At 45.3% G+C, this 144,179-nt stretch overlaps 3 long non-coding RNA genes across 3 annotated transcripts; all 3 read right to left on the bottom strand.

Annotated features, from left to right (window-relative positions):
- Positions 1 to 36,018: 36,018 nt before the first annotated feature.
- LOC307211042 lies at positions 36,019 to 40,256 on the bottom strand. The gene is made up of 2 exons (XR_013836261.1): positions 40,122 to 40,256; positions 36,019 to 36,073 (listed from the first exon to the last, which is right to left on the bottom strand). It is a non-coding gene; the product is annotated as an uncharacterized lncRNA (long non-coding RNA).
- Positions 40,257 to 48,686: 8,430 nt separating this feature from the next.
- LOC307211039 lies at positions 48,687 to 132,254 on the bottom strand. The gene is made up of 3 exons (XR_013836258.1): positions 131,139 to 132,254; positions 53,837 to 53,892; positions 48,687 to 48,963 (listed from the first exon to the last, which is right to left on the bottom strand). It is a non-coding gene; the product is annotated as an uncharacterized lncRNA (long non-coding RNA).
- LOC307211041 lies at positions 105,309 to 107,274 on the bottom strand. The gene is made up of 2 exons (XR_013836260.1): positions 106,644 to 107,274; positions 105,309 to 105,730 (listed from the first exon to the last, which is right to left on the bottom strand). It is a non-coding gene; the product is annotated as an uncharacterized lncRNA (long non-coding RNA).
- Positions 132,255 to 144,179: the final 11,925 nt, after the last annotated feature.

The following is a 144,179-nucleotide window of genomic DNA, read 5'->3' as shown; positions in this document are numbered from 1 at the left end:
CCCAGGTTGGCAAGCCCCATCTGCCTCTCACTTCCCTCTACAGCATGTGCAGAAACCACCTTCTTGACTGTAATGGTTGTAAGGGGTTACTTGTGTGTAAGTTGCCTTCAGTTTTGGTTAGATTGCCTGGCCAACCATGCTTTGGCTGACAGCTCTCACTCCGTGGCCGGTCAGTCACTTGCAGAATCCGTCAGTGGGCGTTTCTTGAACCTCTTCCAGCATAAGAGCTGTTTGACGCCAAGTCTCCTCCTACTCTCCCTGCACGGAACTCGTCTGCGCAAGTAAGGGGAAGGCAGAGGCGTGTCCGCGCTCTCCCCGCTAGTCTCGGGTGAAGGGTATTGGACCTCTCTCCGAATCCTCCATTTCCCTCCCTTCCCTACCGGTGTTACGCTGAATTCCTTCCCCCCTGCTGGTCCCCTCTCCTGCATCGCTGTGGAGCCCTGCCTCCACCTCTCGATCTGATGTCAGTTCCCTGACATTGACCATTGGACCCACTATTGGTATTGTCTGCTCAATCTGCCGGAGCCTGTCTAGACATGGAGGGAAAGTCCCTAACTCACTGGGGATCTGAGATATTATTATTATTAGTGCTAGTAGTAGTAGTGATGGACACCTACAGTAGCTCTGCATTATCATTATCATCATCATCATCATTATTATTATTTATATACTGCCCTATACCCGGGGGTCTCAGGGCAGTTCACAGAATAAAATCAAGATATAAAACCACAAAATACATAATAAAAATGAAAACAACAGCCCAGTAGCTCCCTCCCCACTAAAAACACATTTTAAAAGGGCATAGGATGTAAATCAGATCAAACAAAGGCCTGGTTAAAAAGGAACATTTTTGCCTGGTGCCTAAAGGTGTATAATGAAGGCGCCAGGCGAACCTCCCTGGGGAGAGCATTCCATAGAAGGGGAGCCATCAAGGGATTGTCTGCAATCGAACTTGTGACATCATTTTATGAAGTGGTTGGTCTGAGATTACCATGAGCAGGATATATAGGATTTCGTGCAAAGGCTATTCACAGGGCTTCTTGGATGCAAGGATTTGCACTGATTCTGCTCTGGGAATACCATGGTCAGAGTGAGTTGTGACTCCTGCTCCCTCATCATCCCAAGCTCACCTGTAAATCTGGAAAGAAAACTTTTCTTCAAAGATGCCAAAAAAGGCGCATACTGTTTTCTTCCTTGAGAGGCTGAGCCTGCACAACAAAAGAAATGCACAAGCCCCTTAGTAACCTGCCCACTTTACAATGAGTATGTGGAACGGTAATAGTTCACACACAGAATCTTAATTCTTTTTTAAAACGTTGGTCTAGAGTTGGGATGAGCAAATCTGTCAATTTCATTTTCTATCTGTTTCTCACTCTCCCAATCTTACATTCAGTTCTTCATATTTCCATATCAGTTTACTTCTTTTTTAAGGGCCTCGTTAAAATTCACCAGCCTTTTAGTGTGATGCCCTCCCAATTACACTTTTTTTTTTGCATGCAGTTTGCCTCATACACATTTTTGCAAGGCAATTGCCCTTCATGTAATGCATTTTTATGTGTTATTTTCACTAATATATGCATTTTTATGCATATGTAACCCCATACATGCATTTTCCCACACATTACTTGTACAGTGGTACCTCAGTTTAAGAAGAGCCCGGTTTAAAACAGATCTGGTTTACAAACTCTGCAAAACCTGAAATAGTCTTGGTTTGAGAACTTTACCTCGGTCTATGAATGGAAGCTGAACGGTGGAAGGACCCCAGCGGTAGGAGGCCTCATTAGGGAAAGCACACCTCGGTTTAAGAATGGCTTTGGTTTAAGAATGGAGGCACCAAGGTACAGAGGTATTGGAAAACCGCATTGCAAAATTCCGGGAAGTGCAAATGTGAAAGGATGGCTGTGTTTCTGTCTGTGTTTTGTTTTGAAAAGTGCAGATTCGGTAGGTTCGTCTTTAAATGAGAACTGAACTGAATCCCTCACATCCCTTTTCCAGAGTATGAGCAGTCTGTGTGATACACATCTGCTGGATAACTGATGTATGTAAATAAACTCTGCAAAGTGTGTACAGTAGATCGTGTACAGTAGATTGCTAGGACCTGCTCAACACATTTTGGCACCTGAGGCAAACCATGGCATCTACCACCCCTCTCCAGGAAAGAAACAGTGAGTGAAGATCTACATCAGGAACAAAGGGGGAATAAAGATCCACATCAGCATCTGCTGCCCTTGTGGATCCTGCCACCTGAGGCAGTCTCCTCACCTTGCCTCATGGGTGGGCCGGCCCTGCTGATTGCCGTGTGAAGTGTGAAAAGCGAAACCATGTCTATGATGAAAAACTTGCAACCCCGCTGATTCTAATAAGAACCTGGGCTTCTGTGTAATGTTTCCTGAAAGAGCTTATTGTCTTGCTAAATCAATGATCATGATTAAAGAATGTCAGAACATATGAGAAGTCCACACAAATTTCCAGGTATTATGTCCCATCGACATAACATAAATTGTGTGTTAATTTAATGTTTCAGTTCCTCTGACTCAAATCAGTGTTAATCACATGACTCAGGGACACACGGTGCTGGCAGCAGACCAAACTTCAAATTATGGTTTCCTTCTTTAAAAAGAGGAAGCTGTAGCTGTTTCGGTTTCCTTCAGTAGGACCACAATGTGCCTGATAGAATCGCAACTATTGGCTCGGTCCCTCTCGCCTCAGGCTCACTTCAGACAAGGGTTCTTCTCATGTTGTGCTCGAAGAGAGCTAATTTTGTGTTCAGCAGCAGCAATGCTGCGAGAGATGAAGGCGCTTGCCTGCCTCCTGCTAGTTCCTTTCCTGGTCCTTCTGCTCAGTCTCTTTCCCCACCTACTAGAGTGGCCACTAGCGTTTCACTGAAAAGGAAAGCAAAAGGGACTCCAATTTGCATAAAAGGTACATGCGTTAATCTTATGTGTAGACGCCATGATAGAAATACAGTGCATCTCAACTCCAGCTGCAGTGAGTCTTCACCACTTATCTGGACAGCAGGGGGCAGTGAGGTCAGAGCTGCATGGGCAAACCAGGAGAGGCAATTTGGTGCCCTGCTGGGGTGCCGCCATAGCATAGGAGCCAACTCCTAGGGGCCGAGGTCCCTTCGGGCCCCCATAAAGTATTTGAGAGGGCTGCCCCCCCAAAGTTGATGGACATTGCCATTCAAATGGTGTATGTGTGCCATATCATGTGATCGATTATGTGGGTTGGGGCTTATCTACCCCCCCCAATATTCTATTCAAGTTGGCGCCCCTGCACCACAGCTTTAACCTCATTGCCACCTTGTCCTGCCACCTCACTATCCCAGAAAGTGGTAGTAACCCCAGTGTTGCTCTGCAGCATGACCCTAACACCCTGGATAGCTGCTCCTGCTTTGAGTGCTTTCAATTCCTGCGTTGCAGGGGGTTGGACTAGATGACCCTTGGGGTCCCTTCCAGCTCTACAATTCTATGATTCTATGAATCGAAGTGCCCTGCCCTCCCTTCATGGTTCTTTATTTTTGAACCAGGCTGGGGCAGCTTTTTGAGTAGAGGACTCCTTCAAACAGAGGAGTGGCTTGCGCAAAGCGGGACATGTGGCCACCACATCACCTTCTGGGAGAGGCACTTCTTGTTATTTTATTTTTTTATATCCCAGCTTTCCTCCAAGGAGCTGGCGGTACATAGCTCTCCTTCCCATTCTATCTTCACAAAACCCTGTGAGGTAGATTAGGCTCAGAGGTGGTGGCTGGCCAAAGGTCACTCAGTGAGTTGCATGGCAGAGTGGGGATTTGAACCCAGGTCTCAGTCCAGCATTCAAACCACCACACTACACCACACTGGCTCTCCATGGATCAGTGTGTCTGGCTGTTAACCAGAAGGTTGGTGGTCGAGCCCACCCAGAGACGGCTGTGGGCAGGATTCCTGCATTACAGGGGTTTGGGAAAGATGGTCCTCAGGTTCCCTTCCAACTATGATTCTATGATATTTCTATGATATATTTCCACCTTGCCACAGCAGGCAGAGAAGGGTGAGTACAAGTTCTGGGGAGAGTGCTGGCCGGAAGCAGAGCCTTGCTCAAGCTCTTGGGGCATGGCTGTGAAACCGAAAGGTAATGCAGTTCTCCAGGTTGCAACTGGTCAGCCTTGATCCTACAGCTTCAGCAAGCGCCCTCCATGTATCTTCAGAGTGTGATTAGGATCATGAAGAAGCTAACCATGAAGACACCATGCGATTCTCCAGCCCCCTCAGCTTGCAATCAAACAGAAAGAGATTATGGGGAACGGAGTAACTTAGCATAAATGTTAACGAGCTGCTTCTCTGCCCAGGCGCATTTTAAAACAGGCCAATTATTTTGCTCAAACCTCTGAAGCTGTCGTGTAGCTTTTGATATAAGCCTTCCCTTTTATTTCTGAGCGGTGGAAAAGTGCTAAGCTAAATATTTCATTCTCCCTTAGTTCTTTTCCAAACAGCTGAAACATTTGGCCACAGCAATAGGGAGAAGCTGAGCATGCTTAACTCCACGTGAAAAATCAATGGGGTAGATGGTGCACCATTAAGCACCTCAGTTCCATTCATTTCAAAATGATCGGTGTGGCTAGCTTTCTTTGGAAGGGTTTCCAGATACCCTTCTTTTAAGGGAGATGAGGGCTGCAACTTGTTCCAGGGCACATATTCATTTATTTGGAGATCAAGTCTACATTCTGTTCTCCTGTATATTGTATTACATCATGCCAATGGGTAGTTTAATAAGGGGGTGTTCTTTATTAGCAGAAAACTGCAGGACTGCTGGATTTCACAGAATAGCTAGAGATGGTCCAAGTGCTTCTTGTTTTGGGTTTCTTCTAGGCCTGTCTGGAGAGAGGCTGAAAGACCTTATCTTTGCTTTACAGAATAAAATTGTAGCGTGGGTGGGTTACATAAATGGCTTGTTTTCTCACCTTGTCAAGCCAACATCTTAAGAGTGGAGACTCACATGGTTTAATAGGCCACCTTCGGAGTAAATTGAGACAGTGGGCAGCCAGCATGGATGGGAGTCGAGTTTGCCTACCAGTTAAAATGGGCACTGCCACCTGTCCACTGCTGAAACGCTGCCTGGGGCCCCACCCAGGATGGCTCTGAGCAGTGCCGCTGCTGCAAATGAAAATACTGTGCAGTCATGGGGACGGGCACCATCAGCATTGGGTCAAGGGCCCCTGAAGTCTGGTGCCAGCCCTCACATTAGAGATCCTGGAGAGGTTATAAACTGGAATCCAGTTTATCCATCCCATGTTTATTTTTATTATGTTAGTATTAGTTGGATAGGGATGTGGGTGGCGCTGCGGGTTAAACCACAGAGCCTAGGACTTGCCAATCAGAAGGTTGGTGGTTCGAATCCCCGCGACAGGGTGAGCTCCTGTTGCTCAGTCCCTGCTCCTGCCAACCTAGCAGTTTGAAAGCATGTCAAAGTGCAAGTAGATAAATAGGTACCGCTCCAGTGGGAAACGGTGTTTCCGTGCACTGCTCTGGTTCGCCAGAAGTGGCTTAGTCATGCTGGCCACATGACCTGGAAGCTATACGCCGGCTTCCTCGGCCAATAAAGCGAGATGAGCGCCGCAACTCCAGAGTCGGCCACGACTGGACCTAATGGTCAGGGGTCCCTTTACCTTTACCTTTATTAGTTGGATGACTAATAAAGCTTTTCTGTACAGGCCCCAATGAAATGAAGGGAGGTTTTGCAGGAGAATTTCTTGCTGAATTAGACCCAATCCCCCACCCCCACCCTGGTAGAAATTAGTGAAAACTAGCATCTTTATAAGGGAAACGCTTTTAGATCCTGGATTTCATTTTCTTTGTCAAATTAGTTTCAATCAAAGGACATGAATGAAAAAATTCCCTGATGTTTCAATTCAGAGATTACACACACCCTACTGTTCCCCACCACCAATTTTCCAATTTTCATTCCAGTTTTGAGATACAACAGTAATTTTATTTTTAGAGGCATTGTTGGTTACATTTAAATCTCGCACGCCACTTAACATTTACAAGCAACTGCATTGTTCCATGGCTGATATCAGCACCATCTGCAGTGCTAAAAATACAGCGCCTTCTCGGATATGTGATCAGAAGGAAGCCCAATACAAGGATCTGTCTTGTACCGAATAAGACCAATGAACCATTTAGTGAAGTAATATCTGCCTGTGCCAAACACAGTTCTACAGAGTCACAGGCAGATGATCTCCCTGTGCTTGAGATCTTGTAATCAGAGATTCCTTTAAACTCAACTCTGCTGTACATGTCAACATTTTCAAAATAAAGCAAACCAGAAACACTGAGGCTTGTGTGGACACTGCTTGCATTGCACAGTTCAGCTTTCCCGAAGCTGTCCCTTGAAGATTGCTCAGTCTTCCCAGTCCTCCGTCATCTGTAAATGGAGGAGTCATTTCCAAGAGCTGAGAAAAAGCTGCTGTTCTGCACCTAGAATGCCCATCTCCAGCCCATTGCCACCTGGATGGCCCATCTCCAACCTACTGCCATTTTGAGTGCTTCTGTTTCCAGTCCCTAGACATTCTCCTGGCTACATGGCTGTCTTGTGATTGCCAGTTGGGAGTCAAGATCCACCTGAGTCAGAAACTCATACAGCCCCTTATCCCTTGGATGTTGGCATTCAGGAATTCTCTCTCTCTCTCTCTCTCTCTCTCTCTCTCTCTCTCTCTCACACACACACACACACACACACACACTGCACCAACAAACCCGACCTCACACATGCTTAGTCAGTCAGTTCATGCTCTGTGTAACAGTGGAGTCTGATAGAGAAAAGCAAGCTGCTTGGGTCTCCAGGGAGAGAGACAGGGAAGCTGGATGCTCTCTCTGCTTCCGCTTGCAAGTATTTGCTTCGAACCCCTAGAAATCACTCCTGTCTTGGGTTAAAGGGAACATACTTGGCTGACTAGGGTGACCTGCTTTACAGACTGCAGTCCTCTAGTTGAAGGGCTATCGGAAGGCAATCCTCTGTTTGAAGGGCCTCTCTATTTAAAGGGCTGTCCATCCAGGTTTGGTCTCAAGGCAAAGAACCACAAGAAAGGGAGCTGTCCAACAAGCTGCCTGGTCAATGGACTGAGCTGGCACAAGGTCACATAGACAAAATCTTCCCTGCCGTGGTGAGATTTGTTGCATTTCGTATTTATATTATTTATAAGTTTCCAACTACGCGTACAAATTAGCATGTGCATGTTTTATGCAAATCTGTGTCCTCTTTCGCCCTCTTTCTTGATGATGCCTGACCTCATCTTTGGCAAGACGTAGACCTAACTTAGATTCTGCGCAGAAGTTATACTGAACATACGTAGCAGGTGGATGGGACCAGCAGGTAGAATTCCTCTTCGACCACCCAGTGGAGGTATAGGCAAACTCGGCCTCCAGATGTTTTGGGACTACAACACCCATCATTCCTAGCTTACAGGACCAGTGGTCAGGAACGATGGGAGCTGTAGTCCCAAAAATCTGGAGGGCTGAGTTTGCCTATGCCTGACCCAGTGCATGCATCCTTGTATCCTTCCACACATCAGGTGAAACTCTGGAAACAGTTGGGGTTGGCGTGCCCACGTTCCAGGCATCAGTAAGGCATCTGTTGGGGGGTGATGAATGAACACGGCAACAGCCAGATGCTCTCATTGGTGTTAAGTCTGGAATGGCAGCATTACGAAAATGTGACTCATTGCTGGCATGTACGGCCAACGTCTGGTATGGGCAACAGTCTGTCTCGTACTTCTCCGTATCCCCCCAGGTCAGATGATGGTATTTTTATATAACTAATTGTCATAGCAGAATTTCCATTTAAAAGGTGTGAGTCTGACTTCAGGACAAAAAACAACAACAAACCTGCATTGAAATCCATGAAATTACGCCAACATAATACTGGCATTTGCTGAGACATGCTTCGGCAGTACAAACAAAATCTAGTTTCATGCTCTTTGGGGCAGAAAGGTTAAGAGAGGTCTCATATCTGGCAGCCTCCTGCATGTCTTTTAGCTCCAAATTTGCAAACAAACAAAATACCCAGTGCATTTTAAGATTTCCTTTTTGTTTCATTGCATAACAACTATGGCCATATTGTTATCAGACACCTCTTTTCCTTCTTCACTTGTTGTTATTATTTATTATTTAAAACTTATAAAGCACCTAAGTTCTATACAGATGTTAAAAGACAAGACAGCCCCTGCCTGCAGGCTCATAATTGAAAAGACATGATACAAAAGGAAAAAGGAATGGGGAGGGCAGAGGGAAGCAAACACAGTAGCTGTGATTGTTAAAGTGGGTATTTGGTGCCCTCCAGATTTTGCTGGACTCCAACTCCCATCATCCTGACTGGGGCTGTTGGGAGTTGAAATGTGGAAGGCAAGACTGCCTTAGGCCTTGGACAGCTATTTCAGGATACAATTCCTACCCTAGAAGCTTATGAGCTGATTTGTGCAAAGAAAATGTATCCTGCTCCTAAATGCAATGTCATTATCAAACTCCACCACCATCACCTATTAAGGAGCAAGATGAAAAGGGTGACAGGAGGCTAGGCCTGAGGTAAACAAAGGTCATTTGGACTCAGGCCTGCCTGGTGTTTGCTCTTCCATTGAATCGTTGTTTGCTCATTTCCTCACTTCCTCATCCCATCGATCCCCTGAATTTTGCTGTTGAAATTTTTGTTTAAGTCTATAAGCTCTCATGCACTTTCTTTAAAATAAAAATAAATAAATAAATCTTTATGGGGAACTGAGAGGGATAAAGTTTAAGCCGTACAGTGAAGCACAGTATGAATATTGCAGAACACAGACAGCAAGATATATTTACAACCGGTTAAAGCCTCAGCGCCTAGGGCTTGCCGATCGAAAGGTTGGCGGTTCGAATCCCTGCAGCGGGGTGCGCTCCCGCTGCTCGGTCCCAGCGCCTGCCAACCTAGCAGTTCGAAAGCACCTCCGGGTGCAAGTAGATAAATAGGGACCGCTTACCAGCGGGAAGGTAAATGGCGTTTCCGTGTGCGGCTCTGGCTCTGGCTCTGGCCAGAGCAGCGATGTCACGCTGGCCACGTGACCCGGAAGTGTCTCCAGACAGCGCTGGCCCCTGGCCTCTTAAGTGAGATGGGCGCACAACCCCAGAGTCTGTCAAGACTGGCCCGTACGGGCAGGGGTACCTTTACCTTTACTTTTTTTAAGTACGATGGATGGATCGGTCCATTGCAGCCCTCTCCATTTTCCATTTTTCCAATCTTAAATTCAGTTCTCCACATTTCTGCAGTAATTCATGGTTTTTAAAGTCCTCGTGAATATTAAGCAGCACATTCTTCCTCATACTCAAGTTTTTGTGTGCCATTTGTCCTAGTTTATACATTTTTTCAAACAGCTTTACTTATTAACATTTCTTAAACACCCTTCACCATAAGGTTCCAGCGTAGGTTGCAGCCATGTCAAATGCAATACTGAAATCAGTTAAAACAACTTACAATTAAAAGAATAGGTCCTAAAAAACATATGCCAGGGTAGCTTCAGCGTTATTGCATAAAGTAATGCATTTTTGGAGGCACACATTTTCAACCAAAAAATTGCACTGCAGAATTCAGAAATGAACAAATTTCTAAGGTATTTTCAGTTCACATGCTGTTGTGGGAAATTCAAATTCAGTAGGTTTGTCTTGAAATACAAACCAAACTGAATCAGTCCACATGTAGCGACACTAGCTTGCATTCTGAGGAAATGAGCAGAAAATTTAGGATTATCCTTTTTCTTCTGTAAGATGTATGGAGTAGCTGCAAGATAATAATAATAATAATAATAATAATAATAATAATAATAATAATAGAGACCAAAGGGGGGCCTCAGGAGAGAACAGGGGAACACGAAAACAATTGAACCACAAGTCACAAATGGAGCTTTTCCTCTACACAGGCCTTTATTGGATCCCAGATCACTCTATTATGTGTGGTTTGTCAAACAAAGGGTTATATCCACTTGTCTCCCTCTGTTCCTGGATGGCAGTTTGCTCCAGTGGAAAAATGGAATGGGGGAAGGCAATTTTTGCTGATTCCCTGTTCCCTTTGCGGCCTAGAGGGTCAGGTGGGACAAGCATAGGAGGTGGTGTGGGAGGGCTTCGTAAGAAAGGGAAGATTTGAAGGGAGTCTCCCTCGCCCTTCCACTCCCGGAATCCCACATTAGGGCAAGGAATCTTCCATGAGCCGAGGGACACAAGTGAATACAACCCAGAGATCAGAAACCTTTGCCCCACCTGCGCTGTGCCAACCAGCAAGGCATCCTTGGAGGGCAGGGGCATCAAATCTGAAGATCAGATTCGCTGGCATCATTAAGAAATAAGGACTGTTTTCCTTTCAACCTTCTCCCACTTCCGTTCAGGTTTCGGCTTGCCATAAGCGCAGTTTGCCATGCGACAGTTTTTAATGAATCAGTTTAAGATGTACTCCATTGCTGTACCTGCCAGTTAATGATCTGCACTAATGATTGACTGTCTAGGTAATCATTTCCTACAAGCTGCCGAAATAAAGTCTAATCGGTGACTGGCTGAGGAAGTGACCTTGTCTGATCTGTGGTGCAAGGCAGGAAATGACAAAGAAGCAACTTTTTCACAACCAACGGGCAGAAACAAATGAATCAGCATTTTGGATAAAAAGCAACAACTGTGTTCCATAGGTTGGCCCGGCTCTCAGACTTGTTACACACTTGGGCCTTCTATATGGTGAAACCTCTGTGGGCATCCCCAGCCGAGAAGTCTTCTTCAGAGCAGTTAAAGCATGTGAAGGAAGTGAGCCAATGTGTCTTGAAATGTTTACAAACATTCCAAGAAAAATAATTTAAAAATAAAGCACTGGCTTTGTTTCTGCTATTGCGCCATGAAAATTTAGGGGGAGAGCCAGAGCACAGGTGATACCCTTAAGGAGAAACCCAGACCCAAGATCCACCAAGATGAGTGGAAAATGGAATAGGCAGATATCTGGCTGAGGTTGTGCCAGCTCAGCCAAGGTTACATCAACTGAAATCCCTCATTCCAATTTAGCGGGAGTTACGTCCTCTATCCTGGATCAGCTGGGGCTGAGTGTGAATGAGTGTGATGTCTCCTAATATTTTTGTATGCAATTTTGACTAAAGCACACATCTGCAGAGCAATTTTCCCTACTGTAACATGTTTTGCATGTTATTTTCACAAATATATGGCTTTTATGCACATTTCAATTTATGCATTCTTGGGCACCTTACTTGGCTGGAGAATTGCAAAATTTGAAGAAGTGCAGATTCCAAAGGATGGCTGTGTTTTGCTTCATGTATTGTTTCAGAAATTGTGAATTATTAAATTTCACCTTTAAATGCAAGCTATTTCTCCCCAATTCCTACCACTCCCATAGATCGATGGCAGCATTCATATTGTTCTCCTTAGAAATTGCCCAGGAGTGGGTAGAACATTATAATGTGCTAAACGCTGGATAAACCCAGAAACAAACAAGCAACTATTAAGGAAAATAACAATTCATTTCAGAAAACCTCCCATAAAATTCAGGCATGTGAAAAAGAAACCTAAAGTAGCATGTGTGCAGGACTTTCAATTTTCAGAATTTGATGGTAGATGTCGATATTTCTTGTTCATAGATGTGTATCATTTTTTTCCAAAGGTAACATATTGTTTCAGAGAAAATGGCAAAATAGGAGAGAGAGACAGAGACGGGGGGGGGGGGGGGAATACAGTTGTCATTGTCTCTAGGCAACATGCTTCATGCCAAGTTCCTGGAATTCAGTCTCTACTCTTGATTGTAGATACATTGAAGTGCAAAAAGTGCTCATCTTAAATCCACAAATGTAAGTCAGACAATGCTATTACGATAAATGTCAGTATTACTGCTGCAAACGTTATTTATCTCTTTTTGCAAGCACTTTTGCCTGCTATGAAAAATCACATGCCATCTTTTGCTGGTATTTCGGGGAAGGTGTTTTCAGGTGATGTGAAAGTGCTTTCAGTGCAGTGGTTAAGTATTGCTTGGTGGCTACATTTCTCCCTCCTTACACCCATGGGCACTCATGCAGGCGGCTACCGCAAAACTCTCCTCACCATACACTGTCGGCTCTAGGATGTGCTTCTGACACTCATTGTGTGGTGCAGAAAGCATCACCCACCCTCTGAATTGGCTTCATGACATTGTCATGTGGCTGAATCTGATTGGCAAGATGACATTATGACATCATACTCATGATATGATCTCTGATTGCCTAGCACCCATTTCCAGCAGTAACACTGGGTGGAATTTTGGCTTCCTGGAAGCACTGATTTCATGCTGAGAATTCTGCCCATTTTCTAACATCCCTTTCACACCGCAGTACCTGTTGTGATAGGGAACTGTGACCTTTCGGGCGATATTCTGCCATTTCATACGAAATTTCATTCATACTGGTAGGCATGGTATGACACAACCGCGAATGTCCTTGGACAACATTGCTACTCGGTCACCCTATCTGCTCATGCATGGCTTCCTTCCCCTCACAATTCTCCCCTGAAAACAGCAGGAAAGATTTGTGCGCTGGTATAATATTTGTCACTTTGCTACCATGACTTTTCAGGTTAAAGGGGCTGCAAAAGAATTCTTACTGGGATCAAATGAGCGCTAAATATGCTCTGTATTCTATGAGTTTTCTGGAAGTGGCTTTCACGTCATGTGAAAGCTTCAAATATAATGCAGAAATTAACACTCAGGGAAATGTCAAGGAATAAACTACTATGGGAATGCCACCAATGTTTGTGTAGAAACATTCAGTAAATCATTAAAATGGTGATGGGGAAACGAGTCACTGTGATATAAGAGAGAGAGAAGGGGGAAGGTGGGCAAGCAATGATCTAGCCATTTCTTAAAATTCCCTCTTACTGGATATCTGATAACATCCATCATACCTTGTTGTTGTTCCTTGTACTTTCCAGTCATAGTTCACTTACATACAACAGGATATACTGAAGACATTGCCTAATTTCCCAAAGGATGCAATATTTATCCCATAAGTGAGGATTAGCTTAATAACTTGTTAGCTTTGTGTCAGGGCTTGTAAGAAGCAGTGACTAATCTTTGCTATTGGCGATTAACAATGTTTGCTGAGGAATATCTGCCAGCGTTTTCAATTATATTTTGTCCTATGCACCAGCCTTTTCTACAGATGCAACTAACAGTCAGTGGGTATTTTTGAACCACTTTTAAATCTTAAATTTCAGAGTGAGATGAATATGGATGGGCAACTCAGTTCTGTTCATTTTTCAAGTGTTCATTCATAAGTCCATCCCGCCTCATTTCTGCATCACACTTAAGCACATGAAAATTAGCATTTTTATGTATTTCCCACCATAAAACACACATTTTGGTATGCATTTTACTGTAAAATATGCTACGCTACCCCAAGTTCCTTGGAGGAAGAGCAGGATAGGAATGTGTTGGTATTCTTCTGGTGAAGGTTTCTGGAGACTTCTCAGTAACAAAATTGTTTCTTTATACTTTCCTTCCATTCTGTGGGTTAAGCAGCAGTTTCTTCTTGAAGAGCTTCAAATTCACTTGCAGACTTTGTTGAAAATTTAGCAAGCACTCTACCATGCCAGATCACGCTGACTTAAAAAAACAAAAAGCACATGATTCATCCGTAGACCATATGCTCGCTTTTAGTCATTCACCAAATGAAATTAAAGTGGCAGTGCACTGATCCTAGGTCAAAGCACTATGGTTCAAGGCTCCTTGCTTTTGGGTGGGTGTGTTTTATCCCTAATCTGAAAGATCTCTACATCTGCTGCAATCAGAAATCACATCTTTGCAGATTTTGGCATGAGTGGCCAGCAGGTAACCGTGGAACTAGCAGATTCATGAAGCCTTAACCACACTAAAGGTGACTTGTAAGAATAGAGTTGTGTGGCACCTTAAAGTATAACAAATATATAATTATTACATGACACTGAGTCAGGGCTGCTGGTCTAGAGGCAGGAGTTTTGCTTTTGGTGCACGAAATCCCAGGCAAGCCCTACTCACTGGACTGATGGTGGAGTAGAGGCCTGCATGTTAGAGCTTTCAAAAGGGAGAAGCCCTATGTAAATATTAGAGCCCACAAGTGGGACCTGCAACAAAACCTTGCAGTATGGAATGCTTTTTTTCCAGGGTCTCAGCTAGCCAGCCATGCTTTACTTTGAGAGACTCCATTCTATATCTCCTACCACATTTGTTTTTGCCCTCAACCATCAGTTTGTATTCTGTGACCACTGAGCATGCATGGTCTGCACTGGTCTATTTTTGGGTTTCCCTTGTCTTTAGAAATCTTTTGTTGTTGTTTAGTCGTTTAGTCATGTCCGACTCTTTGTGACCCCATGGACCAGAGCACGCCAGGCACTCCTGTCTTCCACTGCCTCCCGCAGTTTGGTCAAACTCATGCTGGTAACTTCAAGAACACTGTCCAACCATCTCGTCCTCTGTCGTCCCCTTCTACTTGTGCCCTCCATCTTTCCCAACATCAGGGTCTTTTCCAGGGAGTCTTCTCTTCTCATGAGGTGGCCAACGTATTGGGGCCTCAGCTTCAGGATCTGTCCTTCCAGTGAGCACTCAGGACTGATTTCCTTCAGAATGGATAGGTTTTATCTTCTTGCAGTCCATGGGACTCTTGAGTCTCCTCCAGCATCATAATTCAAAAGCATCAATTCTTCAGCGATCAGCCTTCTTTATGGTCCAGCTCTCACTTCCATACATCACTACTGGGAAAACCATAGCTTTAACTATGTGGACCTTTGTTGGCAAGGTGATGTCTCTGCTTTTTAAGATGCTGCCTAGGTTTGTCATTGCTTTTCTTAGAAATCTTTACACTATTGAAAATTCAGGGGTTTCCCGAAGCTCTGTACTTGCATGGGATGGTGCCATTTTGACTCCATGAGAATCCGCACTCTGGCTTAACAGAGGGTAGCTCAACAGAGGTGTTTGCAAAGCATGATCTAAGGAAACTTAGTTTTCCTCTTCTTCCATTAGCTTCAAGCCTGTACAGCTTAGGCCAATTATATAATGTCATTTGAACAAATTCTCCCCACATATAGTCTTGTCCTCTTCCAGAAGCCCTCATTCAAGGTGTGGCTGAGGGGCAGGTTCCTACTGGTATACGGCTGAGTGCAAACAAGTCCATGAAAAGGAAGACGGTGTAGCTGTCAGGTTCTTTGATGTCAACAGGCACTCGCAAGATGTGCAAGGAAACATGGCTCATACTTGCCCAGCCTCAAGCTATTATCTGTCAGTTCACAAAAGCGGGACTCCTCTTTGCGGTAATCGGAAGTGGTTTGTAAGAAGGTCGTGGAATTCCACTTTCAACGTGCCATCTCTTGCTCCCGGGCAGGAGAGTGCATCACACAAACAGTAAACATGTGGAGCTGCTTTTAAGACCAATTTGTGTGGACATGGAGATGATCTGAAAATTTCTGCCTGTGCTGCAATTTGTCTGTCTGTCTGTTTGTTTCATAACATTTATACACTTCTTAACTGTAAAAAAAACAAACCAAACCCATCAAAATGGTTTACAAAAAGATATTTTTGCTCATTCATATCTGGCCATGGTGCGACGTGCATTAGTTACATTTCAGACAAACTACTGAAATGCACTCTATGTGGAGCTGTCCTGGAAAAATGCTCAAAACTTCAACTGGGGCTGAATGTTGCTACTAAAATCTTGATTGGGGCAACAAGCTGGGGTCATGTGTGTCTGTGTGTGCATGTGCCTTCCCATTGTTGTATCAACAGCTCTGGCTTCCAGTCCATTTCTGGGTGCAAGTCAAGGTGCTGGGCTATTATCAATAAACTATTTGAAGGGCCATCTTATGTGGACCAGCCTCCCCTTTAAGAGCAACGGCTGTGCCAGTCTTGCATGTGTCACCATGACAACTTAAGAGAGGGCTTCCTCTGTGGTGGCCCCCTGCAGGGAGAACTCCCTGCTCCAAAGGGTTAGGGGATGTAGCCAAGTTATTTCTGCTCACAGCAGGTTCATAGAAATTAATGAGCCTATGTTAGTCATGTCTGTTTACTTCAGCAGGACTAGCATTGGAGACAACCCTAGGCCACCTTCCTTCTTATATTCCACTCACAATAAATAAAAAAATCATTTTAAAACAAGCTTTTGATTCTTTTGCTGCCTAACACATTGAATGTGAGTGCTCCTTTTAAACTTTGTGTTTTTACTGCTGCTGCTTTTAGTTTCATTAGTTGTGCTTTAATGGTTGGATTATTTTTTTAAAAAAATGTCTCCATGTATTTATTAATTCAGCTTGTATATTGCTTTTCCATATAAATATGTCCAAAGTAGATCACACACACACACAACAAATCAACACGTCTATTTATAAGCCACTTTGAGGAATTCTTTTGGTCGAAGGCAAAAGTGGATCTACTTTAAAAATGAACAAACAAACAAACAAACAATATAAATCACCATCAGTTGATGCTGTGTTAATCAGCTGATATGATGAACCAGCTCAATATCTTCCTACACACCAGTGAGATAGTTTCTAGTAAACACCAAATATTAGGTTTGTGATATTTTTTGAGCATGCTCATCAGCTGTTGTTAACATACGTGGAAAGGAAATTATCTGTGCATGGCCAGTGGCATTTTATTTCATGTGGGTTAGGACTGTGCCAAGGCACTGAAATCAGGTCCTAAGGGAGAGTTGTGGCTCAACAATATACGGTAGCTCTGAAAGTTTCTTACACTGCTGCGCTGAGCTTTTAAGGAAGACTGGTTCTTGCTTCCTTGTTAATATTCTGTAACAGGTCCCTGATTTTTTTTTTTATGTTAATGTTTGAAGCTGCCACGGTACTGACTTTGATCCAACCGGAGCTAAGCACTTTTACTTCTGTTAATTTTAACCAAAAGGGTTTTGAGCATGTGGTGTGAGTCCCCAATGGAATTGCAGAATACATAAGTGCTCCATTTTGTCTGTATTTTTATGCCACTTTCTTGTAGGTTGTACCAGGGTATGGTATTGAGTGTTTTAGAGTTGGGCAGACATTAACCCCCTTGTTATTGACATGTTTCATCAGGTAATGGTATCAATTAGATTGATGTTATCAAGGAACAGAGATGCCTGTCAAGCCTGTTCTGCTTTTACGTTCAGAAAGTTAGATTTTTTTTTCTTGTTTCAGCAGGCCTTAAGGTGAGTGGGGTGGGGCTTGAGGTGGCCTTAAGAGCCAAGTTCTAACGTGCTACACTAAGCTTGCTGCTTTGTATAATGGTTTCGTTTGATACAAATCTGGGAATGCATTTTAATTCAATATTGATTTATTCTGTTTTTATTCTAAACACGTTGATATGTGCTCTGGGGGATCTGTGGAGCCATGTTTAGTGGGAGCTTTCTTGAAGAAGCAAATTTAAGTTTTGCTGGATCAGGCCAATGGCCCTGTTCTTGCGGCGGCCAACTAGATGCCTGTGGGAAGCCTGAAAGCTAGACATGAGTGTGACAGCCCAGCTGTGACTCCCAGCATCTGGTATTCAGAGGCATCTGCCTCTGACAGTGGATGCAAAGCACAACAGTTGTGGCTAGTAGCCAGTGATAGAAAAAGACTGACAGCTAACAAGGCCAGCTGAAGAACGTCTGCTTCTTGGAGTGAAGGAAAAGATGGTGCCGCCCTGTGCAAGGCCATTTGACATCCTCCCCACAGCCCTCACGGCACCAACTTAAGTATTGGAAAGGAGGTGTGAGGCTCTGGCAGGGTCCTAGAGCCCACCTTCTTTCTTCCCAAAGCCCAGTAAGCATTTGCCAGGCTCTGGGGAGGAGGCAGGAGGACTCCAGGACCGTGTCAGAGCCCTCACACCTCTTTCCAGACACAAAGGGTTGACTCTCCCATCAGGCATTTATATATAAGATGAAAATATTTTAATTATAATATCCAAGAGTCATGAGCCCTGTGTGCATGACATTGTGTACAGTGAGCATGTGGCACTGGAGGTTAGGATTGTATCCACTGGCCCCACTCCATATATTTCACAAGAACTTCTGAATGCATAATTTCTACATAGAATCATAGAATTTTAGAGTTGGAAGGGACCCTGACAATCAGCTAGTCCAACCCCTGCATGCAGGAATATGCAGCTATGCGATACAGGGATCGAACCTGCAACCTTGCTGTTATCAGCATCACACTCTAACCAACTGAGCCAGCCAGGCTTGTGATTGTGTGGCTCTGTTCAGAAATTCTAATCTTAAAGATCTCTTCTATCCCTGCCTGATCTCTAAGATCTTTGGGGAAGTCTTTGAAGAGAGCCAGTGTGGTGGTGTAGTGGTTAAGAGCGATAGACTCCTAATCTGGGGAACTGGGTTCGCGTCTCCACTCCTCCACATGCAGCTGTTGGGTGACCCTGGGCTAGTCACACTTCTCTGAAGTCTCTCAGCCCCACTCACCTCACAGAGTGTTTGCTGTGGGGGAGGAAGGGAAAGGAGAATGTTAGCTGCTTTGAGACTCCTTAGGGTAGTGATAAAGCGGGATATCAAATCCAAACTCTTCTTCTTCTTCTTCTCTTTTTTGGTGGTGGTCCCCTATGGCTCAGACACACAGATCAAAATGACTAGATACAGTGCATTCTGATCCTTCCCAGAAACTATATATCACCCATCTAGGTTCCTTAAGCACTCCTGGTCTCCTGGGTTCTTGTGACTTGTACCACTGTGGTGACAGCTTGTGTATATGCTTCATAGTCCTCCTGAACCTGACTGCGTTTAGAGCTTGACACTGAAACAACTTTAGACTGAACTACATGGGATGTTAATGCCTCTTGTGTTTAACGTTCTGGTTTCTAGAAGTCCAAATAGCATCAGCTGTGGGGATTGGCAGTTATCAAGATCACAGCAATTTGAGGGAAATCCCTCCTTTGAGGCTGTTATTTATCCTGGGAGGAAATTCCCCATCGACCTATGAGAGCCTTCCACATTATATCCTGATTCAGCTAGCACAATACAGTCTACTCTGCTGTGACTCATATTGGCTCTCCATGGCCTCAAGAAATGGTATTTCCCAGCCCTGATACATGAGTTCAATGAACTAGAGATGATGGGTCTGAAGAGCTTAGAACATCCTACAAGCATGTTTTACATATAAGAACATAAGAAGTGTTCTGATCCATCCAGCCCAGCACCCTGTTTGCCACTCCTGAGGGACAGGGAGAAGGAGAGAGGTAGGGGAGAGGGAGAGAAGTTACATGTTCAAAGTACACATCTAAGGAAACAAAAACAGATGATTGGGAAGTGGGTGAGGTGTAACCTGATTGGCCAAGGATAAAGTCCACTTCTGGGAGGAAATTGCAGCTTATGATTTTAACGTAAATAGGGGCAATTGCTTCCCAAGCACATAAGAACAGCCCTGTTGGAGCAGGTCATAGGCTCATCTCATTCAACAGCCGCAATGTACTTGCTCATAAGTGGAAAAGGCAGCAGATGAGCAGGACATGGGTGTCACATACATATGACTCAGATGTGTAGGTCTCTGGACTTCCCATATTCTTGAAAATCAAAACTCCTAGAAGGAAAAGGCTGTTCCAAATTTCCTTGAGTGGCATAGATCCATTCGACAGATCTTAGCGACACTTTCCATCCTCTTCTTGAGGTTTTGGATCAAGCAGCAAGGAAGTTTTGTGTTCCACTTGATGACTGGTCAGTACCCAAAGTAACCTATTTCATTTCTAAAGTGACTTTGTCCTTAAACATGCTCCATGGAATAACTTCAAGTGGGAACAAAATTGACTCAGTGGGGAAGGGAAGGTCTCCAAAAGAGAGAGTGATTCAGCTCCCCCCTTGTCTCTGACCTAGTCACATCCCTGGATAAGCACTGGAGATACCGGCATTTCCTCCCCTGTAGATACGGACATTCTTTCGCCTTGCACTGGAGTTTACAGAGGCAAGGCATAGCAGAATCTCATGCAGATGCTCAGTTCATTCTGTATCTATGCTGTGAGATGGTTCATTCACCACAGACCTGCCCAATGTGATCTATCCAATCAAACATATCAACAACCAAACTTCAACATATTGTTGCTGATCCCACTTGTAGTAGTAGTAAGGGAACCCTGACCATTAGGTCCAGTCGTGACCGACTCTGGGGTTGCGCGCTCATCTCGATCTATAGGCCGAGGGAGCCGGTGTTTGCCCACAGACAGCTTCCGGGTCATGTGGCCAGCATGACTAAGCCACTTCCGGCAAACCAGAGCAGCACATGGAAACGCCGTTTACCTTCCCGCAGGAGTGGTACCTATTTATCTACTTACATATGACGTGCGTTCGAACTGCTAGGTTGGCAGGAGCAGGGACCGAGCAACGGGAGCTCACTCCATCATGGGGATTCGAACCGCCGACCTTCTGATCGGCAAGTCCTAGGCTCTGTGGTTTAACCCACAGCGCCACCCGCGTCCCTATAGTAGTAGTAGTGGTGTTTATTAGTAGAAATAGACTATGGCTTGGCAGAAAAAAGTAGGCACATTTATAAGCCCAGAGAATTGTGCTCCAGAGATATACAGTGGTACCTCGGGTTACATACGCTTCAGGTTACAGACTCCGCTAACCCAGAAATAGTGCTTCAGGTTAAGAACTTTGCTTCAGGATGAGAACAGAAATCGTGCTCCAGCGGCGCGGCGGCAGCGGGAGGCCCCATTAGCTAAAGTGGTGCTTCAGTTTAAGAACAGTTTCAGGTTAAGAACAGACCTCTGGAAGTACTTAACCCGAGGTACCACTGTACTTAAAATTTCAGCGCACTCATTATCCATCACAATTCTTAGCCTACTGCCCTGCTTAACAATGATTAGGCTCTGATGCTAGGTGCTGCTTGCTAGGGCCTGCTAAGTTGCATTGCAGCACATAGTGCTGCCAAGTCACTGGTTTAAAAGTCACCCTCTTGTCGACCCACACAGCCGGCCTGTTTGTGCTCACACAAGAAACGTGCCAACACACATGCCCATCGCATAAACCAACAGTGTTGTTGCCAGCCCAGGGCAGGAAGGAACTAACTTACAGTGTGATAAGAGGGCAAGGTTATCTGCTTGACTGCCGTTCACTGAACAGGGTTACAAAGTCTAGGGTTACAAAGTTCTTTACAGACCTTGCCTTTTCCATTACATAACTCAAAATGGGGCTAGGCGGTGTGGTTTAACCAGTGATTTACTTCTTCAAGTTACCCTACATTTGCTCCGTAAGTCTTCAACTGGAACAGAAGTGAGAAGAAATCCAGCAGTTGAAGAAAATGTAGTGAAGAGACCTAACACTTTCTGTTTAACCTAGGATCAGAGCCGGATCATTGTTAAACGGCACTTACTTCCAGGAAAGAGTGTATAGGGTTGAGGCCTAGTCGGCATACAAACTGTACATTTAAGATGTGAAGACCTGGGGAAAATGTGGGGAGGTCCCATAAAAATGGGGAGGAGGGGAAAAGGGTTTCCCATTTCTTCATTCTCCCCCAGGCCTTCATATCTCTACATTTAAAGTGCATTCTCCCACAAAAGAATCTTGGGAACTGTAGTTTGTTAAATGTGCTAGGAATTGTAGCTCTCCAAGGATTCATGGGTGGGGTCTGTGCGTGCTTTAAATGTATGGTGTGTGGACAGCCTTTAAAAAAAAAAAATTTCAGCAAGTTATATACCACTTGATTGTAAAAAAGGTGGTTTTACAAAAAGAATAAAACACTAATATTATCAGTTCAAAACAGCTATTTAATAATAATAATAATAATAATAAATTTTATTTATATCCCGCCCTCCCCAGCTCAGGGCTCAGGGCGGCTAACAACAATAAAACAGTACAAAAGTACAACACAAACAACACTCTAAAATCATTCATTATAAAATTAATTCAAATCAAGCCACTGGCAACCATTGGGCCAGGGGTCCGCGAAGATTGCCGAGGGAGGGAGTCAGGCTGTGCTCTGGCCAAAGGCCAGGTGGAACAGCTCTGTCTTGCAGGCCCTGCGGAAAGATGTCAAGTCCCGCAGGGCCCTAGTCTCTTGTGACAGAGTGTTCCACCAGATCGGAGCCACAGCCGAAAAAGCCATGGCTCTAGTTGAGGCCAACCTAACCTCTCTGTGGCCTGGGACCTTCAAGATGCTTTTATTTGAAGACCGTAAGTTTCTCTGTGGGACATACCAGGAGAGGCGGTCCCGTAGGTACGAGGGTCCTAGGCCGTATAGGGCTTTAAAGGTTAAAACCAGCACCTTAAACCTGATCCTGTACTCCACCGGGAGCCAGTGCAGCTGGTATAGCACCGGGTGAATGTGATCTCGCAGCGAAGACCCCGTAAGGAGTCTCGCTGCGGCATTCTGCACCCGCTGGAGTTTCTGGGTCAGTCTCAAGGGCAGCCCCATGTAGAGCGAGTTACAATAATCCAGTCTGGAGGTGACCGTCGCGTGGATCACAGTGGCTAGGTCAGGGCGAGAGAGGTAAGGAGCCAACTGCTTAGCTTGGCGGAGATGGAAAAATGCCGCCTTTGTTATAGCTGCAATCTGCGCCTCCATGGAAAGGGAGGTGTCGAAGATTACACCCAAACTCTTAACGGACGGTGCTGGCACTAATTGTGCCCCCGCAAGAGATGAGAGTTGCCCCCCCATTCAAAAACATTCAAAAATTACTGAAAATCAACAATAAGCTAAAAATCAGATTAAAACACATGTCAACATTCCACATGCCTGGATGGGCTTGCCTAAGCAGAAATGTTTTTAGCATGTTTTTGAACATTAATCTGGTCACTGTTATGTAGTGAAGTTTCACCCTGGGCCAGCAGGGGGATACTGTATATAGTTTTCACTCAGGTCTGTAGATAGTTTTCACTCAGGTCCACGTCAGTTATTTTAGGCGGGAAACGCTGGGCTGTTGTTGCTACAATGTTGACAGCCTGCTGCCTATAAAAGCAGGCCGGCTGAGCTGTTTGCAGTCAGTTCTATTCCAGCTTACAAAATAAAGAGCTACTTGGAGAAATCGCTGTGTCGTCTGCTATGTCAACCCACAACCTAACACTGGCTACGAGGATGGGATCGATGGACATCAGAGCACAGCCAGATGCGGCCAGCCTCTGAACTGAGTTGAATCACTGAACTGAATCACAGAGCGAAATCACTGAGCGAAATCACTGGACAGAACCAATTCAGAGCTGACTGTTCTGGCTAAGAGCACTGTGTTCCATCCATCGCCCTTCACGCCGGCATCGGAATCATGGCTTCACTTGTGCCTCTACCGCCGTTTGCGCCAGCCTCTGAATCATGGGACTCCTACCTCGCTCGGTTCGACTGCTACCTCCAAGCCAACGAGCTGACAGCAGTATCAAAGGATCGGAAGCGGGGCCTATTCCTCAGCCTCTGTGGGCCTGAGGTGTTTGAGACGGCCCGAGCATTGGTTGCGCCTGAGGCAGTCCAGGCAACACCATGGGACACGATCCAAGAGAAGCTCCGCAACCACTACGCACCAAAGCCGTCCAAGATTGCTGCCCGCCATGTGTTCTACCACCGGAACCAGGCAGAGGTGAGTTCCGAGACTTAGACGATGCCCTGATGGATCGAATCGTCTGCGGGGTCCGGGACATCCATCTGCAACGGCGTCTCCTCGCCAAGCCAGACCTCACGCTACAGAAAGCCATTGAGGAGACTGTGGCCTCAGAAGCTGCTGAACGCTCCGCCCAGGAGATCCGCAAGTCCAGCAGCGTCTTGCTCGGGAGCCAGTTCCGGTGCATCATGAAGAGACCAGCAGTGATGAGGCATCCTCCAGTGAAGACGATGACGTGCACCAGACAAACAGAAGTCCAAGGGCCAACCGGAATGTGCCGGCTGCGGAGGCAACCATTCCCGTGCCAAGTGTCGATTCAGAGACGCCATCTGTAGGAAGTGTTCCAGAAGGGGCCACATCGCTAAGGTCTGCCGATCGGCTCCGTCTGACACCCCCCCTTCATCGACTCGCAAGTCCAAGTCTTCACTCCAGTCTGCCAAGGAAAGTTGTTTCGCTCTCACCAACTGCCGCTGCCCGTCTGGAACCACGATTGGCCAAACCGACTCGCCTACGCGACGCAAGCTGAACGTCACAGTGCTCATTGAAGGAGCTCCATGTGACATGGAGATCGACACCGGGTCTGCCCTGTCCATCGTGTCATGGAGCACCATCAAAAGACTGGTACCCAGAGTGTCCAAAAGGCAACTCGACTCTCACCGCGTACACCTGAGAGACTACCAGGGAAACGACATTCCCGTGGTAGGCGTTGGCCGGTTCCGGATTGCCTTCAAGGATTTTTCGGGCCTGCTCCGGTTGGTGGTGGTCGAAGGTCAGCGGCCAAGCCTCCTAGGGCTAGACTGGTTTGATGCCCTCGGCCTGGAAGTCACCGGCATCAACTGCATCTCTAACGCAGAGACTGAGAGTCTGGTCAAAGACTTTGCCGAGGTTTTCGATGGCACCTTGGGGCAATATACAGGTACGCCCATCTCCTTTAGCCTTGATCCACAAGTCGCCCCCATCAAGCTAAAGCCATGCCGGGTTCCCTTTGCTCTCAAGGCTAAGGTGGACGAACAACTGGACAAACTGATCGCCCAAGGAGTTTTGGAGCCGGTTGACCACGCCAAGTGGGAAACCCCCATCGTCACGCCTGTCAAGCCAGATGGGTCAGTGAGAATCTGCGCTGACTACAAGTGCACAATCAACAAGGCACTTCAGCAGCACGCTTATCCGGTTCCTGTTGTCCAACACCTGCTGCATTCCCTGGGTGAGGGTAAGGTCTTCGCTAAGCTGGACCTTGCCCAAGCCTATCAACAACTGCCCGTCGATGATGCCAGTGCTGAAGCCCAGACGATCGTCACCCACCGGGGGGCATTCCGTTGCTGCCGGTTGCAGTTCGGGGTGAGTGTGGCTCCTGGCATCTTCCAAAGCCTTATGGAGCATCTCCTGCAAAGGCTTCCGGGCGTGTTACCATATTTTGATGACGTCTTGGTGTCTGCAGACTCACACCAGCAGCTGTTCGAGCGCCTCCGTGCCATGCTGACCAGGTTCCAAGAGGCTGGGCTCAAGGTAAAGAGGGAAAAGTGCCAGATCGCCGTTCCACAGGTAGAGTTCCTGGGCTATCTTATCGATGCCTCCGGCCTTCACCCGACCACATCCAAGATCCGCGCTATCCAGAAGGCCCCCACCCCAAAGAACAAGACGGAGTTGCAGGCGTTCCTGGGGCTGCTGAACTTTTATAACATGTTCCTGCCCCACAAAGCCACAGTGGCTGAGCCTCTTCACCGACTCCTTAGCACAAAGACGCCTTGGGCCTGGGGTCATCGGGAGACGGCGGCCTTCAACGCGGTCAAGGCTCTCCTTTCATCAGACAGTGTGCTGGTACAGTACAGTGAATCCAGGCCGCTGGTCCTTGCCTGCGACGCCTCACCTTTTGGCATCGGTGCTGTCCTTAGTCACCGTTTTCCAGACGGAAGAGAAGCACCGCTCGCCTACTTTTCCAGGACGCTATCTCCGACGGAACGGAATTACAGCCAGCTCGACAAGGAGGCACTGGCACTTGTGGCTGGAGTGAAGAGGTTCCATGAATACCTCTATGGCAGGACTTTTGACCTCATCACTGACCACAAGCCACTCCTGGGCCTCCTCGCCGGTGATCGTCCAACTCCACCTGTCCTCTCGCCACGCATGCTGCGATGGACTGTTTTCCTGGCTGCCTACCACTACCGGCTCATCCATCGCCCCGGGAAATCGATGGGCCATGCCGACGCCCTCAGCCGTTGCCCTCTTCCAGCATTTGTGGAAGACCCAGCTCCAGCTTCATCGCTCCTTCTGATTGAGGATCTTCCGGCAGCGCCTGTATCGGCTGCCACTGTGGCCTCCGCGTCTGCCCAGGATCGCACCATCAGCCGAGTGCTCAACTGGGTGTGGAGGGGGTGGCCACAAGGGCCTTTTGCATCGGAGTTCCAGCCCTTCATAACCAGACAACATGAACTCTCAGCTCATCGTGGCTGTCTGCTGTGGGGAGACCGCGTCGTGATTCCCCAGGGACTCCGTCAGCGCGTCCTGGAGGCTCTGCACGTTGGCCACCCGGGAATTGTCAAAATGAAGGCGTTGGCTCGGTGTTACGTCTGGTGGCCTAATATGGACGATGCCATCACTGCCTGGCAGACGGTCATTTGCCCCAGGAAACCAGGTCTTTGCCCGGAACTATGTGGGGGACATTCCTTGGGTGCCTGTCAAGCGTGCTAAGAGTCAAGGCCTGCACCACCGGCAGCTAAGGGACACACCTGGGAGATGCCAAAGACACCCTGGTCGAGGATGCACATCGATCTGGCTGGCCCCTTTCACGGCCGGACCTTTATGGTAGTGGTGGACGCCTATTCCAAATGGCTGGAGGTCGCCCTGATGCCCTCCACCACTACCGAAGCCGTCATCCGGGTGCTGCGAGGCCTGTTTGCAACGCATGGGTGTCCTGATGTCCTTGTCTCTGACAACGGACCGCAGTTCACGTCAGGCACGTTTGAGTGGTATCTTTTGGGACTGGGCATCCGCCATGCCCTAACGGCACCTTTTCATCCATCCAGCAACGGGCAAGCGGAAAGAATGGTGCGCTTGGCAAAAGAGGCACTGGCGCGCCTGGACCGGGGAGACTGGCATGAGCGGGTCGCCGAATACTTGTTCGTGCAACACATCACCCCTCATGCGGCCACAGGGCGGAGTCCTGCTGAACTGCTTATGGGCCGCCGCCTCAGGTCACCGCTCGACCGGCTGCACCCGGACTTTGCCATGGCTGAACCCCCAGGCTGTGCCAACGCACCACGGTCATTTGTCCCAGGAAACCAGGTCTTTGCCCGGAACTATGTGAGGGACATTCCTTGGGTGCCAGCCACAGTAGTGGGAGTCACTGGACCTTACTCGTACCAGGTGGCACTCGGAAGACGGACGCTTGTGGCGACGGCACATAGACCAGCTTAGGCGCAGGGTTGGGGACTTGGACACTACCGTGGTGCCCCCAACTGCGCTTGCGGCTCAAGAAGAGACACGTACAGATGGCGAGGCCCCACCTACACCTCCCTCGCAAACTGCCAGCGTGGAGCCGAACCAAGCCGCTTCAGAGGGTCTGCCAGACTTACCACAGACTCAGACCACTCCACTTGCGGAGGCTCCACCCACAGCAGCGGATCCAGGGGAGTTGGTTCCAACGCCACCTAGGGTCGAATCACAGCCTCAGCAAGAACTGTGTGGCCCTCTGGACTTGGCTACCAGTCCCCGGCGGTCTGGCAGAGTTTCTAAGCGCCCAACTTATTTAAAGGACTATGTTGTTGGACATGTATCACTGTTGGTCTAAGTATGCTTTTGTGCCTAATTGAACCATTATGCGTAGTGCTGTATATAAGGAAACCATTACGATTGTAACTAACGCCTTATCTCGGTGGGGAGGGGTGTTATGTAGTGAAGTTTCACCCTGGGCCAGCAGGGGGATACTGTATATAGTTTTCACTCAGGCCTGTAGATAGTTTTCACTCAGGTCCACGTCAGTTATTTTGGGCAGGAAACGCTGGGCTGTTGTTGCTACAATGTTGACAGCCGGCTGCCTATAAAAGCAGGCCGGCTGAGCTGTTTGCAGTCAGTTCTATTCCAGCTTACAAAATAAAGAGCTACTTGGAGAAATCGCTGTGTCGTCTGCTATGTCAACCCACAACCTAACAGTCACAATATCTTAAACTCCATCCCTGACAGCTACAACATCCGAAGCCACTACTCAGTCTGATCTGGCTATCAGAATGAGGAAGTAGTAGTAAATATTTTGGCTAACATTTGAAATGTAAGAAAAATTGTAGCTGGCCTTGGCTTTTCAGAAAGGAATGGACCAGAAGGCCAGCTGCTGCTTGTTTACATATGTAAATCCCTTGAAATACATGCCCATTTTACATGGTAGCAAGCACCAGAGCTCTGCTACATTGGTACAGCTGACTGGAACACATTATATAATTTTAAAGCAACACTGATGAAGAGTGTGCCAGCTTGAGACTGGCCAGGTGGCAACTTTATGCCTGGATTATGTCCTTTCTTATCAGGAGGGCCATGGTGGCACAATGCGCTTGGCTCCCGTCCACCAGCCCTTTGCCTCTTTCTCCTATGCGCTGTTTGTTCAAGTGACTTTCCCAACACTCAACCTAATATGATAAAGGTCAGCACGATGAAAAGGAGAAAAAAAAAAAATGCAGAAAGAAATTACACAAAGCTGCAGTGCTTGGCAGAGAGAGGCAATGGTCTGGCCAGGAAAAGTAATAATTGGAAATCTGTAATGTGGTTCATTAAAAGAAAGCCAAGGGAGATGAACAGCTCGAGGCCATTGTCTGCTAAAAGTCACTTGAGCAGGGTGAGAGAGCACATGCGTCTCCGTGCACCAGCGCAATGCAAATAGCCGCTGCTTTGCTGCCCAGAAGCTGCATTAGATGCAGCATGTGATGGGAGCTGCTCTGCTGAAACAGTTGCATGATGCAAGACTGAAACTAGGCAGCAAACAGTAGAAGGCAGGCCACACTACCTGGCCTCATGTCTGCTATTTCAGGATCATAACATAAGAAGAGGCCGCTAGATCAGGCCAATGGCCCATCTAGTCCAGCATCCTGTGGGAAACCAGCAAGCAGGATTTGAGCACAAGAGCCCTCTCCCCTCCCGTGGCTTCCAGCAACTGGTATTCAGAAGCATCACTGCCTCCAGCTGTGGAGGCAGAGCATAACCATCATACTAGTAGCCATCAGTGGCTCTCCTCCATGAATTTGGCTAGTCCTCTTTTAAAGATGTCTAGGTTGGGACGCAGGTGGCGCTGTGGGTTAAAGCCTCAGCACCTAGGGCTTGCCGATCGAAAGGTCGGCGGTTCGAATCCCTGCGGCGGGGTGCGCTCCCGCTGCTCGGTCCCAGCGCCTGCCAACCTAGCAGTTCGAAAGCACCTCCGGGTGCAAGTAGATAAATAGGGACCGCTTACCAGCGGGAAGGTAAACGGTGTTTCCGTGTGCGGCTCTGGCTCGCCAGAGCAGCGATGTCACACTGGCCACGTGACCCGGAAGTGTCTCCGGACAGCGCTGGCCCCTGGCCTCTTAAGTGAGATGGGCGCACAACCCCAGAGTCTGTCAAGACTGGCCCGTACGGGCAGGGGTACCTTTACCTTTACCTTTAGGTTGGGGGCCATCACTGCCGCCTGTGGGAGAGAGTTTCATAGATTAACTATGTGCTGCATGAAGAAGCTTCGTACTCTTGGACCTCTACAGTGCTCTGCCCAGGAGACTTGGTTGACAAGTAGGAACATGCCACAACCCAGTAGCAGCCAGTCAGGTCAGCATGGTGGGGACTGTGTTGTTCCCTCAGCTCCCTGACACCGTACATTGCTACCGCTTACCAAGAGGTGAAGCACAGGGAACTCAGTGTGGTGCAGAAACAGTGCATTGTGTACTCAGTGTTGTGTATTGAGTCAAAGGATTTTATATCTGTATTATTATTGTCTGTACTTGCATTAGGGTAAAGTAACTGCCTTTTGGTTCCAGAGGGTACAGCTACTATTGGTTCATTTAAGCTGCTGTATTTGGATCCTCTGTCTTATTGGTTGCCTCCAAAAGGCAGGACTGTGATTGCCTGATATTGTTCCCTCCAAAATGTATCCTTTCTAGCTAGTTCCCTGTCCCTATAAATGTAGCTCTCCCCTTCTCAAGTCTCAGTCTTGTTGCTTTAATAAAGAAGTGTTACTAGAGAGCTGTCTCCAGCATATTATGTCAAGAGAGCTGAAATCACAAACCCCACGTCACAACACTCAGGACCACTGCAGGAAATCAAAATGGCTGCCTTTTCTGGCTTTGGAAGCGGGCTCTGCCAGGGTGCTGAGGCCCAGACAACTGACATTCATTCTGGGGCCTCTAAGCCAGGCATTCATTCTGGGAACCATTTCTTGGACAAAGGGCTACATTCCCTCCTGGACAATTTTCTGGGGACCATCGGCTAGTGGTAAGCAGGAAGGGGAGGGGAAATTGACACAACAGGTATGACTCAGTAGGCTACATTCCAGCCACACAGAAGGCAGGATTTCCCCCTCCACACACCTCTCCATCTTCTATTAAGGCAAGCAAGAGACACAGCTCAGCCAGGCAAAAGTGTTTGAGGAGGGTACAGAGCTGGATTGTGGCCTGGGAAGAAGGCCAGATAACTAGGCCGGGTGGGCTGCAATTGTCCCTGGCCTGAGGTCCCCCCCTCTAAACCCTCATGCCCATCAAAGGGGGCTACTTCCACTGAAAAGGGCATTTGGTTCTGCACAGTTTACAGCAAGACAACTTCATGGGGAAGGGAACAATCTTTCCTAGAAGCCACGACTTTGTCGCTCAAATCTAACTGGCTTACATAGGGCATAGAAGGGACTCGGCCCATTCATGATTAAAGTACTTGGCCTTGAAAAGCCTGAGTAAACACACCAGGTTTTCCATCATGTTTGTTCCTGCACATGGCAGTCATTGGCACGGCGCTCTGTTTCCAACTTGTCTATGATTGTTAAACCATGACAGTAAACAGAACTTAAGGAATTAGTCATTATATTGCTTTTTACTGCTGTAAGGTTGGATTCATTAAAGTGATTCATTAAAATAAGATACTCTAGGCAGTGAAAGAAGTGGGTGAGGTGCCTAACTGCAAGAGTCTGGCTATTTCAGATTATTTATTTTTTTAATGTACACAGCAGGCAGATAAGTCCAATGTCAGGTGTGCAATTAAGGGGAAAAACAACCTTAACAAAGGTGATTGTCCAGGTGGCTTGTGACACACTGAGCAGGCAAAGGTGGCAGCAGGAGGAAACCAGAGCACCCAAGACTCTGTTCACACTCCTGTTTATTGTTCACTCATGGTGTTTCCGGTGCTGGGATTTTAATTCATGTTCACAACACGGTGTTATCCAAAATGCATGAGGATTTCTGATAAAGGCTAATGGAGTGAAGAGATCTAGGCCCGGACAGGAGTTCTGGAAAGCGGGGGATGGGGGTGGGTAATGGGGGGGGGACCACTCCTCACTATTTAGTGGGGTGCTACTAATGCACGTAACCAATAAATTACATCATGCTGTGGTAATTCACCACTTGGTAGATGGCAGTCTGCATCTACCTACATTTTATACTGTACCAACAATATGATTGCATGCAGTGCCTTTTTTTCTAGAAAAAAAGGTGGTGGTGCCTAGTGCCACCAGCGAGAAGACCAGGGTGCACATGACCAGTAGCAGAGTGCAGGTCACATTCTGCACTGCCCACTCTCATACTCCTTGGGGAGCGGGACTCGTGTGGTCCAGCCAGCCTTGAGGGGTGGCAGCAGCGGCCAGGCCCTGGCAGGGCTTTGCTCAGGTCCCGGCTCCCCATGCAGTTTAGCCTCTCAGGGCGGGAAGGGGGAGTGCAGGTACTGCATACTGTACCACCAGAAAAAAGCACAGATTGTATGCATGGTATCAAGTGAGATGGTGTTTTCTCTAGTCTTTTGCTGAAGCAAAAGCTGGGGAAGTTTCAGTGTTGTTACATAAGATCCCAGCTTCAAAACCAACACCAAAAACAGGTCAACTAAACAGAACTTTAAAAGGAGGCAGTGCCAGTCATGTTCCAGTGAGAAATTTGGAGCACTCCCCCTACCTGACCCTGCATTTTGTGGCCTCTTGACACCCATTTCTCCCAAACCACACATGTATGTCTCTATCAGTTCCTGCCTCCTGATCTGTAGGAATGGCCAGTGAGGAGAGGCAGGGCTACAGACCTGGCCTGTAGCGGCCATATGCCAGGATAATGCGTTGACAGGGCAACAGTGAGGTTGGGGTTGTTTGAGCATACCGACATGGCCAATCCAGTGCTACTGGTTGCCTGAACCACCCTGACTTGCCACAGCCGTGTCCTGCCCCCACAGCACACCACTACACAGCAGTGACACCACCGCTAGGTGCCCACTCCTGAACATCAGTGGAAATGGGCTGTGGTCAACAAATGTTTGTGCCACAGTAAAATTGTGAGGATTTACTGCTGGATCATTGGTTGGTTGTGCAGTCCAAAGGTATTCATCCACCCACCCACCTCTGTGCAGTTGTTCAATAATTAGCCTCCAGGGTTGGGTTGTATAAGTCTGATATTTCTCATCTAAACTGAATAGGTGGAGTCTCTTTGCTGCTTTCTATGCTGGAGCAGCTATTCCAGAAGCACTGCCAGTGTTTTGGGATCATGTAGCCCTGGAATACAATGCCCTCTGCCATTATGAAAGCCAGTGTGGTATAGTGGTTACAGTGTTGGACTATGACCTGGGAGAATGGGGTTCGAATCTCCACTCAACCATAAAACTTACTGAGTGACCTCTAGCCAGTCACCGCCTCTCAGCCTAACTTACTTCTCAGGGTTGTTGTGAAGTTAAAATGGGATGGAGAGGGGAAGAACCATGTATACCACACTGAGCTCCTTAAAGGAAAGATGTATAATTGTAATAATAAAAATGTAACCTACAAAATCCTTGGTTTCATTTCCCAGGTGGCACAGCTTTGAGAAGAGAAAAAGAAAACTATGGAACTTAACCATAAAGATTGGCCACCCTGTGATGTCCTTAGACCCTCTTCCAAGAAGGTTCTAGAGCTCGACTGCCTCAGGCCTACATCTTCCAACTTTGCATAATTGTTTTCTTGAAAACAGCTTGGTTATCTTGTGCCATCACCATAAATGCAGCATGGAAACAGTTGGGACAGATTTATAGCAGATAGCAGTTAGAGCTATCTATGATTCACAGCACCAATGTGTTTTGCCCAGAGGAGATAAGATATCCTCTGGTAGATCATTGACGGCTATTTGGCAGCATGGATTTCCTGGGCTGCCTGGTTATACTGAAAGTAAATCTAACCTTTAGAAACCCTGATGTGACAGACTGCGAGTATATGTCTGCCTGGGAATCTCCATTTGGGGATGAGTCAGTCAATGGCAACAACTTAAACACACACAAAATGATGGGTGAAAAAGGAGACGCTTCATGCATGCCAATGTTTGCATGAAAGTGCTTTTGCTTTCCTGGAAGATGAATGTATTGTTGTGAGCCGAGAGAGCAAAGTTCCAGATATTTATTTGCTGTCCCCTCCATTCATCAAAACATTTTCTCAATGGTTGTTGCCAGCCATAATAGCTAGGAGATGACAAACCCAACTAGCAGATTGATAAGTCTTAGTCAGGAGTTCACAAACATGTGAAGATAAGCAACTGAGGGGTCAGGCACACTCTCTCACCATCCCACATTGGCTCTCCCCACAACATTAACTATGGACATAGGCCATATTTGCAGTGGGGCAAGTTGCTGGATGTGGGGACCCAGATTGCAGGGGCAGGCTGGTGAATGCATATCATGGGGCAAGCATGTGCAACCCTGCTCTCCATCCTCCTATGACTTGTCCAAACTAAGTGTGCACCCTGACTCTACAGCATGTGGGTGATTCTGACCGCTAGGAGAAGAGGTAGTGGCCAGGCCTCACTAAGGAGTACACATAGCGCTTCAACAAATGGAGGATTGACTAAGGCCTGATTCATGCTTTCCAGGAGCAATGTGGGAAGCTGCTTAAGTGCGACTTCTTCTTATGCTACTTAATCAATGTCTGGAAGGGGAAGCCACCAGAGAGCTTTGGGTTCCCATGGGAAGACAGTGCAAACACCACAGCCACACCACCTGACCTGGTTCCTTAAGCTTACATGTTTCATCCTGTCTGATTCCTGCCTTCCCACGTGGCTCCCCTATTAGCACTTCTCTGAAAGAAGCCCTAGGGGAGCTGCTTCCACGTGGGAATTAAGCCTTAAGCTCCGCCTTGTTTTTACAACATCTGTGTATCACTATCTACCAGACATCCGCTATCTGGCTTTGGACCCATTCTGCTTCCCTGTCTTGCTAACTGGGTTGTCTATTCTCTGCCGTAGCCTGTGTGGTCTACAGGAGCTGCAGCCAACTGCCACGCTGAGCAAGCCCTGTGTGCTGTCAGATGTTTGCCTCTCCCTCGTGTAACAGGGTGAGGAAACTCCATTGGCTCCTGTTGCTGAACCCCAAACAGGGCACAATTGTTCCAAGTTCTTCCAGTAACCATTTGTTTCCTTCTTCTTACCAATAATATCCCACATGCCTCTCAGCACTATTAATCATCTGTGCTTTGTTTTGTTTCTATGCCTTATTCAACATGAGTCATATCCCGTTGCGCTTGTGAACCTGGTCCTAAACACACTCGTTTCTAAGTTCTGCTGGTCCAGAATCTCATCTTGCATCTGTCAAGTTTGTGGCTGTGGTTTGACTGAAATAAATCTTATTAAACACACACACACACACACACACACACACACACACACACCAATATTGCTTAGAGTGCTGCTCCAGTGCACTTTATCGCTAAATAGATTTGGCCATAACACATTTGTTTACAATATGACTCAAAAATCCACAGTCCGATCAGGTGGAATCTCCCAAACATTCCTTCTATAAATCTCCCATCCATTTCCATAGGAGGGTGTGCACATATGAAGAACGTCATACAGTGGTACCTCGGGTTAAGTACTTAATTCGTTCCGGACGTCCGTTCTTAACCTGAAACTTTCTTAACCTGAAGCACCTGAAGCACCACTTTAGCTAATGGGGCCTCCTGCTGCTGCCGCGCTGCTGGAGCATGATTTCTGTTCTCATCCTGAAGCAAAGTTCTTAACCCGAGGTACTATTTCTGGGTTAGCGGAGTCTGTAACCTGAAGCGTATGTAACCCAGGTACCACTGTATTTGTTAATAACTTCAGTTGTAGCTTGGAAACCAAATGGAAGCGGTTCTGGAAGTCCGTTTGACTTCCAAAACATTCGGAAACCAAGGCGCAGCTTCCGATTGGCTGCAGGAAGCTCCTTCAGTCAATCAGAAGCCGCAGAAGCTGCGCCAGATGTTCGGATTCCAAAAGAACGCTCGTAAACCAGAACACTCACTTCCGGATTTGCAGCGTTTGGGAGCCGAAATGTTCGATTCGCAAGTCATTTGTCAACCAAGGTACGACTGTACTTGAAACCTCAAAGGTCTGGATTCATAATATTTTAACTTAGGAAATGTGATCACAAGAATACAGGAATATGAATTAATATTGTTATTATTTATTAAATCTACAAGTCACTTTTTCGCTACAGCAAATCAAAGCGACTTACAATATTTTAAGCAAAAACAAAAAAAGACACATACATATATTAAAATGGGGGGGGGGGAGATACCCACTACTGGGGGGGTAATCCCACCCATGCAACAAGGCCATAAATAGTCACTGTCCCTGCAATCTCGCCTTTTACACCTTTATAATGGTCCCTTGTTTGTGGAACTCCCTCCCTCTGAAAATAAGCCTGTCCCTCCCACAGATGGTTTTCAGGCAACAACTTGGGATATAGCTGTTGGCACACAGGCACTGTGACACAGATGCTAAATTCTTTTTATTGGTTTGATGTCATTTTCATTATGCTTTAACTCCTGTCATTTTATCATATTTGTTCTGGGATCCTGGGGGTGGTTTGTGAATGCAAGTAAGTAATAAATAAAGTTGTGATTTACCACAAGGGGCAGTTGACCATTTTGACTGAGAAAAACAGGCTGGTCTGCATGTTATCACTGAGGATGGTAAGAGGATTGAGCCCTTAAAAAAAAAAAAACCCAACCCTTTTGAACTTTTCAGCCATAGTAGCTGTGGCTCTATCAGGCAGAAAATGTCAGAGGACCTTATCTGGCACAAGCGAGGGTGTTGATGTGCTTCCCATGGAATGCTGATATCTTCCATAGGCAAAAGCAGTCGATGACAGGTTGGAACGCCAAAAAACGCTGCGGCCCTGATACATTCCGGGCCTTGGCCTTCTTCCCAAAGACAAGAGCTGCTCCAAGTCCTCCTATCTGAGCTCTAACTCCTCTTCTGAAGGAGCAGATAACAACTTCTAGGAATAAACAGAAAGTGCCAAGCCTGTGCCATACATGCCTTCTTCCCTATATATGTTCCTCGGGCCTTTTTTTTTGGGGGGGGGGTCCGCCTTTGTTTCCACTTTGCTGCTCCACGGTGGAAGTTGTCACTAGGAAGTGCTGTAATGACCAGAGCACACAGTCAAATAGGCAGGAATCAGCCACACAGCAACAATATCCTCCTCATCTGTCCTTCCAAGGAGCTCAAGATGCCATATACGGTTCTTCCCCTCCCCATTTTATCCTCACAAGATGTCTATGAGGTAAGTTAGCCTAAGAGACAGTGACAAAATTAGAATACAGGCCTTTGTTCCTTTAAAGGTTCCAACATGAGGAAAACCATCTTTACTGTGCCACTTGGATATGAGCATGTTCACTGAGTCTTAGAAGAATTGAGGTAACACTTTTAACAAGAAAATCTAAGCTGGATGAAAACATTAGAACATTAAGCAAGACCTTATGCTGACGTAGATATAATTCTATAGTGTGGGGAATACACATAGTGCCATAATAACAAAATACAGCCATCAAATATCGTTGCAAGCATCCTTTTTTGAATAGGAGATGTGACCTTTTCTCTAGGCGTCAGTTCAGCTTAATAGCAAATGATGCTTCCGCAATTGGCGAGAAAATGCTTGCTTAAATTAGCATTGGTGGGGTTTTTTGCTGGGTTGCAGCAACTGAACACATCATCCCTGCTTGGGTGGCAGCCGGAGGGAAACCTTTTGCCAGTTTCCAATGTAGCCAAGGGAAGAAGAAAGCTTTGCATATGCCTGGCAAGGAGCAGCATTGCGGGTGGGGATCAAAGTTTGGAAGAAGTGATAAAGCTTTAGAAGCTCTCAATCTGTCTGGGTGCTTGCCTCCTTCCCTGTGGGCTCAACACATACTAGAAAAAACAGCAGAAGGGGCCAGTAAAAAGCAGCCACTGAAACTTCCTAGCACATGGGCAAGTAGGGAATACAAAACTGTTTGGGGTTTTTTAATGGCTAATACTAGCCAAGGATTTCCCCTTTCCTGCCTATCTCATAAAAAGAGGGGTGTCTGCAGACTAAGCCATTTCCCTCCCCAATGCTAGAGCAGGTACCATCTACCCATGCTTATGGTGACTGTGTTTGTATTCATGGAGAGAGGATAAGAGGCACCAGTGTCTTTAACCATCCTGTTGAATAAAGGAGCTTGTGCAGCTTGTGAGGCCTAGATGAGAAAGGCTGAACCTGCTGAAACTCCTTCATGTGAGCAGCTACTGAAAGTATACAGTGGTGCCTTGCAAGACGGAAAGAATCCGTTCCGTGAGTCTCTTCGTCTAGCGGTTTTTTCGTCTTGCGAAGCAAGCCCATTGACGGCTTAGCGGATTAGCGCTATTAACGGCTTTTAGCGGCTTTTAGCGGCTTATCGGCTTATCGGATCAGCTGATAAGCGGCTTAGCGGCTTAGAAAAAGGGGGGGGAGGGAAAAAACCCCGCAGGAACTTGCAAGACATTTTCGTCTTGCGAAGCAAGCCCATAGGGAAATTCGTTTTGCAAAGCGCCTCCAAAATGGAAAACCCTTTCGTCTAGCGGGTTTTCCGTCTTGTGAGACATTTGTCTTGCGGGGCACCACTGTAGGAGTATTTGGACCCATTTCAACCTGGCTTCAGGTCTGGCCCTGGCAGTGACCTTGTTCATTTGGTGATGCGGTTCTCACCCCAAACAATGTTTGCAAAAAATGCATATATGTTAGAGGAAAGTGTGCACAAAAAATAAGGTATTCGTGGAAAGGACGTACAAAAATCACATTTTATCAGGGAAAAGTACTTGCGGAGATATGTAGATTTTATATACAAAACTGCATATAGAAATGTGTTCGTCAGGAGAAATTCACATTAAAATGCTGGTGAATTTTCAGGAAGATTTTTTAAAATAAAAAACCACAAATCACTGCAAAAATGTGAAGAAGAGTAGGAAAGCCAGAAATGGAAAGAACTGAAATGGGCAGGTCTTTCCATTCCTAGCAGTGACTTTTACTAGGCATTGCTCTTCTCTTGCAAGCTACATGTGAAATTTAAACTGACTTTCCACATGTCTGTGTACATTCCACTCCATTCAAACCATTAGGTGGTTTGGCGTAACCATGTGGACAGGGGAGGGGCAATGCATATAAGATGACCTTCTGAGCAGCTTTTACATTTTTTATCAAAACTTTACAAATTGCGCTAAATCACTTTTCCGGCTGCATTTGAAAATATTCTTGCAACAGCACTTCAATGTAATTGATTACTGTAAGTGGTTTTTTAAAAATTATTTCATTCCAAAAGCTGGAAACAATTGCGACTTGAAGACCACATATTCCCCAACAGAGTCTGTTGTTTCCAGCCTTTCCCGAGTAAATTAAACAAACCTGTGATCAATTACCGTTGCAAAAAATATTTCACTTCATTTCCCCTGTATTTTTAAAACTAGGTGAAAAAGCATCATAGCACTAAAAATAAAAATAGATTAACATAAACATGGAACATAACTTCAGAATATTGGTGTCAAGTCCAAATTCAGTATTGTGCCCCATCAAAATGTGGGACCGTCAGATGCTGTGTAACTCACTCTCGTTTCTGGGAGCTTCCTCAATTCTAATTTTGTAAATCCTCAGAGACAAATTACATATTGAACACAGAATTTGCCCTTGTGTCTTTATTTTTTTAACCGTTTAAATAACAGCTGTGGCAGGATCAGGAAGCAATCAAAGCAAAATGGCTGTGTGATCCAGGGGAAGCAGCCTTATCTAGGTTTTCCCCTCCCCTCTTCAGCAAGGGCTCATGGAACAGCTTTTTCCCATGAGCCCATCACACAGAGCAAACACTGGGCGAAACCTTGCCCAGTATTTTGCTGCAATCTATGAGCCACAGTGCTGCCGGGCAAAGGCTTATTGGTTACGGAATGTGGCTTACAGGTCACAAACACCCTGGAGCTGCTTTTGGGGAAGAAAGATGCCATTTGTACCCAAGGCAACTTTCCTCCAAATAAAAAATAGCAGCTTGGTGTGAGGGTATTTTCACTAGGTCCATAGCTTGGGGTTAAAGGACTAAAACCCTCTCCCTTGCACTGTGGTCCTGATCCTGATTGGGCCTCCCAACAACTGCTGTTTGAAGTTTAAGAAACTGACAAACAAGTCCAAACGTCACTTTGGCTTCCCCCAAAGAATCCTGGGAACTGTAGTTTGCTAAAGGCGCTGGGAATGGCGTCAAGGTAAACTGTAGTTCCCAGGGTTCTTTGGTGGAAGCCATGTACTTTAAATGTATGGTGTGCATGTGACTGTAATCATTATATATCACCTTAAGGCTTAATGTACAGTTTGCCGGAGTAAGGCAGTAAATTGATATTCTTCCTCTAGCCATGGTGAAGCCTCCTTTTTGCCTCAGGCTGACAGAGCATTTCCTTTTTACACATTTTCCTGTGAGTTCCTTTAGATTCATTTATGTAAACCTCTTTCCAGTGTGTTGTGACCTGCCTGACATCGTGCAGAGATGAGCCCTTTATGACTCAAGCAGTCTATGGGACAATCGACGTCTGGGCACAGAATGAAGTCAAACGCTTGCCTCCTTGTTTGAGAATAATGCAAAAAGGGTGAGAATCCCAAGATTTCGCAAAGATCTTACAGAACGGATTGCATCAGGGTTTGGCCAACTCATTTCTGAGCAGAATCCAGAGTCTCATTTCTCATTGCTTTGTTTGGATCGAGGGATTTTTGGCACCATTTATAAATTCCATATTGACAGTTTGTCACCACATTTGTCATCACAAATAATCTACAAAACAGGGATTGTGATATTATTATTCAGTGGTTCAACATCTGTTATGATTACTTGCACATGCAAGTATTTATAAAATGCTTCACTGGTTTCCATAGGATCATAGAATTGAAGGGTTGGAAGGGACCCCAAGGGTGATCTAGTCCAACCCCTGCATTGCAGGAATCACAGCTAAAGAATGCCTGACAGATGGCCAGCCAACCTCTGTCTAAAAACCTCCAATGAGAGTCCAGCACCTTCCAAGGTAGTCTGGACTTTTTATGTGACACACATTCCACAGAAACCAGTCCAATATTCCCATACTGTATCTGAGAGCTGATTTTTAAATTACTAGAACAGTGTGGGTATTGCTACCTCATGACACTGGCAATGCAGTGAAATCCGATACCTGCATAGTAAGAGTGGATCGTGCAGAACACGACAGCACCAACCATGGTGGGAGATAGGACAGCAGCATCCTTGCTTATCACACTGATCTGCATGCAAAGTGGATTCAGATGTTACTAAAGCAGCCTAGGAAAGAGTTCTGTGATCTTTGCCATATATTTCATTGTTTCTTCAACTTGTAAACCACCTTGTGCATATAGTAATATTGAAAGGCTGTTTACAAAGTAAAAGGGAAATGAAATTTAGAAGTTACCGGGAAGCAGCAACCCTGTCACTCTCCTAACGCTCTGAGAGTTTGTTCGTGGAGAGGGTTGCCACCACTGTAGACCAAGGGCAGCTCTTCCTCTCTCTGCTATACAAAGGAATGGTGATACCAATGTGCATATGGTATGTGCAAATAGATGCTTGGGGATTTGAATTGTGCAGGGATGCCACATGGTTCACCTCCATAATAAATTGTGGGTTGTGGTAGTGCAGTGATAATAACAGCAGCATAAACTGCATTTCATCTCCAGCACAGAACACTCAGAGAGTGTTTTGCGGGTGACACTGAGTATAGATCAACCTGGCTTCCTCACTTTCAAGGTCAGCAGCAGCAGCAGCAGCAGCAAGAACACAGGGCTGCTAATGTTTGGTGTTGCCAGCTTACTTTCATTGGAAGCATTCTGCCGTCGTATCATCCTCTTGAAACAAATGGTAGGTCCTGCCAGGCATCGTTACCACAGTTTTGTCTGTGTCCAACTCCAGGTGACTCGGGAAAAGGGGCGTAGCTCAAAGGCAGTAATGCTTCTGAATACCAGTTGCTGGAAATTGCAGGCAGGCAGAGTCCTCAGGTTCTGCTTGTGGGATTCCCACAGAATGGCCACTGTGAGAACAGGATGCGTGAGTAGAGGGGCCATTGGCCTTGATCCAACAGGCGCCTCTTATGTTCCTGTGATCACATGTATTGAGTCCCCAATTATGGCCATAGCTATGTTTTGCTGTGAAACAGTTAACAGCATCCAGCCCAGCATAATAGCTTAGTGATTTCATGCGAATATGAAAAAAACAGTTTGTGGTTGGGTCTAAAACCAAGCCAAACCCGGTGGTTTGGGGAGAGCTTGATTTGGGTTAATTGGTTTGTTTGAGCATGAAAGCCAAAATAAACTCCAGGGCTTCTGAAACCATGCTAATAAAGCAAACAGTCTTTGAGGGGGTCTTAGAAGCTAGAGTCACCTGGAGATGTGCATCTCAATTCATATTTCAATTCGCATTTCAGAATTCAGAAATGTGTTCAGAAGCAACCGTCAGGTTCTGGTAACTGCTTCAATATGAAATAATCGGGTTACACCGTTCCAGCTTTCCTTCTCCAGACCAATTTGGTACTGCTATAAAAAGAAGAACACAACCCTTGACAACCCAGTGCTGTAGTGAATTATATCCAGCCAGTGAGCCAAACTGTAATCTCCCCCACCCCTCGTGGGGTGAATTTAGCAGGTGGGCGGATCCACCCACCGGTTAGTCACCTGACGTAATGATACCATGTGACCTTTTTCGCCCACATGGGTCTTGCAGAGCACTCCACAAGATGGTGTTTTGCAGGGGGCTTAGCAAGGCCCCACCCCACCTGATAGACTGGAAGGATAAGCCTTTCTTTGAAACAGGGCTATAATCAGTGCTTTTTTATGGGGGAACGCAGTGGTATGCACACCCCGAAACATTTTGTGGATCTAAATTTGAAATTTGGCCTCACTGAGGGGCAGTATTTCAATAGGAGTAGGAAAAAGAGTGCCCCTAAACATTTTTTTAGGGGGAAAAACAAAACAAAACTGGCTATAATTGAGGGAGCATGTCTGAGCCCAATACGGCTTCCCATTGCTATAACCCTATTGTGAAACCAATGCATTTTAAAAGCTCATCTGAATCACGCCAGTAATAAAGTTGCAATAACAAGAGTGAGCAGAAAGGAGAACAAAACAAGCAAAAAAACAACAACCCCAAAACAAAACAAAAGGTAAGTGGTGGGATGGCTTTATGAAACATTTGTTCATGTGGAAACTTCCATTTGTTTCCATGGGGATGGTCAGGAAAGTAAGGATTACTCACCAAAAAGGCTTTCAGGATCTGTCTCACCATTAAGGTTATTTTGAAAAGCACGAGCTTTAAAACAGCATGATTCGTTCAGCTGGAAGCACTGAATAGTCAGTCAAAAGGAACATTTGGCTTTTAATTTTTGTATTTATGGTCAATGGGTATTGGGGTTTTTAATAGCATTAGCTGCCTTAGGTACCGCATTTAAAGTAGAAGAACGAAATTTAAAAATACAGGTGGACCTGAAATTTTAATCATGGGCATTCTTAAGAAGCAGCTTGCTGTCTGAGACCATAAAAAAGCTAACATTATTTCAACACAACTTCACCAAAGATGCAAATTTTCAGAAAGATGCAAATCTATTTTTGAGGTAGAATGAAAAAATGCATATCATCACACTTTGTATAGGTTTCATTAGAACCATAGTCAACCCAGTGTGTCAAGGCAAGCTTCCGTTTTCTCTTCTTTTGTTTATTTATTTTTTTCAAATTATTGGAATGTTGCAAAATCCACACATCTGCACATTACAATTCATGCATGGTAGTAATTCCTAAGCCCCCTTCCTATTTTCATATACACACTTTCTTTATTGGCCAATTACTTCTTCCATATAAAGGAACCATGGCAAATCCAAGAAGAGAGCTGTGATGAGACAGATCTTTGACAGTGCTTTCCCCGACTTCTGACTTAAACTGATCTGCAGAGTGCTGTGCATGGCCTAGAGACACTGCTGAAGAAATTGTTCTCTCAACATAGGCAAAGAGGGTTGTTAGCACTAGATTGCTCTGTAACACGCCACCCCCCCAAAAAAACACCCCTGGTTTTCTGGGTGTGTGATGTGGAAGCCAAAACATTTAGCTGCCAGACGTGAAGGCAAAGATGGCGTACCCTTCCCATTCCACGTACAGAAACCACCTGGACTGATTGTTAGTAATAGTAAACTCTATTGCACCTGAAACAGCAGGACAGATTGGTGGCAGAGGCAGGGCAGGCTAAGTGGCAACAGAGCAGAATGGTGGGGAGTGGGGCAGCTCAAGGGGAATAGCTGGGGGCTGCCCTTCCTCAGCAACTGCCACCTCAGGCAGCTGCTTCCCTCTGCCTAATAGTAGGGCCAGCCCTGTACAGTGGTACCTTGGGTTAAGAACTTAATTCGTTCCAGAGGTCCGTTCTTAACCTGAAACTGTTCTTAACCTGAAGCACCACTTTAGCTAATGGGGCCTCCCGCTGCTGCTGCGCCGCCGGAGCATGATTTCTGTTCTCACCCTGAAACAAAGTTCTTAACCCGAGGTACTATTTCTGGGTTAGCGGAGTCTGTAACCTAAAGCGTCTGTAACCCAAAGTATCACTGTATATAAGTTTGCAATGGTATCATATTTTGTCCCAAAAGGGAACCATCCCACACTCCTTTGCCCAGCTCCATTTGCTAGGAGGGAAGGAGGGTGTGAGAAGTCAGGAGCTAGTCCCATACAGAACACAGTGGCAATGCATGGCTAATTGTTACACACCTATAGCTGTAGGGCACAGCAGCCCTGGGAACCTGCACATATAGGGAACAATAGCAATAGCCAGGAGAGTGGCTGGAGGCCTCATGCACGTCCCTCCCACCCCGGCATTCAAGAATCCCATCAGCGTGGTTTTAAAATGTGAAAGCTGCACTACAGGAAAACTATGTGCAAAGCCTAAGTGGGTGTCACTCTGGCTCTTACCTTGACGGCATGAGCTCCGCTGAGTCATACAGCCAATTGGACTACTCCGAGACAGATTAAAGGGTGCTGTCATCATAAAGTTGTGAGGTAATTAAAAAAAAGAATATAGATATCTTTTGAGGGTGTCTTGGTGTCGACATGACCCACTGATGACTTGCTGCAAATGAAGTTCACGCCTAAACAATTTGCTGAAACGGGTTTGGTCAAAGCCCTTAAGACTTAATGCTGGAACAAGCAAGATTCACTTATCAGGCCTGCGGTGTTTGAGCAGAAGAGAAGAAAGGTTAGCATATAAGTTGCGAGCCGCTCTGTGATCTTCGGATGAAGGGTGGTATACAAATTTAATAAGTAATAGTCCAGCATTCAGGTCCATATTTAGCTAGGTTTCAAACAAAGCTGATAGGTCATATCAATGATCAATTTTGAAAATTCTTCTATAAATGCTGGTACAGTTTTGATATAACAGACTACAGGTGTGTTGCTTTGTATCCATCTTTCGGGAGCTTCCTGGCTATTCGTTTGTAGTTTTCTTCTGAATATTACATTCTAGAAAATGTGTGCTATAGGATTAAAATGAGTAAGGAAAACACAAACCACTCTGTGGACACCTATTCATATGCATCGGGGTGGGGAACCTGCAACCCCCCAGATGCTGCTGGACTACAATTCCCATCATGCCTGACAAAAGCAATGCTGATTGGGGCTGATGGGAGTTGGAGTCCTACGTCACCAGGTTCTCCACTCCAGGTATATATCAATGGCAAGCAGTGGTTGAGCCAACTTTCATAGTTATAGACTTGGTTTCCCTCCATAGTTCTACAGAACATTCACTGTGTATAAACATGGCCACACCTTCTTCCTGTGTTAACTCAGCCACACAGGCATAGGGGAGGCCATAAAAGGTGAGGCATGGTGATATCATAGCTGGCGTGGCTTCGTGTTTCATTCTGCTGCCTGTTTAAACTTGTGAAGGGTTCCGCCTCCCCTGCCCTTGGGTTCTGATGCTCCCAGTTTAGAGAGCTCACCTGGAGTACAGGAGTGGCAACACTTAACACAGACTCAGGGAGCCAATCAGATAATTTGGAACCTTAGCAAGGAGCCAATGTGTGAGAAGGTTCATTGACTCCCATTCATCTGTTACACAACTGAAGATAAACGTATTCATGGCAGGCGGCAGTGAAAGATGAAAGGGTTGGATGGCACCAGGGTGTCTTGAAGAGATGGGAAAGGAAATGAGAACAAAAGCAATTAACGTATTTGACGTTTCATGCAGCAATTGCAGTTCACATGTGAAGTTTTCACAACACAAACATGCTTCTCCCAAGTCAAGCTGACATAGTACGTGCTGTTTCTATGCTTTCCTTCAGACCTGAAACGAAAACAAAGTTTGGTGTGATTCATCAGGTGAGCTCCAGATAGATTGAACTATTGATATCAGTCCCTTTTTCATAACTTTATGAAAAAGGAAGCCTGATCTTATGGTTCCACTATGATGGTGTGTTACATTGCAGTGTAATATACCGTATTTTTCGCTCCATAGGGCGCACCGGACCATAGGATGCACCTAGTTTTTAGGGGGGGAGAAAAAAAATTATTTCCCCCCCCCAGCCCCAAAGAGCAAAGAAGCCAAGACAGCTAGCGGGAACTCCTGCTGGGCTCCGCAGCCTGGCGGATAGCTTCCCGAAGCCCGGGGTGTGCAGTGCTGCGCTCCCCGGGCTTTGGGTTGCAGGCAGCTATCCACAAGCCTGCGGAGCGTGGCAGGAGTTCCCGCTGCGCTCCGAAGGCGTGCGGATAGCTTCCTGAAGCCTTCATTCGCTCCATAGGATGCACACACATTTCCCCTTCATGTTTGGAGGGGGAAAAGTGTGTCCTATAGAGCGAAAAATACAGTAATGCTTGTTCACAGGTTACACAAGACATAGGTACAAACTGCCTTTACCCAAGTACAGTCAAACCTTGGTTGTCAAACGTAATCCTTTTTGAAGACCATTCAACTTCCAAAAAGTTTGACAAGCAAGGATCAAAGTGTGGTCAACGAAGTCAATGGAGAAAAAAGAAGAAAAAATTCCCTGGAAGCCATTCAGCTTCTGAAAATCATTTGAAAACTGGAGCAGTTACTTGTGGGTTTTTGGCATTCGTGAGCCGAAACATTCCAAAATGGAGGCATTTGCGAGCCGAGGTTTGACTGTACAGGTGTCAGTGTGTACAAGTGTTGGTGTGAAAGAGTGTGCACAGGTACACAAACTAGACATTTGTTGAACATTACCTGTACACGTGTACAGTTCAACTCTTTGTGTACATGCGCAAGGGTGGTTTCAAATGTACACACCTCAGCTTAACCATGGCTTAATTTTTCAAATCAGATGAAAGCTGCTTTGATAGGAAAACACAACAAATAGCAAAAACGGCCAGATACATATGGAATGTGGCTCATGTCATGTGCACTCAGCCTCGACACCAGTGGTGGGAGCACACTAGAGCCGGAGTAAACAGTAATGTGTACACAAGCTAAGAGTTTTGGGGGATATGCAATGAGCTCTGAGTGGAAGTGAAAACCAACCATTTAAGAACTGAAGAGCTTTCTTGGTGCTACCAAGGGGAAATAAACCCCTTTCAATGTGTGGTGCTTACGGCAGAATGGGCGGAGGAAGAGAACTATTAATGCTGCAAAGGCAAACAAAAACACACCAAAAAAACCAACGTGTCCCTTGTTAACTCTGAACATGCATTAATGTGCACTACATTAATTAGGCAATATTGTTTGTTAATTAATCAGCAACGCATGCACCAAAGGGGATCACTCTCGCTTCATAACAAGGGGGCAAGAAGCAACTCGCATATTCAATTTATTGTTGACTCTCGTAATAAATTAATTACAGAGTCTCCTTCACATCTACACAATGAAGCCTATGAAGCTCCCTAGTTAATTAAAAAACTAGTTCAGCAAAATAGCAAACATTTATTTTAAGCCATTTGTGTGTGGCAAACAAAGATGGTGGTGCCTTTTTCTTTCAGTCCTGAGAATGGTTAGGGCTGCGTCTTGTAGGCCTTCCCTGCCTTAACCAGGAAAATATGTTCCACTCTGCTTCCAGGAGAATGATACACCAGACAAGCGCCTTGTTTCCAAGCGACCTAATATTGCATCCAGTCAGCATTGTGTTGCTGTTTGGCGCCAGCTGTGTCCCCCCAGAGTGCAGATTCTGTTCGATGCAGAGTTTTGAGTGCCTGCAAAAAAAGGGTTAGGAAGCTTCTCTCCTTTGCCTGCATTTTATTTCCCTGTTCTCTCCAGGGCCTCAAGTCTCCAGTCAGATGGGCATTGGGATCAGGGGCGGAGGAAGGGGGCGGTCCTCCCCAGGTGTCATCACTGAGGGGAGTGACGTTCGGTGCCCACCCACCTGCCCGCAACTCCCAAACCTACTCCGAGCTGTCGGGGGAATAATAAAATAATAACAATAATAAATTTTATTTATATCTCGCCCTCCCCAGCCGAAGCCGGGCTCAGGGCGGCTAACAACACTAAAACAGTGCAACATTATAAAAACATTATAAAAATTAATTAAAATCAAAATTGATGACAACCATAAACTAAAGTTTTGTAAAGATTGCCAAAGGAGGGAGTCAGGCTGCGCCCTGGCCAAAGGCCTGGTGGAACAGCTCTGTCTTGCAGGCCCTGCGGAAAGATGTCAAGTCCTGCAGGGCCCTTGTCTCTTGTGACAGAGCGTTCTACCAGGTTGAAGCCGCAGCCAAAAAAGCCCTGGCTCTAGTTGAGGCCAGCCTAACCTCTCTGTGGCCTGGGACCTTCAAGATGTTTTTATTTGAAGACCGTAAGTTCCTCTGTGGGGCATACCAGGAGAGGCGGTCCCGTAGGTACAAGGGTCCTAGGCCGTATAGGGCTTTAAAGGTTAAAACCAGCACCTTAAACCTGATCCTGTACTCCACCGGGAGCCAGTGCAGCTGGTATAGCACCGGGTGAATGTGATCTCGCAGCGAAGACCCCGTAAGGAGTCTCGCTGCGGCATTCTGCACCCGCTGGAGTTTCTGGGTCGGGAAGGGGCGGAGCTGTGCTGCCTTGCTGGCAGGCAGGAAGGAAAACGCTGGTGGTTCCACAGAAGACTAGGTGCAGAAGAAGGATGTCCTAAACTTTGGAACACTTGCCAATCACATCCAGGGGGAAGGCAGAAGCACAGTACAGTGGTACCTCAGGTTAAGTACTTCGTTCTGGAGGTCCGTACTTAACCTGAAACTGTTCTTAACCTGAAGAACCTCTTTAGCTAATGGGGCCTCCTGCTGCCATTGCGCTGCCGGAGCACAATTTCTGTTCTCATCCTGAAGCAAAGTTCTTAACCCAAGGTACTATTTCTGGGTTAGCGGAGTCTGTAACCTGAAGCGTATGTAACCTGAGGTACCACTGTATATATCAGGGCAGCCAATGTGCTGCCCTCCAGATGTTATGGGCTACAACTCCCATCACCCCGACCATTGGCCATAATGAGTTGATGGGAGTTGTAGTCCAAAACATCTTAAGATGTTGGCTACCTTTGGGGGCTACCCCTGCTGTAAATGTGAAGCAACTATGGGCCACAGCTTCTATGTGTTCATGGTTAGAAGGCTTCAAGAAAACCAGTATGGGCTTCTTCTTTCATTCTGAATGAAAGCAGTTATACTTGCCAAGAGTACACTGATGTTCTACTAGGTTTCCAAATGCTTGTCAGGAGGCTTATCTGCTACAAGCCTCTGAAGTTCACTGATATTCAGTGGTTGTCAAAAACTGACGTTATTTATTGCTCAAGTCTTCCCACTGAAGGGATCAAAAAAAGCTGAAGAACTAAAATTAAATGCTACTTGATGCCATCTCTTAGCCTAAAGGCTGAAAACACAAAACCACTGACCTGATGCATATGTGACAAATGAATCATCTTTTGTTTGAACCTTGCCTCATTTCTCGGTAATCTAAGCTCTTACCTATACCGTTAAACCTTCAGCAGTGGTCCTATATCTCATCAACACTGTTAAGAATCAGATGGGGTCCCATTTATCATTCTTATGATCTGATCCTTCCAGCAGAGCCTGTTTTTTTATAATAAGAAAAACAACAACAATAATAGAAGTTCTGTTATCTCCAGGTTCATCAAGTGCTTAATGCTTTGTTGCTGCTACCTGCACATTGTCTTTGGCTTGACATTGGAGGTTTTCCTTTCTTATTCCCATTGCTACTGGATTGCAGTTTCTCATAAATAAGAAATCAAGGGGTAATCCTGTACACACTTACCTGGGACTGACCTCATTTTAACTCAGTGGGGCATACTTCTGAGTAGACATGTATGCGCTGTTAGGACCAGAATGGGTTCTGTATTTTCCGTTTTGCAAAACTGCATCAAAGACTTATAACAGGTAGTGAATTGGTTTAATCTGTAGATCAAATGCCTGAAAGTTTAGAGAAATAATCAGGGCAATTTTAATTGGCAGGGCTGCAACTGAAGTTTTGTTTGTAACAGGCCAAAAAAAGGAAGAAGAAGAAATTGAAGGTGCCCTTTCCATCAGGTAGTGAGTGATAACTTCCACTTTTTAAGAGGTAATTTGGCTTATTATTCTTCAATGTCACAAAAAGGCAGAATTTTGATGCATTCGTAGTATGCAAAATTATTTAAACAAAAGGCAGGTGATCAATCAACTAAAAGCTCTTTTATCAGCTGTTATAATGTTACATTAAGCAGCTTTGTATACAGCAAGGAACTAGATAAGTAGTAGTAGATCAAAGTGATGGAGGACTGAAGACAGTGATAGAGCTTCATTCCTGCAAGTATTGTAGTGTGCTAACTAAAGTAACAGTGCAGCAAGATCCTACATGGTTTCTAATACTTTAGACAGAATTACAATAGGCTGCAAACAAGTTCCATGGACTTCAATTCTACTAAAGGACTACAGAGTGAAGACGACAAGGAATTCTGCAAGAACAGGAGCCACCTTTGACAAAGGATCTGGGTTGCCCTTCACAGTGAAATTTGGCTGTATGTGCCAATGATGCCATATGATCAATATGAGTGCACACATATAACACAACTTATTGGAAATTAGGTGGTTTAATAGAGTGAGTAGGTGTACACCTAAATGTACATTTCATGATGACCACAACATCAAGCCTTGTGGGCATGGATCATTACAGATATGATGTACCATTTTTGTCTCCTGGTATCACCTTGAACATGATGCTTTTTAGTGAAATGTATTCACACTTTTAGCTGTGACTCATGAAGTGCAAAGACATTTGCTACATTTGCATGCATGCACACACCCCAACATAAAGTTCTTTGGATGGATTTCAGTAAATAAATGGGGGGAATTGAAATGCAAAGTAAAACAAATATAATCAAGAAATTTTATCATAAATGTAGCTGCCATCTTATGCACAGTTATCTGGGGGTAAGCACCATTGAAGATGGAACACAATTAAGTTTTCCTTGTGAGAAACATGTACAGAATTTCTCTCTGTGTTAGCTGGGCCTCACGTGAGACAAGCATTTGGCTACTAAAATTCAGTTAGCTTTTGCAAAGTGGCTTGCCTTCTATTCACTCTCTCTTTGGGTAATTAGAGCCGCATACCAGTTGACTTATGGTGTTGGAGGAGACTCTTGAGAGTCCCATGGACTGCTAGAAGATCAAACCTCTCTATTCTGAAGGAAATCAGCCCTGAGTGCTCACTGGAAGGACAGATCCTGAAGCTGAGGCTCCAATGCTTTGGCCACCTCATGAGAAGAGAAGACTCCCTGGAAAAGACCCTGATGTTGGGAAAGATTGAGGGCACAAGGAGAAGGGGATGACAGAGGACAAGATGGTTGGATAGTGTTCTCGAAGCTACCAGCATGAGTTTGACCAAACTGCGGGAGGCAGTGGAAGACAGGAGTGCTTGGCATGCTCTGGTCCATGGGGTCATGAAGAGTTGGACACGACTAAACGACTAAGCAACAACAACCAGTTGACACGTGCACTACACAAAAAGCTTCTGTACTTTCTTTTTGAGGCACCAATACATTATTATTGGCCTGCAATTAAGAATACATGTTCCAATGTGTTGTGCAACAGGACTGAAGCATGTTCACCAGCAAAGGAGATTAGTCTCAAAAGATAGCCAGGCTATGAAACCTTTCAAATCTAGAGATATTATCTCTAAATGAGAATTCAATCATACTGCATTAGGCAGGTGTGTTCAAAGTCAGGTGTTTTTGCTTCCTCCCTGTGCCCCTGCCTCCCACTCCCATCTTTGGTTGTTGCCATTCAGCAAGCAATTCACTCAGGTCAAAAGTATTTCAAGCCTCGCTAGCATAATAGCAACAATTTAGAGTAATTTTCTGTAGGCTAGACGGATCTCATCTGTCTAGGGTGAAAGTTTCTTGAATGCAAATTCCAAGGTCAAGTAGCACCTTCAGAATTATTTTATGCAGGACACCAGAGAAAGGTTGGCAGAAATGTTTAACCTTAGGCCTGGCATCAGCACACAGTGTCACAGGGCAAATGAGGGCATCAGTCTCCCATTTTTAAAATTAAAATTAAAATTAAAAATACCAGTATCATATGGCCATTTTAAGTCTGCCTTGTGAGCCAATGGTACACCATTGAAATTACACCAAGGAAAGGGTTTTCTGGAGCAACAGCCTTTATGACTCATATGAAGTCTGTTAGTGCAAATAGAACAAAGCCAGAACAAATTTCTTCATTGCAATTAGCTACTGAGCCTGGCTGGGAGGAATCATACATGTAAAAGTGAGGCTTTGCATTTGTTGAAACCTCAGGCCTGTACTCAGGAGACCAAAACCCTCCCATTAACACCCACTCTTTCCAAAAGTGATTATTCAGACACATAGCTGTCAACTTTCAGATTTGAAAATAAGGGATCAGCAGCCTCATCTGTCCCGGGGACAATCTATGGGATATCTAACAATCCGAGATAGCAGCGGGAAGCAGCAGGAAACGTCGCTGGAATAAGGGAATTTCCCACAAAAAAGGGAAGGTTGACAACTATGTTCAGACAACACTCTTGTGACTTCTTTGTGGGAGGGTGGAGCAGTCATTTGTTGCATCGTTTTCCCCTTAGTGCAGATTACTCAGGACAAATACTAACAATTGTACTGTGGTCACAAAGGACCTCTTCCTATCTCTCCAGTTCAGTCTTGTTGATGCTTTGCTTCCATAAATGTTCTCCTGAGCCGTGTAATGAAACTGGTGGTTTTCGTCAAGGACAGGAGGGTTGCTGGATAGCCAGTCCATCCCAGGCTCCTTGTGCTGCTCAGATGCTGCTACAGACTGGCTTACTACAGAAGGGAAATTTAATGAAGTGGTACCACTGAGTTAATTTATTGAGATGTTTTCTCCCAAGAGGAGGACAGAGAGGACAGACTGTCTTCAGAAGCTAGAAGTGATCCTGTATGCAGAAGAGTCATTCCTAGTTTCAATAGGTTACAATTAATTAAAGGTTCCTTCAACAGACACACAGTCTGGGACATTCTAAGAAGATAATTAGCTGACAGATCTTTTAAATAATTGCTCAGCGATTCCTCCAAGTCATTACTCTATCCAACCTCCATCATACAAGGAATGAGTAACAAAGAAGCTTAATGCACTTTTGGAAAATGGAAGATGATTGTGTTAAATGTCTTGGGCTTATCAACAAAAAGAGGCCAACACCCTGATTTACACAGTGATAATAAAGATACGTTGGAATATACAAATTTGTTCAAGCCAAGACTCCTAAAATGCTTTTGAACTCCCTCTCCTCTATCTCTTCTTATCTCATCCTTCCTTTCTCCTACTCCATCAACTCAGCACAAACCCACCCACCCCTGTCTACAGTCTGCAACTGGCTCGTGCTCTGACAAGATAATTTATCTGAGTGGCACCACACTTGTGGATTTGATCTCTGCCCGGCACATGAGAATCTATTTTACCAAGTATAAGCATGCTTATGCTTCCCTTTTCCAAGGATGGTGCCTGTTTGGTCTACATAATGAAGGTCAGACAACCATCCCAAGGTTCACTATTAAAAGAAATTATGCATCATCTGAGTCTACACAAAGCATATTCTCATTCTGAAGCCTGTTTAATATAAATGATGCCATTCATGCCTATCAGACTGATGTGTACTTTTTGATGACTTTTCTTTGTTTATGACTACTTTCGTCATTATGTAAATCCTTTCATGTTGTAAGCCACCTTGAAGATGCTTATAACTATGGAAAGGCAACAGACAAGTACAGCCGTGGTGGTATTCTCTCACTCAAAATAAAACCAAAGTCAGGTAGAGTTGCCCCTTAAACCTCACTTGTGGTATGGAATGGTATTTATCTGAAAGACTTCTCATCTAATATTTTTACCCGATAATATCCCCAAAGAGGCTTAAAATTTAAAATGGAGACCGTTTAACCAATGTGAAACCAAAATACAAAACTGAAACAATAAACTGCAATAGCACAAAATATAAAGAACCACCATCGAACTTTAAAGTAAGAGGAAGAAAAATCACTCACCATTCTTTTAAAATATCAGGCAAATATGATATTTATGAAGAAGAGTCTAAAACCTAGCAGTGTTTTTAAACTGATATATAGCTGGTGCAATTACACGACTAAACAACAACAAAAATAGCTGGTGGCCATTTCCATTGGAGTGATAATTTTTGATAAATTGTATGGCACCACGTTCTACATCATCTAAACCAAATGTATCATCATTAAATGATGTTTTGGAAGATACATGTTGAATAGCTCTTGAGTAAAGCAAATAGCAAATTAAAGCTTGTGGTTTTGCAAAAAAAAAAAAAGTGCTATTAAAAAGACATTTGTGGTGTAATTTAGTTTTTCTTGGACACAAACCCAGATTTTCCCTTTTGAGTTAGGCTAGGATCCAAAATACTTTGCAAGAAGCTTTTACATACTTTGGGCTCTCTTGCCTTCCATCTTGCAACCGGAGCCTTCTTGCTTTAGTCCATGAGAAGACAATCCAGTCCTGCTGGATCAGACAAAAGATCAATTTAATCCAGCATTCTATTCTCATGGTGATTTACCAGATCCCTGTGTGAAGCCCACAAGCAGAACATGAACATAATAGCCTTCTTCTATCCATATTTGACTGGAAAGAAAAAAAAAAGAGGAGACATTTGGTGTATGTACAAAAGTATTATGGGTACTGTCTAAGAAGCCCTTTGCATCTGAGCCCTAAAAACATAGCAAAGCATTCTACCATTGCAGTGAACCCATCAGTCAAGCGACTTATATTTTCATTCGAAATAAATGGGAAAGCAGAACTTCTAAGGTTATCAAATCTTTGATTGTGAGCTAGGCACACAGGAGAGTTCTGATAGGAAATCAGACCCCTGGTCCATCTACACCAACCAGGACCGGCTCTTCCAAGACTGTATACAAACTTCTCATTTGTGCTTGTTACTGACAATTGGTTTGTTCAAATACTTAGTAGGTATCTTATAATTTGGGGGAAAGTGCAAGATAGCATTTAACAATCTGTGTGGATGAAATACTTTTAAGCGATGAAAATGAACCTGTTTATTTCTGCAATTGGTAATTTTATTTTATGATGGGAAACCCACACTTGCCACTTGAATTCAACCCCCACATTGCTGCAGTATTTATTCTCATATATAATCTCTCATGTGGACAGATAAGGCCTCTCCTCCTCCCAGAGGGGAGGGGTTGTGAGTGGGAGCAGCTTCCCGCTGGGACAGGGAGGCGTACTCGGCTCCCTGGTCCTGATTGCTTCTGCTGCTGTGGCCAAGCTTTCCAGCTGACCAATAGGGCTGGCTGGTGGGTGGGGCTAGCCACATTTAAACAGCCGCGGCAGCGCTCAGCTCCCAGTCTATTCCTGCTTTTTTCGGATCTCCCGCCCTCCCTCCCTCTTAGGTCAGCTTCTTTTGCATATTGACTTTGCTATGGACTTCGGTTGGTTGCCTTGGTTGCCCAAGGGGCCTGGTAGGACTTTTTTATCCATTTGGCAAATTGGCACCAGCCTCTTGGTTTGTTTGCCTACCTCGTAGCAATTCGTCACAACTTTCTGGTATTGGCGGTTAGGCATTGGAATATGTGTGCTGTGTTGGAGGATTGGGTATGGGCCATCATCTACCCCTCCTCTTTTGGGTATTCCGTTAAAGGAATCCGGCGGTCGTGGATCCTGTCCGATGCCCTGCTGGTGGCTAGGGCCATGGCACGACCCCCGGTGACGTCATGGGGGAACTTCCAGTTGTATTTGCATCAACAACTCGCATTGGTTGTTAACCCTGATATGACTCCCAGCTGTGCAGGGTGGAGTCTTGTATTGCTGTTTCATCTAATGCCTAAGCCAATACTACTCACATGCTGTAACCAATAAAAGTTGTGGCCTAATTTTGCCCATTAACCTAAAATAATGTGTCTTTGTGTCTTATTATACTCCTATGCAGGTGGTGGGTCCTCGACTCACAATGAGATGCTTTGAGGACAGGAGACAATTGCAGAGAAAAATAAACCAGATCCAAGAATGCAAAGAAATCCCTAGTTGCCTCGCTCAGCATTTCATTCAGCTTCAGGAGTAGATGGTGTATGTGTGTGTGGGGGGGGGGGGGAATCCAACATTTGAATTTCCTACGGAAACATCTAGGGGCAAGTAATCTCCAGCTTTCATGAGACAAAGGGTTTACCATTACTGCTGACTTGTCAAGCACACTCCAGCATTTAAAAAGCCAGATTAAAAAACAAAACAAAAACACCAGTGAATCAGTGCTCTTAAATGGCCGAAACAAATTATTAGGAAGAGGTTTTTAAAAACCCAACAACAGAAAACTTTCTGGTGATGTTGTACTATATCAAGCTATGACACATACATAAAAAGCTCTCTCCATAATGTTAGCGGGATTGTGGTATGCTGGAGTGCCCTCCTTTATAATCATTCTAGCTAATGCTGTCCAACAATAATATGTTAGGCAATGTAAGCCAATCCAAACCCAGAGAGAGCCATGTTACCAATATTTTTTGAGCTATGAAGATCGCACATCATTAAAGGTTCCAGATCTCTTTCATAGATTGGGGTTTGAGAGCAGCTGGTATTGCAGAGAAGCTAACTCAACGAAAGAGGGTCCTGTGGCAAAGGGTACAGCAAAATCATGTTGTTGATACTTGGCTCTCTTTTTATGAATGACAGCACACATAGTAAATGGCCCTCTGGAACCTCAGAAAGTCTTTGGCATGGTGCGAGGGCTGGAGGGGTGTGCCAAATTTTGGCCTTGCTCAGGGTGCCATAGAACCAAAGTCCACCCCTGCTAGCAGTAGCACAATGGAGATGGACTGAAACCCCAGTGAATGCATCTCAGTCTTGCCCTTTCAACAGAAAGGGATGGGAAATAAATTTCCTGCTCCACACAAATGACTGATTTTCATCTTTGGTTATTATTCATGTTTAAGGGAGGAGCGCTTTTGTTCTGGGTGACGGGATTTTTACCTGGCATTCAGACGCAAGCAAGGCATCTAATTGAGATGCCCACCAATAAGAATCAGATAAAGGTTTGCATTCTATTGCTCGGCTTTATCTTTTCCTGGGTTCTTTTGGAGATGGGAACATGGAGAAAGATTTAATGAAGTCCATACAGTGCTTGGTAACCCTGCTGCCCGGGGGGTACTGAGGAGCAGAGGAGGATGAAAAAGCAAGCACATTTTCAAAAGGGATAGGGGGGATTTTTTTTTCCCAGCAGAGAGACTGGGACATATTATAAACCTTCCTATTGTTGGCCTTTTGCTTCTTTCCTTGCAGGCAAAATAACTAGCTCCTCATACCGAGGGGCCAGGAAAAGGTCTGTGCTCTGCAGCTGCACAAGCTTTTCTGCAAAGGTCCCACTTGTATTGCCTTGGCTTGTTCGCCTAGCTCAGAAGAGAGGTTAAGTTGATGTCACCTCCTCCCCAGTTCCCTTAGCATGTAGCATTGCCAGCAAAAGAATACTCTGTTCCCTACCAAAAAAGCAGACATTGGCTCAAGCTATAGATTTATAGAAGCATTTCTTTAAAAAACTAAATAAATGAAGGAGAGAGGAGAAAACTGAAAGGAGTGTGGTGTGTTGAAGGAAATGATACAGATGTCACATTTTTTGCTGATGTTGAGTCCCACAAAACAGATAAGTATGTAAGAAGAGCCTGCTGGATCAGGCCAGTGGCCAACTAGATGCCTATAAGAAACAAGCAGGATTTGAACACAAGAGCTCTCTCGCCTCCTGTGGCTTCCAGCGAGGACTTTCTTTTTCCAGCATTCAGTTCCATGTATCTGTTAGTTTCTCCAGCATTTGTTAAAGTCTGCTCATTCATCTACCCAGTGTTCATCCCAAAAGTGTTTCATCCCCATTTTGTCCCAGTTTTTAATTTAATTTTAATTAATTGTGAGAGTCCTCTGCCTTCCAAGGTAGTATGGTCCATGGTCAAACAGCTGCTGTGGTCAGAAGGTTTTTCCTAATGTTTAGTCGAAATCTCCTTTCTCATAATTTGACTCCATTGTCCCAGGTCTTACCCTCTGGAGCAGAAAACAAGCTTGTTCCATCCTCCATCTTCCAGCCTTCCCTTCCCTGGGCTCATTTCTTCTGCCATGTCTTATGTCTTAACCAAGCCTTCTTAAGCTCCATGGGAATCTGCACCTCCTCTGCCTCCCATGAGGAGCATTGTGGCCAGAGGGAGACCAGCCTGGCCTCATCCATCAGCTGCTTGAGTGCTTGCTTCCCTCTTTTGAATTGTGCCTATGAGCCCATGGAGCAGGGAATGGCTTATCTTTTAACATATGCAGAGCACCTGGAAAATTTTAGACGCATTCTAAGCCTTATAAGAGCCACAGGAACTCCCAGACAACAATGCAAAGTGGGATGCAACTGTGGATCTCCGAAGGATGTGCTGTCAGGGACAGGCAGGGGTACCAAGGGTGGGCAGAGGAGGCAGGGGGCAGGAGGATGATCCAAGTGAAAGGGCCAGTGATTTATGAGGTTCTGTGCCACCCGTGAAGCAGGGGAAAGAGGAAGAGTCCAGGCAGTGAGAGACAAGTGAAGAAGAGATGGAAGAAGAATTGCAGGAAGTCACAAAGAGAGTTGAGCTGTTGGAATCTTCTCTGTCCTCTCCTCTACTATCTCCAAGGATGAGCAGAGGCTAAAAGCAGCAGGAGCAGCTGGAGCTGCCGCCCAGGAGAAGTCACTGGTTCCTTGAGCACACTATGTCAGAAGAGGGGGTGTAAGTGCGCTGATTCAGTTGTAGTCGCACTGTTGCGCCAACTGTCCAGTTTGGATGCCAAGTGTAAAGAAGGAGCTGTTTAGCCTGTGATTCTTGCACCTTAGGAGCTGATGCAATTGAGTGCTTTGCCCATAAAGAACTAAACTCCCCATCACGTGTTCTCATTGGGGGACTGGGTACACAGGGACAGTCATGCCTGCATTATTTAAGGCTGACTTCCCTCCCCTCCTTTAAAACTCCCAATTTGGATGTACCTTGATATTTCTTCAGCAGCTCATGGTTATTAAAAGCAGCCTTAGAAACTTCGTGACCCCTGGCCTCTCTTCCATCTGCATGCATTTGTAGGCCTTGTATAATAACTGGCTTGCTGGCGGGCTGTTTGCAGTTGCGCAGGTTTAAAAAGCCAAAGAAATTCTATACTGCGAGGCATGAGGTTCTTGTGCACATACAGGTGCCTCCTATATAGCATTGGCGTTAATCCAAACAGTAAGCAGCAGCTCAAGCAAACCTCACAAAGTCAAAACAATAAATCACTGCTGAGAGATTCTTGGGGGGCGGGGGGGGGTGGTCATCCTTCACATCTTTATCGTTTTCTCTGCAACATTTTCATAAGACTCCTTTGCAACCGTAGCCAGGTCTAGAATGGAAAATTCCTATACAAATGAACACAGGGTGCTTTTGATCTTGTATCTGTTAAGGGTGTACATCTGAATAGGGTGGGGACTGAATGAGGGAAAATTGGGTGATTTGTGGATCTACCCCTTCCTGAACCACAGTGCAACGTCAACAACCCACCCCCAAGTTGGATTGGGGACCCCACAAATTCTTCTGCCACTGTGCTATATTTCCTATATATCTCTACGTTTCTCTAGGTCCCTGTGTTTTGTAAGAAGTGAGGCTCTCCAAAATATTGCCCGCAGAGCGCTAAAGAGCTCTACATTTGTCAGTTAGTTTTTAAGCACAGCAGATTTGTTAAGACTCCAGCAAGCATTGTTTGTGTGCATGTCTTCCTCATTTCCCATGATGCACCCTGGTGGCACCATTGCTGCACGGCTGCAGCATTTGTTTGAGCAGGCAGCGAGCAGAATCTTTTTCACAGCAGTGAGGAAGCAGCAGGGCGTCAGGCGACAGAGCTGTGTGCCACGCGGCCTGCTCTGTGTCCTCTAAGCTGGCATGCTGCCTTAAGGTGTGGTGGGGGACGCTAACTTGATTCCAGCGTTAAAGGAAGATTCAGCTGACAGCCAGGCCAGCTTCTATACGCAGAATAGGGGCAGGGAGGGCACCCCCTTGGCATTTGCTTCAGGCAGCAACATGTCTTGGGCCAACCACTGAGCCAGTGTGGTGTAGTGGTTAAGAGTGGTAGTCTCATAATCTGGGGAACCGGGTTCGCGTCTCCGCTCCTCCACATGCAGCTGCTGGGTGACCTTGGGAAAGGAGAATGTTAGCCACTTTGAGACTCCTTCGGGTAGTGATAAAGTGGGATATCAAATCCAGACTACTACTCCTCCTCCTCCTCCTCCTCCTCCTCCTCCTCCTCCTCCTCCTCTTCTTCTTGTTCTTCTAAATGCAACTAAGTTGTGCACACTTCCTCAGGCACAAACTTCACTTAACATGCAGTAGGGCTTTATTCCAAATGAATATATATAGGGCTGTGGTGTTAGTCTCTGAAATATGAAAGAGAGGCAAAGCAAAAAATGGGTTTTGGGTTGTTTCTGTTTTTTTAAAAACTTCTTCTTTAGACTGCTGAGTGCTGCTTGTACATCCTCAACAGCACCACTTCCATATTAGATCATCTGGGTTTAAATGCTTGTTTGGGTTATCTCCCTGTTTGGTATTGCTGGGAACCTTGGGCAACAGTGGATTCATGGCGCCAGGGTTGCCATCTTGCTGGCTTCGATCAAATGGAGAGACCTTTCTTTTCTTTTTCGCAACCAACATTTTAGTTTAAAATTAATCAATAAACTCATTCTTCGTACTAAGCAGTGGTCAAGTTGAATACATTTTAAGACCAGGACCCTCCTCCCCATAAATAGCACGTCTGTCAAATCTGACAGGCGACTAAAAGACACTTGAATGTATTAACGTAAGTCTCCTGCCCTCAGCAGTAGTGGCTGGTGGAGCAGGGTAGGGCAGCATTGCTCACCTGGTTTCCCAATGTGAAGGCTGCTGCTGGTAACCAAATGAGGCAGCGCAGAGGTCAGCGCAGGGCGGAAACAGCAGCAGAACTGTCAGATTGGGTCTGTTGCTGTGTCTGCACCGTGTCAACATTGCTCCTGCCACCCCCTCCCAGTTCCCAGCAGTGACTTTCACACTGGGTAGCCAAGTGAGCAATGCTGACCCATGAGCTGCTACTGACTCTTAGCAAAAGGAGTGTAAGAAAAAAATTTCTGAGGAACATTGGGGAAATAGTGTAGGAAAGAAAATCCACACAGTCCCACTCTTTTAGCTTCTTTCTCTCTGCCAGTCTCACTCCCCCTGCCCTTCCCCACCTCTGTCTACCTTTCTCTCCCTATCTCAGCTTCACACAGATCTTTATTGAAAAAGATGCCTCATGTTTCCTAACCTCCTCTCTGACAGAGAACCTGTCTGATTGCCTGAATTTCTGAAGCAAGATTGATAAGACTTAAGAAAACCATTTCACCTACGGCAAGCTTCTTAGGCTAAAACAGCTGCCTTTGTGCTGGGCTGCTGCTTATGGCTTGTTTGTTTGTTTTGGCTTGCTGTGCTATGTGTGATCCAACATTAAGAGCTGTTGAATCCAGCAACGCTTTACCAAGCTCAGCTTCCTCCGGATTGTACTCATTGCTTCTGCTGCATCACCACGTGTAAGTTGCTGTCCTGGAGGAGATTGTCTTGTTCCTGGGCCTCACTTCGGGGGAAGTGCCTCAGGGTGCAATTGAGGAAGTTTGGCGGAGAGCTACAAACTAAACCAGATTGCCACTCTGCATCGCTCTACCACCACCCTTCTTTAATGCGTATCATGGTGGTGCAATGATCTCTTGAAAAGAGAGCATTCCTTAGATAAGTGGACCCTTATCACGAGTGTTCTCTTAGGGAAATATTATTATTAAATCGAGGTGAAGCTCATTTTTTAGCACTTACAGTGTTCCAGCCCATGAAAGCATATTTTTGTTAGCCTTCAAGGTGCCACACAAACGGTGTGTGTTTCCCTCCCCACCCCCTGCAACAGACAAACACAGCTGCCTCTTTGGAATTTGTCAATTTCAGATAATTATTGTAGTTGGAAAGAGGAAAAGCTTACGGTATGTATCAGGACATTTGGAGACGGAAAAGAAAGGGGTGCAGAGTGAACTGGCACAATCTGGAAGCAAATACAAAAAACCCATATGAATTGAAGAAGAAGAAGAAGAAGAAGAAGAAGAAGAAGAAGAAGAAGAAGAAGAAGAGTTTGGATATGATATCCCACTTTATCACTACCCGAAGGAGTCTCAAAGCGGCTAACATTCTCCTTTCCCTCCCTCCCCCACAACAAACACTCTGTAAGGTGAGTGGGGCTGAGAGACTTCAAAGAAGTGTGACTGGCCCAAGGTCACCCAGCAGCTGCAGGTGGAGGAGCGGAGACACGAACCCGGTTCTCCAGATTACGAGTCTACTGCTCTTAACCACTACACCACACTGGCTCTGGTACAGACAAGTCCTTGAAAGTGTCGTGTTTGCTGAGCAGTCATTGTCAGATTTCACTGTATTTCAAAAAAACCCTGTAAATCCACAACCAAGATTTCATGATTGTAAATAAGGATGTACCAATTATTTCACCTTAAGCTCCAGTGGCAAATTCACCAGGTGGTGTCTTTGCCATTATATTGAATCACCTTAAAAATATCATGCGTTGTGTCCTGGTAATTGCACAACATGAAGAAATTCCCTCTTCCCACCTGGCTCTTTCAGGTCTGCACGATTCACATCAGCTAAGATTACTAGTCGCTCTATAGGAAATGGCATCTCTACTTTACGCAATCTCGGGGAGTTGAGATATCTGATTGTAAACTTCCACGTTTAAGTGCCTGGTATGCATTTAGAAGTCTGCTTCCCCTTCCCTGCCAGCCCTATAAATATCGCTTCTGGTTACTTGTGCAATCTTTCCAGCCAGGATGAGTTTCCTAATCCTTCTACAAAGAACGGCATACCCTCCCCCAGAGGTATATCTCTCGCTGGGTGGGTGTGCGCACAATTGGCTCCAAAGCGAGGCTTGCTGGAGTCTCTCAAGGAGATTGCTCACCCTCAGAAGAAGGAATCAGATGGCCATTGACACACAGCAAGGAATCCCAGAGGAATATTTACCAGCCAGAAAGAAAAAAGACATTCAAAACAGAGAACCACTGCACCAGATATGGAGACTTTATTGCTGAACTGGTGTCCTAATAAGAGAGAAGAAGGGCATTCAGATGTTTTGAAAAAAAGAAAATAAAACATCTTCCTCACCTAAAAATAGCAGTGCAAAGTTTTACGGATATAATTCATCACAGCCGTTTGATAAACCACAGAGATCCACTCCCCACCCCCAATTGATGCATACCTCATCATTATATTCGATCAAAACTTGATCTGCTGATATCAAACCTAGGAGAATAGGTGTATAATGACTCATGGTTGCTGAAAATGGACTCAGTGCTTTCCCTGCAACTTTGGTTTAAATTAAAAGCGTATGGTGCTGTGGTTTCAGTAAGACACTCCGAAATGTCAAATGAATAAAGGATTTATAAAGAATAAATAAACAACAGTTTGGATGTACAGTCACAAAAAGGAGCCACAGAATAATGTTCTATCATCTCTCTACAGCACTTGCATTGGATCATGCAACCATATTGCTCAATCATCTAATGCCAGAAGCCTTCTAATCAAAGCAAATGGGACTGTTCAGGAGCAACTGACTCACAATGCACGGCATAAAGATTGTTTTCTTAAAGCTTTATCGGGGGGAAATATAAAGAGCCAGATAAATTAGTCTGCAGCGGCTCGCGGTATTTGTTGGGCTTTGTTTGCATTTGACAGAATCATAGGCTGCATATAAACCATACACTTAAAGCAGTGGAAGACAGGAGTGCCCGGCGTGCTCTGGTCCATGGGGTCATGAAGAGTCAGACACGACTAAACGACTAAACAACAACAACAAAAGCACACTTAAAGCACACAGGTAACCCCTGCGTTACCATTCTCAGCACCTTTAACAAATGACAGTTTTCAGGATTCCTTGGGGGTAGTCATGAGCTTTAACTGCATGGTTGTGTGTGCAGCCATAGAGTTGGGTGGGATCTTTTAGGTCATCTAGTCAATGTCAGAGATTGTGTGCGCGTGTGCATAATGTGTGCCAATGTGAAGTGTGTAGCTGGGAAATAATAGTGGGGGGTGGTGGTTCTGGCCCTCATGTCTTGCTTGTGGGGGTTCCCTTAGGCCATGGGTAGGCAAACTAAGGCCCGGGGGCCGGATGTGGCCCAGTCGCCTTCTAAATCCGGCCCTCAGATTTTCTGGGAATCAGCGTGTTTTTACATGAGTAGAATGTGTCCTTTTATTTAAAATGCATCTCTGGGTTATTTGTGGGGCATAGGAATTCGTTCTTTTCTTTTTTCCCCAAAATATAGTCCAGCCCCCCTCCCCCCACAAGGTCTGAGGGAGAGTGGACCGGCCCCCTGCTGAAAAAGTTTGCTGACCCCTGCATTAGGCAACTGATTGGCCACAGTGGAAAACCAGGCTTAGGATGAGATAGGCCTCTGCTCTTCTGATGTTCTTATGATTCATGCATCAACCCAAAGGAGCATTTCTGGAAGTCTCTCTCTCAGAAACCACCCTGTGGGAAAACCTTTATCCCCTACACACACACACACACACACACACACACACACACACTGAATGATTTTCAAACTTTAAAAAGCAGACTGAAGACTTGGCACAAGAGATACTTAAAGAAAGACTCTGGAAACAGGCATGAAGAGTCTCTGTGGTCCTGTCGATATAGAGCAATATAGCCCATGGGACACAGTGGGTGGCCTCAGGCAAATCCCTCTCTCGGCCTCAGCTCCTCATGGGAACAACATGAATGCACCACCAAGTTGCTGGGAGGCAAAAGCAATAAAGGCTATAAAGCACTTAAATGATTATTTGCAGTAAAGGCAAGGGAAGGAGCACGTGCACACTGGGAAGCTCTTGCCCTTTCAACTGTTTTCGTACCAATCCGCTATTAACTTTCCAAATACCAAGATACTTGGGCCTCACTTATGCCATTTCGGAGACCTCAGAATTCTTACGGGGACTTCCACAAAAAAAAGACTGGCAGCTGAAAGGTGGCAAACAGGCACTTTGGTTCCATCAGATGAAAATAAAAATGGGACACTTGGCCTAAAATTGCCTGGTTGGGAAAACCCTTCTTTGAGCAAATAGACAACATCTGGGGCAGATGGGACACCTGCATATACAGGTCTTTATGTGGGGCATCTGTATTATTATTATTATTATTACTACTACTAATAATAATAATGACTGATGATATTTGTATATAGGGAAAGTGAAATCTATCAAGTTTTGGTTTCTCTCCATTTCTTGTTTTTCCACTCCTAAGTTCAGTTTGCCACATTTCCAAATTGTATTTTTTAAGTCCTCAGGAAAATTCATCTGCATTGTAGAGCAGTATATTCTCCTAATATACACATTTTGGGAGCAATTTTGCTAGTACATATATTTTTACAAAGCGATTTCCACAAATATAATGCATTTTTCTGGGTATCTCCCCCACTATTATGTACATTTTAGTGCACATTTTACCTTAATATATGCATTTTTGTACACATTACTTGACTTGAGAACTGCGTTGCAAAATTCAGGGAAATGCAAAAAAATTAAGCATTACAGAGAATGCAGTTTAGGTAAATCTTCCTATAACTGAATTGAAATTCTCTCTCATTCCTGTTTGTTTACCCCCTTATAACATGGGATTCTCTGAGTAGCTTACAATAAACAAACAAACAAACAAACAAACAACTGAAATACAAAGCAAAACAACAACAACAAAACAATAACAAGGAAACAGAACTCACCACCCCTCCCACAGATTCATGAAACAGAAGCCCAGACTATTTAAGGTACAAGGCCTGAGTGAATAGAAAGGTCTTCATTGGATGCAGAAAGGATGACAAAGATGGCACCAGCTGAGCCTCCTGTGGAAGGCTACTCCATAACTGGAGTGCCACTACTGAAAATGCCCTATCCCTAGTGGCTATGCCTTACATAATTTGTTAGGAGCGCTTGGAGCAGAGCCTCTGAATTGGACCTTCAGGCTTAGATAGGTGTGTATGGCAGAAGGTAGTCTTTCAGGTAGCTTAGTCTCAAGGCATTTAGGGCTTTAAAGGTTGAAACCAGCGACTCGGGTCCTTCAACCTCTCCTCTTTATGCACGTGAAGAACTACAGTGTCTATCTTCTCATCAGGAGAAACTATGGCATGTATACTGCTCTACAGTGCTGCCTTGCCAGGCTGTGCCTTTGCCCTGAGTTCATTCATCACTGGTGTTGCTCAAATGGAAGTGAAGAGTAGGTTGCTACAACTTCTTCCCCCACATTTGACAAAGCAGATGTGTGTTGAGCTCACAGCTACAATATCCTGTTAGGTCATGCTCTTTCTCATTGCAACATTAGAAGCCACATCTGGAAAACTCTTGTGTTGCAGGCCAATGACAGAACCATAGGAGCATCAATGCACAGAGAGGAAAATGTGTCTCATAAAGAGAAGTTGTGATTTCGAGGACCCGTCCCCCGCTTGGAAATAATAAAGACACGTGGATATAACGTTAATGGGCAAGAAAAGGCCACAACTTTATTGATTTCAGCATGTGAGAAGTTATTGGCTTAGGCATTGGACAACTCCAAATTTGACTCAACCCACTCGGAGAGGGGTGAGTCTGACGAGGGGTTAACCACCAGTAGGGGGAGCCTGTTGATGCAAATACAACTATAAGCTCTCCCCTGATGTCACCGGGGGTTGTGCCATGGCCCCCCGCCACACAGGACATTGGACAGGATCCACAACCGCCAGATTCCTTTAACGGAATACCCATAAGTGAAGGGGTAGGCGATGGCCACACCTTACCCTTCCATACACCAACAACACATTCCAATGCATAACCGCCAAATACCAAGAAAGTTGTGATGATTGCTACGAGGTAGGCGAAAAAAACCAAGAGGCCGGTGACTCGTGAAGATCAGTAGCGCAATGGCGGGAAGAACTGCCGCGGCCGCATTTGAGTGGCTAAACCACACCCCCGCAGTGTCACCTGATTGGGTGCCCTACTGGGAGGTGTGGCACGCCAGCAATGAGGACAGGGCAGGGGGCAGAACGCCCCCTGCGTGACGCGGGGATCGGCTCCCGCTCACAACCCCTCCCCTCTGGGAGGAGGAGAGGCTTTGTAAGAATAAGCTTTGATGTTTTCGGGTGTACACAAACTATTGGCTACCAAAATTATTAGGATTGATTTCTACCTGACAGGTCAAATAGAAAATTCTTCCTTGAGCAACCAAGAGCTACAAAAAGTATAAGTCAACCAGATTTAAAATTCTGTCTGAGATTGACTTTGTGGCCACTTCAGAGAATAATCTGACAGTCTGAGGCAAACATACAGAGAAAGACACTGAGGGCCTGATTTATTTCTGCCTTGAGATCAGTACATCTCTATGGAACACTACCACATCACTAAGACATATCTTCCATTATTATTATTATTATTTTTAAAAAGGCCTCTGGGATTTAAATACTTATTTTTTCTAGACCAGGGGTGAAGCACTTGTGTCCCTACAGTTGTTGCTGGATTGTGGCTGGACCCATAGCCGTGCTGGCTTGGGCCTGTTGGAAATGGTCCAAAAAAACATCTGGAGGGACACAGGTTTCCAATCCCCTGTGCTAGACTATCAGTGTTTTTCACACAACAACTTCAGGGAGACTAGTTCATTCTTTAATATCATAGGTTTTAAGATCTACTGAGAAGATTCTCTTAACAGAACTAAGCTAAACTTGCTTTTTGATTGTTGCCATGATTGTGGGAAAGTGTTTCTCATTTTCAGCGATTTTCAGCAGTTATTGCAAACATTTGCATTTTTTCAGTGATATTCTTGTTAATACAATTTCCTCCTCCTCCTTCCTCCTCCTCCTCCTCCTCCTCCTCCTGCAACCTCTTTGACTTCTGGGTACTTGGCCCACACTGACAAGCCAAGGAAATAAACAACTATCTGACTTTTAGAAGACAGTTGTAGGCAGCCCTGAGAAGTTTGGTTGTTTTGGTTTGTTGGAAGCCTCCTAGAGTGGCTGGGGGAACCCAGTCAGATGGGTGACATATAAATAAATAAATTGTTGTTGTTGTTGTCATCATCATCATTAAATCCTATTGCAAATTGATAACTTCAAGGAGGAGTTTTGCAGCATGATCTCTCCCCCTCTTTGGACAAAGCACTTGCAAATTGCCTGGTAGGGGAAAAGACAGCACTCAGCATTTACACCCATGTTTCCAGTGACCACCCCTAACAAACCTAGGATTCTTTTTGGGGGGGGGGAGAAGATGCTTTAAATACATGGTGCCTACACAATCAGGGATGCGGATTTCAGAGGCTGACAACAGAAGCCACATAGACATCTTTCCCCCAGGGTCTCAAATTTCTCTCTGGGGATCTCAGCAGTTAATCCCTGAGCAGAATACTATTGTTTTGTTAAAATGACATCTCCATACTGGTGGAAGATGCACAAGTAGTATTTATGGCTGCCATGTAGCCCTGACAGATAAAAATAAAACAAAAAATGGTGTTCCTCATGAAGAGGCAAGGACAACAGGCTGTTCCTTTATTGCATTTGCCCACTGGGAGTTTCAGCTTGGGGACCACCACTAGCACCCAGCTTTCCAAAGCAGTAGACACCCGTGCTGTGACTCTTGAAGTTGTGCATTAGCTTGGTTGCCATGTTATATAGGTCAGTTATGACCATTCCAAATTACTGGTAGTTTCCATGGCAGTAACACTGCTAGTGCTTGCCATCTGCAATGCTATCCTCATTCCTTCATGGAAGAAGATTGGACTGTTCTTGCCAACAAGGAAGACAGCCTCCTGTTCTAGATTGCTTTCTTTAAAAAATTCTAGAGAAATATGCTGGAGTGCTCATAGCACATGTGAGCACACTGCATCTAGGAAAAAATATGAGAGAGATGAGCAAAAAGTTGGAGGGGGTAGTTCCTAACTGACCGAAAAATTGCAACCAGACAGGAGGAGGAGAAATGATGTACCTCTGGATCAACATCACACAGACACCATCGAGCAAGGAGCCAGTGACTTTTGTGAATGTGCCCCCCCACCAAAACATCTGGAAGGATTTTGCCTGCTGGCTTCAAAATTGCTATTATCAACCAGCAGGTTCAGATAAGTGCTGCTGATGGTCCTAGTGAAAAGTTCAGGAGCACCTAATTTGGCTTCACTGCTGAGGTTTGGTGTGAAGCCCCATCTGAGGGTGAGAGGCAAGTACAAAAGTGTGAACCAAAAAGTTGCGAAAACCTGTGGTTAACCAGGTGGGCTGGAAGCAGTTGCTGTGGTCACAGATGGGACAGACGCCTGGCACTAGATCAAGCAGGCAAAGCCAGCAACAAGTTTCTCAGTCTGAGGGGAAGGTTTCAAAGGAAATATCTGGTGTGTCTCTATTGGCTTGAGAGGTCAGCTGACAACCTTTGGGCTGTCAGATCAGCTGACACTCACTCAGGCCAGTCCTGTAGCCCAGAGGGCACCTTTGCCTTGACTCACAAGACTTTATTTGGCTAGCTAACTGAGGAGACCAGAATACTGGTGGAGCAGAAAGCAAGGCGCAAGAGGCTAGTTGCTGAAGGTCCTGGTTCACCTTACTCTAGGCACAAAAATTAGCATTGTAGGTGTTAAGACCATAGTTGTCAACTTTTCCCTTTTCTTGTGAGGAATCCTATTCGGAATAAGAGAATTTCCCTTTAAAAGGGGGAAATGTTGACAGCTATGGTTAAGACACCCTAAATTCCTGGGTCCAATAGGTGCTAGAATTTAATTAGGGCTTAGGGTGTCAAAAGCTAATTAAGCTAGGCTAATCCTCTGTGTGAGGTGATAGCCTGGGGTAATGGGCATTTAGGATTATAGGAGCTCGGTGTGAGGTAGCAAATGAGTGGGGCCTCTCTCTACAGATAAATAGAGCTTAGTGTAGAGGGAGTTAGACGCAGTGCCAGAAAGAACCTTAGACTAGGGAGTCAGGGATGTGCTAATAAAGCAGTGAGCTGGAGAGAGAGGCAGACAGCATGATGCTAATATTGGTTTAAGTCCAGGGCTGTGGCTATGGGAGAAGCGAAGCCCGCTTTGAGTGTGAATGCTGGAAACCCCTCCATTGTAGGCTCAGGTTTTATGTATGTGCAGATAAACCATATACCATAAAGACACCACAGCCTCCTCTGTGCCTCCTTTCCAAAAGGAAACATGGACCCTGGGTAAGTGGGCCTGGGCCTTCCTGGAATCTCGCACCTCTTGGAGATTGGGGGTGGCATGCAACATCATATAGCAAGGGGCAAGCTTGCTTGGGGAAACAAAGCAGGATGAATCTCAAAGCTCATATAAAGAACCTTCAACTGCAAAGATGGCAATATAGTTTTAGAAACAGGGCCAGGTCCCTTATTTTTGGTTTTTTTCTTCTTTTTCTAAATGGATGCCTTTGAAAAATGTTCTGCTGATACATCTCTTAGAGAGAACAATATTTTTTAAAAAATCCAGTGGCTGTAAACTGACAGCTTATTATTACCAAAGCTCTGCAATAATTGAGAAACGGTAACTATTTACACAGATGTCACATAGAGAATGATTTCATCCATGAATTACATTGGTGCAGTTAATTCTTGCCATTTTAATTACAGTTTTCACAACAGTCATTACTGGATTAATTGGCAGTCCTAAAATCTGGTATTATTTTGTGAGAAATTAAATTTATGGAAAACAAAGCCAGTTGTATGGAAATTTTCCAATTTAGGAAAATTAAGCCAGTTGAATTTATGGAAAACAAATTAAGTTGTGTGTGTGGTGCAGGGATGTGCAAATGTGCCTCAATCCATCCCAACATGCATTTGCACTTCCATATGGTGTTTTTCTTTCTGTAGAAACTGGCTTATTTTGCACAAATCTTTCTTCCATTTCATTGTCTGCTGGTGCGGAAAGATACATGATTCTTACATATATCATAGGTGCATGATAGAAATGCATATCTCAGCCATCAAACAGATGTTTACAAATCTGTATTGTAAAGCCTTTTATACTTCAACAAAAAGAACTCTTCAGTGCTCCATAGGCATCATTTTGGACAGCTTCACTTCTTGCAAAGCCCATGGACCCAGAGAAATATTGAAATATATAAGAATTACAGCACTTGCAGCAGGAGGGCAGTGGGGCAAGGAAAACGTGGAGCTGCCTCACAGCCCTTTTAATCATGCGAAGCCCTTCTAACACATGGCGGGAGAATGTGATGAAGGCAAACATATTGGGGTAGGGATGATCTCCAGTAACTGCTGTTATATGCAAGGTTCTCAAAATGTGAGGAAGCCATGTGGTCAGATTGAAAGGTGCTAACTTGCTATACTAAAGAAGAGGAGGCCCTTCACAGGCTACCAAGAAATGCTATTGCTGCTGCTGAAGTCATCAAACCGCTATGAAGTCAGGCTGATCACTCACTGGCAAGCAGGACATGGAAGTCCCCAACTTGCATGCTTTTTGCTATATGATGGCCATCTTCCAATATCTCAAGGGCTTGTCACACCGAAGAGGGAGCAAGCTTGGTTTCCCCTGCACCAGAGGAGAGAACCCAAACCAATGGCTTCAAATTGCAAGAAATGAGATTCCGGAACATCAGGAAGAGCTTTCCAGCAGTAAGAGCTGTTCAGCAGTGGAACGGGCTTCCTTGGGAGTTGGTGGACTCTCCTTCCTTGGAGGTTTTTAAGAAGAGGTTGGATGGCCATCTGTCATGGCTACTTTAGTTGAGATTCCTGCATTTAGTTGAGATTCCTCAGGGTCCCTTCCAACTCTACAATATATGATTCTATGATTTATTTGCAGCGCTGAACTCCTGGCTGTTCTGTTACTGGTCACCCATCACCATGGTTAGGTTTGGAGAACTGACTTTGCCGCCCTGAGTCCTTGCTAACAAGTCCACATATTGAACAAGTCCAGCATTGATTGTGGAAGAACTTTTTCACCGTTCCACCACACAAACCTGTCATTGTCTGACAGCCAAAAGGCAGAGGGAGAGAGAGAGAGAGAGAGCGCACTCTATATTTAACTGTGGCTGGGTCATCACAAATCTTCCCATGTCATCTGCAGTCTTGTTTTATGGGAAGCATGAAGGTGACAAAGTGCCATTACATAAAAAGGGAGGGAGGGAGAGAGGTGATTCTGAAAATTAATCGACAGAGGAGAAATCACATTAATGGCTAGTAATACTAGGCTGCAGAACTGTTATAAAAAAGGCATTAAAAGAGAGCTCAGTAATTGGAACTATTACACAGGTCCACTCAGATGCCTTCCCGCCCCCCTTTCCCTTTTTGAGAGGGGGGCAATGATGAATGCCACTTTCAATGGGAATAATAACATTAAAACATCCATGTTAAGGCAGGTTACATTAACTTTTCGATAGGCATAATTTACTGTGCAGTGACTTCTGAGAGCTGATTATGATCAAATGGTAGGCCCATCTTCTGGAGGCTAATAATACCTTGCAGGCTGCCTTACTGGGGTAGTGAGGGTGGAAGGTATTTGAAGCATCTAAATTATGCATTAAATAGTATTTTTAAATGGACATTACTCTTGTTCACAGAATAGGAGCACAGCAAGAGGGACAAAATATGCAGCAAACAGAGCTCATTTGCTGTGCCTCTGCTGGTCAACATCTTGGACTGGTCTCAGCAAAGCAGAGTGGCTACTAAGTCTGAATGGTCCAGTGAGAAGGTCTTTGGGTTCACTGCCATGTCTCATCATTGGCTATTCTAATGTGATAGAATCGCTCAGACCTATTAAGAAAGATTAGCACTTGCAGATGGGAATAGATATACATCTACTAGGGATATGCAGTGACTCTGCTGAAGGGTGCTGAAAGCACATGGACTACTTTGGCAGGATTAATCCACTCTGAGGTGCTTCTGTGTCTGCACATTTTACCCACTTTGGCCAAAAGACATCACCATTTAAGATTTAGGTGCGGAGCATGGAGTTTCATTTTATACACAGTGGCAGAGAACTTGAATTACAGATTGAAGAAGAGAGAGTGCAGAACTCCGGAATAGACCAGTTCTTAGAAAATGCCCACAGCTTGCTGACTGGTCCCACAAAAGGGAAGAGAGTCTACTCATTCTTAGTTTAATTCTCCATTCAGTTATGAAACTCCTGGTGTAATCTTGGGCCACTCACTGTCTCTTAGCCTAACCTGTGGGGCTTGCTGTGAAGATAAAAGGGGCAAGAAGCATGCACATAAGCTCTGTCTACCACCACTGTTTCACACCTGGCTCCACCTCCAGAACAAAGTTGATGCACAATCCTGAACTTCACCTGCTGGTGTGTACTGTGCCACCATGTTGGCTTTCTAAGTTAGCCATCCAAAGCACTCACTGAAACTGCCAGAGGGTGTTCCATAGTCTGGATGCACAGTCAAGCTACTTTTTTCCCCACCAGAAAGGAAAGTAAAACCAGGGCAGTCATTTGCATTGGATCAAGTTCTATTAAAAAAAATAGTTCAATATATTTTGGCTTGATTATATTTTTAGAGATATTGCACTCCAGAATGTGAGAATACTTGAAGCCACAGCAAAAGGTATGACTCATGCATAAATGAGTCGGCAGCCAGACTAAATTATATTCTGCCCTATCTAGGTACTTATACATGATAAGTGAAGAATGACAAAGGTGATTTTCTATGCACACAGTCTGTGGGTGTTTACTAGATCACTTTGATTTTTTTTTTGACAAATGGAACCAGAACAAATACCAATTCTTCTTCTGCATTCACAGTCACTAATGAAGATTAGAATGATCAGGGGGCCCCCAACCCCAACCCCCTGCACTTTGGTCAAGATCACTTAATGCAGATTAGTTACCCCTTAACAGTCTTAAACCAAACAATTATTCACACAATCAGGGAGGCTAAAAGTTAAGCCAAAGTGAGAGTACTTTTCTACTGTTTCAATGGATATTTATGGCATCATTCTTTGTAATCCTGTGTCAATGCTTTTATGTCCAATTAATTATTTGGGGGTATTTTCAAAATCACCAGTGGGATTCAATTTAAAACTTTTACACAGCTTTTAAACCTTCTTTGGATGGAATGGAAACCATGGGCCCTCTCCTCCGCCTTAACCATTCTGACTGAGTAAACTAACGGGTGGCTAAGTTTGTCAAAGGGGAGGAAGTTCCCTTTAAGGTCCTATGCAGATGTCACCTTCCTGCACACCGAGGGCCTTTGCAGATGGTGCGAGCTGCCAGGAGGGACTAGGCAGCCATAATTGAATTGCACAGGTGTCACCACCCCTAGAAGCACTTCTCTTTTAGCAGGGAACCTTTTAGCAGTGGAATCTTTTTAGCAGGGAACCTTTTAGCAGTGGAATCTTTTTAGCAGGGAACCTTTTAGCAGTGGAACCTGCAACAAAATGTTGCAATCTGGAGTGCCCCTGAGCATTATTCCAGCTGGCCGTATCCTTTTCTAGGATATTCCAGCCACTCTCTCTCCCACTTGATTTTTCATTTTCTTCCACCCTATAGTCAACTGGCATTCCATGGCCACTGAGCATTCAGTCCTTCATTGGATGTTATTAATGGCCGTCTTCTTCCTCTTCTTCCTCTTCCTCTTCTTCTTCTTCTTCTTCTTCTTCTTCTTCCTCTTCCTCTTCCTCTTCACTGCACATTTAATACTTCTGCAAAACCAGAAGTTACCCTAATCCTGCCGACTGAACATTTTGCATACAAAGCTTGTGCACTGAGCAAATGCCCTCCCCAAATGTTATTCCTCAAATAAAATCAGCAGGCCTAGCTATATTACTTTGGGAATATCCCTCCACATCTCTGCTTGCTTGCTTTCCTTCTTGGCTCTGTTTAACTGCTTGAATGCTATTTTCCAATATACAATAGATCAGAGTCTTATTCAGGTGTGATGTCACTCCAGTTATTTCCTCACTACTTGAGTAAAATCAGCATCAATGGTTTCTTTCCTTCTGTTAGACCATTGGCGACTAGCCAGGATGGCTGTGTTTGACCTCCACTGTTGCAGACTTGCCTCTGAATGCCAGTGGCTGGGAATCACAAGTGGGGAGAGTGCTGTTGCACTAAGGGGCTTCTTTTGGGTTTCCCATGGGCATCTGCTTGGTGAACGTGAGAATAGGATGGTGGATTAGATGTGCCTTTGGCATAATCCATCAGACCTCTTTTTACGTTCTGAGACAGTTCCAATTCCACATAATCAAGTGCTGCAGGAGTCCTTCCAATATAGGTTTTTTGCATACCTTATACAACTGTGAGGTAAATCATACTTTATATGGAGAGGGTAACCAAGAGGTCAGCCCTGGGCACAGATGGAAAACAATGGGTGACAGGAGGGAGGGTAGCAGAGGGCCATTTCCTTCCCTGAAGCAAATGTCTTTCTCCAGAAGGTCCTCCTTACTTCAAAGGTATCAACTATGTTGAGGAAAGCTTTGGTAACTCTGAAGAAACCCTTCACAATAATTTCAGGTCTTCCATTCAGATCCTCTATTGTTTCTTTCCTTGGAGGTTAAGCTGTTTGAGATAAAGAGGCATATTAGTATGGGGCCAGAAAGAGTGTTTGCTCTGCTTAAGCAACAGTCAACTTGACTGGTTGAATTATGTCAAATGGCTGCACCTTTTTTAAAAAAACAAAAAACAGTAGGGGGTGAAACAGAGGTGAGTCAGCATGCCAGCAAGACAAAAGCCTTCTGAACCAATATATTAGAGAGCCTGTGAATTCTCTCTTCAGAAAGTGTGCAAATGCAAAGTTCAAAAGAGAAAATGCTTTACTGTTGCCCTTGAAAAGACTTCCTTCACCACTTCCTTGTTTAACTTCCTGTGAGGAACCATTGCTATTTCTCAACAGGAAATGTGGGGGTGGCAGGGAGGACATGTGGGTAGCAAAACAGGAAGATTAATTTCCTGTATCCCCAAGGGTTATTAACACCATTTAAAATACAAAAAAAAACCCTTTCCTGTGTCTTTCAAAGAACTTCACAGAGGTGGCAATTGTGTAAATACACTGCTTAGAGCTGGGCAGACTTTGCTGTTCTGTTCCACCTATGGAAAATTCAATTTATCATTGAGAACAAAAAACAAACATTCATAGCAGCCAAGAGATCAGAAGCTCTGGTGAGTTGCTGAATAATGCTCATAATGCAAAATGTGATTTTTAAAAAACAATTTTATTAGTTTCTAAACTAATGCAAATAAATAAATAAATAAATAAATAAATAAATAAATGGTTTCTATTGAGAGCTCTTTTAAGCATTGACATATGGAAAGAAAAGGAGACTGCACTTTATTCACCCTTCTGTTTTTTGCTGCACATTGTCTTCTCTGACAGTTTCAGTTCCAAATGCATGTGAAATTTGTACATTTCCCCACATTGGGAGGTAAGTGCCATGGGCCCTGTCCCCAGCCTAGTGACCTGTAAATCTTGGTTTATCTCAGTTTCTCGTTTGTCCATCCTTAAGTTCAGTTCTCCACACTTCCACATCAGTGTGTACTACACACACACACACACACACACACAGAGAGAGAGAGAGAGAGAGAGAGATCATTTGAATGTGGATTTCTCCTAATGTACACATTTTAATGCAATTTTTGCACAGCAGTTTCCCCCTAAAATATTTATGTTATTTTAATTAACATGCATTAGTTAGGATATACATTTTTGCAGAACTGTTTTTTTGTACAAATTACTTGGCTGGAGAACTGAATCACAAAATTCAGAGAACTACGAGTTTCAAAAGACAGGAGTGGAACCCTGGGATATGCATATTTTTTTTTGTACAAACTACTTGGCTGGAGAACTGCATTACAAAATTCAGAAAAGAACAGATTTCAAAAGACGGCTGTGTTTTGCTTTTCATATTGTTTCAGGAAGTGTGAACTAAGTAGGCTTGCCTTTAAATGTGAACTGAATCAAATTTCTCCCCATCCCTCTGCCCACCTCCTCATGCTCAAGGGTCCCACATGCACAGATTCATTTCCTCCACATTGTGGGTTATGGATCGTGTGCATGGGGGGCGGGGCTTATACAAGTTTGCGTACAGGCTCTGTGCACATGGAGGCCAGGGGCAAGTCCAGCAGTCTTGATGCTGCCCCAGCCATGCATTCATTTCCAGATAAATGAACTATTGGACGCCTGTTGTAATATGCAAAACAGCACCGTGTTTGAGATAATTTTGCTGGCTAAATTGCCAGAGTAACAATTTCATGCACAGCCCCTTGAAGAGAAACAGTTGTGACCCAGGAGGAGGCTGGCTCCTGGAGAGGTGATTCAGAGCTGCGGCTTGGATGCAGAAGTTAGCTACTACTCTTTGCAGGCTCCCAGGCCTCATCATAAATCAAGTTTGTTCAGCCATTAACTTTTAGTGAGTCCCTGCATAAGCAACAGAAGATAATGCAGTGGCCAGTTACAGAGAGAGGACAGACACACAGAGAGACAGACACACAGAAATACATTAGAGCTGTGTGTGCTAATTTATGTGTTTAGATGCAAATTTAGAAATAAGTACAATAGTTATAATTTAAACAGAAATACAGTATACCCTTCCATCTGAGGAAGACTGTGACCAGGTGACCCATCTGCTGCTCAGACTGTGGTTGGTGGGCAAATACAAGACCCCTGCTCTCCCTTCTTATGGTTCCTTCTCTTTAAACTGGGATTGAACTGAATAGATTTTCAGAGATTCCTTCAAATAGAGGACCACCCTCTGTAAAATAGACCACATGGCCATCCTAAATTTCAACGACAGGTTCTAATGCTAACCCCACTGACCCGGGCGTAAGAGCAATTGAACTCAGTAGGACTTCCTTCTGAGTTGGCATGGTTAGGGCTGTAGCCGAAGGCTGTAATTCCAGACAGAAAGATCCACTGCGCTCCTTAGGACATGAATAAACATGCTTAGGACAGCGCTGTAACACATAGCAGCTCAGTGCACAAGATGGGCCCTTTGCTCTACTGGCCAAAGGCCACTGTCTACCCAGCCACTTGATTTATCTGATGTTTCTAATAAAAGTCCCAGGCTGCTCGTTGGCTTAAGGCTTTCTGTCTAAGGATCTCACAGTGTTTAGTAAGAGCAACAGGAAAATATTTCTGCCTTATGGTTACAATAAGAACGTGATTGTTCACATGGGACTGCTGGGTTCTAAATTTATCCCGTCTCTGATTTGTCTAGATCTCTCTCTCTCTCTTAACTCAAAATGTGCATGTGTGTGCATTTAAACTAAATGTGCATTAACGGTGCACACTCAGCCAGGATCTGAAGCACCCACAGCTGTTTGGTTTTGCATCAGATTGCCATAAGAAAGACATTATGAAACTCGGCACAAACCAGGACCAATTCCCTCCCACAGAGCTGCATTCAGTTTCAGCGTGGAAAGAAGAGGCATTGGCGGTCCGAGAAGGGAGGTTAGAGAAGGCTTTCGCAGTTGTCTTCCATTTTGCCTCTCACTCCTGCTCCAAGGAGCTAAAGATGATGCACAGGATTCTTCCTCCTCCTCCATGTTATCCTCACAACAACCTTGTGAGGAAGGTTAGGCTGATAAGAGAGAGCGATTGGCACTAGGTCACCCAGTGAACTTCATGGCTAAGTGAGGATTTGAAAGCTAGCTCTCCCCAGTCTTAGCACAGTTTCTAACCACTACACCACACTGACTTTCAATATTATATATTTTCCCTCAGGACAGGGGTGGGAGATTGTCTCATCCTAGGTAGGGAGAGAGTGCAGTGAGTGGGAGAGAGAGAGAGAGAGGAGGAAAAAACCTCAAGTGCACAAAAACATATTTTATTTGCTCCCTGTTTCAAATTAGAAACTTCTTCAGGACCGCTATGCAACTAGGTCACAATATACTTCTGATCGTCATTCCTGAAGGATTCATAGGTTTGGCAACTTTTCTCCTCATGGAGGCTCTCTTTCTTTAACAACTGCATCACAGGCAGAAGGCCAACAGAGGCAGAAGAAGCTCTGCCTGTTGTTCAACTATTAAAGGATGGGCCCTCCATTGACCAGCAGTGGTGGTGGTGGGAGAGGTGGCAGTCTGAAATGTAGACGACTGGATTCTAATTAAGCCTCACAGCTGGGGTTGGGTGCAGGAAGGAATGGGCAAAGTTTTTGTCGTTATTTAACTTTCTTGCCTGCTATTCCTCCCAAAGGAGCCCAGGGCAGCAAACAACAAAGCAGCAAAGCTCCAGCAAGAACTTGGGAGGCCTTGCTGCATCACTGCCATGGAATGCTTAAAATTGCCACCAGTTTTGGGTTGGCAACCCTTCCTGTAAGCCATGTTAGCTGGGGCCATATCATTCCCATGTTCTCTTCTGCGATCAGCCCACAGTAGGCTCTAAATGGGGTGGTGTGCAAGCGGGAATCGTGCTTAGTTGTGTCTGCACAGCCCATGGTGGCTGTGATCTTGGCTCTACCTCAATAAGTGATGTATTCTGTTTGATTTCTACTTCCAGTCATTCCCACAGAGTTTTGGCTGCGCAAAGGGCCATCTGTGTAGCAGGCCAAGAACACCCAGGTCTAGTCAACATGAGTAAGCTTCACAAAGATTGCCTTGAAACCCACCACAGACCCTTTAGTGTTTGCTTAGTATTCTGGCTTCACTGCTTTTAGTCTCCTGTGGACAGGTAGGTTCAATTCCTTCTTGGCACTGCGGAGAACTATTTTAGAATGCCTATTTGGCAGCACAACCCTAACCATGTCTACTCAAAAGTAAGACCTATTGAATTCAGGGCTTACTCCCATGTAACAGTATCTTAAGGGCAAACAGACAAATCTCTAACCTACCCAAAATAGAGTAGATTTGTAAAAGTACCCAGAATTTAGATCTTGGGGAGGGGAAAGTGAATCTACTTTGTAAAACATTGTCTTTATTAGGCCCAACTAGATATTGAGCTAGACTTTGAGCTTGGCAGAACTCTTTCTCAGGCTGGATATTAACCCTACACACAAAAGTGGAAGGAGGAGAAACATGCTGTGAAAAGATTGTGCAATCTGAAGAGATTGTATGAGATTCAGAATGGATCACCTCTCTCTCTTTTTTTCTTAAAAAAAGTAGCAGGCTCATCCAGGTTAGAGGGAGCCAACTTAGACATGTTAGTGGGTGAGGATGAGTTCATTTCTGTCTCCCTTCACAGGTACCCATACAGCCTCCATATGTTTGGCCTTTTCATTTCTCCAATGAAAATAGAGATGTCCTATTCCATGGGCGTAGCCAGGGGATGGGGAGGCAGCTTCCCCCTCCCAAATCAAGTAAATAAATAAAAAATACTTAACTAAATGACCAATTGTGTCACAGATAACTTGGTTCTGCCTCCCCAACATAAAGCCTGCCTCCCTAAAATAAATCCTGGCTGTGTCCATGCCCTATTCCATCATCATCATCATCATCATCATCATCATCGTTTTATTATTTATACCCTGCCCATCTGACTGGGTTGCCACAGCCACTCTGGGCAGTTTCCAACATATATAAAAACATAACAAAGCATTAAACATATTTTTTTTAATCCCCTATACAAGTCTGCCTTCAGATGTCTTCTAAAGATTATATAGCTACTTATCTCCTTGGCTCAGGGGGTCGCATAACTCCATACCGTCCAACATTTCTCCAATGAAAATAGGAAAAGAAGGAAAAGAAGGACGCTCCAGGATCAAATCAGAAACCAGGATGACTTCTGTAAATCCAGGGCTGTCCTTGGAAAACAGGGACACTTAGATGATCTGTGGCTGCAGCAAGATTGTTAAGAAGGCAGCCTGACTTGTGACAGAAGTTTTCTTTTTGGCCTTGGGCAAGTCACAGGTTAATGGCTTCACTTCACTTCTAAAGGGGTGCTTTGAAGCTCAGTTCAAAGCTCTGAAATGTTTGGATGAAGGTGCTGAGGCTGTGCAATTAGGGGCAACTTTACTAACTGAATAGCTGCTTTTGTGATCTTCGCTTCTGTTCTTCCACACTGATCAATCGATACTCTGCAGGCTCTGGTTCTTGTTGTGGATCTATAGGGCAGCGAAAGGGAGAGGGGGGGTGGAGGGCCCTCCCTCTTCTAGTGGCTTTTCATCTCGATCAGCAAAGCCTAGACTTTATCCTCATCTGGCAAAGGGGAGCGCAGGACGGGCTTTCAGGAGAACTGTAAATATCACACACTAGCAAACTGTAAACTTGTCCTGCGTGTCTAACAAGTTGAAAAGGAACTGAATGCATTCCAGCTGGCATCCCCACCAGCCTTCAGACGGCACTTATTTATTCAAGGTAAAAAAGAAAAGGAGGGAAGGGGAGAAGCAGCCTGGGGTTTCCACTGGAGGATGCTGGCAGGCAAGCCGATCTCCAGGGCTCGCACAGCCAATAAAGCCCTTAATAAAAATCATGCCTTCTTGCTTCAGAGCCAAAGTTTTTCATGCTGTGTACCTCTGAGGAACCAAATCCAGACCATGCCTGTAGCCTGAGGCAACCGGAGCTCACGAAAAGTGGTGTGCTGGACTAAAAGGGGCGGCGCTTGGGTTTCTCAGATAAGTCCAGATCAGCTTTAAGCTGCATACATAACCATTTCCAAGACTATTCCTTTCTCACTCACAAACACACACACACACACACACACACACACACACCATGCAATGAAATAGCTCAGGGAGATGAAGGAAACATCTCCCAGGTGTCAGAGAAGGGACCCTCTGCCCTACAATGGAAGAATGAGGGGACTTCTCTTAACCTTCAGCCTGCTGCATTAATCAGGAGATTGCTTTTGATGTTGTCCAAGCCTAAAAAGAAAGTTCCGGTACTCAGGCTTACATATATACAGGAAATGTAGGCATTAATTACCCATGGAATTTTTTAACCACAATACCACACTTTTTCCTTATAAAGAAAGAAACCCCAGGCTAGGAGAGAGAGAGAGGCTGCCGGCATCCCAAGGAAAAGTTATTTACAAGGATAGGTGGAGAGGTTTCTCTAAAACTAGGAGACATGTGGATGAAATCTGTGGATGTGAACAAAAGCAAGAACAGATATGGAACTTGTGTAACCCTTTTCATGCCAAACGTTTTGCACACGGCACTTTCCTTTCTGTCATACAGCCTGTGTAACATTTTGCAGATCTTTTCTCTGCTGCGGAAGAACCTCTCTTGCCTCAAACCTCCAGTGAAATCCCTAGGCCATCGCTGTTTATGTGGTCCTCTTTTCTCAAAAGATCACAGCCGTGTACAGTAAGCAGTGCCCTGCATTTGCCAGAGGACATGTCTGGCTCCTGCAGTCCAGCCACTTGGTGCACTAGGAAAGCCATATGGCTAAAAGATAGTTGTACCACGGGCAGTAATTCATTTCTGCCATCACAGTGTAGCTGCTATGTATTGTAGCTGAGCACTGGCGAGGCTGGCCCAGCTTAGCACAACTTCTGCTAGTTTTCAAGCTAACTTTCAGTTACTTGAGCTATAGCGTATGTTACAATGTCCCTTAAAGAGGCTGAATCAGTTGAAATGTGCTGGGCCTCAATACAATGTTCTCAGCGTGTCTCTGAGGTGTCCCCTCTCTCTATTGCTTCCACCAGTGAGAACATAAAAAGAGCTCTGCTGGATGAGACCAAAGATCCATCGAGTCCAGCATCCTTTTTTCTGACAGTGGTGAACCAGAAGCCTGTGGGAGACCTGCAAGGAGGAGCTGAGCCCAAGGGAACTCTCCCCATGTATGGTTCCCAACAACTGGTGTTCGGCCACCTCTGACTGTGGATTTTATAAGGCTGCATGTTACCACCAGGAACTTTCTGTGCCTCTGGAATTTAGTCATCTAGTGTAAAACCAGAAGGTGGCGGGGAGGGAAGGAAACAGCATTACAAAAGAGAACTACGATGTTGTGAGTGGCGGTTTGCTTGTTTGCATGCTTGTTTTACAACCACCAATGGTTGCTTGTCAACCCTTCATCACCGGGATTGCACTTCCCAACCCTCAAGTCTGCTCTACATGTGCTAGTTCCCAAGCTCGCTGTAGCGACTGTGAGAGAACGGTTGGGGAATTGGCCTACTCCCCACATCATTTATGGCTTTCAGAATGACGCACTCAATCAGAATTCGAAAAACCTTCCATGAATTGTGTTTTCTCACTGCAGGCAGTGGGGTCTGGTTACTTTTTAAAACAGCAACACAGAGATATGTACACATTCATGGAAGTTGGGTTCATCAGTGACTGTATTAACCAGGGCCGACGATTATGATGATTATTACATTTGTAACTCTCCTTTCTCCCATGAGTCAGAGCAGGTTATGTGGTGTTGTAGGCTGAGAATGTTCCTGCCATTCCCAGTAACCTTCATGACTGAATGGGAAATGAGCCTAGGTTTCTCCTCTGGATATATGCAGAGTTACAATCAATGACACTGAATTAGCATCCCGGAACTGACCTTTAGAATCCCTGAGCACACCTTTTGTATGGTGTAAACAGTATACATTACAAATTGATACACTCTGTTCTCATGAGTACATTCCCTGTTTGAGGCCCTTTAACATCAGAACTGATGGGCACAGGCTATTCCTGACATGAGGACGGAGGAGCAAAAGGTCTTCTTGTCAGCATACAGAAGGTTATATCTACGCACAGAATCTGAACAATTCCACTGTTTTGCCCACTACTCCCCTTCCTCCGAAATACCAGACTTGTTTTTGATGGAAAGAAAGGATATATTGTCCACCATTGGCATTTTCAGCCAGACCATCTCTGACTATCTCACAAAGCCGCAGTTTATGTCTCTGTAGTAGGGCTGACGTCTGTGGATCAATGCATTTTGAACAGCAGTGCTCCGAGGGAGAATTACAGCATTGTGAAAGGGAAGTGCGGCGTTGCAGTTAAAACGGATGTCACGATTAGACTGAAGAAAGTTCTGGAATTTCAACGCAGCTGGCAAATCTGTCTGTAGCGCTACAGCATAGGGTCGCTTGAACAGAGCAAACGGGAAGCAGAGCTGTGATGTTGTACTCCAGCTACATGAAGGACAATGATAACAATTCCCTGAACCCTGAATTGTAACCCTGAAACAATGAAGGGTGTGAGTCTCTCTTTCCAGGTGTGAGTCAAGCTGCTGGGCACTACCTATCGTATTTTTTGCTCTATAAGACGCACTTTTCCCTCTCCAAAAACTAAGGGGAAATGTGTGTGCGTCTTATGGAGTGCAGGCTCCATGGCTTCAGCGATAGCAATGCAAAGCCCCCAAAGCGCAGTGGGAGCGCTCCCGCCATGCTCCGGAGGCTTTGGGTTGCTTTCGCTGAAGCCTGGAGAGCGAGAGGGGTCGGTGCGCACCAACACCTCTCGCTCTCCTGGCGCTGCACAGAGAGGGAGAGCTGCGCAGCGCCCCTTCAGCGAAGCGGTAGGAGAAATGGAAGGGGCTCTGTTTCTCCTGTCGCTTCACTGAAGGGGCACTGCGCAGAGAGGGGGAGATTTTTTTCTTGTTCTCCCCGTCTAAAACAAGGTGCGTCCTATGGTCGGGTGCGTCCTATAGAGCGAAAAATACGATATTTAAAGCAAAGATGTACATTGTTGTGCACCCACTCTCTAGCTTGCCCACTAAGTGCTCTTTGGGGCTTTTGGGGTGCTCTGGATTTTCAAGAAGCCTCAACGGGCATTTTAAGAGCTCAGCTGAAACATCCAGAAAGCCCTGGTTTGGCTGCTCACCCATTCCTTGGGTGGTGTGGGTACTGAATTTAGCGAAGGCAGTGGAGGAGATGGAAGCAGAGGGAGAAGGTGCTTCTATTCATGTGCAGGGAATCTCTTTCCGACTGAGAGCCAGGGACATGACTTTAAGTACCAGGGTCCCCAGCCAATAAAAGACACTCTGCCTTTCAGTTCCATCCAGGGAGTGTCTTTGCCCACCAGAGATCCTGGGATGTGTACCCCCCTCTTAGATCCCAGTAAGGGAGAAAACTAATCTGCACATGAATGGGAAAGTCTATCACGTCCACCATATCTTTTTGTCTTGGGGGAGATGGCCATTCCTATATCTCTTTTAAAAAGGGGAAAGGGTATGCTAATTTTATTCAGAGATGCAATTTTAGAAATAATGAGACAAATTAAAATTGCAGAGTTTTGAGAAACTAAAAAACAAAGTGCGAGACTGGCTTCATTATTATCAGATAATGGAGGCTTATAAATTGGACAAAAAAATAGGATTCCAGGTGGAAAAATCAAAATTAGAAACAGAATTGTTAGAACCAAAAACCAAGACTTTGTCAAAAATGTATAACTTGCTGCTGAAATGGAACACCCAGGATGAAACAGTGAAGTCTGCTATGATTAAATGGGCACAGGATGTTGGACATAATATTAAGTTTGCTGACTGGGAACAGTTATGGACCACCGGTTTGAAATTTATGGCATGTAATGCCTTAAGAGAGAATATAATGAAAATGATATATAGGTGGTACATAACCCCAGTCAAGCTTGCAAAAATTTATCACTTGCCCGATAACAAATGCTGGAAATGTAAAGAGACTGAAGGTACATTCTTTCACCTTTGGTGGACGTGCCCAAAGATTAAGGCTTTCTGGGAAATGATCTATAATGAACTGAAAAAGGTATTTAAATATACCTTCCTTAAGAAACCAGAGGCCTTTCTCCTGGGCATGGTCAGCCAATTGGTGTTAAAGAAAGATAGAAATTTTTTTATGTATGCAACAACAGCAGCAAGAATACTCATCGCGAAGTATTGGAAGACACAAGTTTTACCCACTCTGGAAGAATGGCAGATGAAGGTGATAGACTACATGGGACTAGCAGAAATGACCGGCAGAATCCGAGACCTGGGAAAAGAGTCGGCGGAAGAAGACTGGAAGAAATTTAAAGACTATTTGCAGCGGCATTGTAAAATCAATGGACATTAGAGGGATGTTGGACAGAAATTAAGTGGTTACCAGCTGTAACGTAAAGGTTGAGTAATAAGTTATAATAAGTGATAATAAGTGATAATAAGGATTTCCTGAGTTAAGAATTTAAACTGGAATACAAAAGGGGGAGGTGAGAGGAGGTCTGGGAAACAAGTTAATGGAAATAAGTAATGGAAATTATATTTGTTTTAACTGTTTTTTAATTTTGTATTTGTTAAGTTGTGGGTTGACATAGCAGACGACACAGCGATTTCTCCAAAGCAGCTCTTTATTTTGTAAGCTGGAATAGAACTGACTAGCAAACAGCTCAACCGGCCTGCTTTTATAGGCAGCCGGCTGTCAACATTGTAGCAACAACAACCCAGAGTTTCCTGCCTAAAATAACTGACGTGGACCTGAGTGAAAACTATCTACAGACCTGAGTGAAAACTATCTACAGTATCCCCCTGCTGGCCCAGGGTGAAACTTCACTACATAACACCCCTCCCCACCGAGATAAGGCATTAGTTACAATCGTAATGGTTTCCTTATATACAGCACTACGCGTAATGGTTCAATTAGGCACAAAAGCATATCGGTTACATTTCCCATACTTAGACCAACAGTGATACATGTCCAACAACATAGTCCTTTAAATAAGTTGGGCGCTTGGAAACTCTGCCAGACCGCCGGGGACTGGTAGCCAAGTCCAGAGGGCCACACAGTTCTTGCTGAGGCTGTGGTGCGACCCTAGGTGGGGTTGAAACCAAATCCCCTGGATCCACTGCTGTGGGTGGAGCCTCCGCAAGTGGAGTGGTCTGAGTCTGTGGTAAGTCTGGCAGACCCTCTGAAGTGGCTTGGTTCGGCTCCACGCTGGCAGTTTGCGAGGGAGGTGTAGGTGGAGCCTCGCCATCTGTAAGTGTCTCTTCTGGAGCCACAGGTGCAGTTGGGGGCACCACAGTAGTGTCCAAGTCCCCAACCCTGCGCCTAAGCTGGTCTATATGCCGTCGCCACAAGCGTCCGTCTTCGAGTGCCACCTGGTACGAGCGAGGTCCAGTGACTCCCACTACTGTGGCTGGCACCCAAGGAATGTCCCCCACATAGTTCCGGGCAAAGACCTGGTTTCCTGGGACAAATGACCGTGGCGCGTTGGCACAGCCTGGGGGTTCAGCCATGGCAAAGTCCGGGTGCAGCCGGTCGAGTGGTGACCTGAGGTGGCGGCCCATAAGCAGTTCAGCAGGACTCCGCCCTGTGGCCGCATGAGGGGTGATGTGTTGCACGAACAAGTATTCGGCGACCCGCTCATGCCAGTCTCCCCGGTCCAGGCGCGCCAGTGCCTCTTTTGCCGAGCGCACCATTCTCTCCGCTTGCCCGTTGCTGGATGGATGAAAGGGTGCCGTTAGGGCATGGCGGATGCCCAGTCCCAAAATATACCGCTCAAACGTGCCTGACGTGAACTGCGGTCCGTTGTCGGAGACAAGGACTTCAGGACACCCATGCGTTGCAAACAGGCCTCGCAGCACCCGGATGACGGCTTCGGTAGTGGTGGAGGGCATCAGGGCCATTTCCAGCCATTTGAAATAGGCGTCCACCACTACCATAAAGGTCCGGCCGTGAAAGGGGCCAGCCAGATCGATGTGCACCCTCGACCAGGGTGTCTTTGGCGTCTCCCAGGTGTGTCCCTTACTTGCCGGTGGTGCAGGCCTCGACTCTTGGCACGCTTGACAGGCGGACACCCAGGCAGTGATGGCATCGTCCATATTAGGCCACCAGACGTAACACTGAGCCAACGCCTTCATTTTGACAATTCCCGGGTGGCCAACGTGCAGAGCCTCCAGGACGGGCTGACGGAGTCCCTGGGGAATCACAACGCGGTCTCCCCACAGCAGACAGCCGCGATGAGCCGAGAGTTCATGTTGTCTGGTTGTGAAGGGCTGGAACTCCGATGCAAAAGGCCCTTGTGGCCACCCCCTCCACACCCAGTTGATCACCCGGCTGATGGTGCGATCCTGGGCAAACGCAGAGGCCACAGTGGCAGCCGATACAGGCCCTGCCGGAAGATCCTCAATCAGGATGATGCAACCGGCGGCAACGGAATGCCCCTCGGTGGGTGACGATCGTCTGGGCTTCAGCAGTGGCATCATCGACGGGCTGTTGTTGATAGGCTTGGGCAAGGTCCAGCTTAGTGAAGACCTTACCCTCACCCAGGGAATGCAGCAGGTGTTGGACAACAGGAACCGGATAAGCGTGCTGCTGAAGTGTCTTGTTGATCGTGCACTTGTCGTCAGCGCAGATTCTCACCGACCCGTCTAGCTTGACAGGCGTGACGATGGGGGTTTCCCACTTGGCGTGGTCAACCGGCTCCAAAACTCCTTGGGCGATCAGTTTGTCCAGTTGTTTGTCCACCTTAGCTTTGAGAGCAAAGGGAACCCGGCATGGCTTTAGCTTGATGGGGGCGACTTGTGGTTCAAGGCTAAAGGAGATGGGCGTACCTGTTATTGCCCCAAGGTGCCGTCAAAAACCTCGGCAAAGTCTTTGACCAGACCCTCAGTCTCTGCATTAGAGATGCAGTTGATGCCGCTGACTTCCAGGCCGAGGGCATCAAACCAGTCTAGCCCTAGGAGGCTTGGCCGCTGACCTTCAACCACCACCAACCGGAGCAGGCCCGAAAAATCCTTGAAGGCGATCCGGAACCAGCCAACGCCTACCACAGGAATGTCGTTTCCCTGGTAGTCTCTCAGGTGTATGCGGTGAGAGTCGAGTTGCCTTTTGGACACTCTGGGTACCAGTCTTTTGATGGTGCTCCAAGACACGATGGACAGGGCAGACCCGGTGTCGATCTCCATGTCACATGGAGCTCCTTCAATGAGCACCGTGACGTTCAGCTTGCGTCGCGTAGGCGAGTCGGTTTGGCCAATCGTGGTTCCAGACGGGCAGCGGCAGTTGGTGAGAGCGAAACAACTTTCCTTGGCAGACTGGAGTGAAGACTTGGACTTGCGAGTCGGTGAAGGGGGGGTGTCAGACGGAGCCAATCGGCAGACCTTAGCGATGTGGCCCCTTCTGGAACACTTCCTACAGATGGCGTCTCTGAATCGACACTTGGCATGGGAATGGTTGCCTCCGCAGCCGGCACATTCTGGTTGGCCCTTGGACTTCTGTTGGAACTTCCTGCGCTCCCGCTTTGTCTGGTGCACGTCATCGTCTTCACTGGAGGATGCCTCATCACTGCTGGCCTCTTCATGATGCACCGGAACTGGCTCCCTAGCAAGACGCGGGCTGCTGGACTTGCGGATCTCCTGGGCGGAGCATTCAGCAGCTTCTGAGGCCACAGCCTCCTCAATGGCTTTTTGTAGCGTGAGGTCTGGCTTGGCAAGGAGACGCCGTTGCAGATGGATGTCCCGGACCCCGCAGACGATTCGATCCATCAGGGCATCGTCTAAGTCTCGGAACTCGCAGTGCATTGCAGCCTGTCGCAGGGCGGTGGTGTAGTTGTTGATTGACTCCCCCTCTGCCTGGTTCCGGTGGTAGAACGCATGGCGGGCAGCAATCTTGGATGGCTTTGGTGTGTAGTGGTTGCGGAGCTTCTCTTGGATCGTGTCCCACGGTGTTGCCTGGACTGCTTCAGGCGCAACCAATGCTCGGGCCGTCTCAAACACCTCAGGCCCACAGAGGCTGAGGAATAGGCCCTGCTTCTGCTCCTTTGATACTTCTGTCAGCTCGTTGGCTTGGAGGTAGCAGTCGAACCGAGCGAGGTAGGAGTCCCATGATTCAGAGGCTGGCGCAAACGGCGGTAGAGGCACAAGTGAAGCCATGATTCCGATGCCAGCGTGAAGGGCGATGGATGGAACACAGTGCTCTAGTCAGAACAGTCAACTCTGAATTGGTTCTGTCCAGTGATTTCGCTCAGTGATTTCGCTCTGTGATTCAGCTCAGTGATTCAGCTCAGTTCAGAGGCTGGCCACATCTGGCTGTGCTCTGATGTCCATCTATCCCACCTTCGTCGCCAGTGTTAAGTTGTGGGTTGACATAGCAGACGACACAGCGATTTCTCCAAAGCAGCTCTTTATTTTGTAAGCTGGAATAGAACTGACTAGCAAACAGCTCAGCTGGCCTGCTTTTATAGGCAGCCGGCTGTCAACATTGTAGCAACAACAACCCAGAGTTTCCCGCCTAAAATAACTGACGTGGACCTGAGTGAAAACTATCTACAGACCTGAGTGAAAACTATCTACAGTATCCCCCTGCTGGCCCAGGGTGAAACTTCACTACATAACACCATTTTTGTATTTTTGTCATTTTTTGTGTATTTTTGTGTGTTGCTTTTTGTTTTTTGTATTAATTTGGAAACTCTAATAAATATTTATTAAAAAAAATAAAAATTTAGAAATAATGATTATAATTCAAATAAGCCCTCAATACATCTCACCATGGTGGGGAAGACTGTGACCTGGGTGTGTGCCTGTCTGGGGGCTGCTGTTGTTGGACAACTTCAAGGCCCCTTCTGCTCTCCTCTCATAAGGTTCTTTATCTTTGAATCAGATTTTATCTGTAAGCCGTCTTCCAAATAGAGGACTCCTCTGACAGGGTGGGGTGCAAGCACAAATGAGGCTCAGGCTGCCTCGATTCAGCTCACAGTCATTCATGCAGGGAAGCTTCCTTCTTCTAGCATCCCACCTTCAGGTGTTCACCCCACCCCCTGCTCCTGCCTCTAAGGCAATGATAGCCAATGGGGTGCCCTCTGCATTACCTGGATTGCAGTTCCCATCAGTCCTAGCCAGCATGGCCAATGATCAGGGTTGATGGGAGTTGTAGTCCAACAGCATCTGGAAAGCACCACATTGGCTGCCCTGGCTCTAAGGTCAACGAGAGAGACCTTCTTGTGCATGAGGGGGCTTTCTCAGTTGTGGCGTCTGCTTTGTAGAACTCCCATACCAGGAGATCTGGAATAGTATATTATTTACAGAAGCCCATGAGGTGCCAATAAAACCCTGCTGGCCTCTCAGCGGCTTTGCTGTATGTCTACAGAGCAATCTCAAAGGACAAGTACATGGGAGGAGGCTGCAGGGCTGGGATTTATTACAGAATGGAATTGTCTTCCTCTCGGCTTCAGCAGCAATCACCAGTCCTTCTCAAGCTATAGACAAATATGGCTCCAGTTAAAATGAGAGCTGTACTCAAGGCAGGCTTGTGTGCCAAGGATCCAGGTCCAGATTCCTGTTATCCATTACTTCTTCTCACTTTGTGACTTCGGTTCACACGACAGCCCTCAGTGCTCCAACACACATATGTACCCGGCACCTCCTCAATCCACGGCTTGCGTCTGGTGAAATATACTATGCTCTGCCTCCCAGCCGTTCAAGTTGCTTAACATAGGGTTCTTCCCAGTGCTATTTTTCTAGAAAAAGAGATGCTGGAACTCACCATTAATGCCTCCCTCATTCTCTCATAATGGCGCCCACCTGAGAGGTGCCGAAACTCAGTTCCGGCTGGGGGAAAAGCCCTGGTTACTCCAGTAGGGAAGGTTCCCCCTCACAGCAAACCTGTGAGACAAGTCAGGATGAGAGGGACTGAGTCAAGGTCTATGGCAGCTCATGCCACAGCAAACCTGTCAGTCTCTTTGGTGCCACAGGAGGATTTGTTGATCGGTTTTAGGGAAAGGACTGTAGAGCAGTGGTAGAGCATCTGTTTTACCAGGTTCAATGCCTGGCATTTCCAGCTAAGGCTGGGAGGGAATCCTGTCTGAAATCCTGGGGAGGCGCTGCCAGTCAGTCAAAAATTTTGCGCCAGATGGACCAATGGTCTGGCAGGTTCCTGTGCTGTTATTATACACTGCTAACAGCTAAACATGGCTCTTTTCCCCCCTGGAACTCATAGCTGACATTGTTTCACAATCACATTTCAGCAACTACAGGCCTCATTTATCTGGCTTTCCAGGGTATCTTCAGCCTGGGGTGGGAGGGCCATAGCACAAGGAGAGGGTCAAGGGGAATTGGTCTGTTGCCTTTGGGAAAGTTCAGGCATTCTTTTGGGGAAGGGAGCCCTGTGAGAGCTGTCCAGAGTGGCTTGAATGAATCGTGCTGCGAAGTCTGAGTTGGTATTTTGATTCCAGTCCTACAGCAAGGCCAAGTGGGGGCAGATGACACGCTCCTTCAAAGATGCCTTTCACTTCAGCACAACGCGGCCTCTGTGTGTCCGGAGAGCCTTTCTGGAATGAATGAAATGACCCTCTTCATTGTGCCCCGAGCACAAACAAAACGGCAGCAGGGCGGATAGTTACTCTATCCATACTTCCGCAAGGAAGAAACTTCGGCGTGAGAGGTAACGTGGAAAGTGGGCCAAACTGAGGGTGGGAGGAAGGTGGCCGTCCTAATGTACAGATCTAGAAAATGCACAAGAAAATGCTTCTGGATACAAGATGATGGGGAGAGTTTATTGAACTCATTTATTGAAACATTTGGCTGTCTAAGGCAAAAGAAAAGATTCTCCTATCAGTCTGGATTAGAAGTTCAACAGGAACAGAGCTGTGTCGTCCATTGCAGCTGAGAGCAGCAGGACAGCTTAGGGGGTTCGTGAGAGGCTGTGAGGCACACCCAGCTCTGATATCCAACAGAGGGAAATGGCCAGGGGGCTTGGGACAATTGGTTAGGGAGGAGGCCGCCTCAGGCAACTGCCTCACACTCTGACTAATGGTAGGGCCGGCCTTGTGGACCAAAGTACTGGTGAAGAATGAATTACCTATTTTTGTGTACACTATAGCTACAGGTCTCCTGGCAGCTCTTACAGTTTTCATCCTTATATAAGAAGCAGCATAACCGCTCCAGCCAAATACAAACAGGCATTGTGATCTGCATTTGGCAGCGGTGCATATCTTTCATACAAAAGATTATCATTTCCTTTCCTTTCCTTTTTCCTTTTCCTTTAACAGGCAGGCCTGTAAGGCCTGAATGTAGAGGGTTGTGGTATCTCCTTTGTCTGGTCTCCGTCCACCAGCCCTTTGTGCTTGGCTCATGGAGTTCACATGACCCCATGCCGTGCCTCCACCGCCAGCGTTTCAGGGCACCAAAGAGCAGAAGCAACTTTTAACCTACAATCCAGTAACAAATGCAAAAAGACTTCATGATACTAAAGGTGGGGGGAGGCGAGAGAGAGAGAGAGAGCACACACCATAAAAGCAGGAAACACAGGTTTGTCACCAAATGTATACTAGACCCAGGAGCTCAGGCCGCTGCTGGCTCTTTGCTAAGCAGACCTGTGTGTCATGAACATATTTGTAAACATGCTCACTCAGCTTTAGCCATACATGCACTAAAATATAATGCGTAAAGGGTTCTTGAAACTGAGTAGACTGGGAACTGGAGGATATTTACCATTTCCTGTGTTTATCACTACTGAGTCATATGTGTATGATAGTGAGACAGATATATTCAATACCTTTTCCCCAACCAGAAATAAATGACATATGGTACAGGAGTAGCTCATTTATACGGAAGTAAGTATTATTATTAGGGGACACGGGTGGCGCTGTGGGTAAAACCTCAGCGCCTAGGACTTGCCGATCGTCAGGTCGGCAGTTCGAATCCCCGCGACGGGGTGAGCTCCCGTTGCTCGGTCCCAGCGCCTGCCAACCTAGCAGTTCGAAAGCACCCCCGGGTGCAAGTAGATAAATAGGGACCGCTTACCAGCGGGAAGGTAAACGGTGTTTTCGTGTGCTGCGCTGGCTCGCCAGATGCAGCTTGTCACACTGGCCACGTGACCCGGAAGTGTCTTCAGACAGCGCTGGCCCCCGGCCTCTTAAGCGAGATGGGCGTGCAACCCCAGAGTCGGACACGACTGGCCTTAAAAATACCTTTTAAGTATTATTATTATTTTTACAGTGGTACCTCTGGATACGAACGGGATCCGTTCCGGAGCCCCGTTTGCATCCTGAAGCGAACACAACCCATGCCTGTGCGAATCGCGATTCACCACTTCTGCGCATGCGCATGACGTCATTTTGACCGTCTGCGCATGTGCGAGCGGCAAAACCCGAAAGTAACGCATCCGGTTACTTCCGGGTCACCGCGGTGCGCAACCCAAAAGCGCTCAACCTGAAGAAACTTCAACCCAAGGTATGACTGTATTATTCTTATTCTTATTCTTATTACATTTATACCCCGCCTTTTCCTCCAAGGAGTTTAAGGTGGCATACACGAATCTCCCTCTTCCAGTTTTATGCTCAAAATAAGCCTGTGGGTTAGGTTAGGCTGAGAGATGTTCGCCCAGTGAGCTTCATGGCCAAGTGGTGATGTGAACCCTGGTCTCCCAAGGTCCTCAGTCCAGCACGCCAGTCACTACACCACACTGGGCCTGCTCATTGGCTGTCATAGACACATGACAAGAAGGCTCCCATCTGTTAACATAAAATTATATGTGCAGGCCCACTGCCTGCCTGCACATCTAAGAGATACAGGAGGAGAAGCCTGGATCAAGCATGTGGACAGTCAAAGCCAATTTTCATCAGCACTACCTAACATTTAGCTGGATAACTTGGCAAATTCCACAAGTGAATCGCCACTGGCCCTTTTGGGGGGGCATGCATATAACCCTTTTTGTATCTCATGCTCCCAGTAAGAATCTAAAGAGTGGGGGAAGCAAAAAATATATATTTACTAATAAAGCTGTATTCGGTGGATGAAAGGACATATGATTTTTGACATGATTGAGAATCGCATAGCCAGGGACAGAGAGCCTTAAAGCGTTAAGACCAGAAGGCGGAAAATATGAAAACAACGAGAAGAGGTAGGACTGAAGATTTGGAGATATACTTCAAAGGTCCAGACTATGGGGAGCCCGCAAAAATTAATTATTACAATTTGGATTACAATTTGGTCTTTTTTATTTTAGTTTCTTGTTTTTAACTGGATTATGATGTGGATATGTTGATTGGCTGTTTTTATTGGAAAACAATAAAAATGATTTTTTTAAAAAAAGAATGGGAAGCAGAACAGGCTCTGTAATACCGTAATACCTAGAGTCTAAAATTACCTAAATGCACCAATGCCATGTGTTTATGAGTGCACCTTACTTAGATGCAATGTAGGACAGTCTCTTGCTGAAAAGATTATTCAGCAACTAGGGACAGGGCTCTGAGGCAGCACCTCCTGGTCGTAGAAAAGGAATGGTATAAATGCACAAAGGTATCCTTAACACCACCTATGAAATGCTAGAAGGTATGTGTTCGTACTGTGAGGTTCCATAGCCAAACACTTCAGTGCTGCAAATAAGAGAATTCTGAAGTAGCTACGCTAAGAACCTGTTGCAGTTTTACACCAAGCAAACTGCTATGATTTCCCCCAAATAATTCTGGTAATTATAGTATGGCAAAGGAACAGGTTATGGGAATTCTCTGTTCCTGTCACAAACTACAGCTCCAAGAGCTCCCTGCTGAGAGGTTATTAAACTAATTTAAGTAAATTGTGTGGTGGTCACATACCATGTGACACAACTTGAAGCCAGACATGAGCAAATTTGTCAATTTTGATTTCTCTCAGTTTCTCATTTTTCCAGTCTTAAGCACCATTTCCCACATTTCCACATCAGTTTGCTATTTTTTTAAAAAAGAAAAACCTCGCAAAATTTCACCGCTACTTTAGCGCTGATTTCTCCTATTAGGCACATTTTTATATGGCGTTTGCATAATGTGCACAATTTTGCAAAGCAATTTTCCCTGCTCTAAAGCATGTGTGTATGCTGTTTTCACTAACAAATGCATTTTTACCTGCACTGTGTTTTTCTACATATTGCTTGCCTGGAGAAGAGCACTGCAAAATTCAGTTCGGCTTGCGCATTGTTTCAGTAGGTGCGAATTAGGTTCATCTTTAAATGTGAAGTGAATGTTGTTAGCCCCAAAATGGAAACAACATGAAGTACCAACAAAAGAAGAGTGGCAGATGAAAATGATGGACTTTGCAGAACTGGCGAAACTGGCGGGAAGAATCTGGAACCAGCGAGACCAAGACTTCCAAAAAGACTGGAATAAATTTATATTATATTTGAAAGACAACTGTAAGCAATTAACATCACTAGCAGGGTTATCTGAAGACTTGTAAGATGAAATTGCTACCTATTCAGGTTGAGTAATTTAATATTTTAGGTAATGATAGAACAAGAATAGGAAAAGAAGTGAAATGAAAAGAAGCAAAATTTAATTTTGTAAACCATTAGGTGGGAGGGAGGAAAGTCATCAGGCTCAGTTGAGCCAAAGAGATTTAATAAGAGGATATGATGTTACGCAATGTGATTATATGTAAAACTGATAAAAAAATTATTTTAAAAAATGTGAAGTGAATGGAACTTATTCCCCAGCCCTGCTGGACACCAGTGTAAGTTTTCCCCCAGTCAATCTGTGGTAGCTAGCTGGGAGAAAGAGAGACCTGAGCGGATCTGCTCAGATAGAACAAGTGACACCCCCCCAAAGAAAAACCCAATACAACTGGAAGAGCCAAGGCAAACATCTGAGACACAAACATCCATATGCGCACATAAATAGTTCCTTTGACTGTTTATCAAACTCAGGAAGGAAGTGGGATCAGACAGAGAGATCAGAAGTTGCTGACCCATCATATGACACTCCCTCTCAGAAACAAAAAAAAAACCCCACAGCACGCCCACACAGGAAACAACAAGGGAAGCCTTGAAAAGAGCTGAGGACACCACAGTCACACCCCGGAGGTGGCCAATCTATCAAAATTCCTAAACCAGAGATTAATAGAAGGCACACATGGACCACAATTCAGAGCCGGGGATAGGACTTCTCTCCTTTGTAGCAGATGTTTGTGGCTTGCTGCCATACAGCAAGCGAAATCTTTCCCAACGCATTCGTTTAACAAGTTTTTTTTTTTAAAAAACTATTTATAGATGAAAGGTTATTTACGCGTACTTATGCAATGCTTTAAACTCATTTGGACTCTGCGTTCAATCAGCATCTTTCTGGATGCAAACAAAAGAACCCTCAGATAATTCCAATAGACACATTCACTTGCACGCACGCACACCCTCCAACAGCATCCGTTCCTAAATGCATAAGGTGCATTAGGTTGGGAAGGGAAGCCACAACTTCTGCTTCTGGCAGATGAATCAGGTTGCCCACTTGCCTTGTGCAGGAAGCTGTCATGTTAAAGGAGAAGAGACAATCACCACAAGTCAGGTGACCTATGGCTAACAATCACTGAGAACTTTAGGGACACTCATTGTCACGAGCGTCTGTTCACCTGGCTGTCCTGACGAATTGCCATGAGGACAATCTGATGTGGCTTTTGTAGGTCAAAAGTGAAGCTATATGTGGAAAAGAAAAGACTTGCCGGATAATGCATAATTCCTGGAAGGGGGGAGTGTTCGCTCTGTACAGCTCAACAAATATTAGTCCAGTGGGTACCTTGTATTTATTTTACCTGTGGGCAAGTTTATTCACCTTGTTTATGACTACTGAGACAAACGGCTTTGGAACAATGGCTGTGATTGCAGGGGTGCAATGAAAAGGCTTTACAGAGGACAGGAGCACATCTCTTAAGTTCTGGGAGGAAGATGCTGTGCCTTCTCAAAAGCTCACCACTGGAACCTGACTCTTGTCTTGTGACTTTAGTTTCTCATTCATACTCTACCACCCAGTTCTCACAAACTGACAGGGCCTTTAAAAAATAAATATAAAAGTGGAAGAACAAAGATGTGCAGCTCAGCCTTGAAGAACAGAACAGACGTCCCAACCCTGACTGAAGGAAAGAAAGCTCTTGTAGAATTATATCTAGGGCTAATACATACATTCAGTTTCTGGCATGGTACAGTCTTCTCAAGTGACTCTACCAATTCAAACTTTACATAGGCTTTGCATATTGTAAAACGTTTTCCCACATCAAAACTGTGTCCCATATGAAAGTAGATTCAGGTAGGTAGCCCTGTTGGTCTGACACAGTCAAAGTAAATTTAAAAATTGTCCAGTAGCACCTTAGAGACCAACTAAGTTTGTTCTGGGTATAAGCTTCCGTGTACATGCACACTTCTTCAGATACACATGCACACAAAAACTTATACCCAGAACAAATTTTGTTTGTCTCTAAGGTACTACTGGACAATTTTTATTTTTTATTTTTTTTTATTCCATATGAAAGTGTTACGTTCCAGAAAGAAGGCTTTGGGCCTAATGCATCAGAAATGCAAATATTTCATGTGGGGCATGGCATTTCCCCCACAAGAAATCTGAGGGGATACGGTTGTGTTTTGAGGACTGTACCATTCCAGGAACTGGCATTCTGAAGCAGCCCTTAAGCTGGGTCTCCAGTAACTTAGGGAGACATTTATTGCTTATGTTATTTATATCCAAGCTTTCAAATAAACTATAACAGGATAGCTACGATCTTATATCTGGGTCTGACTGAATGTCAGATAGTGGTGATCCTATCCATTTTGTGGCATTACTGACAGTTTTGGATGCACACAGTTAAACCCTTCTTGGCTACTATCAAAGGCTCAGGACAGTAGCACGACTGATGCAATTGCAACTAGTACAAATCCAAGAGGGGCTGCCGCAATTGTGAATGCCTCTGAACTGTTTGGGATGGTGATTGGATGACTGGGGACAATAGCATGCACCAGCCAATCAGCCCAAAGGGTAGGGAGCAATAAAGGGCATGAGAATTCAGAAGCACAATTTCCCAATAATCTATTATGGGCTGATAGCTGCCCTGGGAATATTTATAGTTTACCAGGATCAAGACATCCCATCAACACATAGGCAGGAGGGACGGGGCTTCCCTCTGACTTTGATACTAGAGCAAAGCCACCCACAGGTGTGCATCATCATGGTTTTCATGGTAGTTTGCACAAATGGTAGGATCTGAATTAACCTGGCGCTGCCATTTCATAGGTAATTCCATGAACAAAATCCCCATGGCAGAGGTAGGTGAACTTTGTCCATTCTCCAAAAGGTAACATAAATCCAGGACCTCTTACAGAGTTTGATGCTGTCTCTGTAGCTTCCGAGCTTTCCCCCATCACACACATGGCTTCCAGATGGAATACCATCCCTCCAAGCAAGAAGCTGTGGCTGAGGCAATTCATGGCTCATTTTGGTCTTATCATGTGCTGCCCAGGCATGTTGGACCTGATCCAGCTTCTCTTTATTTCAGTGGGCTGCTGGTGTAGCCCTTTCATCAGAAGGCAGCATCCATCCTTAGATATTTTTTTGCCTAGATGATATGTTCATTGCCTCCATATGATCCATGCTACGCCTGGAACAAAGCTGAGAGCTGCTTTCTTGTTATTTGGGCTCCCAGGCAGGATGGAGCCTGAAGGCTTTTGACTCTTATTATGCACAGGAAAAGCCAATATAGCACCCTGTTGTTTAACCAGCTTTATTAGTCACTTTATTCAAAGAGCTTTCTTTGTCAGCTTTTTTTTTTGATTGAAGCTTTTTTGTGGTTACCCATCAGTTCAACCAGGGAGCGGGGGGACACAAGACTTATAAATCCAGGAGTGCCTACAATTATATCATGAGCAATGCAGTATACCCAGTTTACAGGTCAGGCTACATGTTACACCTAGGCCCCATCTGCACTGTGCATTTAAAATAGCATCATGCCATTTTAAACGGTTGTGGCTTCATCCAAAAATTCCTGGGAAGTGTCACTTCTTAAGGGGGTTGAGAGTTGCCAGGAGACCCTCTATTCCCCTCACAGAACTACAATTCTCAGAGTGGTTTAACAGTCAATCCCTCATCCCAGGGAACCCAGTGAGCACTAGGAAGGCCTCTGCAGGAGCCTGTGAGTCCTACATGGACAATCCCTGGAGTATGCTTGGCCAGCCTTATGTAGAAGACATTTAGTCCGCAGTACTGGTGCAAGAGCGTAGTTTCAAATACAGTGGTACCTTGGTTTTCAAACGTCTCCGTTGACGAACATTTCGGTTTTCAAACGCCATAAACCCGGAAGTAAATAAATGCTTCGGTTTTCATATGTGCCTCAGAAGTCAAATCAGAAACACGGCTTCCGTACTGTTTTCCATATTGAGTTTTCCATTCTGAGGCTTCTGTACTGAGTTTTCGGTTTTCAAATGTTTCAGAACTCGAACGGTCTTCCAGAATGGATTACATTTGAAAAACAAGGTACCACTGTACGTTTTATTGCTCTTGGAAAAGCTACATGTTAAACTTAATGCATAAGTTGTTTGTTCATATTTGATATTTGCCTGACTGTTGGAAGAATGACCATGAATATTTGTCTAGTATAAACTGTATATGTTATTCCATGCAGATGCAGCCCATTGGCCTAAATTATAACCCATCATGTTTTGCATCCAGGCCAAGTAATATATTAATATATTAAATATGAATCAGTTTCTGAATGTGTCTTGTAAATCGCATCATACAGAGACATGGCTTTGACAGAACCTTGCATAACCTCCAAGGCAGTGATTGCCAGACCAGATGAACTACCCTTGTGGGAAGGAATTTCTGCAGGACACAGTGAAGCCCTTAAGCTCCCCCTTCTGGAAGGGCCTTTGGGAGAAGGAGCATGTGTTGTAGCCTACCATCTGGTCTCTGTGACAAAAAGCCTTGTACAATTCTCACCGTGGTATCTGGCAGCCCTGTTCTGCATGCACAGGCTATGAGGATGCTTGGCTCACCACAGTGAGGTAAGGAGGGGGGGTGAGGGATTCTGCAACAATCTGGCACCCTGTGCTGATATGAAATTCCTTCATGGGCTTTCACCCGGTGGCGTAGCGTGGGGAGTGCAGGGGGGGGCCAGCCGCACCGGGTGCAACATCTGGGGGTTAGGGTTAGGGGGCGCAAATTACTTGCCTTGCCCCGGGTGCTGATAACCCACGCTACGCCACTGCTTTCACCACCCCTTGATTTGCAGCAGGAGGTTCCTTTAGACGCCTGTCACACAAACACAAACAGTAGCAAAGCGGCCGTGGTTCTCTTCCGAAGAATTATGTCACTCCCAACACTTCCACCCTCCCCATCCCGTGGTTATCTGCAACTCATAGCAGGTACTTTTTTATTCTTTAAATGAGATAGACAAGGAGACCTCCCAGCTAGTGTGAAATGACAGGTAGAAGCAAAGAGTAACTGGCACATGTGATCTCGCCTGCCCTGGTTCACAGTAATTTTGCAAATCGACTGAGATCAGCATTTTCTGAACTCTCTCAGCTAATAACCAAGTGAGAGATAGATGCCCCAGACGTATTTTATTGTGATGGGGGTCAAAATGTTCACAATGAAGCTTGTCTGCATTTGCTAAAGTTCAGTCACACTGGGAGCAAAGCCTTGGGGGCAGTACAGCAGGCACAGCAGCTATGATGTAGAATGGAAGAGGAGAGGTAGAGGGGGGTGTGCCAAATTTTGGTGTCGCACAGGGTGCCGCTGAAATTTGAGACCCCAAGGTCCATCTCTGCAAGTGCTCAGGCAGCAATCCTATCTCCATTTACTGAAAAAGAAGTCCCATGGAACAAAATGGGGCATGTGCATAGGTGGTTTATTATTTGTGGCTTTCCAAATACTAAAACAAACAAACACACTCAATGTATTTGGCCAGGATTTGACGGACTGGTTTACCTGAGAAGGAAATGATGTTTAGAAGACCAAATCCCAAAGACAGTTTCACATCTGTTGTTTATTAGCCTCATGTTCACGATCCAAGATTCCAGTCAGAACCATGAAGCATTGCGTGTGAGAGGCTGTAGCTCAGGGTGGAAAACTGGTGAGGCTAAGAGAGACTACCAGAGATTTTTTCCTCTCTCCTCTCTCTCTGCTACACAGGTGAATTTTGCTTAGTCCACTGTAGGTAAACTTAAGGAAGCAAATGCCATTGAAATTAATGGCAATTCATTGTATATATCTTAGTGCAAACCACCATATGGAGGTTCTTGGATTTCCTTCATTTCAAAGCATCCCACTCTTTCTTGCTGGGAGAGCCACTTCAGCTGAATTATTTTTTATGCCTAGCAAAGTGCCCAAAGCCAAAACGTTCCATGGTTCTGGTGAACATGTGATTCTAGACTGAAGCACAAGGAAATTGATTTAATGGAGTGAGAGTATTTCTACATTTACTGCAACTCCATGAATGTGATGTGTTGTTGTCTTCCAGCGTGAGAGGCAGGGTGGAAATATGTCAAGTCACCAGGTATTCATTTCCTCCCTCACTTCAAACACAGACCATAACAGGCCGTGAAATAAACGTGGAAGCGATAAAACTCCAGATCTTGGAGTAAACACATGGATAGTGTTTTGTCTACAGGTGGAGTTTATTGCATTCCTGCAAACGGTTTATAGCCTTGAGACGCTGCCGTCATCCCCCGCCTCCCTTGCCTCCTGTTCTTTCATCCATCGGCCTTGTTCTGCTATTGTCTGCTAGATCATCTCAAACCGGTTTCCCGTGGAAAATAAATTTGCATCAGAGAAACAGGGAAGGGGGCATGGGAATAAGTGAGCAGGCAGCACCAGCCTTTCAAACCAGGGCTACTCAAACTGCGACTGACCAGGCCAAATGGAGCCCACCAGCCATGTATGGTGGCTACAGAGGCTTGATACTCTGTTTTTGTTCCCTGCTTGGAGTGGTCTGCAGGGAGTGGTATGCAGATCCCAGCATATGAATGCTGATGGACAATGCTCACCTTGGCAGATCAAAAGTCATGAGGTCCTGGTTTGAACCAATTCCATGCCACTTTGGGGTCAGGTAAGCTACAGTATCCAGGGCTTTTTTCCGAAGTGAGTGCCAATGCCATTCTCAGAGAACAAGGGAGGAGCTCATGGTGATCTCTGACAGCTCTTTTTCTAGGAATACAGCACTGGCAAAGACCAGTCCTTTGTGGGCAGGAAAATGACTCTTTTGGTGGTGTTGAGTCATTGTCCACTTAGTATTTGGTGTCTTTCTTGAACAATTGCATTTTGAAGGGTCAAAAGGGTGTTCTGTATCACAAGAGGAACTAACTGGTGTGAAAATCAAGCTGCAACTTATGGTCCCCAAAGAGTTCCTTTTTTGGTGACACTGCTGCTTTTTACCAACTTTGCCACATAAAGTATGCCCAGTTTGCAATTGTGAGTGACAAAGAGATGGGACTAAACCAGATGGCCCCACTTCTGATTCCATGTGAATTAGAAAAATTGTATCTTTATAAATACCCCGTTGTTAGCTTGCACGTAGGAATATTATTTCTTTCAATCTTATTTGTTTGTTAAAAGCAATTACATCCTACCTCTCTGAGAAATATTGCCCAAGGTGGCTAACAATGAATAATTCATTGAAAGGTAAAAGATATATTTTAAAAAAATACACAGAAGAATCAGAAAAGAAAAGAAAGTAATATGAAGTAGAGACAGAACAAAGCAATATATATATGGCAGCAGAGATTAAAGCTATCCAGTTAAAATCAGCCAACGGATAGGCCAAGTGCCAGCCAAAAGTAGAAATAAACGGGGCGGGGGGATTCGCTTGGAAAGTGACAGCAAAGAGGAAGGAGAGAGAGAGAGAACCTGATTCCTCAAGGGCAGTACTATCCCATCTAAAACAGGTTGAACATCCACTCTCTGAGCCACAGGTATATGGGCCATGAGCATCTCTGTTTTGTCTGTATTAAGTTTCATTTCCTTTTCCTTCATCCATTCTATTCCCAACTCCAAGCACCGATTCCTTAACACCACTCTTGGAACACAATGGCAAGGAAAACTAGAGTGAGATAGGAAGAAAGGGCAAGAGCAACCATTTGCCCCTTCTGCCCCCGCCCTCAGGCCTAAGATGAGGAGAACACGGCTGCACCACATCATTGATCTTAGTTACTGGGGGAAGTCATGGCTTTCCCCCGAGAATCCTGGGAAGTGTAGTTTGTTAAGGCATGCTGAGAGCTGTTAGGAGGCCCCTATTCCCCTCACAGAGCTACAATCCCAAAAGTTCCCCAGGAAAAGGGACTGGTGGTTTCCTTGGCTGCCCTGATGACTTTGTTGAAAGGGGAAATGCCAAAAGCAAAGGACGAACAGATCTGCTCTGATGGTGACAACTATGAACTGTTTTTGCTGGGGTAGCTAGAAGCTCCAGATGTTTTCCAGCTGTTTCAAAAATGTTGACTGCTGTGGTCATTTTAACTAGGCTCTACCCATTAAGATCAGAAGTGAACAAGCTTAGGTTTCCCCAAGGCTTTGCCATTTCAGGCTGTTTGGTATAGTTTGAACGCAGGACTAACCAGTGGAGAGTGTGCCCAGATAAATGATAATGCATCTTTCACATTGAGGAAGTCAGTGTAAACACCACTTATCGTGCACATGCACATGTGCTCTGGGTTGAGTTTTCTTCCTCTTTCCAACGTCTTCATACTGTTTAGACCCAGATAAATTCTTTTTTTTAAAAAAAGCATGCAGCATATTTTTAAAAAATGGTTTCGAAGATTACGAAATTGCCCTGTATGCAAGTGACAACCCAATGTTGTCGTTCTGTAAATTGCCTCATTCAGACAGGCTTACATTGCATAGATTTTACTGGTGATTAAGCCAGTGCTTCTGTCCTGATCTAAGGTTCCTTTTTCGCTGCAGGACCTGTTGCATCTGGAAGTGGGGCTTTTTGACGAACGTAGTAAGCTCATGGCAACTTCATGGCCAACCAGTGATGTGAGCCCAGCTCTCCCCAGCCCAAATCTAACATGCTAACTGCGACACCCCTCCTTTGCCAGCTCACTATTCTATAACCAGGCCTAGCACCAGAAGTCAACAAAGCCAGGCACTGCCCAAGGACCCCCCAGCAGCTCAGAAGGGCCCCCCAGGAACCCAACCTGGCTGTGCCACTTTCCCACCCTCCATTGTATCAAGCACTGGGTGGGCTGTGGCGCCACTTTTGAATGGGAGCATTTTACAGATCAAGAGCAGGGTATTGCATTTTGGACAAATTAAAATGGCAGGCGGTTACAGAGGACAGGAATAAAAAATGAAACTGCCACCTATCCAATGTTAAAACGCTGCCCTGGGGCCAGCAAGGAGGGTGGTAAGTGTGTTGCTGACGCTGCAAAAGCAACAGCGGGTGAGTGAATGGCAGGGGGCATCTGTGGCACCTTGCCATGGGTCTCCTGAAGCTTGGCACTATCCTTGTCTGTAACTGCCAGCTGATTCTAATAGATTCGGCATTGTGCTGTGTACTGCTACTGCTACAGTGGTACCTCGTGTTACATACGCTTCAGGTTACAGACTCCGCTAACCCGGAAGTAGTACCTCGGATTAAGAACTTTGCTTCGGGATGAGAACAGAAATTGTGCTCTGGTGGTGTGGCACCGGCAGGAGGCCCCATTAGCTAAAGTGGTGCTTCAGGTTAAGAACAGTTTCAGGTTAAGAACGGACCTCCGTAATGAATTAAGTACTTAACCCGAGGTACCACTGTACACACATACAGATGTTTAGATTCTTAGATTCATTTTTGGGGCACGGCTATGGGGCTGCCACGATTATCTCCTGCATCTCAGAATTGATTGATATGCATTGGATTGGCAGGAAACAAGGGGTGCAAGACAAAATCCATGGGGCACCTCAGATTGTTTCTTGGGATGCGATAACAGCAGTCTTCAGAAACAAACAGCCACACAGGTCTTTCTGTACAAATTATTGACAAGGTACTTGCAGTGGGAGCTTTAAGTCTCTCTCTTTTCTCAGGATCCATTCAACATAAGCACACTAACATGCTAGGGAAAACAGGATGGAATAATATTAGTGGGGTGCAATCCTATGGATAGAGTACGCATTTAAGGTCATAGATAAACCATAATAGAGGAATAATTATCTGGATTTATGTGGTCTCATTAGCTCTGATAGTGCAGCACATCGGACCGCAAAGTAATTAGTGCTGTTGTACAGAAGGATTTAGAGAGCCTTTTACATTAAATACTGTCATCATCGTTAATCAGCCCAACTAAAGTTCCTGCCATTATTAGTGCACTTAACATCTCGAAACGTCCTTCTGTTCTGGAGAAGAAATAGAGCCACAGAACACACCAGACTCTGAATGATCCAGGCTGAACCCGAGCCAAATCCCTCCGTGGAAAAGTTTCCATTGTCACCACAGTCATAGGATAATTGAAAATTTATTTTTGACTTTATTTAAAACACTTCTGTTCCACCTCTCAGTTACGAAAACACAAACCCACAAATGTCTGCAGCAGCTAACAGAGAAGTGAAGAAGAATCAGTTTAAAATATACACAGTAAATAATAAAAACCAAATGAGCAATAGAGAAAGGAGCCAAACAATGGAACAATCAATCAGCAGCCATAAAGCAATATAAAGGGATAATGTGCAGTTGTTTGGGAGAGGTAATGGAATTCAGCAACCTCTTCCTACTTGTTCAGAAAAGCTCACATTGACTTTATTGTTCTGGCAGCCAGTGCCTATTGGTGATTATGGCTCAAGATACAAGGAAAATGGAGGGTGCTTGACATCCCTTTCCAAGAAAACTGTTCCATATCAGCTTCTGGGAAGTCATGAAGAGAGGCTTCTGGCTGAGATAAAGAAAGAGTTTCTGTTTGCAACAAATACTAGGAACTCATTGGAAGCTGCCTTTACTCAGTCAGGCTATTTAAGCCACCTAGCCAGTAGTACCAACTGTACTTTGATTGACAGTGACTTCCTAGGGACCTGCTACCTGATCCTTTTAACTGGAAGTGCCTGGGTCTGAACCTGGGATCTACTGCATGCAATGCATGAGCAACATCACTGAGCTACGGCCCCATGGCCACAACCCACAATGCTTAGGGAGATGCAGGGTCATCCATGCTTGCTTGTCCCAGCCCCCCCCCCCATATTAAGGGGGCTGCCACCCCCCACTGCCACCGGGTGCCCTCCGCATGCCCCTGCAACCTGCAGCCTCCCTCGCTGGCTGCACTTCCTGATCTGTTTCTTCACAAGTTCTTCTGGGCTTAAATTGAAATGTGGACACCCAGGAAGGCTGCAGGGTACAGACGACTGGCAATATGGTTTGCAGTTTCTATCCCCTTTGAAAATTTTGAAATGTAACTTGTTTTCTTATCAATGGAGAATGGTTATTAAAAAAAAAATCAGGAGCAATTTTCAGCACAGCACATGTCTAAACCATCATCACCTCTTAGGACAGTGAGTTCCTTACATTCATTATGCTTTGTGGGACAATGCACTTGCTTTTTTTCTGCCCTAAGTTCACACAAGCTCCTCTTTCCCCTAGAACACCCTACCCTTTATTTTTCATTCCCTTTCTCCCAAACAGTGGACAACACAAAGAACTAAACAGTATATACCGATGCTGGGCATTGACATGTAGACTAAGTGTCCCAATATCTTTCCATGCGTCATACTCACATGGTTTTATAGCCACCCACCCACTTGCCCTCCTCTTGGTTATAGTGCCCCATTTCCTTCTCACCACCCACATGCACTTACTTTTTCTCTCCGTCCTCCACCTGTCTTGGCAGCAAAGCCAAGGGCACCACACCTCAGTTCTGTGGCGGCCGTGATCTGTTTCCTTCCCTTCCAAGGGTATTCCCATAGCTGCTACTGCAGAGGTCTTACTCTTCCTTGACTCTTTACAACCAATGAGCTTGCTTCCCCTGTCCACACACATGAGCAGTCCCAGTCGCCCCCGGATGTACACTTGCTTGGACCCATCCAACGTGTGAACCAGGAGTCGAGGACGAACCAAAATCTAACCTGCTTTGCAGGATTGTTATTGTTGCGGAGGTGAGATTGAGGTTCTTGCAACTGCCCTGAGGCCTTGAAGGTCGTGTTGGAACAGAGAGAGAAACAAATCAGCTAGGAAGGCACAGCCTTTGAGAGGCCTCCTTCACTGTCCTGGCTCACTTGAAAATGGATATGGAGACTGGGCAGGTGTCAAAGGTCAAAGGCAAAGTTGGGCATCTGCCAAGGTCTCACACACCAACAGGAGGTGCACAGGCAAGAGCTCTTCCTCTGCAGCTCAGCATCTTCCTTCTTCATATGTCTCTTGTTCTGCCCCAGAAAATGGCGGTGGTAAAAAGGACAAGGGATAGGGGCCACTTATTGATTTAACTTTTATTTAGAGTTAAATCAAAGCTTCCCAAGGCAGCTGACATCATTAAAGATTTCAAACTACAACAGCAATACAAAATAGAAATGGAAAAGTACCTCAGTGCTATTAACCATCAGCAGTAAACCAGATAACAGATAAACCATCCCAACCTGGTTTCACAATTTACAGAGCAATTATTTAAGTTACCAGACCCTTTCTAGAATACTGAAGTGTAGTGATCTTCCTGAGGCTCAGAGTTCCACATTCCACAGCTGCGGGGTCACCACTGAAAAGGCCCTCTCCCTTTCGCCTGCCAATTCTACTTTCCTAGGTAGCAGGCAAATGAAGTGTGGGATCAATTGTTGATCTTAATGTGTGGGTAGGTTGGCAGGGGTACAGGCAGCCCTTCAAACAACTTCAGGATTTTCAAGGTTAAAGCCCGCAATTTAAATTGGGCTCAGAAACTCACCAGCAACCAATACAACAAGCGTAATAAGGGCGTTACAAGATCTGACCACCTTGCTCCCATCTTGGCAGCCACATCTTGAATCAGATGAAGTTTCCAAGCCATCTTTAAAGGCAGCCACACATAGACCACATTGGGCAGAGCGGTCCCTCCCCCTACCTGGCCGATCCCTTGGCAACACCTCCCCAGGCGGGATTGGGCGATTGGCTGAGGTAGGCGGAGACCTCCAGGTATCCAGCCTGGGGAGGGCGAAGCCAGCCCATACTACCAGGAGCTGCACTGGGATCTGGGGGGCTGTGCGCGACCACGCAAAAGGCGCCCCCCATTTGATGTGGGGAGCGGTCATTACAGTAGTCAAGCCTAGACATGACTGGGTATAGTTTACTGTGGCTCAGTTTGACTGATGCTGAAGCTGAAGAAATGAACTCCTGCTCACCACTGCCACAAGTTAGTGCAGAGTTCAAGAGAAATCCCTAACCGCATACTTGTTCTTTCAGAGAAAGTGCCACGCCATCCTAGACTAGATGTAAACTTCCTTCTGGAACACGCAACCCTGCCTCCACCCACAGAACTTCCATCTGGACTAGAATTTGTTTCCTCGGTTTAGGAGTTCTGTGGCCTCCCTGGGATTGGAAAACAGAAATGAGAGATAGAACTGACTGTCAACCATATACAGGTGGTACTGCAGCCCAGACCTCCAGATGGTTTCCCCCAGTGGTTTCATGTAGATCAGGGGTTGGCAGCCTAAGGCCCATGTGCCAGGAAGTGGCCCACGGAGGCTGTTTAACCAGCCCACGAACCACCCCTGAACCGAGCCTCCCGCTTGGTGAGTCCCCGCGCATTGCACTAAACTGGCGCAGGGACTCGAATCTTCTGCAGCTCTGGAAATCGCTTCTGCGCATGCGCAGACACCGGAAATCGCTTCTGCATAGGCATGGTTTTCTGCATCTGGGCATGCGCAGAAGCGATTTCCGCCGCCACGGACATGCGCAGACGCGATTTCCAGTGTCACGCTGCACCGGGCGGGCCCATGGAGGATCTCCATAGGAGTGATCTGGCCCATGCTCGGTAAGCCTTGCCGACCCCTGATGTAGATGTTCAAAGGCATGGTGGGCAATACCAGCCCCTGTTGAACCTCTTACGTCAATTGTCACAGGGTAGAGCTGAAGAATGCTCATCTAGGAAGATACAGCTCCACCACAAAATGGTGTCTCCTATGCCCATCCCTGACAACCAACCCGGAACGATGCCCTGGTTAATGGGATCATATGCTCCTGAGAGCTCCAGGGGAACTAGCAGCATAGCACTCCCGGTGGTGAGGAGGTTGACTCCCTGAGGGAGGGGGGCCCACGGAGGGTGTCTTGTCTTCTTCTTGCCCAGAGGCACTTCCAAAGGTGGATTCGTCACTATGTGGAGGATGAGCTCAGGATTGAACATGAAATTTGGAATGGTGCTTGGAACACATACATGCATGTGCGCACAGAACACACCCCAACTTTCCTTCCACATCTCAGACTCTTAAGACAGCTGTCATATTGCAGTCTATTTTATCTTTGGCTTCCCTTTGAAAATGGCGATGCTGAGATTCGTACTTGAAACATAGTGTGTAGCCAACTGGCATTCTGGTTGTCTTCAAGGGAGATGTCACCAATGACAGGCTGGCTTTTGCACTGAATGGCTGGTGTTTGCTTATCCGTCCCACGGAACGGAACTCAATCCAGTAAATACAATCGACATTCACTGTGTTGCTGCTTTCATTCCAAGATGATATGTAATTTATTATGTTTCCCCCCATCTGTATTGTGTTTTCTTTGCATTCAGATGAATGGGGTAGAATAGTGTGACGACAATGTAATTCATTACATTATGCAATTTTGCCACAGTGGACAAATAATGTAGTTTTCAGTGGAAGACGAACTATGGAAAAAGTGATGCATGTGATGAATACAGGGCAGAGCAGAGAACAGCGCCTTCTTACATCCCTTTTCCTGACGATCATTAGGATTTCTTTCTCCTTCTCTTTTATTCTTCCCTGCCACCTCTAGAAATATTTGGAAGTGCCACATCCAGCCCTCCCTCCCTTTCATCACAGTAATGATGTAGAGCCTCTTCCTTTGATCACAAACATGAAGACAGAACAAACGGTGCCTCCAGAGATCCTGCTCACTGCCAGCAGTTGGCAGGTGTTGCTTGGGCTGCCGCCAAAACACCACCACAGGCTACCTGGCAGAGCGCGGATGCAGCACCTGCACCTCTTTCTTTGAAACCCAAAAGTGAGAAGGCAGAGCAGGTCACCAGGTGGAGGATGCCACTCTATCAAAGAATGGAAAAAAAGCCCTGTAACAATACAGCAATTTGACCTCATTACTCATTTGGCTCCTGAAAGAAAGAAAAAAGGATACAGGAATCCAAGGTGCACTATGATTCTTCAACCTGCTAAGCAAAAGACCAGCGTCAAACTCTTATCCAGGCTGGAAAACCAGGGCTGAGGGAGAACTAAAAAAGCAATCTTTTTTAAAAAAACAAACAAACCCAAGGCAGCTTGCAGACATGGCACCAGGAAAATACCAATATCCATCCATTAACTTCTTGGGTGTTTGAGATCAGCAGAGGGGGGTGCTTTTGGTAGTTCCTCTGCTCTCAGAAGCTCAGGGTGGGCAGAGATGGCATTCTCTGTGACCACTGGTGGAGAAAGGGGGGAGCGCACCGCCCCTGGCAGCACGATCCCAGTGGGGTGCCATCGCGGCTGCCCCCCTGCCCATGCTGGGCGCCACACCCCCCAGGACACGTGCCAGCCCCGGCCCCACCCCCGCCTGCTCTCCGCCACCCCCACCCCCAGGTGCCGGAGCCTGAAGCTCTGCCACTGTCTGTGGCAGCCCCTAAGTTGTAGGAATCCCTCCCCACAGAGGTGAGTCTGGCCCCTTCACTATACAGCTTTCATTGTATGCTGAAAATACAACTCTTCACCCTGATCTTTGACGCTTGGGATGCATTTTTCAAGATGCTCTTGTGACTATCATTTGTTTTAAACTGTTTTATTGTTGTGTATTATTGTGACAACAATAGATTGTTGTGTTGTGACCCTAGGGTGAATGTTTTTATTGGTTATTGCCCACCCAAACAACAACAGCAAGCCATGCACAGTATTTACATACACCCAGTTCAACCTGGTACACCAGAAACAGTCCAACAGCACTTTACTAAGAAAATTTAAGGAATGTGTGAAAACTATTACTGCTTTAAAAAAAAAAAAAAAACCAACCTAGCGGCTTTTATAAGATATTTCCAGCTTTGGCAGAAGACTCCATGGAAGTACTCACAAAAATCACCAGCATATGCTATCCTTCTTATTATAAATCCTTGCACAGAATTCCTTGCAATGTCCCTTTATTTGGCTCCAGCTGAAGCTTCTTCCTTCCCAGCGGCATCCAAACTATGTAAAGGCCCCACTTGAGTATGTGCATTGAAATCTGGTGGATCAAAGTTTCCCATTCATGCCAGATTACCATTCAGTCTCCCTTGCAGAAATCAAAGAGATGTTGCAGTTTATGTCCCGTTTAATCTCCTTTTGCAAACAAGGGATCTAGCTCCTCTCTAACTGATTTTATTGTTGTAAATTTCTGATCACACACTGAAAGAAATGAGCCAGTAAAATCTCAGCTACATTTGTTGATCAAAACTCAGATGCACCATATAAAGAAATGTTATCAACGCTGTTAGCTAACAGCAAGAAATTGGAAAAGTGAAGATGGAGGATGAATGGGAAAATTTAACACAGCAATATGCCTTGATGGAAAGATTGGCAAAGCAACCAGAAAAACCAACATAGAGGATGAGTTCATTAGATGGTGGCACAGGTTCATTCTACATTCCAGAATCAGTGAAAATGGGACTTCACCAGCAGCTTCCTAAGAACTTTCCTGGAGAGACTTGATAGGTTGAGATGAAACAATGTACTGCCCTTCACATTCTCCCTATGCATTATGAAAATAAGCTTAATGACACAAAAGGGAATATTGTACATCAAAGAAACCAAACCAAATATGATGTGATATTTTTGCATGATATTGGTATATAAAGTGGGGGGGGTGAATATGTGTACAGTGGTACCTCAGGTTACATACGCTTCAGGTTACATAAGCTTCAGGTTAAAGACTCTGCTAACCCAGAAAAAGTGCTTCAGGTTAAGAACTTCGATGAGAACAGAAATCAGGCTCCGGTGGCGTGGCAGCAGCAGGAGGCCCCATTAGCTAAAGTGGTGCTTCAGGTTAAGAACGGTTTCAGGTTAAGTACGGATCTCCGGAACGAATTAAGTACTTAACCTGAGGTACCACTGCACTGCCATTCTGGAGGGAGGGAGCTGAATACTGTCCAAAACTAAATTCAACAGGGGAAACAAACAAATGAAATGGTGGGTCATTGCTATGAAGAAGGCAGCCCTGCAAGTTTTCACTACTTGGTTCAATGAAGGTCTGTTTACTCTTGGGTAAAGAAACGGAATGCAATAAAAAGTTTATATATAATACGTGCTTGGTAACAAATGACAAGAAGGGTATTTGTATATGCTGTCAAGCCTATGAGGCCATGTCCACTGTGCCCAGCGAGTTGCAACAGGAATGAAAAAGCTTTTTGCATTTTAAAACTTAAGCCCCAAATCAGTAACATTTTAAAGAATGAAAAATGCTACAGACTCATAGAGAGATGCATTGCCTATCCATAGAATCAGAGTGTTGTTCTGAGGAAATGGAGCTGGATTCTTTACATAAAAGTGAGTGAGAGTTTCCTTCTAACCATGTAATAAAATCTCTGAAGCTGTTGTTTCTCCTCCTCCTCCCTTTCATTAGTTTACACTTGCTTCATTTTCTGAAGTTCTCTTCAGCTGAAAGGGGAAGATCAGTGTACTACTTAAAAATATAAATGAGGAGGGGAAGCCCATGGGCACAGGAATCATAATACATATTCCAAACCCAGGGGATCAAGACATGTTTCCAAAACATGCTGTGGGGAGAGAGTTATGCAAAGTTCTCTCAAAACTTCTCCAGGGCATGGTGTGGGGGAGACAAACACAAGATGAACTCATTCACAAGAGTTATGGGATGTTTCTCTGTGCAGATCGTGGTCAAGTGAGGAATGCAGAAAGTCTGCCTTGCAACGGAAACAGCACTTGCAAAGAAATCCAGGCTGAAATATCTCTACAAGAGTGGTGTCAGATTAGACAAGGGGGAGAAATTCTGTCCTGTTCACATTTAAAGGCTACCTGATTTGCACTTTCCAAATCAATATGTGAACTGAAACACAGCCATCAAATGCAGTTCTCCAGCTAAGTAATGTATAGAAAAACTCATATAGGTAAAGGTAAAGGGACCCCTGACCATTAGGTCCATTCGTGGCTGACTCTGGGGTTGCGGCGCTCATCTCGCTTGATTGGCCGAGGGAGCCGGCGTACAGCTTCCGGGTCATGTGGCCAGCATGACTAAGCCGCTTCTGGCGAACCAGAGCAGTGCACAGAAACACCGTTTACCTTCCCGCCGGAGCGGTGCCTATTTATCTGCTTGCACTTTGACGTGCTTTCGAACTGCTAGGTTGGCAGGAGAAGGGACTGAGCAACGGGAGCTTACCCCGTCGCGGGGATTCGAACCGCTGATCTTCTGATCTGCAATTCCTAGGCTCTGTGGTTTTTGTACATAATTAGTGAACATAACATACGGAAATGCATTATATTAAGGGAAATAGCTTGCAAAAGCATGCACATTGGGGGAAATGACATGTAAAAATATATTCGCTCTAAAATTCTGGTGAATTTCCCACCAGGATGTTTTAAAGGCAGATTGGCAAACTGATGAGAACTAAACTTAAGATTGGGAAAATGACAAATGGAAAAACCGAAATGGATTCATCCATCCCCGTCAGATGTATCTCTTTCTAGCCATTTCTTTTTGCTTTGAGTCAGTGACACACTTCCTTGTGCCTGGCTTCAGAAGAGGTCAGCTCCTTCTAGCATGCAACTCTTACATATTCCAAACATCTTCCCTTCCCCGCAGGCATCTTTAAGCATATTTCAAGTTTCCTCACCCAATGACCTACTTGATGTTATTACAATAAATGATTGTCCCAGCAGCAGATCCAAACAACCCAGAATAATGAGTAATGTTATTCTGCTGGGTAGGTTCATGTGCCATGTATCGTATACATGCAATGAGCGGCTTTAATATTAGTTTTCATTGAATGAACTTACTGGATGGGTGGGTACTGTTTTGGAATGAGCCTCTACTGGCAGATGCTAACCCTGAAGTGCTAGTCCCATTTTGTCTCACACATTAGCAACATCTAGCATAAAACTGAGAGAAGAGAGTGACTTTTCACAGGGACCAGCCAAAGAGAACACACTGCACAAATCATAACTCATCTGCATTGGCCTCCATTTTGCTTCTGGGCCAACTCAAACCACACTGCTGGTACTGTCAGTCACTTGGCTACTGGAAAAAGCTGGTGTTCTTCCAACTAATAAGCATTTTCTGAAGGTGTCAGAGAAGTACTCAAGAACTATGTTTAAAGCAACTTCACCTTCTGAAGTGTGATTCTTTTTAAAAGCAATAAACAACAAGTTTTCTTAATTATCCATTGGCACTGGACAACTCAACTGAAACAACTCACCGCCACCCCTTCTCTCTCGTAGAAGTGGAACCAGAACTGGTTCAACTGCTCGCACCAAGTGATTTATTAAACAGCTTTATCCATTTGCTTTTTCCATTCATAAATTTACTAAGAGAATCTGCACTTTTTTAATGACTTTGTTCATCATGTTCAATTATTCAGCGACTGATTTTAGAGAGCCTGTAAATAATTCACAAACTGTTCCTGTGATTCTTTTTTTGATCCCTGGAGTTCTTCATTCACGTGGCTGATCACACATGAATTCCAGGCTCCAGCGTCAGACATTTCAGTGAGCTTACTAGTAATTTATAGGGAAAGGCTCCCCAAACCTTCCCAAAAAATCCTCATTAAATGGTCCTTTAAAGCAATACAGTCCCCTTACGAATGTAGGGTAAAAAATCTCCTGCAACACACCTCAAACCAATGCAGGGCTTTATATTGGGACGCAAAAGCTACTCTTCCTTCTTGCTGGTTGTACCTGCAAGCTCTACACTTCATTCAACAATTGTGCTCACAATGGGGTGATGCTTCCCAAAGCAAGCTGGAAGTATGAATGGCAGAGGCACATCATTCACATGCACTAGAGATCTGTGGCCCAAACAGAGCTCATAAGCACATTTATCATGGGTATTCAATAAGGCACGGCTGCCACTCACATTTTACACTCTTACTGCAGAAGGGAGAAAAAAACATTGTAATGCATTGCCACATAAAATATAGGCTCACTCCAATACTTTTTCAGTATGTATGCAGGGGGAGAAAGTGTGCATGTAATATACATTGCCAGGTGTGAAATTTGTTGTGTGTATTTGTTCTGGAGAAGGAACACAAATTAGAAAGGACCAGCCTAGGGCACTCAGCTGCCTGAGGCAGACCAGCAAATGGGGCCCACACACACACACACACACACACACACACACACACCGGGGGGGGGCGGTTATAGTCCTAAAGGCCAGCAAACTGATTTGGGCACCTGAGACAGAAATAAAATCCACAAACACTTCCCCAACAGTATAAAAAAAATACCTAATAATTTTCATCTCTTTTGTGACACCCAAAATCAGCTGCTTGAGGTGGCTGCCTCACCCTCATTCTGCCTAACGCCAGGAGCAAAACCTGAAGGCACTATTGACAGTGAATGTCCAACAAGCCATACATGCAACAGAAGGACCCTTGACGTGATGATGTTCACCAGCATACGCAGGGTTGTGGGTTGATTTTTCCTACACCAGTGTGTACCTTCCTAAAGAGTGCAGTGCATTTGAAATGACTGAAAGTGGTGATCCCAGTTAAGAAATGGAACATGAGCCTGGCTACAGGCACACCTGCTTGATTTATTCATTTGGAAGTTTTATACTACTCTGGCTTTCTGAACTGAACCAACAAGGCAGACTGAAACAGTACAAAACAGAGAAAACACACGCAAGCAGAACTACACACGTACACACACAGCAGCCCTTAGTCCTCTGCTGATGGCAAAGGCCAGAGCGAGCTTCTCATCTGCTGTGCAATCCCAGGGCAGTTGGCAGATGGAGCAGACCTTCCCTGGGCAATGGGTAGGGTGCCAGGTTGGTTTTCCCTTTGATGTGACATTCTTCCTGGGAGTTAGGAAGTGCAAGTTCCCAATGACCCTTTGTCCTCTGACCGAAGGTGTTCATGGAGCAGTGCCAAATGAAGGCTAACCAGGAGACTCACAGGAGCAGGAGTAATTCTCCCTTTTGTATTTCTTCTGGGTTCTTCTTTTTCTTTTTTTCTGTGTAAGGTGTCAAAACCTTACGCCTCAATTCTAATGAAGTTTCATCCATTTACATCTCAGAAGAAGCTTCTCCTGGATTTACAAATTCAGGACTCTGCTGATTTTCTTACAATGCATTCCACAGCTGAAGACTAGTTTCAGTTTAAAACTAAATTGCTAGCTTCTGCAAACAGTGCTGTGAGGAAATCATTCATAGGAACAGGAAGTTATATAATTAGGAACGTACATTAGTTTTTAAAGCACAAAGATAAAATGCTATTCTGCAATAGGAGCTATGGCTTAGTCCACAACACATTTTATTGTTGCCAGTTATGCAAAACGGGAGAGCTACATATTAGAGAACTCCTTGCATAAGGCGAACCCAGTATTAAAGGTTATCACAATGAAAGAGAGCAGAAATAAATATAATGTCATTATCAAAGAAATCTACAGCGCAGAAAAATTAGAGTAGTGTACGTTTCTGGTTATTTTGTTCCAAAAGGTACCAAAAAGTGGGCTTGGTGATAGAGCCCTGTGCATAAGGCCCTGTGTTCATTCCCAGACTTCTCCAGGTAAAGAGCTACAGGGCTAAGAAAGAACTTTGGATCTTGGAAAGGTACAGATGATCAAAAGAGAACACTGGACAATAGACTAATAGACTGATACAGCTTCATAGGCATTCAAAAGTTACAGAGAGGGCAACTGAAAGGATCAAGGGCACCGTGAAGCATCATCTCAACATGCGCCAGCTAAAGCCTTTGGGTCATTATATAACCATGAAAAGAAATGACAGAAAATATAGCAGAAGTCAGGGGCATCAACCAAATCAGTAAAATGACGTGAGACTAGGAAAACTAGTTTGGAGAAAAAAGGTGAACAAATCTTTAATTCGGGCTATGCATTTAATTTAAATTTATATAGCTGCCCATCAATAAATATTCCTTAGAGAGAGGGAGGGGGAAGCTTTCATAATAGATAAAGCATAAGCCCAGTTTTAAAGCACAGCTAAATCTGCTGTTACTGAAAGTTGAACTTGCAAATAGTGCAGTGTGAAATATGGAGTGGGGGGGCGACACTGTTATTCTAAAGCAGCAATGCTGCAGCAAGCAAAGGCTACAGCAGCTCAGTCAGCTGCTTGTGGCTGCAAAGCCAAACAGGAAGTATGTGACTGTTGCCATGGAAACAAAGGGGCAGTCCATTCTGTACTGAGCACCGGACGTTAGCTCAGTGTGTGTGTCATATGACCTGTACAGGATGTACATGGGTGGAGTCTGGAGTCTCTCTCTGTTTGTTGAAGAGAGCAGACATTTTTTCTCTTTTACTGTATGACTGCTGAAGACAGGAATAAAAACATGTAGATACGTTTCTGTCTGAGTCTGATTCCCCTCCCTGGGGATATGCTGGAGAGCAGGGAGGAGGAGAGCAGTTGGTGTGTTTTCCTCACAGCCTGAGGAAAATCGCCGGAACGGACCTCGTGTGTTTTTCCTACCGGGAGTCGCCGGAGGGAGGTCAAAAGAATTCAGCCGGTGCCTGGAGAGATAGGCACATACCTCTGACCGGCCCTGAATTCTGACATTGGTAGCAGTTGACGGTTGCTACGATCCATGGGAGTCTGCATCAAGGAGACTGTATTCATCCCTCTCCATGGAAGCCTGAGATGGATGCTGATTCTCTGCAGCTAGAAGCTGACCAGAAGAAGCTGAAAGCCAAGCTACGGAGCCCAGGTATGAGATTTTCGGGCTTAAGAGTGTGAATGCAGATTGATTAATTCTCTGCTTCATGGGAGCAACGTTTGGGAAAAACAGCTCCGAGAGAGAAGAGTCTGCATTCCAAACATTCCTGTGGTTTTTCCTGTCCAAGGAAAGGAATGTGGTTGCTAAGCAACGCAGATAAGGGCTGGAAGTCAGGCTATGCCCAGAGTGGCTAAAACAGCTCTGTTTTGACTAGCCCTTACAAAGGAACTGTTGGAAAGGGACTTTCCAAGCGGCCAGTGTTAGAGCTGCCAGGTGCACAGAGTGTAAACAAGCCAGCTATTGGATTTTAGAGGCTTGTGTTTGAGAGTCAATGCAAGGACTCAAAATGGATGCCAAGAAGGGGGGAGGCCTGCCTTCTCCAACCCTTTTGACCAGTGACAATTATGCATCTTGGTCTATTAAGATGAAGGCCTTGCTGCAGAATCAGAGACCGTTTAGGGTGATTGAGAACCCCATCCCTGCAGCACCAACGCCTGTTTGGGAGTCACAGGATGTGAAGGCCAGAACCGCTATAATTCTGTGCGTGTCAGACTCTCAGCTTGTTCATATACAAGATTTAGAGCACGCGAAAGATGTTTGGGACACGCTGAGAAGGACACATCAGAGAGATGCAGGTTCTTCAGCGTTGTTGTATTTTGAAAAGTTGACTAACCTGAGGCTTGCGCCTGATGGAGATGTTCAAGCGCACCTGACGGAAATGAAATTTCTGCGTCAGCAGATGGTGGAACGCAATTTCCGTCTGCAGGAGGAAGTATTTTGCTTCATGGTGATCAACAGCCTGAATCGGACTTACAAAACGGTTGCCAGTCAGCTGGGGTCTCTCCCAGCGCAAGATTTGACTTCGGACAGGGTCTTTGCCGTGGTTCTGAACGAACATGACAGACTTGCCGCCCTGGAAGTCAAGGACAGGGGGAGTCAAGAACGGAGTTCTAACACCCCCACTGCTGTAGCTACTGGAGGAGACGCTGTAGCTTTGAACGTTGTCCGATGCCACAATTGTGGGCAGACTGGGCATCTTCAGCGGAACTGCAGGAAGCCACGTCAGAACAAAGGAGCCAAGGGAAGCTCCACGAAGTCTGAGGCGTCAGGCAGAAGCCATGCCAAGTCACAGGCGAAGCCCGCAAAGGCTTTGATGTCCCTAAAAGCCACACCACAAGCGGGGAATTTCTTTGCCCTAGACACCGGGTGTACGCAGCATATGTGTCGACACAGAGGACTATTTTCGTCGTTTAAGAAGCAAAGCTTCGTTGTACAACAAGCCAACGGTCAAGAGCTGGAAGCCACCGGAATTGGGACTGTGTATCTTAAAAGTCTGAACTTGACTATAAACAATGTTTATTTGGTTCCAGAGTTGAAGTACAATCTGCTCAGCGTTTCGCAGATCGCCAAGAAGGGACTAAAACTGTCCTATGATGATCAACACTGTGAGATCTACAAAGATGGAGAGTTGTATCTTTCTGCCAAAGAGAAAGATGGACTGTATTTGTTGACTTTTAATCAAAGTGATTACATGGAATGTAATTCTTGTGATTCTAACATGATTTCTTTTGCAGGTGTAGCTGAAAAGAACACCAAGCAGGTCACCTCGAGGGTCGACAAGGCATTTCAGCGGGTGTATGCTGATGTGATTGGTCCTTTAGCACCATCTAGAGGCAATGCAAAGTATTACCTAATATGTGTTGATTCTTTCACAGGTTTTGTCTGGATTTATCTTTTGGAGAGACCGAAAGAAGCCTTAGAAAGGTTTAAAGAGTTTTGTGACAAGGTTAAAAATATGCATGATGCTGACATAGATTGTTTTTGCACAGATGAGAAGCCAATTTTTCTCTTACAGGATTTCCAGAGGTTCCTGAAGAAGAAAGGGATAAGACACAAAATTGCAGCTTCCGAAGAAGCTTGGAACAGATGTGTCTGTGGTAGAGTGAACAAAGAATTGCAAAAGGGAATGCATGCGCAATTGCTTAGTTCACATCTGCCACATGAGTACTGGGCTGAGTCGCTAATGTCATATTGTTACACGTGGTTGAGAAAGGTTTCAAAAGACTTGGGATGTTCTCCTTTTGAGAAACTCTTCCACAGAAAACCTTCTGTTGCCCATTTCAAGGTTTTTGGGTCTCATGTGAGGACAGAAGCTCCAGGTGGAGTAAAGAATGCCAGAGGCATTTTTGTGGGTTATGAAAAGGGTCTCTACAGAGTAATTTTGTCTGAATCTGGTAAGGTGATTCTCACAAAATTTCTAGAGAGTGCTCCTGAACAGGAGAGAGTGATTGTTCACACATTTCCCACAGGTGATGATGATGATTCTGATGATGATGATGATGAGTTTGATCTTATTGAGTTCAGTAGTACTGATGATGACAGCGATAGCTCAGACAGCTCAGTCGTCACAGTCATTGAGAGGAAATCTCACATAATGACTAGACCCTCAGAAGAGGAGGATGAACCACTGATTAAGCTTAGTACTGGTTCTTCAGAGAGTTCAGAAGCTGAACCAGAAAGCAAGGGAGAGCAGCACCTCTTACGTAGGTCTGAGAGAGCAACGAAGGGTGTACCACCCAAGAGGTATTCAAAAGAGTTTGCAAACCAAGCCATTGCATGTGTTGCTGTTGTAAACGACCAAGGTCGAATTGAAGCTGTGTCTGAGTCAGAGACAAAGGCACAACAGAGAGTTGCTAACCAAGGTAATGCAGAAGCACTCATTCCTTGGAAGTCACACAACCAGAGAGGTACATTGGTAAAACCAGTGGCGGGTAGTTCCAAGGGTGGAACTGAAACAACAGGGGAGTGTTATAAGTATAACAACTGTTTGTTTTCTTCTCTGGATGACGCTTTGCTCGCAGCACGCATTGATACTTTAGGGGGAGTATGTTATTCTAAAGCAGCAATGCTGCAGCAAGCAAAGGCTACAGCAGCTCAGTCAGCTGCTTGTGGCTGCAAAGCCAAACAGGAAGTATGTGACTGTTGCCATGGAAACAAAGGGGCAGTCCATTCTGTACTGAGCACCGGACGTTAGCTCAGTGTGTGTGTCATATGACCTGTACAGGATGTACATGGGTGGAGTCTGGAGTCTCTCTCTGTTTGTTGAAGAGAGCAGACATTTTTTCTCTTTTACTGTATGACTGCTGAAGACAGGAATAAAAACATGTAGATACGTTTCTGTCTGAGTCTGATTCCCCTCCCTGGGGATATGCTGGAGAGCAGGGAGGAGGAGAGCAGTTGGTGTGTTTTCCTCACAGCCTGAGGAAAATCGCCGGAACGGACCTCGTGTGTTTTTCCTACCGGGAGTCGCCGGAGGGAGGTCAAAAGAATTCAGCCGGTGCCTGGAGAGATAGGCACATACCTCTGACCGGCCCTGAATTCTGACAGACACAAGAGAACAGATAGGGAAGCAGTTGGACCCTTGGATGACAAGGGAGTCAAATATGTGCTAACAGAAGATAAGGGGATTGCAGAAAACCTAAATAAATTATTTGTGTCTGTCTTCACTGCAGAAGATATATGGCAGAATGCTGTGCCTAACTAAACTTTGCAGGAAGGGAGTATGAGGAACTGAGGCAAATAGTGGCGATAAGAAACAAAGCTCTAGGTCTAATAGACAAAATAAAAACTGCCAAGTCTCCGGTTCCAGGCGGCATCCACTTGAGATTTCTCAAAAAAAACCCTCAAATGTGGAATTTGATATATGTACAAAAATATGTAACATGTCACTCAGATTAGTCTTCATACCAGAGGACTGGAAAATGGCCAATCTAACATCATTTTTTTTTAAAGGGATCCAGAGGGGTTCCTGGAAATTACAGGAAGCTAGCTTAATAACTGTCACATATATGTTCATGGGGTCTGAACAGGCAATGTCTGACCAGGAACAAGACTATGGGATCATGGTGGACAACTCTATGAAGATGTCCATCCACACTTGGAGTACAGTGCGTAATTCATAGAATCATAGAATCTTAGAGCTGGAAGGGACCGTAAGGCTCATCTAGTCCAACTCCCTGCAATGCAGGAATCTCAGCTAAAGCATCCATGACAGATGGCCATCCAACCTCTGCTTAAAAACTTCCAAGGAAGGAGAGCCCACAACCTCCCAAGGGAGACTGTTCCACTGTCACACAGCTCTTACTGTCAGAGAGCTTTTTCTGAGTGTTTAGTTGGAATCTCCTTTCTTGTAATTTGAAGCCATTGGCTCTGGTACCTTCCAGAGCAGAAGAAAACAAGCATGTTCCCTCTTCCATGTGACAGCCCTTGAGATATTTGAAGATGGCTATCATATCTCCTCTCGTCTTCTCTTTTCCATGCTAAACATACCCAGCTCCTTCAACCGTTCCTCATAAGGCTTGGCTTCTAGACTCTTCATCATCCTAGTTGCACACGTTCCAGCTTGTCCGCATCCTGAAATTGTGGCACCCAGAATTGGACGCTGTATTCCAGGTGTGGTCTGACTAAGGCAAAATAGAGGCAGTCCAGGAGGACTCTGCCAGGAGTCACGTAGGATTGGGGATGCTGCACGCGGGCTCACAAAGGGCGCCCTCCATTTGATGCAGAGAGCGGTCATTACTTCCCTTGATCTGGACACTACAGTTCAGTTGATGCAGCCTTGAAGTGTCAGCTTTTTTTTTTTTTTTCTGCTGTATCACACTGTTGACTCACATTGAGCTTGTGGTCCACCAAGACCCCTAGATCCTTTTCACAAGTGCTGCTAGTAAGCCAGGTGTCCCCTGGTTTATTACCATAGTACTCCTATACGTTGCTCATGAAGATCCCAGAGGAATCCAGCTGTCCATTGCTGGAGACAAAATGCTGAGCGAAATGGTGTGCTCCCACAAAGCAGTTCTTGTTATCTTAAATATTTGTGCCAGGAAATCAGTCCCTTGCTAATAACTTTATAATTTTTGCCCTTATTTTGGTGCAGTAGCCGGTATACCTTATTCTAAGCAGTCATTTGCTTGATCAAACAATGGGGTCAGGCCATTACTGTCATCGCCAGTCCAAATCTTCACATTAAGAAACTTCCAAACAAGCTATGTCGTAATTTACAACACTAAATTCTCTGTTTTGTTTTCTTAATCATCACTAATGTGACAGCTTAAGGAAACAGAAAAACAGTCTGGAAAGGCAATAAAATATATGGAACCTAACCATCAAGTGGGTCACTAAACATGTTCTCATGGGCCAAAGAGACAGGAGGAGGATGGTATTTTAACAAGTATAAACATGTGTGGACATGCTGGCCAGACATTGCTAGTTCTCAAGAACTTGCAACATTACTTCGGGGTGTGGTATTATACTTTGCTTAAGTAAAATAATAGGAGCACACACCCTAATTGTTCAACTGTGTTAGAGCATTAGCTCAATAACCATTGCATTGCAGAATTTATCCCCTTATAACCCTACAGAAACTTAATTACATTGACTCCTACTCTTACCGTACACTTATTTATTTAGACTTTTCAACCTTGCTCGTCTTCGGGTGATATGAATAGTTCACAACCATCTTTAAACCAACTGACAAAAAAAGTAGGAACTCAGGTGGCACCAGTATGGGCTAAAGTGTTGACATGATCCTACCCCAAACACTAATTGCAAACAATTCCATGTCTTTTTCAAAAGAGTGCTAAGGCATCACCACCAGAAATCAGAGAATCAATGACATACAACAGGAGTGGGGAACCTCAGTGCTAAGCCCAAATATGGACCTCCAAACCTCTATCTGACCCTTGGAACAATTCCCAGGCCTCATCCTGCACTGACCCTGCTTCTCACCCCAAGTGTTTTTGCCTGATTGAAATGTGTACCTGAACTCTGATATGCCTCTTGCTTGTCTAGATGGGGGACAGAGAGGTGCGAGTAGGGGGGGCCCTTGGGCTGAAAAATGCTCAGCACCCCTGATATAAGGGGACTCTTCCACACAACCCTCCAAGGTGTTCTCCTACAAAGAAGTCCTCTCAAAATGAACAGATTCATGGGAGCTTCCCAGCAGATAAATAGAGATGATGTTAAAGGCCATCCTATATTATAATTTTCATGCAAGAACTGTGTTAACAGCACTTTGCCACAACATTACAATATAGTAAAAGGAACTGGTCCCTCTATGGAACTGAGAGATATTGATAAACACAACCATTCAGGCCTAGGTGTGTTTAAATTTGACTGAAATTGTTTCCAGTTACAATTAACAATTTGTATGGGAGGGGGCTGAAAACCAATGGCGTATTTTCATAGAGTCATAGACTTGTAGAGTTGGAAGGATTTAAAACGATTAATTAAAGTATAGATGGATCTTATCTTTGGCACCTCTATACTAAGAACATGTACACAGCATGTACAAAGCACCAGTTGGGTTCAGGCAAGGCTGAATTTGGTGGTCCTGACTGGGCCTCGATTCAGGCCTGATGCTCCAAGCCTCAAACTAAATTTGGACCTTATACAACCTTGGGATCAGGCAGGGTGGAGGCAAAGTAATCTATGATGCAGACAGAGAGTCTCACCTGTGTCATCTTCTTCTCCTTGCTCACCGCCCCACTGCATGTTTAATATCTTCCCCCCTCCTTTTTTCCAAGGTGATCCAGGACTGCCAATCCACAAGAGCCCCAATTCAGTCCAAATTATTCCAATTTGGTTTGGAATTCAGCCTGATTGGTTGCACAGCCCAAAACATACACCTGTAGGTTATTTAAAACAAACTTTTCTCACGCACATCTACTGCTAAGATGTGTGCTTTCTGTGAATCCCAAGAGACCAACCAGAGTGCAGTATTATCATCAGCAGTAAACCACAATGATCTCATGCCCAGTTTCAAAAAGTGTCTGCCTGAGCAGCTACCACAAATGGAAGTTTTATTCTTCCAGTTCTCTCCTGCAAGTTAAATGCAAAAACAATGAAGAGTCTTGTGTTATCTTAAAGACTCACAAATGTATTATGGGACATGTTTTTTTAGAATGGAGTCTACTTTAGTAGATACATGAAGTAATACTAGTTTATTGATTTACACAATAAGCAAGAGTTGCAGTGAGCATGCTTATTACCCAAGGAATAACGATTCAATAAAGTGGTTTCACACCCTCCTTCCTTCCTTTCATTGAAAGACTACCTTCTCCTCTTGTTCCTCTTCCTTGTCAACACCCTCAGGCCTTGCTAGGAGCATGATCAGATCTTCTTTCGAGGTGGCTCCCCAATGATAAGAAGTATCTAGCACATGCAAGGCCAAATAGAGATGGGCAAACTGTGCATCTGGCTCATGACATTGCATCCATAGATGAGAAATGTATTGTGAACTCACTACACAAGCTCATCAGATACAAATATCATAACCTCCTCCTTTTCTGACAGTGTGATATATGAACAGCAAAGTCAAGAAGCCTTTTTTATATAAAGAAATTGGAAGCCTTGTTCAAATGGAGAAAAGGACAAATTTTGACACACACAAAATGGAAGGTGACAATAAGGCAAGGAGGGAAGCAAATGCCCCCCTTTAAATATCTCAGAAGCAAGAAAGCAGAATTTTGCCTCCGTGTGTCCTTCCGTGTGCTGCCATTTGCATTTTTGCTGCTGCCCTTTTCCGTATTATCATCATCATCCTCATAATCTGGTATCTAATGTTAGTCAGAGTAGATCCAGTGAAATTAGTGGGCATGACTAACTTAAGTCTGCTCAGATCAGAACTTTGTTGGATGCAACCCAATCACTCCAGGAAGAGAAGAAACAGATGCAGGGCTACCATCAGCTCTGCTGGGGAACCAGGATCTTCCCTCCAGCAGCTGTATACCATCAGGATGTAGCAAAGGAAGGAAAGGAACGGATGCAGGTCCACTCAGAAACAGTGTGGCACTAAAATTTGGTGCCCCTCCACCTCTCGCACTCCATTCTAAATAATAGTTGTGGCGTCCCTGGCAGCACCCCCAAACCTCTATGCCCCCTAAATCTGCCTCTGTCATTAATGCTGCCTCCTATGATGGTGCCCATCTTTTAGTGGGGTGGGTAGGTAGGTCTAAGGCCTGGGGGTAGGCAAACTAAGGCCTGGGGGCCGGATCCGGCCAAATTGCCTTCTAAATCCCGCCCGCGGACAGTCTGGGAATCAGCATGTTTTTGCATGAGTAGAATGTGTGCTTTTATTTAAAATGCATCTCTCGGTTATTTGTGGGGCATAGGAATTTGTTCTTTTCTCTATTTTCAAAATATAGTCTGAGGTCTGAGGGACAGTGGACCGGCCCTGTGCTGAAAAAGTTTGCTGACCCCTGGTCTTGGTCCTTATTAATATATTGGTGGATGAGGATTTTATGTTAATCTGTCATCATTTTGAATTTTCCTGGCTTTAACATGTTTTTGTATGCTGCATTTTATATTGTCAAGTCGTTCTGATACCTTTTTAAAAAAATAAAAGTGAGAGGCAGATGAAATTTAGTATTAAAAGAAGAAGGATTTGTAACAAGAAACTGGTACCTGAGTTTGCTTATTTTTTCTTCCTTCCCAATCCATTTTCCTTTTGTGTCATTTATTTTAGACTGTAAAACTGTGGGTAGAGGTTGCCCTGCTTTTATTGATTAGTAAGCTACTCCGAGAGGGCCCCCCCTTCCTTCTTCTTTTTCTTTTCCTGAAGAGCCAGGGTAAAAATTCCTGAAACAAATAAAATGGTATTGCATGTTTGTTATGTGTCAGTCGGTTGTAGATCTATGACGACAGCAGCTAAGCAGAAGAGAAAGCCTTTCTTGTTCTGCCCTGAAGGGTGTGCCCAGTCACTCAACTGGTTAGATCATGTTACCTAAAACTTGGAGAGGAAGTTAGTTCCCATGAAGACAAGGCACTAATGATGGTGGTGAAAGCCAGGTAATGTGTGGGCAGGAGCTATTCAGTCTCATAATGAGAAGCATCATAATTTGGCTTTTGCTCTCAGCACTCATTCCTCCGCTTTCACTGCTGATAGACTTGGATAATAGCACTCATCTAGCTTAACAAGCATGTGTCTTCATTGACCTACAAGTAAAAGAGGCCTCTCCCTTGGAGAAAGTGTTCCGGCTAAGATAGCAGCTTTGCATAGCTTCCAAGAGCATTAGTGGAGGAAAAGTACCTTCATGAGGAACAGAATCTTGTTTCATGTAAATAATAATAATGTCAGTTTGTACATCCTGAAAATAACATTCTTAGGTCACATGGATTATATCTCCAGCATGTTAAAACAGCCTCAGGGTGGGGTGGGGGTGGGGGCTTTGCAATGTAAGATTTTTGAATACACACACACACACACACACACACACACATTTTTTAAAATACATTGATTTAAAAATTCAGAATGTGATGATTCAAATGTAAATTCAAAAAGTCATGAGCTTTGGGTGGTTTCTTGGTTAGATCATTATTATAAACCATTTAAGACAACATTTCCTGGTTGTTTAACAATGTTGCCACCCATTTAATGTCTAATTAAAAGAGACTCAAGCAGATTCACATCCCACATTTAAAGCACGATAGATGCAGATTTAACACAGGTGTCTCCTCCAAAGAATCCTGGGAATTGTAGTTCACATAGCCACACTTCCCAGCACCCTTAATGAACAGAAGATTCTTTGGGAGAAGCCATGTGCTTTAAATGTGTGTTGAATCATAGAGTTGGGAGAGACCCTGAGGGTCATCTATTCCATCCCCTGCAATGCAGGAACATCAACTAAAGCACGCATGACAGATGGCCTTCCAGCCTCTGCTTTACAGCCTCCAAGAAGGAGAGACCACCACCTTTGAAGGGAGTCAATCCCACTGTCAAACAGTTCTTATTGTCAGAAAGTTTTCCCAGTGTTATTTTTTTAGAAAACAAGGCATTGGAAATCACCATGAACGCCTCCCTTGTTATCTTATAATGCCACCTGAGAGATGCTAGAATTGAGTTCTGGTGAGTTCCAGCTGAAAAAAAGTCCTGTTTAAACACCATACTATTTTGGTTGACAGATTTGTTTCATTGATTCTTGTGTAAACCACTTCGTGACTATCTATGATGAAAAGTGTTCTATAAATAAGAATAAATAAAATTTCCTCATCCCCACTCTGTAGCTGCCGCACAACACGTTTCTAAGGAGAGTCTTTTCAGTGTGTGCAGGTGGAAGGAGACGGTGGGAAATCCAATATCTGGAAGCGCCCCAAGTCCCAGATATTCAGACCTGGGGGGGATTTTACCTTTTTCGTCTGCCTCTATTTGAAACTTGGCTATCTTTCACAAAAGAGTGGCCAGTCTTTCCTTGTTTCAAATATCTGCAACATAGACCATTGGTTGTGGTTTTTTGGGTGTCCCCCCTTCCTCTTTCAGATTCATTTCCCAGTGACAAACTCAGCCCCAGGAAACGCAATGTCTTTTCTGAGAAATGCTCCATACTTGACATATTGTATATTATGCAGTAACTTGAGTCAGCTTTTGGATGAAAATGAAAAAACCGTTGCTTCATCTGCCTTAAATAACAGCCCCCACTCCACACCCTTCAGATGTCTGTATGCTTCCATTAACAACAACAACAACAACAAAGACATCTCGGTGCATAAATAATCGCAGGAGAGTTTGAGTCCTAAAGTGGGTTATCAGTACATGTTTGGGCACACACTAAAGTTAAGAAAGACGAACACCTCCTACGCAAACTGGAGACAGAGAGGAAGCAGCAGTAAGTTTGCGCCAGATGAAGAGACCTGTCAGAACAGGACTGGACAAACTCAGTGGGCGGAAGCCATCCAATGAGCCAACATGAGCCAACATTGTCAGCAGTATGCTGATGACACTCAGCTCTATTTCTCCTTTACATCTGCAGGTGGGGCAGTGGAACTGCTGGACCAGTATCTTGCCTCAGTAATGGACTGGATGAGAGCCAACAAACTGAAGCTCAATCCCGATAAGACTGAGGCACTGTTAGTGGGTAGTTCCCTAGACCTGATGGGTGGGAGGTCGCCTGCTCTTGATGGGGTTACACTTCCTCTGAAGGAGCAAGTTCATAGCTTGCAGGTACTCTTGAATCCTTTGCTGACACTCAAGGGCTCAGGTGGCATCAGTGGCCCAGAGTGCCTTCCATCAGCTTCGGATGGTGGCCCAGCTATGCCCCTATCTGGACAGGGATAGTCTAACTACTGTTGTCTATGCTCTGGCTTATTATGGCAATGTGTTATACATTGGGCTGCCTCTGAAGACGGTTTGGAAACTTCAGCTAGTGCAGAATTCAGCGGCAAGGTTGCTTACCGGAGCAAGATGGTTTGAGCATATTACACCAATCCTGGTTTGACTGCACAAGCCCGGACCCCATTCAAAGTGCTGGTTTTGACTATAAAGCCTTAAACAGCACGGGACCACAATACCTCAAGGAGCGCCTCTTTCCATGCCCGGACCCTGACATCATCTTCTGAGGCCCTTCTTTGTGTGCGGAGGTCTGAAGGGTGGCAGCATGACAACGGGCCTTCTCTGCAGTGGCTCCCCGTCTGTGGAATGCTCTCTCCGGGGAAGTTCGCCTGGCACCTTCATTATGCACCTTTATGTGCCAGGCAAAAATGTTCCTTTTTAACCAGGGTTGGGGGGGTTAATAGGTTGTTGTTTTTATTTTGATTATGTATTCTGTGGTTTTATATTTTGATTTTATTCTGTGAACCGCCCCAATATAGGGCGGTATATAAACTCAATTAATAATTAATAATAAGTGGGGAAAGAGTTAATGGCTACCAAGTGCTGTACTTTGTTGTTGTTGTTGTTTAGTTATTTAGTCGTGTCCGACTCTTCATGACCCCATGGACCAGAGCACGCCAGGCACTCCTGTCTTCCACTGCCTCCCGCAGTTTGGTCAAACTCATGCTGGTAGCTTCGAGAACACTGTCCAACCATCTCGTCCTCTGCCGTCCCCTTCTCCTTGTGCCTTCCATCTTTCCCAACATCAGGGTCTTTTCCAGGGAGTCTTCTCGTCTCATGAGGTGGCCATAGTACTGGAGTCTCAGCTTCAGGATCTGTCCTTCCAGTGAGCACTCAGGGCTGATTTCCTTCAGAATGGATAGGTTTGATCTTCTTGCAGTCCACGGGACTCTCAAGAGTCTCCTCCGGCACCATAGTGCTGTACTTAAAAACTCCTAATGTCACAGACTCAAACGTTTTCTCCCAAAACATTCAAGGGCACAAACATTAAAGGAGTCCTTTGTGACCTGCAATGCAGGATGGCTGATGAATGACATACATGTTGATTATCTAAGCATGGACATCAGTGGAGAAAGTAAAGAATTTAAAGTAGCTGAGTGTGTCTCCCCAACCCCCCAGAGAAAAGCTAGAAGCAGAAAGAGGAGTTCCTACTCCGACCAGCTTGACACAGCAGGCCTGAGGTCAGTCTGACCAGGATTGCCCTACACAATATTTCAAAAACAGTGGACCATGGCAAATTACAGACAACTTCCCAAACTCTGATCAGGTTTCAAAGAATCAGTCTGAGTACCTTCTATTGTAAGCACTGCAGTTTACCTCTCACAGAATTCCCACCAATCCTGAACAAACTACAGTGCCCAGAATTCTGGGTGGGTGGGTGTGGGTGTGCTTTGAATGTAATTTAAAGGTATCATATGTATGCAAGCTCAACTGTACCTTGATTTTCAAAAGAGTTGATTGTGCAAGGCAATTATAAGTTTAAAAAAGCATTATAGCATGGGGGAAAGACAGTGGGGTGTCTGCAGAAATAGAGGCTAAGGAAACAGGCTGCAATTTTCAGGAAGAGGGGGGGAGGGAAATAAAGCCCAGCTGATAAACTGGTCATAGTGTCTCTCTGTTGACAAGTAAAATAACCTAAGCTATGACCAACAGAAACCCAGGAAGAGGAGTTTATATGACCAGTTCATATGCTACAATAAGGGAGGAATTCGATGTCACACTGTTCTGATTGTTTTATCAGCACAAGCATCCCAGCTGGCGAGACAAAAGAATCCCACCTTTCCTCCATCTGTGTGCTGTTCTGGGGGTTCTCCTGAGCCTTCCTAGAGCCAGTTTCAGCGGAAAAGGGGAGCATGCAGGGAAAGGAGAGGGGGGAACTCGTTGCACCAGGACAGATGTGACACAGATTTCCTTCATATTCACATATGCTGATTCAACATGCACAGGCACAAATGATAAAATAATGAATTTGGGTCAGTTTCAGCCCTAGTGGGAGCCGGCACAATGCAATGGACCTTTCTTCCCAATTCCCCCTGAGCTCTTGAGGCGTCAGGAGAATGGGGGAAGGAGAGGGAAGACAGAACAATCACAACAGTGCAACGCTAAATTCCTCCATATAATTTGAATGGAAATACAACTCACCATGGTGGGAAGACTGTGACCAGGTGGCCTCCCTCCTTCTTGTCTTTCATCATTACATTGGACTTTGGCTGGACGGGCCTTCAAACAGAGGGCTCCTTCAAATACTGGTAAGTGTTGTCTACCACCATAAATGTAAAAATTAATCAGATCCTCTGTGTTCTGGTGAATGATTGAAGGTGTTCATATCTTCCAACTCTGAAAAATTAGCCGGATATGACATGTATCTTGGTTCTGTATGATAGGAATGCCAGTGTTTAATAGGGTTGCAGCTCGCACGTGAAAAGACAACATGATTCTAAAATTCAAACATACACTCCACACCCAAAGCACACACTGCTGGGTAATTCAACATCAAGTGCCCTAAAGTACTTTCTTGATGACCACACTGCCAGTATGGGAGGGGGCAGAATTCTTAGCCTCTGGGGCATCCAGTGGTTTTTGAACAGCTGTTGTATTAATCTGGTTTCATAGATCTGATATATAGCAAAGAGAAGTTTTCTGTTTTCCACACTTCACTGGATATTCTCTTTGTTTCTCTTCCTGTCTTGGCAATTGTACGACAGGTTGGGAGTTTAGTGGAAAATTTCTTATAGAAGATAACCGTAACCTGCGATGTATGGTATGCGCTTTTGAAGAATTCTAGGCCTTTGAGTTGAGGTGTCAGGCACCGAGCCAGCTTTTCAGGGAAGGTAGTAGCCTCACCTAATCAGATTATCATTCCAAAAGTGAAAACAAAGGAATAGAGACAGGAACTAGCCAAACCCTTCTATTAAGTGTAGCTGCTCTATAAAGCTCATTCCAAAGGACTGTCATTTAGATGTATTATGAATGCAGGGCAGGGAGGGACATGTCAAACCAAAACAAAGACTCTGAGGATTGACTCTGAATTATGCTCTTGCACTCACAGTCTCCTCTTACTTTATGATAAACCAGAAATGCATCGGACACAGTAAACATCAAAATAATTTAGAATTTGGCACTAGAGTTTGTACCCTCTTAGGTGGGTTTTCCACAGCTAATTTTTACTAGTTTTTTTGGATTAGGTATAATCCCTTATTGCTGTCACTTTACACTTGCATCTGATGAAAAGGACTCTATGGTGTCATCAGGAAGGGACATCATCGTGGGTTAATATAGGGAAATTTTCAATGTTTGATGTCTCACTGTGTTTTTAATACTTTGTTGGAAGCCGCCCAGAATGACTGGGGCAACCCAGTCAGATGGGCGGGGTACAAATAATAAAAATTAGTAGTAGTCGTCGTTGTCTCAGCTCTGTTAATAATCCACAAATGTATTGCAGGGTTGCCATATGTCTGGAATTTCCTGGACATATCTGGAATACTGCAGCCTTAAGCAGTGTCTGGGCAGATGTAAGGAAAAGGAAGGAACATTTTATTTATCATCTGTGCTGGGAATGCAAATGCATTAAAAAAAATATTGGGGAATGATATACAATGAATTGAAAAAAATGTTTAAAATGAATTTTGTTAAACATCCTGAAGCCTTTTTGTTAGGTATCTCAAATCAACAGTTACCAAAAGAAAAATGGACATTATTTATGTATGCTACAACAGGAACAAGAATCTTGATTGCCCAATACTGGAAGACAGAAGAAATACCATCAAAGGAACAATGGCAAGAAAAACTGATGAACTATGCAGAATTGGCTAAGCTAACAGACAAACTATGAGAGAAGGGCAAAAAGGACTTCAAAAGAGTCTGGGAACTATTTACAGTATTTTTGCAGAAACAACAGAATGGACTGGATTCACTGGCAGGATTTGAATAAATGTTCACAACATTCACAATTTCATATTTTAGAGAAATGATAAGGGATTTTATTTTTGTGTAGGAAAAGCAGGATACAATAAAGAAAACTAAATAACTCAGCAGAGGGGGAGTTGAGGGAGGTCCAGAGGAGGGGAGAGAGAATAATTGTATAAAACATGATGAATGAGATTTGTATCATTATTTGTTATAAAATTCAATAAATAGTCATATATAAAAAAAACAAGCAGTGTCCGGGCAGAAAATGTCCTGGAAAATCTGGATGTATGATGGCAGTGTCGTTTTTGCCAATTTTCCTCTGGAATGGCTCAAAAACATCTAATTTCTTTTTCAAAAAACACACACCAAAAAACCCAAAAAACAACACTCAGCAACTTTTCTGTCCAGATTTTCACTTTTTGAAATATGGGAACCCTAGTACTGGGGGCTTTAGTAAACTGAAAATATACTGTTGTTTAGCAGCTATATGCAAAAAGCAAATCATGTTACAGCTATAACTATCCTGCTATGTTCATTTCAAGCTACTCATACATTTTTACGAGGGCTGGCCTACCCATGAGGCAAAGTGAGGCGATCACCTCGGGCGGCAGGATTCACAGGGGCGACAGATCTTGCCTCAAAGAAACGCATCACATGCTTCTTGGAAGTCAGATCTGCCATCACCTTGGTAACGCCCACCCAATGCCGCCTCTACTGCTGGTTTCCTCCCACACTCTAGAGAGGAAATGGCAGGCAGGGACTGCCCTCTGGGGTCTTCTGCACCAGCCAAATGTGATCCAGAGTGGGCTCCTTTCCTCCAATAATGGCCTTGAATCCCAATTCAATTGTCAGGTAAGGTTGACTTGATTCTCCCCATTGTTCCCAGTGTAGATCTTCACTCACCAAAATTGGGAGGGGCCACCATTTTGTAGGTGCCAAAATGTATTGCATCAGCCCTAACTTTTACCCCTTGTTTACTTCTTCAGTTAACATGGCTGTATCAACCCCATTTTTTCAGTAGATGCCTTATACCACATTCTTCCACAAACCATAATTCTCTGTTCAATTTACACAGTTTCAAGAGGACGCAGTCCTTAAAGTATTTCCTTTCACTTTTCCAACTAATAAACGGATTAAAGTTTATATCCATTTTGCAAGGAAAATGTGTCTGGAGCCCTACTAAAATATTTATCACTCACTTTTCTTTTCTATTTTACAGCCGCTTTATTTTTAATGCAAGACTCATGGGAATTGGGTCACGTGAAATTCAGCTGCAGATTCCCCTGCATGATATAGTATTACCAGATTTGGTTCTATAATCTTTGAGAGTGCTAGCTGGATTAGCAAGCCGCTGCACTGCTTAGCCCCTTTTCAGAGCTGCAAGCTAGCAGATACTTTTGGCGACACTTGGGTATGTGAAAATGCAACTCGGCCACATCCTCACACAGGCAGGTGTAGAGCCCTTGGCCTATTCTAGACAACCTCCTGTAGCCATAGAGGTAGCTTGCAGCTTCAAACAGGAGGCTTTTGCTTAGAAAACACGAGAACGACAAATACATTCTGTCTTTTGCCTGGCCCTCCCCCTGCCATCCTCTCTGCCTTCTGTTCCTGGTCTCTTCCACTATTCCATCAAGGTCATGTAATCTTCTGCCTGGCTCTTTGAAGGGAAATTATTAAGACCCAGAGCCAACCCCCAGCTATCATCAGACGATGGGTTTGCTTCTAGGTTGGGAGAGAATCCTCTAAGGCAATGTGTATGTGTGTGTGTGTCTCCTGCTTTGATCTTAACAGAGTACTAACATTCAAGTCATACCACTTGTGTATTGCATTGTTCTGTATTGTGGCTGGCTATGATTCTGCTTCACTGAGAAGTAAGCATGTGCAGCAAATATGCTGCATTCTGTTAACCTCTGTACATTTTGTTTATAGTATGAAAAGGAAGCAGGCTGTGAAAGCTGTGACGACCAAATGCATAGGGTGAGTGAAGAAGGAAGGCAGGAATCTATGCCTGAGCTGTCCCTGGACAGATTCCTCTGCTTATTTTTCTGGTTCCCCCCTTGTTGGTTCCATGCTGCAAAGGAGAGGAAAGAATTGTTTGTTTGCATGCTCTGCCCATGCATACAGCAATCTTGCAGAAAATAAATAGGTCTAGTCTTAGTCAGTGCCTGGATATGAGACCACCTTGGAATAGTGACCATATTGCGCTCAATGGAGGAAAGGAGAGATATAAGTAATAAATAGTATTTATCGTGCAAACTGAAGTAAACAGGAATACAATGGAAATACATTATCTCATAGCACCAAAAGAAATTAAACTGCAACATCCAAAATAACAACCCCCAAATGCAAAGGAATATAATAGCAAACTTATCACACCAGAGGAAATACAGTGCCTTCACCTGGTGGTTACAAGTTGCCACAGAAGGGAGACCACGTTCCCAAGGGTGTTTACAAAAGGCCTTAAAATACATAAGTTGAAGATCTTGACAGAGAGGGTGCCAGCCCCAGATAAACTGTATTTTTAATATAAAAAACGTAAGTAGAAAAGCAATCAAATGTTTGGCATTCCATGAATCCTACCCAACAGCTTCACTTCGTACCTCTTCCCTAGTTATCATAAATTATGATGCCATTGCTGTAGCACTGGAACATCTCAACAATTTATCAACACTCACTGTGTGTACTATTCCCCACCACCACCGCTGCTTGTCAACTCTCCAGCAGAAGAACTGGTGCCCGTAGAGCGGTTATCACAGTGACATGCTGTGAAACTGGCAGAGGAATGCAACTCCTACCAGAGTTGGCCCATGCCATTTTACTGCCCTCAGAGGCGGCGTGTGCGGCAAGAGTCACATCCCAGAATAGTGAGGGGCTGGGAGGCACACATCTCGAAGCATGCACCGTTTCAGCAGCAACCCCTAAAACATTGTACCGGCCCTAGCAATTGGTCGTGTTGCTTGCACTTAGGCCCTTTTGACCATGCGTACATCTCATCCAGGGATGGGGCACCTCATGGCCCTTCCAGCCTTCTCTACTTGGTCCTCAGGACTCTCCCAAATCCATACACCCTCCTGAACTACACCCCTCACCAGCTCTACTTTGCACCTTCCTTGAGTGTTTTCATCTGTCCTTGAACTCTGATAATGCTTCCCGCTTGCCTGGATGGAGGACAGAGAGCAGGTGTGGATGTACAGCCAACAGTACAAAGGCAAAACCTGTGTTTATTTGCCTCACCCACCACTGACATGTGGCCCCGGAAGGTCGCAGAGAAGGGAGAGTGGCCCTCAAGCTGATAAGAGTTCCCACATCTCTCCCGCATAACCCAATTTACTAGAGCCCAAGTTACTCATCATTTGCAAAGCTTGCCTGAGGCCCAGGGCAGGAGTCCCATCAGAATAAAGTTATAAACTCAAACAAAAAAGCAGCCGGTCTGGTTACATAAGGTGGCAGAACCTCTCGGCCAGCTTAGGCCTCCAAGGCCCAGGGCAAATGTACCTGGCTGCCTCAACCGCTCTGCATGGGCCTGATGACGCCTGTATCTTTCTCTGGGAACTCCCTAGGCTGCATTGTTCCCAGCGGTCACAGCAGACATCCTGGCGACCCACCCACCTAAGGGATGTGCGGCCCACCGGCAGGTCCTGATCCCGCCCTCGGGAATCCTCGCTACGGCCTAGGCAGCAGCACGTGCAATATTGCTCGGCAGAGGCAGCGTTATCTGCATCAAAATGTCATCCCTTCGGGGATGTAGTGAATAATTATCCGAGTAACAACAATACAAAGAACAAACAAGAGACAGCAGGAGGAAGCGGAGCGGAAGAGTAAATGCCACAGCCTGATAAGGCTTCCTGCGACATGCACGTTTCCCACATGGGCACCGCAAGCCACGCTGCTTTTCAGGATGGCCTGCTTACCCATTTGCTACAGCAATAGAGATTAAGAGATAGGTCTGAAAGGGAGGGCAAGTGTAGGAATGAAGGGCTGCCCGTCACCCTCACGTAGCACAGCCTGCCTTCCTCACTATCTGCTCGCTGCCAGGAGCTATCTTGACAATCATCTCCTCCAACATCCTGAAGGGAGCTAAGATTAGGATGTCATATTGGGGCTGCGAAATCAAAGAGTGACGCTGGGAGGGGAGACAACAAAGCAGCGTATCGTAAGCTTAAAAGGTACCAGGGAGTCGGTGAGAATAACGTCGAGGAAGGAAGGAGACAAACCTTTTCAAAACATCCATGGCAGGCAGGCAGGCAAGAGGTGAAGGGCACAGGGAACGAGTTGGTAAGGCGGGTAGGGAGCCCCATAATAATCCCAGTGAAAGCAAGGGGTGGGTTCTCTGGATGAAAGAAATGGGGATTTCTGAATGAGAAGTTACATTTGCCCCATTGGATGCCACAGTGACTAATTATACTGGGATTAGAGGAGGAAGCCTTGTGGAAATGAAAATAAGTGTCACTGGCTAGAATGATTTTTCACTTTAGATTGTGTTCTCTGTGGCTCCTTTCCAGGACCAGGGAATTGCCCTGCAGTCAAACCACCTTGGGCTGTTATCCTATTATCTCTTATAGGCTAGGCAGGGTCAGGCCAGGCCAGGTAAGGAGGCCAGCAAATTACTCCCAGATAGAAAGAATGCCATGCTGGTTGTACAAATGGGGGAAAAAATTCTTAGCGGAATACATTTGCGGGTTCAGACCCAGAGATCTCCCCCTAAATAAATTCACACTTGACTCAAATTTTAGTTTTGGTTTTTGGCAGAATTTAGGCCACAAATTTATTGATTACAGAAGGTGAGTGGTTGCATAGGCTCTGGTTCGACTAGCTCCCTGCACCCTTGCAGGCAGCGCTGACCCAGGGCACCATTGTAGGTCAGCCAAGGGTGAACACTTGGGTAGGCGAAAAGCTGGGAACAGACTATGTTCACCACCCAGATGCCCAACTGGACTCAGGCACGGGCACAACCCCCTCTTGGGGGTTGACCAAACCAGTTGAGTCCCTGGATTCCTTAATGGAATACCCTTCACATAGGGATGGTGAGACCTCTCTCCAATCACCTGAACCAATGCCTATCCGCCACACGAGCACCATGCTCACCGCCAACCACTCACACCTGTAACTAATCCCTTAACCCCACTGACACGGAGGTATAGAGCAGCCCATTGGCATGGCCTTATCCACATAATAGGCTCCATCCAGTTGGAAGCCAAGCAACTTAAAATCAAGTGGATGGACAGGAAGTAAGCGGAACGCAGATTCCACATCACACTTTGCCAAAAGTGCACCTTTCCCATAGCTCCTGATCAGCTTGACCGCTTGGTCGAAGGTGGCATACTTGACAGAACACAACACAGGAGGGATAGCATCATTTACTGATATACCCTGTGGGTAAGATAAAAATTATTTTTTGGGTGAAAAATTAAGGCTTTACTGCAAATTCAAAAAAGAGAGAAGACTTTTCCATATCAAAAAGAGGGCATCTGGTTGCTGGAAGGGGGCAGACAGTCGGAAATGGTCACCTTGCTATGTTGCAGTGCCAATCTCAGCCAGGAAAGGAGACAGTTGCCGTTATTCGCCGCTCACATTCACCCATTGGTCCTGGGAGTTGTCACTGGAGGTCATCTCAGCACTGGGGTCGTGGGATGGCAGGAGCATTCTGCTCTCTGGAGCAGGGCTGGTGGGATTCACACCCGGTTGTCCCCGCCACTGTCAGGCACCTCCTTGTCTGGCTGCTCACTCCCGTCCCCAGAGCAGCGGGGGTCCAGGGCCTCCTCCTCAGCACCATTTTCCTTCCTTGGATCCTCCTGCTGAGCTGAGTTTTCCTTCAGCATCAAGAATCCATCTTTCTCCTCCACCTCCAAATTGACATTGGTGTCATTCTGAGATTTGTATTCTTCGCTGTCCATCTCAGAGATGGTAGACTCATAAGTCAGGTCCTGGGGATCATCTTCATCCGGTAGTTCTTTCTGGAGAAGCTCAGCCCAGGAGAGTTCCTCCTCTAGATTAACACCGTCCTTTTTCCTTTTGTTCCCTTTGCCTGGTGGGTGGACGGGGGCTTCAAATGTCTCTTTGGGGACCAAATCCCATTCCATGACGTTCAGATATCCGAAAGCACACTGGAACCTCAGAGGGGCAAAGGCAAGGGTGACACGCGCTATGGTCCCCAGCCGCTTCTTGGCACGGTGCACAGGTCAATCCAGAGACTGTGCCAGGGATCCTTGGCCAGTGGGGGTCCCTGCAGGGATGGCGAGGCGAGCCCAGGGGAGGAACTTGTGAAGGAACTGGAACAGATAGGTCAGCAGACGACAAGGACTTCTTGCAAACCAGACTGTCCCCGGCACAGAAGTCTGTGCCGGACTCCTTGATTCCTTCTGCTCCATTGCATGGAAAGCAATGGGGACAAACTCTGATTCAATTCGTGGGTAAGATAAATTGTGAATTAAATGAAATTCCCCAGGGCCTTCTTGGGCACCACACCCAACGGGGAAAGGTGTAAATCTGGGTAAGGAGGGCACTCAAATGGTCCAGCCATCCTTCCCAATGCTAGTTCCTTCCTGATCTTTTTCCTGGCTATATCAGGCATCTCTCTCACTGATTTTTGATTTTCAACTTTCGTGGACCTGGGCTGGAATGAAAAGAAGGAGGTTTCCCACCCTCAAACAAATACCCAACCAGCCTTTCCTCAAAAGGGCACACGGAAATCAATATTGCAACGGAGAGGGAACTCTCGAAGCAGTAAAATTAGTCAAAGCGCTGAATGAAATCACCCAGAGAGCGACAAACGCAAATTGCCCAAGTCACGTTAGCTGAAAAAACCCCCAAGCTGCAGCCTCAGCCAAATTACAGGGACACCAGCCGCTGTAAGAGTGAGGCGGCAAGCTCCTCAACCGGGAGCGCTCAGGGGCTGAGCCCCAATGGGGCAAAGCCCCGCTAGAAAGGAGAAGGGGTGGAAGAAGACAACTGAAAAGGGGGGAAATAATGAAAAGATTAACAAAAGAGAAAGAATAATGGAAAGAAATCACCAAGGTAAGTCTCTCGGCTGCACAGAGGACACGCTGTTAGCTTGTTCCAAATGCACGAGCCGAAAGAGGAAGCTCTGGGTCACATGCATAGGTCCCTCGATCCATTTAGACTGCGCCCCATTGGCCAGATTGAACCCAACATCAAGGGACCTACCAATCAGGTGTTGTGGCTAACCAATTCAACCCACCCACAACACAGGAGGTCAGTCTCCAGGTCTCACCTCAACACATGCCCTCTTTTAGGGAGGACACAATTTATTATGCCAATTAAAATATCACGAAATAGTGCTCAGGTTTTAAGAGTTCTCCCGCACTCTTCATCAGAGCAATGGGAGGGAGTGGGGAGAGAGAGGTTTTGTTTTTGTTTTTTTTTTGCCTGAGAGTGAAGCCATGAAGTCTGTATCTGGCCACAGTTTAAAAAAATGGATCCAATTTCACTGATGCCATGTCCCTCTCTCTGCACCAGCCAGGTAAGCTGTAGTGACACTGGTGTTGGGAGACCAGCTCCACAGTGCTGCCCTACCATGCTGGGTGCTACTGGGTGCTAGGCAGGTATCAGGTTGCCCCGAGGCCTGCTGAAAACAAGAAGCACAAGAATGACTCCGATTCCCTATCACTTTTAGTGTTTTTTAAAGAACTGGCTGTTATCCAGGTCTGTTTCCATGCTTATTGTAGGTAAGACACACAGGTTCCTGGAGAGCTGGAAAACAGGTAACAAGAGAAATTTAGGTAAAGGTACCCCTGCCCGTACGGGCCAGTCTTGACAGACTCTGGGGTTGTGCGCCCATCTCACTTAAGAGGCCAGGGGCCAGCGCTGTCCGGAGACACTTCCGGGTCACGTGGCCAGCGTGACATCGCTGCTCTGGCGAGCCAGAGCCGCACACGGAAACGCCGTTTACCTTCCCGCTGGTAAGCGGTCCCTATTTATCTACTTGCACCCGGAGGTGCTTTCGAACTGCTAGGTTGGCAGGCGCTGGGACCGAGCAGCGGGAGCGCACCCCGCCGCAGGGATTCGAACCGCCGACCTTTCGATCGGCAAGTCCTAGGCGCTGAGGCTTTAACCCACAGCGCCACAAGAGAAATTAGGTAGTCCTTTATACTATCAGGGCTGGCTGAGACAGAACAGCAAATGGTGTGCCCTCCCCAAAAAAGCACCCCAAAGATGACCAGACAATCTGCATTGCCAAGACCAAAAATCCCATGAGCACCATTCCCTGGGACCTCAAATACTGCCAAAATAAACTCAGTCTGCATATACCCCATACATTTAAAGCATATGACTTACCCAAAAGAATCCCAGAAACTGTAGTTGCTTCTCAAGGAGCTATAATTCCCAGCACCCTTAACAAACTACAATCCCCATCCTTCTCTGGGGAAAATCATGTGCTTTAAATGCACATGTAGCCTAAGAGTTTCCTGCCCTTTCATAGTTAAAATCAACCACCTGAGGCAGCCATCTCTGTCTGCCTAACAGCAGGGCCCACTTCTTAATTCTGCAGACCAGATCCCCTCATACAAGGCGCATGTCACCTACATGCAGTTCAGGCTGATTTTCCCCATCTTCAAAATGTCTACACAGCAACTCCAGAATTTGACTACTGTTATATAAGTGTATGATGGTGTTGTCTATTCAGAGGAAGGTGTTCAAAACCCACACTTTGCAAACCTCATTTTCTCAAGCACATTTTCCTGCACAAAGAGAGTTTGCCACATATTTTTCAGACGTGTCTCCACGAGAGGCAGAAATTCAACAGCCACGGCTTTTTTCTACCATAGAGACTCACTGTTGTGTGGCATACAATAGAATGATGATGATGATGATGACGACGACAATGATGTGATCAAAGCTTCAGCTATTGAATTTCTGCCTGTCATATGGTTCTACGTTGCCAGAAGCTGGGTGGGTAAAATAGCTGCCAACTAGTGTCAAATCAGGAGCAGATATGCCCTGAGAAGTGGACCTGACATGCAGAGGACTTCACAGGAAAGAGATGTGCAAGATCAATTTCAGGGGAACTGCAGAGGAACAGGAATTGCAATCCCACATCCTGTCAGCCTCCGCCTCTGGCTTGCATCACATCTGAAAAGCATAGCTGCATACATACCAAACATTTAAGGCACATTTATAGCACTTTAAGAGTCATGGCTTCCCCCAAAGAATCATGGGTACTGTAGTTCGTGCCTCACAGGGTTAGAATTTCAAGCACCCTTAACAAACTACAGCTCCCAAGATTCTTTGGGGGAAGTCATGTACTGTAAATGTATGGTTTGTACATAGCGTAAGTTAAGACTGCCGCATGACCACTCTTCCAACAGTAGCCTAACACGGGTCTATTTATGGTGTTCTCAGCCATGTCCCTGTCTACCAAGCAAAGCTGGGAGGGGGGGCAAGGGGCAAGAAGCGTCGAAGTAACCAAGAGAGCCTGTGATCTCAACCCAGCACCTTCACGTGCAGCACTTCACAACAAGCATGTGCCAGTCTCCTATAAATACAATGTGTTGATTAGCAGAACTATTTACATGCTCTCATGTTTTCAAGGCTACAAATGTGTGCGTGTGTGTGGGAGGTGGAGGAAACCAGGCCTGCTACCTTAGAAAACCAAGAATTGAAATGTAGTGTTCATATTAAGATTGTACTTCCTATACAGTATTCGTTTCCCCTCAGCTACAGCTACAACGTGGAAGGCAGGCTCAAAGTCATGTTTTGGCAATCAACATTTCTGTGTTACATGTCAAATAGCTAGATGCTTCTGCATGTTGGAAACACTCAAATAGTGACTGCCATCATGTCAGCTTTCAGAGAATTCCAATTCTGAATGCTACTGCATGTCAGGCTGCGTCATCTATTGGTGTCAGCTATTGTCAAAAGCCGACTTCCATGTCAAATAGTAAGCTATAGCATGCCAGCTACCGAGACAGACTGCTTCTCAACAAATACTATTGCATGTTTACTGCATTTCTCTTTTCTCCTGCCCCATTGGTCTCTCCTTACCCTCATTTCTCAGCCACCCTTTCGTTTTTTTCTTTCCTCACAAATAAGCTTCTCTGCATCCCATCATCACCTTTTCTCTAGTTGCCCCATATAATCTTCACTCTCTTTCCTCCTCTCTGCACCATTATAGGTTTAGGCTGTTTTTTATTAGTTTAGTTTAATTTACTCTATATGCCGCTTTTGGATGGTAGGCCGTGCCCAATAAGACTCATGTTAGACAAAAATCAAAACAGAACACAGTTAAAAATAATTTTTGCCAAAATATAAAAACAAATAAGGCATCATCAACAAGTCACACTTAGTACTGCAATAACAGAATCAAATGTAAAATCAGGATCAATATTAACAATTTAAATAAATAAATCTCTAACCCACCCACCTGACTATCCAAGTGTCCGAGGCCCAGCCTAACATTAGCAAGCATGAACAGTAAAAGGCCTCCAACACATAATCAATAACACATGAAATGTCCTGATTTAATGAAAACTGAAGTACCGCAGCCAGAAATCCTGCAAACCCTCTTTTAGCCTTCAAGGCCCATGTCATATTTCCCAGGAGTGACTTAAGCATGCAGAATTTCACTTCCTCTTCTCAGGGGTAAATTGAGCAGCCCTTGCTCACCCTCATTTTACCCCAATAAGGAAAACTCACCCACCCTGCAGAAAATACCCCACCCATTGATAGGTCCCAGGGTCACCAAGGTCTCAGCTCCATCACCCTCTCTTCTCTTACCCATTTTTCTGTTCCCCATCTCTCAGCTACCAAACCCCGTTTTTCCTGCTTCAGCCTTTATTGCCTGTTTCTCTCCACCGCCCCCCCCCCCGGCCCCGCAAACTTCCTTCTCACTAAACATGGCAACATGTACTGTATACACAAAACATTCACAATACCAGCAATTCCTACACAGTGAGGGACACTCAGACAGAGGCGAGCCATTCATGCAACTTGGCTGGCTACCGTAGGCCAGAAAAACCAGGGCCACAAAACGCTCTTCCCTGTGACTGCTAGGGCGATACCACTCAACTCCAAAGGTAAGGATCGTGAATGAGATCTAGCCACGTCAAAAATCCTTTCCTTTGAGTCACAAGCACAACAAACGTGTAACGTGGTTATTGCAGGGTCCTCATCAGATCAAACCATTTTGAAGCGATGCAGCCTCTCTCGCACAGAATGTTAAGTTTATGCTTATTTCTTCCAGTTAGAGAGCTAAAAATAGCTGCTGTACTGTTCCAGAAAGACACAAGCTACTGCGAGGGGGAAAGAAACACTCTT

Source organism: Podarcis cretensis (assembly GCF_951804945.1).
Source record: "Podarcis cretensis genome assembly, chromosome: 2".
In the NCBI taxonomy this organism is placed as follows: domain Eukaryota; kingdom Metazoa; phylum Chordata; class Lepidosauria; order Squamata; family Lacertidae; genus Podarcis; species Podarcis cretensis.
The sequence above is the reverse complement of the archived record's forward strand: the minus strand, read 5'-3'. Positions and strand labels throughout refer to the sequence as shown.